This window comes from Chlamydotis macqueenii, chromosome 1 (genome assembly GCF_036417535.1).
Source record: "Chlamydotis macqueenii isolate bChlMac1 chromosome 1, bChlMac1.mat, whole genome shotgun sequence".
Classification (NCBI taxonomy): Eukaryota; Metazoa; Chordata; class Aves; order Otidiformes; family Otididae; genus Chlamydotis; species Chlamydotis macqueenii.
Window position 1 is genome coordinate 77233700 of NC_141556.1, and position 144179 is coordinate 77377878.

At 39.7% G+C, this 144179-nt stretch overlaps 1 protein-coding gene across 3 annotated transcripts; it reads right to left on the reverse strand.

Moving 5' to 3' along the window:
- Positions 1–5347: 5347 nt before the first annotated feature.
- Positions 5348–89836, reverse strand: SHISAL1 (shisa like 1). 3 transcript variants are annotated; one of them, XM_086757634.1, is made up of 5 exons: positions 89732–89836; positions 52033–52131; positions 42337–42550; positions 34219–34542; positions 5348–6764 (listed from the first exon to the last, which is right to left on the reverse strand). In XM_086757634.1, coding segments are annotated over exons 2-5 (606 nt in total). In that variant the 5' UTR covers positions 52100–52131; positions 89732–89836; the 3' UTR covers positions 5348–6763. The 3 variants fall into 3 exon arrangements, with proteins under 3 accessions (XP_086613760.1, XP_086613767.1, XP_086613754.1); XM_086757641.1 differs by lacking the exon at positions 5348–6764 and adding an exon at positions 14256–14275; XM_086757628.1 differs by lacking the exon at positions 5348–6764 and adding an exon at positions 30733–30785.
- Positions 89837–144179: the final 54343 nt, after the last annotated feature.

Here is a 144179-nt window from a genome sequence, read left to right on the forward strand (position 1 = left end):
AAGCAGCTGTTCGTGTTCAAGTGCTGTCATCCCTCGTGGCCCGGAATGCAGCCTGAAACTCCCAGCAGCTCTCATCAAAAACATTCCTGACGCACGCAGGCTCTTCATTTTAAGTCTGCCTTGCCTTATGTGCGCTTTTTTTTTTCAATTGTGAAAGACTCGCCAGCGAGACGAATAGCTAATTCCAGTGGAACAGCATTGCAAATGATAAGCAGGCAGGGAGATGCTTGAGAAATGCTGTGTTAATATTCTCTAGCTTAAAAAAAAAAAGAAAAAGAAAAATAAAGCAGGCTTGCACAGTAGCAGGGATAAGTACGCAGGCACACACCTCATATGAAAGAGAGTGTGTAACTTTAGTTTCTGTGATGAGCACAATCCACTTGGGAAATGTGGACCACACTCCCACTGGAAAAGTGGGAGAGAGCGTGCTTCAGGAAGGATTTATCTTCCAGAGTGCTGTCCTGTACAGTGGCGGGGGCAACGGGGCAGCAGAAGCCTCTCAACAGGATGCTTTCTTTCTACTTTTCATTTTTTTTTGGAAAAGTATAAAAAAGAAAGGTACAAAGGCTACCTGATGGAAATGTAGCAAAGAGAGGCAGAAGAGTTTCCCTCTCTTGAGACGACTTTTCAGTTCCTTATAAAATTGTACCGATTCCTCATTAGCCTTACAAATGAACACCAGTGGTGGAATTGCACTTAAGGATGAAATGATGAGTCCAAATTTGAGAAGAGCTTGAGGGTCTGTATAGTTCCGCTGTTTGAAGAATAGAGTTAAAATTCTGATTGGGAAATTCAAGCCATTATACACTTACACATGAATGCCCACACGTACCTAATATATGTATATGTTTTTCCCCAGTAGTCTCTGTTTTCCATACAAATTAAATTAACTGTTGAGAATAACTTGGATGAGAGGGACAGAGGTTTGTTTTCTTGGAAGTAAATATCAAAACTGAGATACCTTTTCTCTCCTTGTCTTCTGTAGGTGTGAATGACAAGCAGATCAGCAGCTGTCTGCTTTCCAGTAGCACGAACACTTCATTTAAAGGAACTGGCTGTGATGCTCGTGTTTGTTTATGATTTGGTGATAATGGCTTGATAATCACAATCTGTAAGTCTCTATCAGCATTTTAAGATCTTCTATGGAAACTCCAGAGATATTTAATTTGTTCACTTGGTATATAAAAGCTGTTCCTGCTGAGCATAATGTGTTGAATAGAATTCTTACTCAATTACTAGAAATGCACTGTAAGAATTGTTGAAACTTGGTAAGGGAGCCGTAACAAACCCCATACATCAATTTGCCATTTATCTTCTCATTTGTCTTGTAAATCCAGCTGTTTTCGTAATTGCAAGTGCAGTTTGAGAAGGGGAGTGGGTTGTGATTATTTGTATTTCTACATATTTATGTGTTGTTAAAACTGTCTTTTGTCCTCTCTTTCTTTCCGCAATATGTCACCGTAAGTCTTAGCACAGCGGGATGTAATTGTAGTCTCTTGTAGTTGCAAAAAAACCTAAGAATTATTGAAGCGTTGCTTTAATGAAAATCATCCTTTCCATTTTTGAGCTGATGTGCATAGTTATAGAAATTGTGGGAATGAACTATGTTACATGAAATAACCAACAATTACAAAGGATTTTTTTTTTTTAATTTGCTTTAAAATGTCTGTATTTTTGACTGCTTAGGCGTATTCCTGCAGCACAGTCTCTAGTCTGGGGTTAGTCATCTGATATTGAAAGCATAATTTCTAATATGAAAAGTACATCCTCCATTCGTAAATGCCAGTGTTTCGCTCAGACATCACAGATTCAGGATGAGCCGAGGACACCAAGTGCTGGACAGGACAACAGCTTAGGAAACCTTATGCTTGGGAGCTGCAGGACAGAGGAGAGAAAGAACTGCTTCTGTCTAGGGAACCAACTTCTACCAAAAGGCAAGAAGCCCCCTGGGACTCCCCCTCCTGCCCGTGCACTGTGTTAGGACTTAGACTCCCCATGTATGTTACTGAAATTTTCTTGAGGAGTAGGTGGGTGGAAGAAAAGCTTTAAGTATAAGCAAAGCTTATATAGAACAGAAAACAGCAATTGTTTGGTTTTTTTTTTCGGTTGGGTTTTTGTGTGTGTTTGTGTGTGTGTTTAAGCCAGTTGACAATAATGTTCCCTTTTACTTGTCTGAAAGTTGAAATTTCAGCTCAGTTTGTTTAATTTTTTTGGCAGGAAAAAAAAAAAAATCACAACCTCTTGCCTTTGTGAATTGTCGGTCCTGCCTTTTTGTACAGAGCAAGTTAAACTGTATTTGCCCTTATCTCAGCTAGATAGGTGGATGTACCATAAGATCTGTGTGGGACAGAGTACTTTGTGTGTGGAAGTCAAAATCTTGCTTTTTTTCTGCTCAGTTGCACGTTTGGCCTTCTCAACTAGCCTGGAGTAGTGGAAAGATTATGTTTATTTCTTAGCAGTCTCTGTTCAGTATCCCCCACTTCCCTCTTAAGTGTCTGCTATTAGCAACTGCTGGAAATGTGATGCAGACTACATGGACCGTATATTTATTTATGCAATGGCCTTAGCCTTTTTTCTTGTGGTGTGGTTTCATTTTTGGGGGGCCTCCCCCCCACCCCCCAAATCCAAGCATCATTCTTTGCACTAAGTACACTCTCTTCATTTCCCCTGTATAAATCACTTGTATAAACTATGGAGTATTGCTACCTGGGGATTTCCCTGCAGATGGAAAGGAAGACATCGATTTTGAAGCTACTGGAAAAAGTGGCAACTCAAATCTTGACAGCTATTCAAGACAGTCTTTGAAACATGAAAGTAAGTTTTATTACAGAGATTAGTTTACGTTACACTCATTTATTAAAACCTAAGGACATCTTTATAAAAACTACTGTATATAAAGACAAGAGCAGTGCAATAGCAGAGTAAAACACATTTTTGGTTTACTTGGCAATCACTTTAGAAAGACAACATGATTCTTAATATGAACTTAGAGAATGCTGCAAAAAATAGGACAGGATTAGATCAAAAACTAGATTAGCAAATCACTGGACACTGGCACGTATTGATTTCAAACATCAAGTGTTATGTAAACAGTATTATTGTCAATGTATTAATAAAGAGTTAGAAATCACTGTAACCCTAGTTAGCTTACTTAGCCTAAAATTTGACTGCAACCTATTGAAATAGACTATTGTCCTGTATATATTATCTTCTTAGTGATTTACTATTTATGTAAAAGGAGGACTAGAAGAAATGCCTGTCTTATACAAGAGAATTTTTGAGGTTGAGAAAAGATGATTCTTCCTGGCGAGTGGGTGAGGTTTTGTATTTGTTGCTTTACCTTTCATACACCGTTACTGGTGGCTAAATAGAACTGACTTTAAAAATCACTTTGAGATGTTACTTCATCGCTTCTTCAAGTGGAGAGTCCTTGTATAGAAATTACAGCCATAATAAAACTATTAAAAACAGTTATCTAAAATAGCTGCTACACTATGCTGAAGTATACATTAAGAGGCCGGATTGTTTTCACTCTGTGTTTTTATAAGATTAATAACCAGCCACAAAAGATGGTTAATTACAACACCAAGTCCTGCACAAGCTTGATAACTTATCTTTTTATGTCCTAAGTTATACACAGCAATTATTAAGAAGTTGGACACTCAGTTCTCAGTAAAACTGAAAGAGAAAATGAATTGGGCAAGGAAGGAGGCTGCTGGAGCAAGAAGGTTGTTAAGAGCCACTGAGACAGACAGCTGCCATTTTAAAAGAGGATGTAATAATGGAATTATACACTTCTGTAAATGTTAATTTTAGATCCCTTATTTTTCCAACCCTATTAGGATGGACATAGAGGAAAAGACCTCTATTTTAGTCCAGGTTTTTTCTTTTAGAGAAAGATTGTGTTTGAACCAGTCTCTTTCTGCAAAAATAATTGAATAATTCATTGCAGTTTATCTGGTTCAGTAGAATTTTGATCAGGTAAATGAAGAGGGATATCAGAGCACAGCTACAGAGACAGCTGAGATGTTCAGGTGACTGTGTAGCCAGTGCTCTTCTACAGTGTCCCAAATGCTAAGAGAGAATTGTCAATAGCGATGGTGGTAGGGAAACATGTGGTGCACTATTTCCCTTTAGTTTAAGGCCCAACAAGCATTAGTCTCATTCAGGATCTTACATTCTGCTAAACTAGAGAGGCTATCATGATTTTAACAACACAGCTACGACATGGATTTACCCATAAATTAACTGTTAGGCAAAATTAGAATTTCAGCCAGAGAGAATCTACCTTATATTAACTGGCTCTGTATAGAGAATAAAAGAAAGCAAACAAACAAACAAAAAGCACATCAATTACAAGGTATACATGTACTAGAAGTAAAGCATAAAACTGCTCATTAATAACGCACAATTCCCAAAGGGAAAAAAACCCTTACAAAATACAGTAAGTCACACAAACCAGTATCTAATACAAATTCCTTCATGAACATAAGCTTTTTACAAAGCTCTCTGTGGCGGTCATCACCTCACAATGAAAGTAGGTGCTGGTAGAAGGTAAAAGGAGCAAACAGTTACTGTAAAGAGCCAAGGTACGACTGATTACTGTAGATACGTACTTTGTTGGGTGTCTGCAGGGGTTATGGATCTTGGAGCCAATGTGGAAGTATGGAGAAGACCTGATGTTGGCAGAGGCATGGATGCCATTGTTTCCAGCTACTTCGCTTTTCTTGCGAGTTGGCACTGATAGCACCACCTTACATCTCATAAGATCAGCTTTCCCACCACCAGGAGCACTGACCCTTTCCCTGCTGAAGCTCTCATCATCAAGGAGAGAGCAGTTTGGGCTGTCTGCCAGTATCTGCAAGCTACTTACAGCATGTCTTAGCTGGAGATCCTTTTTGTTCCCAGCTGAAGTGCTTTGAATGATTCTGCAATGCTCTGATGAAATACTCTTTTTAGAAAACTAGACTCTCTTAGGTTTAGTGTGAATCAAGGTTTAAAAAATACTGTTTTATTTGAAGTGCTACATTTCTCACAATGTAAAACATCCCAGTTGCACTGTGGCAGCTCTGTTACGGCTCTAAAAGCTGAGTTGCATGCAGAGACGCATACACAGGAGCTTCTGTGAAGACTGAGAACAGGCCAGTCCTTAAGCTTACCTAGGACAGGATGGAGTCTAATGCCTGCAGAGTGGCACTCGCACCTATGGCATTTGAATTCCTTCTTATTACCTGTTGCCTGCCCTTACTCAGTGATGCTCCACGTTTTACTAGTTGGTTTGCAAAGAAAAGGGACATGTGCATGTTGGTATCCTACTCAGAGTGGGCCTTCTTTGAAGGCTGGGCACTCCTGTGGTCTCTAGCCTTGTTGGGTCCCCTAGAACTATTTATTCCCGTGTGGCTTTAGTCACATACCATCGTGCACTCTGCTAGCCATGAATTAGCTTAAATCACTCAGTAGTCTATCCCTTTTGAGTTCAACAGAAGACTAAAATTCACTTAAATCAAAGAGGTGCTAAAGGAAAATGTGATTGTTCATTGACAAGGTGTTCCTCATGTTGGTTATACAATAAAATACAAGGTTTTTTTAAAAAGCTATTCAGCTTTGCAGGGCAAAGTATTGGGCATGAAGGGCTAACTTGGCATTATCATGGCTTTGTGTTATGATTTGTAGATGAACTCCTCTGTTTGGTTGTCATTGCCAGGTTCTCCATGTATGTATCTTACATAATTTATTTTCATAGGATTTGCTCATGTGATTGATACTGTATGATTTTAAAATAAACCTGTTCTGTGGAAAGTTAAGTCAAGCGATTGCAACCTAGTGACCAAGTACTCCACATACTTCTGTGGCAGCATCATTGCCCTTCTGGCTTACAAATGAATTCTTAGATTTGTGAGGGATAAACTCTGAAGCCAGTCAGTGGCTGAGGGAATCAGATTATTGCCTTGTAAAGCAGAGGGACAATGGCATTATTGCTTTTGAAAAATAGGGTTTGCTGATTTTCTTCTGATTCTCTTTGAGCTTCAAGGCATATTGGGGTGGAATAGAGTGTCTGTGTTGTGTTTTAATAAAGCTCCCCTTTTCAGGAGGGGGCATGATGCTGAAGTCAAGATGTGCTCAGATGTTTGATGTCTTAGCAAAATCATTGCCAATAATCTTAAAATATGTATTAAGGTTGAAACCACTGCTGCCCTGCAGTTTGACTTGATGAAAGTGCTTCACCTACCTTGTAATGCATATGAAAATATGGTTAACAGTGATGTGGATTGCCAGCGTCTACCCTATTGTGATAAAATATTAATCAGAGAACTTTGGAAAAGCTCACATTCAGTATTCTGACACTTAGATTAGGCTCAAATGGCAATAGATGGATGGGGAGGCAAAGAAAAGTTATCTACCAAAGGTTTGTCATGTGATCTTTTTCCACTTTTGTGTGGATTTGCCAGAGCAACTTAATTTTCTTCCATTGAGCATTTCCTCAAATATGATGCTTCTTTCAGAGATAATATTGTCGATCTAGAATTAAAATATTGCTTACAGACTACTTTCTTCTGGAGACTCTTTCTATATTTTTTGCCTACAGAAGTTGTCTGAATGGTGTTTCTCTTCAGGTGACTTGCTCAATCTCCCTCTTGTAGTCTTTCTCTCTCCTGCTTATCCATCATTTTTTTCAGCTCTTGTCATTTAGTTGATTTTCTTGAAAGCTGCTCCTTGAAGTCTGATCTGACCTCTCCCATCTTGAGGCACATCAATATAATTTTCTGGAAGACATAAACCACAAATGTTCTCATAATGTTTCATCAGCACACAACATCAAAGTATTTCCTGTAAAGAAAAACTTATAGTGTTCTCAGTTGTGGATGTAATTTGGGGAGGCAAGAGAGAGGAAGGAAAGGCATGAGAAAGAAAGAAGAGGTGTTACGAGGTCTCTGCCTTCCCTCCTTACCTCTATTTGACCCAGTGTGAGCTTGTGTGATACAGATGGTTGCATTCTCATTCTCTTTTTTTTCTATGTCATCAGAGTGGGAAGCTAACCTTGTTTCTGCCTGTTCATATTAAACTGAGCCTGGTTCTGCAAAATATTAATCACACAGTAGGTTTGCAAGTTGCTTATTCTTACCTGTAACCTGGGGGAACATGGTGTGCTGCCTCGCTCCAGGGTCTGGGTACACACCTGAGGTGCTGATGACAACCCCTGGGTGAGCATCATCAAGAGGGAACTCTGGAAACTTAGCAGGGAGGGAGATGGGATGCTTTCCTGCAGGTCATGGAGCCTTGGCTCTGGAGACAGCAAGGCTGTATGCTACATGATAAAAATCAGATTTCACCCCAAATCCCTCTTTCTGCAGGTGTGCCAGTGTACCCATTCCACATTGTTGTGTTGTCTGCTACACATGAGATGAAAAGATCAAATAATTGCCTGAAAAGGTGAAAGAGAATATGCAAAGAACTGCTAAACTCTTCATTCCTACTGCTTGTAGTCTACTCTGAAGGTACCATGTGCATAGGGCTTCCTTCTGCAACCATAAATTTCCTTTGACTAAATCTTACTTCCGTGGACAATCTCACTGGAGCTGTTTACATGTGTAAAGGGTGCCTGTGACCATACAGTAAATGCCTTTATCAAATGGCATGGCATCTTCCTGTGGCACTCATTACCAACATATGCATCCTTTCATAGGATGAGAAAATGCACTTCTATTTTCATATATGTAAATGAGTAAATATTATATTTGAAGTGTTGTGAGTATTCGTCATTTTTTGCTTGCAGTGCCTCCTGGACATAACAAATGCTTTAAATCTGCCCATCTTCACCTCGTGCAGAGTGTGCGCGTGTACCTGACGATATGATCTGTCCATATATGAACTACGGCAGCGTGTAGGTAAGTTGGCTGAAAGCCCACATAGGTAACGTTTCGAGGTAGACCAAGATTTCTAATCATAATAATAAATTAAAGCAATGCATTTGTTTGCTCAAGCAGTAAGCATAACGGTAGAAATACAACCTGTTTGAGGCACAATTTGGTATCCTGGTAGCAAACATAGTTAATTACCTTCTCCCAGCAGAGTTCTTTCCATATTGGGTATTCCCAAGTCTACATGCAACGTTATACATATTGCATTCCATTAATGTATAAAATATAAAGAAACATCTGGTTCAGACAGCAGAATATCTGTGGGAATCAGCATGTTTGAGGTTATCTAGCGTTTTACCCATCAGATCTATTCAGTATGTGAGGCTTGAGTCTCAACTTTCGCGTCAGCACAACTCCATTGAAATTGCAGCGGTGAATCTACTCAGAAGTGCAAGGTTGGGTAGGCAGCCACCTGAGCTGTAGCTCAGCTGCATTATCTTAATTCACATGTAGACGTTTCTCGCAGTACTGTTAGCCACGGAGGACCTCTGAGCAAAAATAAGTAATTTTCTCTTAAGTAACTCTGAGGATTTAAGTCTTCATCCAAAACTCAATCAAATGAAACCTATGTCAACGCTTGACAGTTAATTGCTTCCTAATAATCAAATAGCCTATACAGCCTTATTCATGTTAGAAGTGCAAAACAATTACTTTGCATTGTTTTGTTCTGTCACTGCCCTTTTTTGATAGTGGTAGAAATGGATACTAACAAAACATGCAAACCTGCCTCTTGTGAGGTCTGCAGGCAGACAAAGTTTAAAGCAAGTTTGTTTGCATCTAGAAGAGAGTCTCCTGAGACCTAGTTATAAGTAATTTTAAAAATACCTGAGGAGAGAGAAACTGGAGAGTATGAGCACATACCATGGCTTGGAGCCACTTACGTCCTTCACAGCACCTTCACTTGTTTCTTTTCACTCTTCTGTTGAGGACTGTGTGCTTTAGCTCAGATTAAACACTTTACTAATCTACAATCTGCGTAATTTAAATCACCAGATTGTTTGACAGGATGCAGTTTCTTTTAGCTATTTATTTATTTTTAAAGAAATGTTTAGAGATGGAGCAGGTAGAGCAGGCATTTGGGTGCTCCGGGACTGAGCAGACTGACTGTGTCAGACCTGTCAGCCAGTTACTCTTTTCCTCCACCTGAGAGTTCCAAAGTTGCTCCTGGCGAGATCCTTCTTCCTAGGTTAATGTAAAATCAAGAGTGTCACCGAAGTGGTGCACAATGAGAGTTCCCAGATCCAAAGACCATAGGAAAGTTTATGAATATTTGTATGCAGCACAGAAGATAAAATACCACTCGTGCGAGTAGCTTCCATTCTCTGCCAGTTCCCCTAATGTGTGTGTGTATAAGGGTATGGGAGAATGAGTGGGAGGATGTGAACAGCAGAGCCAGCCACACATAGACCACACTTAGCTCTGAAAGCCTCTTGCATCAAGTATGAAGTTTTCGCCCTGGGTTTTCTGAGCTCTTGGCTGAGCCTGGTGCCAAATCAATAGCTTCTGCCTGAAACCAAACCCTGACAGGGCAGATGCCAGGCTAAAAGTTCCTCTTCCTCTAGTGAGAAGTGAAGGGTGTGTGATTGACTGATTGATGGCTGGACCAGTAAAGCTGAGAGGTACTGCTTCAGATCATTTTGCAATAGTGGGATCACTGAAAATACTTGCATTTTCCTAAGAAAGACGAATGCTAATTTCCATGTGCAGTTAGCCAGAGTATTATATCCCAGCGTCCCAACACGGTGCGCTCAGCAAGAGAAACTCCGTATTTGTCACTTTGGTCACTTCTACAGGATTTTAATGTATTTAGAGGTGAAGTGTGTGCTCTGGAGGTGGCTCAGGTTGCTCCTACTCACTAGCAAAGGTTACCGTCATTGCGTAGCACCCCAGGTTGCCATCGCTGCTCTACCTGACTGCTCAGTGAACAGTTTCCAGTTAAGCTGCATCGATTTTCATTGTCTGGCAAGGAAGTAGCTAACTAAAAGATTGCCTCCTCTTCCACAGCAATGATTTTGCATGGTGGCGTAGTTCCACTGGAAAAAAAATGACATCCATTAATAATGAAAGAACGATTCAGAGGCTCTGGAGACAAGATTTTTCAGGGACTTTTGTCATTTTCTGACAAATGAAGTAAACAGTTGCCGCATTCACCATTCCAGGGCCTCTTTCTAAGTTAGTGTTCACATAAAAACACCATCAATCACCACAGCCTCTTCAGACCTGAGATAGCAAAGCAAATGGTTTCCACAACTGTCCAGATCCCACTGTGGCATAAAATTGTATTACGCTGATCTAAGCAGACCTGCACTCATCTGTGCCTCTTGAGGTTCTGCTGCAATGCCTTCAAATCTGGTCATGCTGAGAGTGGAAGAAAAGCTTTCACTCTCTCGGTTCACAGGAAGAGGCTGGATACCAGGCTAACAAACAGCCTTCTGTAACAAGAAGCCCTTGGCGGATACACTGATTATTACAGGGAACAAGAATGTCGTCCTTCCCCATAAATGGAAGGACAAGGGAGGACAAAGCACAATGCACTAGATTTTGAAAAAAGCCTCACAAGATTGAAAGGAAAGGATATGAGAAATGAACTGCAGGACGAGCACCAAATGAAAAGCCATTCAGTTGTCTAAATATATTACAAACCAGAAAGAAATAGAACATAATCTAATCCCTCTGCCTGTGGAGTCTGCCAAAGACCAGGGAAATAATTTTCATAGTTTAGCATCTGTACACTCCTATGGCTGTATTATACATAGCGTATAACATTATATCCAAAATGTAGGCTGAAAGGCTGCTTGGGTTACCAAGTCTAATTCCTAAAATTTATGAAATGCCAGAATGAACACTGCTGGTGCAATCTCAATTTGGCCCTCTTGTTTGTGTGAAAAAAAGCAGAAAGTCTCAGGCTTTTTAGGTGGGGCTCGTCATCTTCTTTACTTTGGGAGAACATCAAAATAACTGAATGATTCAGGTTTTTCCAGTGTAGGGGAAACTTCAACAGCAGTGAAAATTTACTTCACGTTGGCTCAATCCTGAGGAGGTCGAATGTTTTGGTTTTTTGAACTGACTAGCAACGCTTCAGCATTAAGCAGTGGCATTGGATGTTCCCATCTTGCCATAAAGGAATGGTGGTTTGGCCCCTATTTTAATCCCCAGGCTGACTGATCGTTTACTGGGTTACATCGCCTTTGATGCAGCGCAGATTCTCCTCTGGTTTAGCTGTGAAAGGCATCACGGCACCTGCGTGAGGTTAAATGAGAGGACTGCTTTAAATGGTGGTAAATCAATTTTGTCACAGCCATTATGTAAAATGACCACCATCACTGGTAGCCATTGCTAATGTTTCTAAAGTAATAGCTGTCTCAGGGAAGATAGACACCCAGTGCTTAGGAGTTTAAACAAAACCCAAGCACTGGAAATTTTCAACTTGAAAAAAACGGACTCTGAATTTTCAACTCAAGTGTTACTTCTACTGTAGCTGACAGTTCTGCAAAGACAGAGAGAAATGTCAAAATATGTTTGAAAGCGAATACCTCAGGAAGGTGTTAGGGCTTAATCAGAATAAATGTACAACACATGCCTGATTCATCAGAGTTAAGCAATCCTTTACCTGCAGAGCTAAGAAAAGATGACGGAAATACCTGGGATGTGTTAAAAGTGAAACCAGAAGCTTCTGCTCTGGTAGGTGTGCTCTTGGTGGTTGGGGGATGCATAAATGGGGCCAACTGAGAGAATCCCATCGCTAAGTAGTCAGAAATGTCTGGAATGCTTCTATCCATCAGTTGTTGAGAAACGCTGTGGGACTTCATAATGGGCACTGAGCACAGACAGGCTTGTTAAAACCTGATCATATTTCATGGGGACATTTTGGAGGCATTCCTGTTTGAGGGTAGGTACCAACTGTATTAAGTTGGTGGCCCGCAAGTTACCTAGTGCAGGTGTGGATGGCAACTAGGAAGGTTATTACATGCTCTGGATTAAGCATAGATGGAGAACTGTGAACCACAATTTGTGTGAGTCATGGATCTGGGGTATAGCACCAGTGTGCTCAGAAGATTAAGCAGGTCCCTGTTGGTTCAAGAGAAGACTTTCTCAGCAAGATTTTTCTGCCCTGTTGATCTTCTGGAGGACATAACCTTTTGCTATCATAGCTTGTGAACCACTATCCTTATTTAAGAGCATCAGGCAAAACAGAGGTTGGTTGCAACAATGAGTGGAAGAACATGCATTTAGCTGGCATCTTCTGGAAAGATGAAGCCTACTTAAAAGTCTTCTATGGTGTGCCCTGAGCCGTGCTGGGATATGCTGCGTGCTTCAACATACATAAGGCTATCAGGAGACAAAGCTTGTGCTAGGGTGGGTTAAAGATTATACTAAGTTCATAGTAGTCCTACTGAAGCACCAGAAAGCCTGCTTTCCACAATTGATGCTGGGAAAGCCACAATCACGAGAGGTACTGTCTGCTCATATTGTTGCTTTGCAGGGGGGGAAGAAACCACTTGGATTATATGAGTTTACTTTGGGTTGTGCTTACAGCAATGTATTTGCTGATGTTGCAATGTGTTAGAGTCAGGACAATGGCCGCACTGAATGAGGAACAAGTCAGACATAACTTGTGAATGGGACCAACTCAAAAGTGCAGGTGGAATACATCCTACCTACCAGTCACTGGAAATGCGGCTGCATGTCACCTGTCAGACTGTTCTCCTCCCTTCCACCTGGGAAATAAATACAGGTGGGAAATGGGCATTTGCTTACTTTCATTGTGCTTTCAGAGCAGAATCACCTGTCTGGGTTACGAAGGCTAATTATCACATAAAGGCTTAATATGTTAGAAAAATGAATGCTGTCAGTTGTTTCAGACATAGAAGCATTGTAGCAATATATTCAAGAGTAGCAATGACTGTTTACTATGCCTGAGAAGGGGTTACTAGAAAAAGTCAAGTGCACAGATTGTGAAGCAGTGCATTTTTTAAAAAAATTCCATTTTAATAATTTGTTATGAGTGTTGGTAAATCTCACTTTTAAATTCCTTGCTCCATTTCTTAAGACTCTCACCTCTTTTAGCCTGGATTAAGCTTGTGTAACTCCCACAAGGACTGGGGGATATAAAACAAACTGCACTTCACATCACTGCTGAGAGCTGCTCACTGGCTTTAAAGGAGCTTTAGAAACTTTGGGAAGATCTCATGTTCCCAGAGGGTAGGCTGGCTCACGCACTTGTACAGGAGAAGGAGCTGCTGGTGGATGGCAGGTAACTGCTGCCTAGATCCTTGGTTGTGCTGCTGTCCTGCACAGGAAAGGCTGGTGGGTCAGGGGAGGTGCTGGGCAACTCTCCACGTCAGAGGGACATAGAGCAACTTCAAGGATTTACACTCTATTGCTGCTCATTTCCTAGTTAAATCTGAACCCAGTTCTAAGACCTGCTAATTAACAACAGCCAAGTCCCCCACTGGTGTCTAGTTGCCACATATGAGATAAGGTTACTCACACCAGAGGAGGGTCTTGGTTTGCCTCTTAAAATTATTTTTAAATTTGACTCCATGACTTCTTGTTGCCAATATAGAGTTCAAATACGTTTTTCAGACGAACATTTCATCTACAGCATGTATTTGGGCTTCATACTGGTGAGTCCACTGGTTCAGACTTGTGTCTAGGGCAGTGCTGTGAGCTGGTAGCCAGAGAGCTGGGAAACAAATTAAAACCAGTTAGGAATCCCCTCCCACCTGCAATGAAGGGGAGGGCCCTGCACCAGTGCCGTTTTTGGCATGGCGTATGGTCTCATTACTGATGATGTGGCTGCTTTTTTGGTAAGTGAAGCTTGAGATCTGCTCAGATCCTAGGTCCGTCTCACAGACGGATGCGGGAGGAGACTTGGCAGTTGGAGTTGGAGCCTGGAGAGCTGCTGCAGGCAAGGACTTGCCTTCCCCACCTCCTCCACCAGAACTGCGGGTGTTAAAACAGCAGCTGGCTTAACTTTTGTTATTAATATGGCTGTCTGGCTAACAGACCAAAGCTAAGAGAGAAAACGGGCTTCCTGTAGAGTTTCTGGAATATCTATAATTGTACAAATTAAATAAGTCTTTTGTCTCATCAACTGGGTTGGGTGGGAGAGGAATGAAACCACACAGGATACAATTTTCTCTATTTTTTACTAAAGGCCATATTTTACAATTCTCACTTAAAAAGAACAGTGATGTGAAACCAATAGGGTTGCTAACATAAATAAATATTACTTACTGTGAATAATGATTTCTGAAGTAATCTTATGCTTCTGAAAGTCAAGTATTTTTCAATTAGTGGCAATGTTTTTCATCTGGCAGGTTTTGAAATGGTTGATACTCCTGAACACAGTTCTGGAAAGTAAAAACATCCAGTTCTCTTGGAGAATTTCTGAGGGTTTTGTTTGTAAAGGAAATATGAAACGTCCAGTGTTCTGACTTGTGAGTGTTGAAGAGGAAGAGATGAAGGTTTGAGGACATAAACTGAAAGATGATCACTGAAAAGCAGCATATGTCTTCCCTCACTGAAGCGTTGCAGTCTGATTTTTAATGACCTGAAATGTTTTCTTCCTCCTCTTAAGGTTATTTCATAAAAATAGTCAAAACACCTGTGCCTTCCAAAGCATCTTTAAAGTGTGGATGGCCAATTACAAGTAAAACTGAAAGTGAGCTGGACTTAATAATCTGCCAGACACCTATGAAACCTTCGAGTCACTACCAGGGTGCCCAAATCAGATGTGTCCCTTGAAGCTGAAATTCATCTGGCTGATTGTTGCCAAGTTTTCCTGTAGGCTAATGTGTGGCAACCATTAAGTAACTGATACACCTGCAGGCAAATTAATTGGCATGGTTCACAAAAACCAAACCAAACCAAAACAACACAACCCTGGTTTCATTATGTATACAGTTTGAACTGCCTTCAGTTGTTTTCAAGAGCTCAATGAACCACGATGTCAAAATGAATAGGGATATCATGTAACTAATTCAGACGTCTTGTTCCACTTGAGACTGAGCTCATTTTCACATATTTTCAGCTAACTGGAGTGACCAAATAGCTTTAATTGCATTCCTGTCATAGAAGAAGATGACTTGAGATATTAAGACATGAAGAGGCCAAGAAGAACTATTGCTAGAGACAAGATTGTATTTTTTTGCCTTCTTCTTTAAGGTCTGGGGCAGGCATGTTGCTTTGGAAAGGAGATTATTGCTATGTGTAATTTAATGGCACAGATACTGTAAGTGGGTTTCATCTCACCTAACTTTAGACATCAAAATGGTTAGATGTCTTCATTTCCAGAGAGTCACCTCAGGCTTCTTTACTGCCAACCGAAAGCAACAGGCACCTCTGCAGAGCTCTCCTCCTCCTGGGACAGATGTCAAGTTGGGTGAGTGATGCTGCGAGGACTCCCCTTCATCCTTAGTGGTTCCAAAAGAAACCGATGGGTAGTCAGTTCAGGTGTAGGTGCCTAAAATTTCCATGCCTAACTTAGGGAATGAGTTGTCCCACTGCCCCTGAAAATTGAGTTATGAGAATGTGTAATGCTAGTTTGGATTTCTGTTACCTTCATGTTTGGTCTCATACTGCCACATGCAAATATATAATCTTCTATGTAAATATATCCAACTCTGTACCACTAAGTGGAAGTTGTTCTGTAGTCTCCATGTTCTGGTTAGAAATCTTCTTCCCTCATTTTATTAATGAGCAGATTTGATTCATATGTTTAAGACTTATAGCATACTAGAAGATTCTGATGGCAAAAAACAAGGCCTATAGGTATTTCCTCACATACAGCTACCTCTGGAAATAAAAGCAGCTTCTTATCCTACCTATGCATGTGCAGTCCCAAAGGTATTTTTTTCCCCTCTCTCACAAACGTCCATTGGCTGAGTGGCAGCAAAAGGTGCAGGTGAGCCCTGAGGCTCACAACTGCAGCACCCCAAGAGATGTAACAGGAAGAGCTTTTATAGGTACATAGGGGACAAAAGAAAGTCCAGGGTAAATGTAGGCCCCCTCCAGAAGGGAACTGGTGTCCTGGTTACCCAGGACATGGAGAAGGCTGAGGTTCTCAATGACTTTTTTGCCTCAGTCTTCACCGACAAGAGTTCCTGTCCCACCACCCAAGCTGTAGAAGGTGCAAGCAGGGACTGCGAGGATGAAGAACTGCCCACTGTGCTTGAAGAGCAGGTTCGGGATCATCTAAGGAACCTGAAGGTGCACAAGTCCATGGGACCTGATGAGATCCATCCGCGGGTCCTGAGGGAACTGGCGGATGAAGTTGCCAAGCCACTGGCCATCATATTTGAGAAGTCGTGGCGGTCTGGTGAGGTCCCCGATGACTGGAAGAGGGGGAACATAACCCCAATTTTTAAAAAGGGGAATAAGGAAGACCCAGGTAACTACAGGCCGGTCAGCCTCACCTCTGTGCCTGGCAAGGTCATGGAGCAGATTCTCCTGGAAACCATGCTAAGGCACATGGAGAGCAAGGAGGTGGTTGGTGACAGCAGATCGTGCCTGACCAATGTGGTGGCCTTCTATGACGGGGTGACGGCATCGGTGGACAAGGGACGAGCAACTGACATCATCTACCTGGACTTGTGCAAAGCTTTTGACACTGTCCCGCACGACATCCTTCTCTCTAAACTAGAGAGGCATGGGTTTGATGGACGGACCACTCGGTGGATAAGGAGTTGGCTGGATGGCTGCACTCAGAGAGTGGTGGTCAACAGCTCGATGTCCATGTGGAGACCGGTCACGAGTAGCGTCCCTCAGGGGTCCGTGCTGGGCCCGGCCCTGTTCAACATCTTTGTCGGTGACATGGACAGTGGGATAGAGTGCACCCTCAGCAAGTTCGCCGACGACACCAAGTTGTGTGGTGTCGTGGACAAGCTGGAAGGGAGGGATGCCATCCAGAGGGACCTTGACAGGCTGGAGAGGTGGGCCCGTGCCAACCTCATGAAGTTCAACCAGGCCAAGTGCAAGGTCCTGCACCTGGGTCCTGGCAATCCCAGGCACAAATACAGGCTGGGCGGGGAATGGATTGAGAGCAGCCCTGAGGAGAAGGACTTGGGAGTGCTGGTGGATGAGAAGCTCAACATGAGCAGGCAATGTGCCCTTGCGGCCCAGAAGGCCAACCGCATCCTGGGCTGCATCAAGAGGAGCGTGGCCAGCAGGTCGAGGGAGGTGATTCTGCCCCTCTACTCTGCCCTGGTGAGACCCCACCTGGAGTACTGTGTCCAGTTCTGGAGCCCCCAGCACAAGAAGGACATGGAGCAGTTGGAGAAGGTCCAGAGGAGGGCCATGAAGATGATAAAAGGGCTGGAGCACCTCTCTTATGAGGACAGGCTGAGAGAGTTGGGGCTATTCAGCCTGGAGAAGAGGAGGCTCCGGGGAGACCTGATAGCGGTCTTCCAGTACCTCAAGGGGGCCTACAAGAAAGATGGGGATAGGCTGTTTAGTAGGGCCTGTTGCGATAGAACAAGAGGTAATGGTTTTAAAATAGAGGGGGGTAGATTTAGATTAGAAATTAGGAAAAAATTTTTTATGATGTGGGTTATAGAACACTGGAACAGGTTGCCCAGAAAGGTGGTGGAGGCCCCATCTCTGGAAGCGTTCAAGGCCAGGCTGGATGAGGCTCTGAGCAACCTGACCTAGTCAGGGATGTCCCTGCTCCTTGCAGGGGGGTTGGACTAGATGACCTTTGAAGGTCCCTTCCAACCCTAACCATTCTATGATTCTATGATTCTATGCTGCATGCTCCTGTGGATTGGGTAAGAGATGCGCACTCTTTGGAGCAGGGCTTGATACTTCATTTTTTTTGCACAGTGAAATCTCTTGGTACTGCTGTAAAAGCTTTTAAAAAAATCTGTGAACCTTTGAATCTCTCTGCATCAGTAGTAAGGACTGAATTATCCAAATGTCTCTGATTTCAGCTCATCCCAGTTTCCCAAAAGCTGACGTTACTGGCTTTCAAAATCTGTAAGGAGCTTTGACATACCTAAGATACTCAAGTATCCTTCAGATTTGCTGAGCTGTTATATAGCAGTGTCAACCAATACATCTAAGATCCAAGAGAGCACAATGAAAAGTACAAGAGGCTTCACAAGAGCGTGCCTTTCTATGTAAAATTCAGGTATATGACAGGAGAAAAAGGCCTCCTTTTATGGTGGCTGACAATTTGAATTTAACAGATTGGCTACAAATTGAAAGTCATGTTTAAAAAGCAAGCAGTGATTGATGATGTAGCTCGCTAGGACACTGTCATTCCCTGCAATCTCCTAATGCACCCAAAAACTTTACTGGGGTACCTTGAAAACAAAACCACCAAAATTTTTGTATAACAGTAGTGCCTGATTCAGAAAAAAAGAGAGCAATTACAGAGTATATTCTTTTATCAAGTCTAGTAACTTTTAATTTTTTTTTAATTAGTTTGCCATACACTGACCAATTATTTATAAATGAAGGAGGTAATTTAAAAGGACATTTATGCAAGCTATACTCAGTGTAGAGTACCTCTACTCATGTGGATGGTCAACTCTCAGTGTTGTAAACAGGTCTGTGCTGCTTACAGCTGAGGTTAAATGCAGCTTTATTATACAGGATGATGTATGTGGTTTGTACCTTGACATTAATTGAGCTGTACAGACAAATTAGTAAGGGAAGGAGAAATGTGGCCATGTGCAAGGAACTATGTGGGTATATGTACAGTGATAGGAGCGCACATGCACGTGTTTATGTATATGTGTATATATGTTATTTATTTATCTGGCCCACAGTTTCTGTACGTAATCATCTCCCACATTTTACATATAACTTTATCTTAATTTCTTTGTAAAATTCAAGAACAAACTACCCAGTGAAACAAACGTAGGTCAACCTACATCAGGTGAATATCCTGCTCCTTTTATTTTCTTTTTTTCCCTATCCCTCTTTGCCACCTTGGCATCAGTAAAATTAACTGCTGCCTAGCATGTCCTGAAGTCCAACAGAGGATAAAAACAAACACATTCATGGAAATTGAACTGTTGAAACATTCTGAAAGGGGGAAAGGGGTTAGCCAAACATTAGATTTGAGTGTTTTGGTACCATTTGCAGGTGCTGACTTATTTCAAGACCCATGGAAGTCAATAACACCAAAAGCCACTGAGATTCCAGGCAATTTCTGTTAGAAGCAGGAGAAGAATTTTTTTCTAGATTCCGTTTGAAAGAAGGCAGCAGAGTTGGTTTCCAAAGCTGATCAGATTAATATATTGCTTGAACCGGATCCCAGCTGGATCATCCACAGTTCCTAATAACACTATGAAATACTCCAGGCTCTTCATTCCCTTGCTGGCACCGTGGGCGCTGCAGGGGAAGAGAGGGCAGAACAGTGGCCCTAAAGAGGAAGGTGGCCAGGTCCCATGCCCGTATCCAACAACTGCCCAGCAGCAAGGCAGGCGGTGAGTCCCTCTGGACGCTGGAACTGCTCCTCAGTCCCCGCCTAGCCTCTGCACTTCATTTGACTTACTAAGTTACTCCCCTTTCTTTCTCCCATTTCCATTTTTCTCTCCTGTGCATTAGAAATCTTCTATAATAACTGCTGCTTCCTCCAGGAGAGCTGAAACAAGATGCGTGTGCTGCTTCCCTTAGCCTCGCCAGAGGCTGAACTTGCTCCAGCTTCAGAACGGTCTATTTAGGAGGGAGGAATCTATTTCAGCACTTGAATTTTGATTCTCAAACCTGTGGTTTAGCCCAGAGTTGTGTATTTACTCCAAGTTAAATCAGCTTTTTTATTTACCTCTGCACAATACAGGAAATTCTTTAATTTCTGGAAATAAAATGCACATTAATGGCACATACAAAAAATTTGTATTTCTTGAAATAGTTACTTCTTTTACCAAAGAGCTTTATTTTCTACTTTCATTTTTCAGTATTAAGAGGGCTAGTCTTCTGAGTCAGAGCTCAAGAAAAAATATGTAGTAATTACTGTGTTGAGAGCTAGACTTCAATGTAGGATGAAACAGTCATTGTGTTTCCTGTAACTGTTCTTTCTATGTATGATTTTTTTTTCCTCAACTGAATTGGTGTGGCTTTTCTAGGAGTATGAAATCTAAAACTATTTCTTTTAAAATAAATTTCTGAAGATACTTCAAAAAAGAGCACAGAATAGCTTTTTAACATTAACAAAGTTTTCAACAATTAAAAAAAATAGGAGTAAAGCTGTTGCAAACTAATCTGGTTACTGTTAGCTTCCTGTGGTAGATCCAGTGTACATTTCTTTGCACATAACCATCCAAGCAATAAATAATTTTTAACTCTGTTTATCTGTACTTAGGAGCAGAAGGGTAACACTCGCAACACCGTCACTGGAAACAGTACTACATGCTGGAAGAGATGCTAGAAAGACAATTTTATGCAGAAATGTCTCCTTCCTCTTTCCTCACTGCCTTTCCCATGTAAAAAGCCAGAGGAGAAGTTGAGGTGTGTTGAGATGTGGAAAGATAAGAGGTCAAGGAGCCTGGACAATTTCAGCACAGTGCAAGAGGTAAGAAAACAATTTATCTTTCAGGATCTGAGCTGTATTGCTGGCTTTACAAAGAAACATGCTTTGATGCCAGTGGTGGAACTGTGACTGATTTATTATTTCTAAATTGTATCACAGCTGCATCTAGATATTGGTCTGCTGGGGTGTAAAACGTCCTTTGGCTGCAATAGGAGCTCTGTGCGTGGATCAGTGACAGTGTATGACCCCTGCTGAGAAGCATTTCTAGAGTCACAGAGAAAGAAAAAGTGCTTGCTTGGCGTCATCAGGCTGAGGTATTCCACTTGGTAGGACTTGGTTTGAATGATAATTTATGAAGCATGGAAATTTTTGTTTGAACAATTATGACTGCCAGCTGGTGGGTTATTCTCTGTTTGTTCTACGTTCTTCTTCATTATTTACTCGTTTGTTTGCATGTGTGTGCATGTGTGGATCTATTGTATGCTCATTTTTTCATGACAGACATTCAGGCTTCTTGCAGCTGGCCAGTGATGATTGTGGTTTTCAGGTGTGCACCTTAATATTACATGAGCGGCAGAAAGACCGTAATAATTCAGAATGAATAATTCATCAACAACTATCACATGCATGCGCTGTAACAGAGAATCATGCTGTGCTGTGTCAATGTTCTTGCGTCCACTATAATCTTACAGCACTTCCAAATAAAAAATTGGAAGCCAGTTACTTACACGCAAAAATAATCTTCATCTCTTCAGCTCTGCTATCACCACTGGCTTTCTGTGCCTGCAGAACATGAGAGATGAGGATTTGGCAGGTGGTGCAGAGATAGACTTTGCCCAGAGCTTTCCATTCTTTGGTGTGATTATGCAATCACCACACAGTCCCACTGGCATCAGCAGTTATTATGCAGCAGCTGCATAATCAGGCATTTATTGGAAGAGGTGGGGAGGAAGAAGGCCACATGTTTGTCCTCTGTGTTCCCTAATGATAGAGGATGAAACAATTGGAAAAGCATTGTGTGATTTCTGATGTGCAGCTGTTGGCCCATGTTTTCTGACTGCTCTGTATGTCTGACGAGAATGCGATGCTAGGAAAATGTGACGCTTGGGTCATAACAACCCCATGCAGCACTACAGGCTTGGGGAAGAGTGGCTGGAAAGCTGCCCAGCAGAAAAGGATCTGGGGATGTTGGTCAACAGCCGACTGAGTATGAGCCAGCAGTGTGCCCAGGCGGCCAAGAAGGCCAACAGCATCCTGGGTTGGATCAGAAATAGGGTGGCCAGGAGGAGTAAGGAAGTGATTGTCCCCCTGTACTCAGCACTGGTGAGGCCACAACTTGCATACTGTGTTCAGTTTTGGGCCCCTCACTACAAGAAAGACACTGAGTTGCTGGAGCGCGTTCAAAGAAGGGCAACGAAGCGGGTGAAGGGTCTGGAGCACAGGTCCTACGAGGAGCCGTTGAGGGAACCGGGGTTGGTTAGTCTGGAGAAAGGGAGGCTGAGGGGAGACCTTATTGCCCCCTGGAACTACCTGAAAGGAGGTTGTAGCGAGGTGAGTGTTAGTCTCTTCTCCCAAGCAGCAAATGATAGGTCAAAAGAAAATGGCCTCAAGGTGCACCAGGAGAGGTTTAGATGGGATATTAGGCAACATTTCTTCACTGAAAGGGTTATCAAGCATTGGAACAGGCTGCCCAGGGAAGTGGTTGAGTCACCATGCCTGGAGGTGTTTAAAAGATGTGTAGACATGGTGCTTAGGGACATGGTTTAGTGGTGGACTTGGCAGTGTTAGGTTTGCAGTTCGACTCAATGATCTTAAGGGCCTTTTCTAACCTAAATGATTTTATGATTCTGTGAAAACTGATGTTGGTGTTAGTCTTCTGGGATTGCAGCCTCACACTTTCCCCAGGTAAATCATATCTTAAAGAGCCATTCTCATTGAAGTCCTCAGTTTGGCCTTCTGTGCAGACCTAGCTTCCCATTCAGTGACTCTTGCTTATATTCCACGAGCCCCTTTGCCAGTTTTAAAATCACAAGTAATGGGTATTCCGCTCCATCTCAAGACACTTCCTTAGTGAACTGCCAACTTTGAACAGAAATGTACACTTAGGCAAGATGAATCCCCTGTCAAACTTCAGCTGGTTAAATGTTAGCGACTTGTATAAGCTCATCTTCCAGCATAATGTCAAAATACCAATGAAGAGAAGCTTTTAAGTGATTCAGTCCTTCCTAAGAGAAGTGAGATGAATAGCCCTCTGGAAATGCCTCTTTCAATGCGTTAGTGAGGATGCCTAAATAACTAGTAGATGGCCGACTTTTAGATGGCTAAATTGACTGAGGTTAATCCTGCTCTTTATCGCCAGTCAAGATTTGTATAAACTGATCTTCCAGGTACTGGATCTTTTTCTGTCTTTGTTTGCTACAGTCCTCTATTATCTGAAATCTCCTTGCCCTGAAGAATTTACAGACTAGGATCAAATTGCCTTTTAATGTTCTTCTAGCCTTGACCTTCTTAAACTTCTAACAGTTTGACAGACTTTCCAAAAGTCAGATGAGATCTGCAGCTCTTTCTGAATGCTTTCACATCTGCCATTACAATTTTTTTTCTGCTACAGACCCTAGTGAAGGAGACATTTCTCTCTAGCAGTCTCACCACTGCTAGTGAGATAACAGGTCCCTACTTCTAACTTTCATTTCCTCTTTATATACTCAAGAATTTTGTTAGCTAGCTTAGCCATCATATTGTATAGGAAAATGATAGTGGGTAGTTACCTATTGTGTTACCGGATATTTCAAATGGTACTCTGTATCAGCGATGCCTACAACAGAACAGTAAAGAGTGAGTTGTGCTGTTACACACACCTTATGTCCATGTTTCTACTACATGATGTAAAATGTGCTATCTTAGTGCTGTGAGGCAGGAACTTTGTTGCCCAGGTATGTGTGCTAAGTTTCAGATACCAAAACAAAGTGCAGTATAATTAGTCTTTAAGTGCTAGATTACAGCCTGCTGTATATTTTATCTTCGTAATACATTTGCAAATTTTTATAGAACTACAGGAGAGACATATGTAGAAACTGGATGCAGCACCAAAAGTTTGTGAGTCCTTTAATGATCCCTTCTTTTTCTCTTAGACAGTCTACTAGAACTTTGCCAAAGCACTAGATTATGTGCTGCACTGTGCAAGTGAATCTACTCATGTGCTTCCATGTGGTCTCCTCATAGTACATCAGGTAAGGTGCAAAACCCAACTACAAGGATCAGTGTTCATACATGTTTGTGTGTAGAGCTGGTGTGTAGTTTGAACCTCGGACTGTCGGAGAACTAACCTACAGACTCTTATATGCTTCCACATTCCCCGGATTACCGCCTCTTAGATAGGAAGGAGGTAAAATCCTCTGGAAACTGCAATATGAGACTGGGGGTGGGGAGCAATTTCTTGCTTTTACAGTATTACAAAATTTACAAAATTTTACAGAAATTACAATAACAGAAGTATTGTCAAATACTTTCAGTGTAGCCCTCAGCAATCAGATAAGCTTTTCTGTCTCATTTGTCAAATGGAAGAAACAAAACTTGACTAGCTCACATAAGCACTGTGTGGATAAACACGCCACAGCCCATTAAGTACTCATTTACTTCTACAGTATATAGGAGCGGTGCTAACTCCAGCTATGGCCAATGGTCATGAGAACTGCCTTTAAGACAGACAGGGAAACGCCAGCCAATCCCCTAGCTAAGTTTTACTAGTTTTGACTTTTAAACATTCTAGACCATGTTTGCACTAACCTAAATAGAATAAAGGAGAAAAGAAAATGAGGCAGAGATTGCCCTCACAGGTGAACTTCATTAGTGTAACAAACACTGGAACATTAGGACTTAAAATGGGAATATGTGGATTACTCTTGTCACTATCCTAAATGCCTAACAAGCTCTTTTTTCTGTTATCTCACTTACTCTAACTCCTCCAAAATCTGCCCCTTACAGCCAGCATCATCTTGTGGACTTTCTTTTAACAGAAGTGAGAATGAAGAAGAAAAAAAAAAAAAAACAAAACCAGTGTGTCTGAAGTAAAATCCCATTGTTTTCAGTGTCTTGGAAAATCAACTCCTAACATATTTTGGATGTCAAGAAACAAATCACTTCCTAACTCAGGGAGGAACAAGCAGGTAGTAGAGTTGGACTGTTTCAGGTATTTTTACTTTTGCTTTATGTATTCCCAGGGCAACGACAGGAAGAGTTAACCTGAGCAAGAGGTGGCAAATGCCAAAACAAGTTTGTTTATTTTTTCAATAGCTTCATAATTAGGTTGTATTTTTAACACATCCACAAAAATGCATCCACACTTTCATCTTCTTTTAGTTGTTCATGCAAACAGTGGGGCTCTTTTTAATTGGGATGCCATTTTTTTTTGTTGTGACCTTTGAGAGGCTTCAGTGAATTGTAAAAAAATAAAAAATCAACTCCCAGTCTCTCATGTAATTTTCCTTAAAATGTCTTAAATGCAAATTAAGTAGGCATTTTTCTAGTTGATTTCAGTTGTTAACTTCAGCAGCATAAGAGAAGTTTGGGAGGTTTTTGGTGATCAGAAAGGGTGAACTCTGGTTGCTTTCCAATTGCATTTTCTTTAGAACTTTTTAGGCAAAATCGTGCTGGAGATGAGCTGTTAGAATAAGAATGATAAAAGGTGCTGGGTTCAGCAGCTGCCTATGACTCATCACTTTTCAGAGCTGAGAAGCTGGGAATGCAATAGAAAATAACTTGCCTCCCTTGTCTGCGTGTCTGATTAAAATCTGTATCACTAATCAATGCAGAATATAGTTAATGACTGTTTAATTAATTTACTGTAATTTCTGATGAAGCTCACTGCAATTACTTTTCCACATGCTGCTACATGATCGTAATGATTTTCAACAGAAAGAAGGCAGCCTGCGTAACAGGTGTCAGCTCTCAGAGCAGCATCACTTTAATGACCGCAAGGAATTGCTCTAATACAGAATTCAGCTCAGAGATATGATTAGGTAGTTAATACACACAATTCCTGTAACTACGAAGGCTCCTTCGTGCATAAACTACTCAACTATCTACTAGACCACCAGTTCTTCAGAAAGAAAAATTGTAGCCGGACCTTGTTCCCTTACGATTAGAGCCCAACACTCATCGTTCTGCCAGGTGATCACACGAACCACTATGCAAACACCTTTGCATTGCTGCTTTTAACACTTACTGTAAATGGTTATGTCTCCACAATGTTCCACCTTTGAGATTCTTTGAAGCCTAAGTAAAGGTTACCAATACATACCAACACTAGAAAACAGATTAACAGAAACAGGAAGAAAAGTGAAGTAGTTTATTTCTCACGTGACCACTTTTCACGGTTGTTTTTATCCTCCTATATTTTATGATGGTGCCTAGTTTCCACCATTTATTCCTTTGATGCTGCTCTGTGGAAGCTACGTACTGTTATGCTGATTAAACTCACTTCATTTCTAAAGTAATGTGTCTCACTTCTGTTTTGGGATCACGTTACTGCCTGACATGGGACTAACATTAGCAGCATTTCTAATTGTGTTCCAGTGATGTTTGCCCTGTTCCTGCCATTTAATGTCTTAAACTGGTTTAATCTCTTTAGTATTTCCAATTTCCAAGAAACTTTTTTATAGTGGATTTCAAAGTCTTTTCAGAGGCATGGTTTTTTTTTTTTCTGCAGTGAATAGACTTTCTTCACAATTATGGTTGTAGATATCTGTTTATATGTTTATGACACTGTCGATGATGTAACTTCTCTCAAACCTTCTAAGTTCTTAAAAATTGTTTGCTAATTGACATCAACATTCTGTCATGATTTAATGAACAGTAAAATGACTCTACTGTTTCTCAGATTTCAATGCTTTTTGATCTGTTTTGCTTTTAAGACTGAAACGGCCATATATCTGATATCTTCCTAATGACGAACAAACTGACTGTGTTGAATTGCTGGCCTTTTCTTGAACTGTGCAGTGAAACATCATTGTAAAACCAAGGTCACACAAACACGTTTTATCACTTTTCCGATGAAATGCCTAATTGCTTGCTGTGGTTGTCTTTGTGTGATCTAATCAGGGAACAGTGACAATAAAAGTAATGCTGTGCTAGATCCCTGACCTCAGCTCTCACTGCAAATAATTATCTGACATTGTTACCATTTATGGTCAGGCATTCAGCATTATCACATAAGCCTGTTGTGATTTCATTACTGCCTGGTATTCCATCGTATGCCTTTATTTCATGTAGAAATTTTAGCATTCTCTAAAAGATCTTATGCAATGCCATAAAAGGATTATTTATTACATATGGCTTTTTGTTTAATAATAGCTCTGAGAATAATAAATTGGTCCGTGCAAGATCTTCAGCTCTACTACCTGCTTGTTCCTCCTTGAGTTAGGAAGTGATCTGTTTCTTGACATCCAAAATATGTTAGGAGTTGATTTTCCAAGACACTGAAAACAATGGGATTTTACTTCAGACACACTGGTTTTGTTTGGTTTTTTTTTTTTCTTCTTCATTCTCACTTCTGTTAAAAGCACTGAGTGTACATAAATAGCTGTTTTGCAGGTGTTTTTAGTAGCTCTCTGGGGCGTAGCCTACTTACGATAGACAGTATTCTGTCCATCACTCTTTTTTTTTTTTCCTTGTTTTGAAAAATGCTTTCTTTCAGTTCAAAACTCTGAGTTACACTAAATCTCCTACTTAGAAATCCTGTTGCAATTTTGCATAAACACAGGAAGGCTTGCCTCTTTAGATCATTAACTGCAGCTCCTTAACACCTCCCCTTTTATTTCTTCTACCACTTGCAATACCTTTGGCTGATGCTGGTTATTCTCCCTGTCATTTGCTTGTCCATTTGCCTTATTTAGTCTCTAGAAAACGAAAAGCAATTAGTTGAATTTTATCTATGTAATAAAAGTTTTGATCCCTGCCACTTAAAGCTTAATACAGCTGAGACTTCGTAATTCAATACAAAGTCTGGGAGCTACTCACCGCTTCATGTCCTTCCCTTTGCTACTCTATCTGCTACTCTTAAAAGCATGTCAGAGACAACTAGGCTGATTTTCAGTTGCATTTGTATTTACAGATCTAAATCTGGAGTGATTGTGAGTGCCTTACTTAGCTTTTAAATGCAAACCTGAAAGTGAAATCAGCCAGCCTGGACACCTTTGATGTGCTATTGAGAGAAACGGCCAGACTGCATGAATGTATGTGGGTATGAAGCTCTGCTGTTGTGCTCAGCTGTACTTTGCAAAGTGGCTGGGGCTGTTTTAAAGTTTCTCTGTGATACTTCAGAGTCTAAGGGAGGAGCTTTAGAATAATCTTGCTATTTTACTTTTCAGTGCATATGTAAAATGTGCATATGCTATCACAATTACTATTGAGCATCTGGCACCTAAGAGGATGTAAGGGCTAGGAGCTTTGTAACCATTAAAATAACTACAGAGTCTTTTAAAATTAAGTGGGTTTATTGTGACAGAGAAGATGGAATTGGTTGATAAAACTTGGGATGTCACACTCATTCTTGTGTGTGGTGCCACAGTTTCGTGACATTATGCAGTGCAATTGGAGTCTTCTGATTTCACAGGAATTTTACACTGCTACCTGTTACTTCAGTAGTATTATTCTGGATTTGTTATAATGTAGATAAGGTAATGATCTTCCTGTAAAAAATTTTACTCAAAATTTATGAGAAAATTTAAATATGGAAGATGTTCAGAACTGGTTTCCAGTATTTTTACTAGCTTTCATTTCTCAGTGTGCAGAATTAATTTAGCAATAGTCTTCAGATAACCTTTTAACTTCTCACTTTTGTTCTAATTGCTATTTTCTGACACTTCATTACCACATGTAAGTTAAATCACTTCAACTGTACAGTCCATTTAAAAGAAAGATCTTCCTGCAGCTGATGAATGTGACAGTCCAAATTTGATGGAAAGGCTGAGAAACAGCTAAAATAGGGAACCATCAATCAGCTCATATCTAATGAATCTGCAGTTAACAAGAATGTAAAGAAATAAATGTTGCAATATAGGGCCTATAATTTACAGAGCAAAAGGAAAAGGAGAATAAGGCATGAAATAAACAGTATGTCTTACATATGTATCAACAAAAGATGTCTGTCAATATACATAAAGATGGCCGACATTCAGATTGAGGTGGACAGAAACCTTGCATATTGGCTTATCTTCATATGCTAATAGTGAATTTCTAAATATAAGGAAGAAAGCAAGCACTGAGTAACTTACATATCTTGAATTATTTAAATGCAAATGATAAAAATAAAAACTAAATCTTCCCATTTATTTGCATTATTATACTACTGAACCAAGTAAACAAGACTTGGAGCACCACAGATTTTGAGGTGTCTGTTTCCAAGCCCACTGTTTGTGCTGCTGGTCTCCTGCCCTGACATCAAATACAAAAACAAATGCTGGTCTCCTGCCTTGACAGGCAATACAAGGGATATACAATGCAGAACCACAAAGTGGTTTCCTTAGCTGTGCTTTTGTTTTTAAGCAACTACTATTTTTACAGTTATGCAGTTCCTAGCAAACAGACAAGAATATTTAGAAGAAAATACATTCAACAACATCTGTTATTCTAACCCAATATATTTTGAAGGGAATGGAGACACACATATAATGGTAGATGTTGCCTGACACACCTAACATCGTTACCGGACAGATTCTCCAGATTATGATCATTCCCAAATAGTTCTTTCATAAACCCACTAATGAGTATTCAAAATTTATTTATTTCAATCTTTTAAAAAAAAACCACATTGGTTCTCTGGTTTGCCATATTAGTCTGAGTATAATATAAGAATCTAGGTATGGGCTGTAAACAAAAACTACACTTTGCCCTATGATGCAGAATTTTGCATCCTTAAAATAATATAATCGTACTCCTGTTTAATGTAGTGATTTTGAAAACGTAAATTTGACATCTTTCTTATTTCCAAAACACTTTACTTAAAATGGAAGGAGGTAGATTTTGTTCACTTTGTTACTGCAATTATCTTGTATCAAGAGCCACATCTGCACAAAACCCTCCTGGCTGCCCCAGCGCCTGCTGGTTTTGGTGGACTATGGCCGTGTTCGCACTGCACAGCTGACCCACTTCAGTGCCAATGTCTCAAGCTAGGCGACACAGGCAAGACTGCATACACAGCTCTTGGAAATTATGGAAGCAGGGGACCTACTGAATTCGGATATTTCACTCCAGTGATAGTCTGTATCCTGTTTCAAAATTTGGTATCAAAAGGAATTCTTTCATGTACCCTTTTTAGCCATCAGCAAAGTATTTATTTGCTGTGTTTTTTGCACAGTTGCTGTGGATGTGCTCAGTTACCTGCTGGCTTCTAAACTCTGCCAGTATTTTTCAGGCTTTTTTCTCTCTTTGCTTATACATGCTCTGGTAGGCATTTGAAGAGGTGTCAACTAGCAGGTGAACAGCAGCAGGCTAAAAACTTCTCTATTTGTTGTCTGGAAGACAATGTGACTCAGAGGAATTCATAGCAAAAGCAGATTGCAACATCCGATAAGGGGAAGTAAAATAGACTTGCATTTGTGTAACCTATTCCAACTGCATAAAGGAAATAAGTACAGGCTTACCCTGCTGGGCTGATACTTTTCCTGATTCTGGACAACCAGCAGGTTTCCGAAACAGCGAGTCATGTAGCATAACATATATGATCACACACAGAGCAGACACTGCCTCTGTGTGCTGTTGTGCAGAAAGGCAGGGAACAGAGAGGCAAAAGTTGTTAGACTTCAAGACAGTATTCCCTGTGATTTGCATCCTTGATGGAGGTGGGGAGGAGTGTAACATCACCAGAGCAAAGCAGAGAGATCACGTTCATCTGTTCCCCTCTCACATCGAACACAGCACAGACACGGAGAAACTCTGCCACACTTCCTATTATGTGATCTTCCTTACTAGTCTGACCTTTTTTAGTCATTATTAATTAACAATATTCCCATGGTTGCGAGAACAAGTTTGTTTCAGTAGTCAAGATTTTGATTCCTCAACTTACAGTATTTCATTTTCTTGTCTCCCTGGCTTGCACTTTATTGAGCAGTAGTAATGATTTGCCTGCTGCTTGTTGCTGTTTGATCTCCAGCTCTTAAAAGCTTGCTCAGGCTAACCAGACTCCAGATTCTCACATGGACCAGTGAGCGTGGAAGGGCCCAGCTCATGCACCTCAGCCATGCCCTGGAGGAACCACTGTGCGGCAAGCCACAACCGTTTAAGCTCATTCACTTGCAGTCTGTGACGGTGTTTGGGTTGCGGAAAGTACATCCACCAGGACCTTCAGACCACACAGGCCTTTGGACAGCCCTCAGATGGTTTCCATACTAAAGAAGAAATCAACATTAGTTGGGCCACAAAAATCAATACACTACACGATGAAGCAACGTTATTCTAAATTGGGCTCGATGTTTCTTAGATTAATATCTGCAAGCCCTCTGCAGAGCAGCCAGCAGCATGTATAATGGATTCCAGACTTCTTCAGTTACAATAATATTATGTCTATACATGGTCTTCTTTGTCTCAAGTAAATAATAAAGTGATCTGCTATGATAAAATGTTTAAATATCTTGGGGATGGTTCTACCCACTATATACTACGAATTGCTTGATTTTTTCTCTCTTACATATCTATTTCAGTCATTGGTTTCATTGACAATTCGTAGCATTTAAATTAGAACCAAAAAAAGAAATTATAAAATAAAAAGCACTTACATTTTTTTTTAACCCAGAAAGATCCAAAACCACTTTACAAACTATAGGTTAATCCTGCCATCTTTCTTGGGACAGCTTCTTACACTGTCAGTTCTCTGCAATAAGGACACCCAAAGTCTTTGGTGTTGCTGAGATTCTTGATTTGCAAGAATCACTTTGATATTATCATGATGCAGTGTCTTCTACAATGGGCATGTTTTTTAACTGTATTAGGATAAATATAGTCCAGGAGGCTAACAACTTCAACAACATCTCTCATCATAAGAACTTGCAAACTGTTTTGAAAAATGTTTTTAACAGTATTTAAGTTTTTATGCCCTAAGCTATATGTGTATCTCACAGGATTAAAAAAAAAATTATTCTGTATTTTCAAAAAGCTCATCTGTAAACAGGAACTATTCTTATGGTATGATACCACCAGCATATATATACGTATATATAAAAGTGCATTTGTGAGGTGCTAAAGAAAAATGCTTATTTTATCTATGGAGGGAAAACCTGGGATAAGTTTAGGATACATTAAAAATGCCAACACAAACTGAAAAGTTGATTTTATAGAGCAGAAATCTGTTGTTACCAAAGCACCTAAGAGGTTGGCATCATCATCTAGAATAACGGACGTTCAGGTATAAAATACAAAAAGATATTAATAGATCAGGCACTTTCAAAACCAGTGATGGAAGTCATAAATCTAGTAACTCCATTGCACTTCTTCACTGATAGCAAGATTATATTTTGAGAAGACAGCACTGAGGTCATTCATCAAATATAGACTGCAGCAGAACTGGACTCTGAAACTAAGCTTAATTTCTGTATAACAAAATTACCATATTTTCATGTATGTAACCTGCAGATTATCTAATGGAGAAATCAGCAGCCAAGCGACCACCTCTTCTCTCCACTGTCTTAGCAATTGCTCTAGTACACAAGTCTAATTTTCTGAGGGAGCTGTTTACTCAAAAACCTCTTTCACAGGCTAAACACCTTGCCTGTTACCACCAGTGCCTACTGCCTTTTTCTTGGTATTTTTTTATGTATCTACCTTGGACTGAGTCATCTACACACTTAGTTAAGGGGTTGTGAGTTTCAAAAGTTGCAGGTTATACGTTTGAAAATATGGCATCTCTTGTAGTGTTTTACATGTTGAAATACGAGGGATAAATATGGTTTTGCTAAGGAAATGTCTACTTATTTCTTCCACTGAGCAAAGAAAGGATTAGGAAAAAAAAGAAACAATTTTATGGGAACTGAGGGGAGCACAGACAGACGGTTCACTAGGGAAGGGGTGAGGGTTGCTGGAGTGACTTATCAATGCTCATCTCCTGCAAACACAGGAAAAGGAGCATATGGGATTATGCTCACCTGATCCTAACATACATTCTCCGCTTAATGCTTAAAAAAAAGTAAAGAAACAGAACAGCAAAAGTCAGTAACGGGAAGTGACCAAGAATCCTTCAAGAATTAGTGAATAGTTTCCTTTCATTTGTAATGGTACGGCAGAATTACCACGTAGTATAACCAGGCTAGTATTTTTAATATGTATATTTGTGCAGTCATTACATTTTATATATACACACACGCGCACATAGACACTTATTAAGCTAGACTACAACTACTGTACTACAAATGTTGGTCTTAACCTGTATAGCAATTCTGACTGAAGACTGGGAAATCAACGTGCAAAAAGAGCTGAATGAATTAGAAGAAGAAAAAAGGAGAGAAGTGGAAGAAGAAGTGAAAAGAAGAGTGCTTACTACTAAGCACAAGCAAGTCTCTATCTTAAGTAGCAGCACTGTTAGACTCTTCTGCCTGGACAAGGACTGCTAGATTGGTACTTAAGTCTGACCTGCACTGGATACATCCAGTACTGGCGACTCTGCTAAATTACCTCCTTGGTAATTATCTCCTTCTTGTCCTTGGGTCAAACTATCACTACCTTTTCTATTACAAAAAATCTTCAACCCTATTTGCACTAGATTTACACTTTTATTTAATAACTTTCCCTTTAATTATAAGGACTATCATCATTCCATCTGCAACACAGTGCTACCTAAAGGTTTCAGACCAAGATCCACGTTGTGGCTTTACATGCTCCATGGCTTCAGGAACTGCTGTCATCTTTTTCACTCTATTAATTCTTAGATCACTTTATTTTGTCAAAACTCAGCACTCAGCCTTCTGGAATACTTCTAAAATGCGCTGGTGACTCTGTACCCTCTCTGCTCCCTTCCAAATCTTTATGTTCTCTTGCCAAGAAAAAAAGTCCTCGTCTTTTCTTGACATCTCATTCAAAGCATCGTTTTACTCAGCTCTCTTCCTTTGCTTCTCTTTGGTAAAAACACTCCAAAATAATTCAATGTCATTTTGTCCCACGGCTATCAGTATTTGGTTCCTTCTATTTATACTGCATGTTCTGCCTGCTCCTGAAGTATCTGTCTCCTATTTGGTCTGTGTTTTTTGGGGGGGATTTTGTTTTGGTTTTGTAGCATTTAGCTTTACAGTAGCCTACTTGTGTCACTCTGTCAAATGAGATCAAGCTACGCTTTTTTGGCTATGCATATAAAAAAACTAACCTGGTTTTTATGTTGTTTCTGTGTCTCATGCCACAAATAGTGTGGATTTGTGACATATTGCACTGAAGCTATTTCAGTGTTGCTATTTATACAATCTTTTAAAACCAGAGCAACAGATACATACATACACATAGCAATTAGTCTCTGACATCAAATTAAAATTAATTTTATAAGGGTCGATATAGAACAAAGATTTGTAGTTTATTTATACCCAGAGTAGCAAAACTATTTAACACTGAAAAATGGCAGCATATATTTCTCTGAGAACAGTATTAAAAGATGACTTAATAAATTCCAGAGTAAGAAATTACTCCTAAGCAGTAATTCTGTTAGACAGTTCATGATATAAAGCATTTTGTGCTAGAAACGGTACCGTTCAGCCTGAATTTACAGGCACTTCCAAAAAAGGTGATTGTTCACACTAGAAAACAACAGTAAAAAAAATATATCACAATATGGCTTAATTTACTTACCAGGCAGATGTACTCTGAAAAGACATCAGGGGTGGGCTTAAAGCATCTCCTTTTAAAGTATGTACTGTCTGTGATGTTTGAGGCTGTGGCTGAGTTTGAGGCTGTGTCTCTGGCTGAGGCTGTGTCTGTACTTGGCTTGGATCCTGAGCAGGGTTAATCCATCGGCTCTGTCCCTGTGTCATCCACTTTCCCTGGATTCCCCACCGTGCCAGGTAAAATTTGCAAATATCATAGTTCATTGAAGAGTAATATAAAAGGTCCAGTACCAGCAAGATCACCACAAAAAAGCCATAGATCCACACTCCTAACAATGCACTGTAGTTGCTGTGGAAGAAAAAAAGGGAAAACAAAAAAAGTTACCTCATATATCAGTAATGGTCATCATGTTACATTTGTTAAGGTTGTTTGTTTCATTAATTTTATAAATATAATCTATAGATGGATGAAGCAAAAATTTTGTTCTAAAGCATGTGTCCTTAAAAATTATTTATTATTTCAATCTAAATACTGCCATATGCATGACATGGGAGGTTTCTGAAACCCAAGACCCCCTGTCTTACAAACATTTTTATTTCTTGTTCTCATCTGTGTACTTATATCAGCACAGAAATTTGGTGTACAATTAGCTTCAGTGCTTTAAGTGAGACCACTGATATCTACATGGTCGACGGGTCGTATGTATTCTGCAAATCTTCGCTCCCAGAGTGTCACCCTACAGAAAGTGACAGGGCATTTACGAGAGTGAGGGTTAACCTTATGAAAATATGCTGTAGGAACTGAGGCAGAAGCATGTCTATACTACTGAAAACATTCACTGCTGACAAGCATTTTAAGTCTCTTGTCTTAAATGGTGTTTAATGTGCTTGGATTTGCTCTGAGTTTATAATTAATTATTGCTGGATACAGAAGATACTAGTAGAAGTCCAGGCTTTCACGAGCAACTGCTAAAGAACCTTTAGTTAGCTGGTAATAAATGTAGGAAAGAAGAACATGGACAAGATCATATTATACAATGCATTCCACAGGAAGGAAAATATGTACTACATTTATATATATATATGTTGCTGTAGTTTTAATGTGTATATATAGGTAAGGCCATGAAAATTATCAGCTGCTGACATGGTACACAGACCTGTAAAGCTATGACAGGTGAATAAAGATATTAAAAGACAAGGGGAGAAAAAAAGGAGGAAAAGGTATAAGGGGTCAAGAATTTAGAGATCAGGAAGGGGAAGAAGTGCTAAAGCTTTGCTGGAGATGCAATATTATTAAAAGAAAAATGACTGTCAGGTGTAAATGCAGTTTGGACTGGAAACTGTGTGAGTGGGGAGGATGAGAGAAAGAAAGAAATGCCTAAGAATGAGATTGTTCAGTATACAGCAAAGAAGGCTAATCTAGACTTACGAGCTAGTATGGAAGTATGTGTACCAGAGACTGTAAAAACAAGAGGAAGTTGAAGGAATACTACTAAAAAATGTCATTAGGAAGATAGTCTTGGCAAAAAATTATATTGAAGTAATAGGTGAGCCACCCACATCTATGCAAACCTGAACTTACATGAATAAAACTGAACAGACATTCAACCATGCTCTCCTTCACAGACAGAGAAACTTTGAGGGAACTGTATTTTATCAGAACATTGACCAAAATGGACATGCTGTGAGAAGAAAAAAGGCTGAGAAGACATTTTATAGAAGCAAGGCAGAAAGATATTTTTACATTTTAAAAACATGTCCCAAGCATTTTTGGATCTAAAACATTTCAAGTCTCTGCTTTGAACTTTCATTTCCATTTAAACTTATGTATGACTCTGTCATTCTACACTTTAAAAAAAAATCAGTACTTGAAACAAGAAATCAGGTAAGGAATCAAAATTTTAGTTTCTGTGTTGCTGCCTGTCAGCACTTAAGGAAACTGATTCTCCTCTCCAGGGAGTGACTTTTCCACTACCTTTAATCTAAGCGTGTTAGATCTGTGAAGTTCCAGAGAAAATAACTGTAACAACAGGAAGGTCAGAGCTGTTAATGGGTCCCTCCCTATGTAACTTTAGGATTATGCAAGCCTAGGATTTAAAAAAAAATTCAGTAAGTTTCCAGGAGGATTGGAAGTAGACAAAAATATAGTGCTTCCGAAAACTCTGAACTCAAGAGTCTTTGCCTCTACTAAAGACTTACACATGCATCCCTAACATCACACAACAGTGGGTAGACCTTTGTAATGCATTAAAATCTTTGCAGTCCAGGCAGTGAAAGCATAACAGGACCTGGTTAATCCAGGCTTCTCAGCAGTGCTCCTCTTGACTTTCACTGTATTTATTCCTATTGAGGTAAACTCTTCTATTTTCTGCTAACATGAATAAAAGGGCAGTGAAGGCTGGAGAAGTTAGGAAGAAATCCACTGTAACAAATGCTGCTGTTCTTCATTACTGATGCCAACAGGATCCATTTTACAAACAGGTGAGCTGCATTTGAACCATGGTAAGAATGGAAATATTACAAAACGTGTTATTTTTGTTTTGACAACAATGTGAGAGGCAAGAACTTTTTTTTATAGTTATTTTGTATTTTAGGTATTTAGTTTCACCCATCAAAATTTTGGTTAGCAAAAATTAGAGCTATTTTGAGTGTTCCAGTTTAAAGCAACAATTTATTAATCACGCCATATGTGAGTTATCCATCTTCTCCTTCAAGTAGCATCTGTTTCTCACAAGTATAAAAATGAAAGACAGCTTTATTTTAATTAATAGGCAGTGGGACAACAGCACTATCAAAAGGGCCTTGTGAAAAATCACAAGCAAAATTAATAAGTAGTATGTTTTGTACATAGAGGGAAATGCCATACTTTGATGTTCTCTGTTTCTCAAACTATTAAGATGGTAGAAAATATTAATTTTGTTGATGGATACTAATTACAGTAAAAGATAAAACTTCCCTACAAATTAAGAAGATGTCTTAATTAGAAAATAAATAATCTTACAGAGACACAGAAAAGAACTGGGAATCAAAAAACACCTAGGACTTGCTCTCATTTCTGAGTTGAACCGAATTGATTTAATTGTAAAAGTTTCATCTTGCAATCTGATATTCCTGTACTGTTCTGCAGAAGTTTAATTTCAACTAAAAATAAAGTGTGAACAGATTCCAAATTTACTGAGGTTCAAATTATAGGGGTTTGTTCCTTCACAGAGGCAATCAAGTCTAATAAGTTGTTTTGGTGTGGTTGTATCTCTTCTCCCCTTCCCCAGCTGGAAAGCTTGCCCTGCCCTGCTAGTGCTCCTGTCCCTCCCAATCAGTCCTTTTGGAGATTTCTGTTTAAGTTCAACACAAGGGTTTAGCAATGTAACACTAAAAATGACTTCTAAAGCTATCTTGCCCAGTTCTCTGCTGCTGTTGGCACACAAATACAAAAGCTAAACCTGGAGTAAAAGTTACAAGACAATTTCTTTTTCGCTTCTCTGTGAAACAGGGTAATTCATGGACCTATCAGAAAAGCTTAGTAGCTCATGATTTGAAGATACTCGGTCTTTTACAGAAATATGGTACAGCCTTGATACAGAGCCCACTTGTGTAAATGGAAGGATTTGCGCTGACTTCAGGGCGCCTTGAATTGGACTCTCTGAGAACAATAAATACCGTTACCATCCATCTCCTCCAATTCCATCTACGGAATCCTGCTTAGATTTCTCTGACATCCCTACACTCTTGTTTTATTATTATTCTTACTCTATACCCTTCTTATTCCATCTAATTCATTAACTTTTTGAGATAGATGACAAGCAGGTTAGGACCAGGTTATATTTCTTTTAGAAGAATCTATTATTTTTTATGTGCAGCACATGAAGAGAAAATAATTCATTTGGGAATTCATGCTTTAAAAAACTCAACAAATTAAAACAGTTGTGAGCAGAATTCTACAGCTGCACAGTTTAGATGTGGGCAGATGGCCATAGAAACAGTTTCTTTCTGTATTCTCCTGTTATGGGCTGTTACTTGTAGAGGTAACACTTTTTAAGCATTGCCCCAAGGAAATGCAAGCTTATATTCTAACAAATGCCTTGATACTTCTAACACTGAGGAAATCTGTGCAGTTTTTGCCATGTACGCTTTAAATATGATTTTTTTTTCTTCTTATTTTGTTTTTAGTATTATCTCAAGGCCTTTGCCCAATCCTGTGCTTTCCTGCAGAATCTGTTACTGCAGTCCCCAAGAGGTCCTCCCATTTTGCAACAGTTGGTAGTGGAATCTTTTTTCTTTCTTCCCCGCCCCCCCCCCCCCCCCTTTCTTGTAAAGATGACTTTCGAGGAGATATTTAAGCAAATGCCAGCTCTGCAGGGAACATGCTGTACATGGAGAAAGACAGTACTATTCTATCCTCACATTGCTTTCAGTGTAATTTTGTAGCACGGTGTGCAAAAGCCATTTTAACCCGAAAAACCAGTAGAAGAGATAAGGAAAAACATGGATGCATTACAGACTGCCACACACATTGTTCCACTATCAGATTAAGGACACCTAGCATAGTAATACTGCTGATAATCCACCAAAACTTGCATAATGGAACATATGAGAGAGTATGAATACTAGATTCAAGTGAATACTATTTTTAAGAATAGTTAAACAACAAAGTTTTATGGAAAAATACTTCAGAGAGCAGAACTTTTCTTGTGCTGTCAGTTAGACATCACTGGTATGTCTGTATTTATTATTAAATGAATTGTGCACATTCAAAAATATTAATCTGCATGATTGGAAAGATATAATAGCCTAGTTTTCTACGCTTACAAAAACATAGAAATCTTTTGTTGTAGTAATGGAAAAAATGTAAATAAATCTGGCTATAGATACATTGTGTGACTGCAGAAGATAAACGTGTTTTTTCAGCTGTGCCATGACAAAGAATTCACAAGTCACATCATAAATTTTTTTTCCCTCAACTGTACTATAAAACAAGAAATTTGTTTTGATAATCACAAGAATGGCTAAGGGGAAAAATAAACCAAATAATACTGAAACAGACCAAATCATAACATTGAAATAAACCAAATAATAATATTGACTCACTCATCCCTGAAAACTATAATCCTTTTTTTTTCAGTTCATTTCTATTCCCATATCCTAAATCATTCTCCCCACCCACGGTACAATAGGTTTAATCAGAATTTTTTCAGTGGTGTGTGAAATTAGATCTAAACAAAGAGCAAATTTTGTTACTGTAAAATGAACCCTGGATGTATTAGAATCCAAATAAAGTTAAATTATCTTATACGTTAAATAAAGTCAGAGTGTATTAAGTAAGATGCTTTTTACAATGTTTTTAATGCAGGCATCTAGGCTTCACTCCTTCTGCCCCTCCACAGCATAATAAAATTATCAGGAAGTTTTCTACCAACCTCAGTGAGCTCAGGGCGAGATCATCTCTCTCCCCCATCTGACTACATTGGTGGAGTTTTATGTAGAAAGTTAGCCTCTCTCATTTTCCTGGCCCCGACTGACTTATCAGAAGTGATGTTTCAGGAAATTACAAACAGGCACTACCAGTTTCACTCTTACACTTCTCTAAGCTACATCTCCAGAAGCTTTTTATGGTATTTTGCATGATTTCACATACCTTTGCAAAAGATCAGCATATAGCTAATGTCCACAGGAAGTTCTGGACTGAAGTCATATATGGTAAATAATCTGCAGGTGGTTCTCAGCCATTAATCTTACCAACAAAGACTACAGAAATAGCTCTTTCTCAATCATAACTGAATGAGGTGACTTTGAAAAAAAAGAAATGATTGCTAAATGAAAACTAATACTTACATTACACTTTAAATATTTTAATTAAAATAAATACTGTAGTTCATAGAATACCAAATAACCTTTTTCCCACTGAGGAACTGCTCACACAAACAGCCCTGTAACATGAACAGCTCTACATTTATTTCTGTGGATGTGTGTGCACGTGTATGTACGCGTACAGACGTGAGTGGGCATGCAAATAGAGAATGCAGGAGGCAGAGAAATGTTCTACATCCCAGGGCATATTTTGCAATCAGATTGTACCTGTTCCTCTGTCCATGTCTGCTTTGGCAAGTGGTTGATTGCCCTGTCCATTTCAGGTTGTTGGTGAAAGGAAGAACAGAAGGGCCTTACCTTAGTAAAGCTCTGGCCATGGCTACACGGAGTACCTGCTGAGATATTGAAAAAAGCCTGAAGCACTGGCTTTCTACTTGGCTGAACTACAATTATAATTAGCCAGTAACATCCCAAACTGTCATGAAGCTGCCTGTTAGGCAGACTTGGTTGTTCAGCTGTGTTGGTGCAGGGTTTACAGAATAGTAAGGGAAGAAATAAAGCAGGTTTGCTGTGTTCAAGACAAAGAACTGGGAAACTGTGGGGCAACAGCCACAGTAGTCCACTCTTGAGACTCTCTTTTTATCACTTAAGAATGTGAAGCAGTTTCTGGCTCTGTCTGCGACTATATGCACAGTCCTTCTGTACTGAGAGTCCTGTGAGGACCTCTCTTCAGGCAGGCATCCAGTTGCTGCTGTGGTAGCATGGTTATTCCAGTAAACAAAACTGGAGCTCCTCCTATTTTTACCACAGAGTGTATACATTACATAGGGGCACTGGGGTATACTGTGGTATTCCAGGTTGCCTGGAAGCCTGTATGCTGGCAGAGTTGTGTAGCCCCAGGTGAGGGTGCTACCAGTTTCTAGATTGTCCCAACTGCACAAAGGGTGGAGAAAATAGATAGCCTTTAACGGGCCTGTTAGACTTGAAGTGTCTCCCCAGTGTTCTGCCTGACATGCTCTCTTGATGTTCCCAGATGCACTACAAGGCCAAGGAAAGCAAATTTCACCTTAAGGACATAGCTGCACATACAGTAACAAGACAGTATAGATCAACATTGATTTAAAGGTATCTTATATACGTGGAGTCTATTTCTGTCTTTCTTCTACACTACATAGTGCACAGACTTCTTTATAGTAGGTGACTGTTACTTTAACACCTGTAAAGTTTTAAGAGTATGCAACTTCTGCATCACACAAGATCCAAACTTCTCTAGGCAGAGCTGTACGAGGAGTGGTTGTAAGGAAGATGACAGTTTGCTGATTCTATGAGCTGGCTGCTGCTGGATGCAGCTGCACACAGTGAGTTAAAAGAGCCGACATGAGTATTCCAGCACCACAGTCTCCTAGCAGCCCTGCACCTGCTTCCATAGGAATTAATGACTGACTTTTGCACGCAGAAGAAAACACTAAAATCCCTGTTGTAAACAAAAATCAATAGATTGGAATTCCAGTTGTCTTTAATCTGCCCCTTCCTTGCCCTGGAAGGGCTGGATACCAGAATAAAATAGCGGGGAAAGCAGATAGATCAGAATTTGACCTTGGGGGTTTACATCAGCTGAAAGTTGTCCTCTGCACCAAAAGAAACTGCAGCAGATTAGCATGGCCAGAATGTCAAATACTAAATAGGAGACAGACCACAAGTGAAGATTTTGTCATGGTAAGCAGGTAATCAGTAACAAAGATCCACTTGCTACTTCTCAGTTCTTTAGAAAAAAAAAGTTATGACATTTATCTTAGAGGATAGGCCCCAGGAGTACATGGAAGTATCCCAGGTAACAGGCAAGGAGACCACACAATGTTGGTATATAAGCAAATATGTTCTGTTGCCCAACATCAGTGATTACAAGAGATTTATATTCAAAACATCAGAGATTCAAAATAGTGCATTTGGGTTGATAGGGAAAATGTCAGCTCACTCCCTCTCTCCCCTGCAGACAGCTTTGGGGTTTATTTTTACACATTTTAACATAGTTTGGATCAGACTGCGGTCAGGGGAGAGACACTTGTAACTTTTATATGTAACTTTATATTTATTACATTTATAGGCAACTTTTACATATATGCTTTCCTAGCAATGTTTACAGCCCCTGCCAAAGCAAAAAAAAAAGCAAAGCTAAAATATCCTTTATTTTAGGAGCTCCATGACAGCAAAAAACTTCTAGTAATGTTTTTCTCCATGTGCAATTATTCTAATAGCTTCCATCATTATGTGCACCTCAGGCTATGTTATTAGACTAGGAACAATTTGGTAAAGAGTACTTTAAAACTCATTTACTTACTTATGCATATATCCATCTGCGTTCCCTGTTAAGTTCATCTGCATAACAGTCTGAAATTCTGTCTCATTGCAGCAGTATTTAAATACTGTGTTGTTATGGTGACAGCAAAAGATGTAAGATTTATTGTCAGAAAGACGGGGGCAGTGAAAACCAAAGTGGTAGCGACCTTTGTAGTCCGTATATGGCTCGCAGACCCGAAAATGTGCGGACAACACTGTAAAACAAAGAACAATATTGACTTTGTGAGTCACTTCTGTTATCTGTATGTTACGAACCATAGTTTTTCATTGGTTAAGCTTAAACAATTGCTGTTGATTTCTGAAAAATATTAATATTTCAGAACTTTCAACATCATAACATTTAGCACTAAACAATTACAATATTTAGTCTCTTGCCGTATTTTGACTTATATTGTTACTATGTTTCTGATTACTATTATTTCTTCTAAGGGAAGGGAAGAAATGCCCTCCATGCCAAGAAGCACAAAAATATTTAGGGAAACATTTTCATACTGGTGTTCTAAATATATGGATATCCATAAACATCCAACAATGTTGATGTTTGATTCTCCTCGAATGACTTCATAAAAACAAAAAATCTGTGTAAAAACTGCAGTAAAAGTTTGATGGCACTTGATTTACAGTCACTGTTCTTGATAGAAAGTATCTTCTGTACTGTAAAGGTCATTCTTTGATAAGAATTATTCTGCCAGAAGTAGTACTTAGAAAAACATATAACAGGTCTGAACAACTTTGAATTTGCAAATAGATAGAACTAATAGAAATATAGCTATTCCTGGGAGTTCTTACATTTCTCCTTTATTAAATTCTCATGTAAAATGTTTATTACATCTCTGAGAACATTTTTTACAGGAATACGTCACACTGATTTCACCATCACTTTTCCTGGGGGGAAAAAAAAGAAACAAAAAAAACATGCTCTCCATATACATCCTTTGAATGCAGACTTGAGGTCACTTGTCGTGTGAAAACAGGCACACTCTGGTTACATCTACATGGTACATCTGTGGGCAGACGCAAGCTCTCTGAGCCTACTGGCATGCTCTAAGCTTACTGGTTGCAAACAGCTCTGAACTGGAAGCTGTGCAATCATAGTTTCCCTGAGCTGATCCACTGTGCAGAGGGGCAGAATGTAGATCCCTTCCAGAATGCTCATAAGCAACCACATGCGACTTCCTGGTTGATCTGAAAAGTCTTGTAAGAGACAATATTTGGTTCCACATACTGACAACATTTTAACTGATTTATAGTTTGTATTACTGTAGGCCTTATAGCATCATTTAAGATTATATGTACCATACAGACCTCCCCCAAATACCTTACACTCTAAGGAAAGTGAAATGTAGAAGTCAAGAGTCTGAATACTCTTAGCAGTGAAATGTTTTTACTCTGATTAGAGAACAGAGGCACAGTGATGCTGTGGGTAGCTGAATTTCTTAAGGTTACCCCAATTAATAAAGGATATTAACTTTAGACTGACAGAATTAACCCTTTTAACTTGGTGTATGATTTTTGTATCAGTTTATACATACAAGAGATAGTGACTTGCCTGGATTTAGTTTAACTGTATTGTATTTTTCTGCACGTAATCCCTGTAGATCTGTAATTGCATCCGTGCGCCTTATCTACCTGATCCTCATTTCTTTCTGTGTTGCTTAAAAAAGCCTATTCCTAACACTTTTGTTTCTCAGTTTTATATTAATTTCAAGAATCTCTCACTCTTTCTGTAGGTCTAGTCACATTTTAAGGATTGGACAATGGAGATTACTTTATTTGTATGCATAGAGGAAGCCTAGAACAAAAAACAGAGTACTAAACAGAAGAGAAAACAAGGTAACTTGTATTGCCCTCTGAGTGAACATTTTGCATTTTTTTTAATATATATACACACACACACTGGCACACACACACAGACACACCTGTCATCATTACTTTAACAAAACAGAAAGTCCTTTTGTAGATTAATTCAGTCAGGAACTGAAAGTGCTAGAAGAATGCTATTTCTAAAGGAATATAGATATTGAGAAAATTAACTACATATCTGCTCTTGCACTAGCTGGGAAAAGCGAGTGTTCCAAATCTGAAGATGCTATAATCAGCAAAGAAATTGTCTTTCTTTAGACTTAAGTTTTCAAACCCCTCTAACTCTTGCAACAAATTCGCATGTTCAAATTCTGTTGCAAAAAAGACATTACATGCAAAGCATATAATTGCATGAACATATATTTGTTTGAACAAGTACTTACTTCCCTGCACTCCCCTTAATTAACAGCAATAAAGAAAGTGTTCCAGGATTGATTAAGTTTCGAAAAAACTCAGTGGCTATGGTTGGAAGGGACCTCTAGAGGTCATCTTGTCCAAGCAGGGCCTCCCTACAGCCTGTTGCTCAGAACCATGTCCCGACAGCTTTTGAGTATCTCCAAGGATGGAGACTACAACCTCTCTGGGCAACCTGTGGCAGTGCTCACCCACCCTCTTGACATTCAGAGGGAACCTTCTATGTTTCAGTTGTGCCCATTGCCTCTGGTCCTGTCACTGGGCACCACCCAAAAAAGCTTGGCTCAGTCTTCTTTATATTGCCCCTGATAAGATTCATCTGAGCTTTTGCTTCCTAGGACTGAACAGTCTCAGCCCTCTCAGCCTTTTCTTATATGAGAGATGCTCCAGTCACATCCATCATTCCATGGCCATTTGCTGAACTCTCTCCAGTAGCCTTGTACTGGGAAGCCTGGAAATGGACACTGTACTCCAGGTGTGACCTCATCAATGCTGAGCAGAAGCTAAGGATCACCTCCCTGGACCTGCTGGCAGCACTACTACAAATGGAGCCACAAAGACAAAGAGCTTTCCAGCCAGCTAGCCCCTAGCATATACTGGTGCCTGAGGTTATTCCTCCTCAGCAAGGTGCAGGACTTAGCACATCCCCTTGTTGAACTTCATGAGGTTCCTGTCAGCCCATTTCTCCAGCCTGACCAGGTCTCTCTGGATAGCAGCACAACCCTATCGTGGATCAGCCACTTCTCCAGCTTGTGTATCCACAGGAAGCTTGCTGATGTTGCACTCTGTTCCATCATCATTTTAGTTTTAACTATGTATCATTTGTTTTTGGAAAAGTTAAATCTAGAAAATAAGGGAAGAGACATGTGGCATGGGAGAAATTCACAAACCAAGCAGAACTTTTAACTGAATATTTGGTTTCTAACAAGAACAGGAGCTTGATTCAGTTACTTAAATACAGGTCTCCAGTGCCAGCTAAGATTTCCCTAGGCTGTTCTGTCTGGTCTCCAGCTTCCAGTAGAGGAGATGCAAGTGTCTTGTAGGTCCAGTGCAAACATGGATGATCTGAAGCAAGTCAAATGGCATTAGATGCACACGGTTAGGCACCTATGAAGGTCCCTAAGGGTTTTGCAAATGTTTGATATCAGCTTGAAAGGGTCCATTACATGCAATTACATCCAATTACTACAATGTGTGTAGTCCCACTAGGCATCACTACTAGGAAAAAAAGTGAGTCCATGCCTGTTGTCAACAAACAGAAAGTGAGTCTTATTATTTGACCTAATAAATGCAAGTAAAGGGGTAGCCTTCATAGTGTAGCACTGCACTTCCAATCGTGATGTTTATCCATGATATTTTATTTACAGTATCCAGCAGAAGAGCACCGATCTAGTCCTTCTCTGATAACTGGCCAGTTTCAGATGCTTCAAAGGAAGATACATATGTTCTGTATTCAAAAAGCTGTGAAATAAACTCTCTAGTAAGAAAAATGTCTTTCCATTCTTCTCCTTTAGGAGTTGCTTATATTCTGAACATTTGTGTTTGGGTTTTTTCTCCCCACTTTATCCAGTGTTCTCCCTATCCAGCTGAAGGATAGCTCTCACTGAACCTACAGATTTCTTACCAAAATTAGATGGGCTAATGTATGTACTACTTCAGTTGCAGCAATATAGAAAATGTAACTGATCTGAACTGATCGGTTTGACAGCTCTCACTTTTTAGCCACCTTGACTTATTCCTTCTTAGTTAGGATATCTGCACTTTGATTACGTCAGCTGCTCCTAGGAAAAAAAAAATTCTTCTTTGATACCTGCAAAGCCTCAGAGTGCAACACAGATTTTGTTTATCATGCATTATCAACAGAATAATCATTTTTTCCAAAATGCAGGTATAATGCTTTTTATGGCTAAAGATAGATTAACTTATTTTTCCATTAAAAAGTTACATTATTACAACTACTTACATGTTAACAATTTTTGAAGCCTCCAGTATAGATGGCGGTTTCAAGTTTGGAATATTTTAATGGAAGATATTTATTGCTAGAACTAGCTTTACAAATAACAGGATGGCAAAAATGTCATTTTTAAAATATTATTACTACAACTTAGCTTAGGTGAATTACATCCATGTTAAGCTCCCACAAGTGAACAGCAGCCCTGCAAGGTTATACCTGACTTGTATATACATCTGGTGCATGTTATAAGATCATGTTTCATAAGCAATCTAATACTTCCACGCTTCTGAAATTATTCAGTGCTCTGAGACACTGCATTGTGAGAATGCACTAGAGGGCTATAAGACCCGAGGAAGTTTAGCTTGCTTGTCACTGCAAAGTGGTTTACTTAATAGCACATGTGAAAGTGTCCCCTCATCCCTAGATGGGTCCTTTGCCCATTTTAAAAGGAAAACAAACCCCAAGGTTCTTTGAGGATGAAAACTGGAGGAAGGATGACTACAGAACGAAGGCAGAACAAAGATAACATCAGGTCAGAGGAGGACAGATGTCTGTAATAAAATGTAGTCCTAAGCAAATCCTTAGTAAACTGCGTGTCTGTGACTAAAATATATGCTTAAGAGCCTAACATGATGATTGAATTACAGTCTGAATTTGGTAGTCAGTATGTGGTGGGTTAACCCTGGTAGGTGGCTAAGCACCACACAGCTGCTTGCTCACTCCCCTTTTTCCAGTGGGATGGGCAAGGGAATCAGAAGTGTAAAACAAGAAAATTCATGGGTTGAGATAAAGACTGTTTTATAAATGAATAAGACAAAAACCTCCCATCCCAGTTTTATTGCTGAGCATGTCATTATATAGTACAGAATATTACTTCAGTCAGTCTGGGTCAGCTGTGCCAGCTAAGTCTCCTGCCAGGCTCTTGCCCACCGTAGCCACCTTGCTGGGGTGCACAATGAGAAACAAAGGTGGCCTTGACCCTGTGTAAGGGCTGTTCAGCAATAGCTAAAATACTGGTGTGTTAACCAACATTCTTTTGGCCACTAGTCAAAAAGATAGCACCATATGGGATGCTGTGAAGAAAATTAACACCATCCCAGCCAGACCTAGTACACAGTGAAAAAAACTTTATCCATTTATTGTAATTTGTGTAATTTTACTTGCTGTCTTTGCTTCTTTGAGAATCAGAGATTAAAAAAAAAAAATACACTTTGTTTATTGTATTTTTCCTGAATATAACTTTGCTTAAATTAAAGAGCCTTATTTCTACAGAAATACTTCAGATAAAAGTATTATACCTGAAGGGCTCCTAAGTTGTCTGTTGCAAAGACGGCAGTTGTTTTTAAGTGGAGTTGCATGTGCAAATTCTCATACTATTTTTTAAAAGTATTACTGAAGAGGTGATATAGATGCTCCTATGTCTGTTTTTACTAATTTTGAGAGGAGAATGGTCTGTCATGCTTCAAATAACCGATTTAAACTCAACTTAAGATTTATCTTCTCTACCTTTCGAAGTAAACAGTACATCAAACTGTTACTTCCCTATCTGTTCACAGTTAGAGATCTGTGTAATGCTGATTAAATTTTTAATTTAGCTACTAAATTTTTAAAGTCCCAAGGCTTTCAGAATGGCTGGTCTTTATAAGCTTACCATATGGATCCACAGAAATATTCATATGTATACATTTTACTTAGCACAATGCAAGTCATTTGAGATCCTCTGATAATTCTGCTATTAGGACATTAATTTCTTACTTCAAAGAAAAAATACTGGAACTTGCAAATGATCTGACAGGTTTTGCTTCTTAATAAAAGCCTTACCACCATCTCTGATTTTATAAATGTGTTTCACTCCTAATACAAGTATCAACAGTACTGAAAAGCAAATCTAAGAGTTAGTGGTCAGAAAGGGTATTCTGGCATGACTGCATACTGCTCCTCACTTTATTGTGTATTCTTTGTGTGGCTAGTACAACCAGTAAGCGTTCACAAATTCTAAAATTGCATGCCATTGTGATCTTGATAGCACTGAAATAAAATAAGTCTGAAGTTTCAGTATTCTCAATCCAATGTTACCCTTTCTTTAAACGGAGCCATAGCCTTTCTTTTCAGCATTATTTGTCCCTCCCCTGAGAACATTTTGCCCACGTTAGCCAACTGCATCTCCTTCTGAACCACACAGCTAAAGCTGCCAAACTTCATCCGCATTCTGAGCCATGACCTTTGTATCTGACCACACCTTTGCTCTACTGCCACTGTCGCTGCTTCTCTCCTTTTCTGACACAATGAAGACCGGGCTCTGAGAACAGCGGCTCTGGGAACTATTCTTTTACTCACACCCTTGCCTTCAGTCTGCCTAGGGAGCCAGTGAAAGTTTCATTTCCAATTGTTAAGTGCAGTTTTCAACCATGCATACAGATTTTAGAAATTTAGTACTAAGACTGTGAATCTTAGTGTATCAAAGACTCGTAAGTAAAGCATGATCTTACAGACAGAAGTCTGTAAATCTAGGGAACTCAAAAAGAGTCTTGCCATTAGATTTTGATTTCAGCTTAGCTTAAAAATGATGTTCATATCATTCCAGTGAGAGTACCATCCTATTTTATCACCGTCATTTTTACTGCATAAAGCCAGCAGTTTTCATTTATGAAAGCTGACCTGTCTTAGACAAAAGAAAAAAAATTACATTCATGCTGGCTGCAAAATAATAAATAATAAATTTCATCCTGTAAAATGTGTGTGAGTTAGCAATGACCTAAACCTGCTCCTACAGACGTCAGTAGTAAAATTCCCCAAGGAGCAGAGTTCGGCTGGCATGAAAGGCTTCTGATGATTTCAAATTAAGCCTCTACTCTACTTGCTAATAGTAGATGTCAGATAATAAAATACTAAGAGCCAAGGAGCAACAAGAGGATAAGGTGCACGTTTACGGAGACAATACTTTGTGATTTTAATAGATAGATTATGTAAGAAGTAAAAGCTATATGCAATTAATTTCAAATAAAAATATTGTACTTCAGAGGCAGTACTTCTAAAAGAAAAAAAATATCAGAACACTGGATTGATGTTTGGGTTTGAGGGAATAAGTGTGTATATGTACCAGTGGCTGACTACTTCTATTGGCACACACAGTGTAATCACAGTGTCCTATTCAACTGGAACAAATATATTTTTATTATCTTGAGAAAAATGGTTGGAGAAGTGGGATCTCAGGAGGTCTTTAGCAGAAGTCTCCTATAAAGAGTGGTAAAGGTATGAAAACTTAACAAAAATCAACAGAAGAGACTAGAGCAGCTGCAAAAGTTTTGTGATGTTTGATCACTGGAATACATTCACTGAAGTCCTGAAGAATTGCCTTTTATTCATGCACCAGGGAAACAGCTTTCTGAAGTGACTTTAACCTGGAAAACAACAAAGAAGCTGCTACAACCCCTGTGTCTGATTCTAGTACACGGGAGGAGGGTAGTTACCTAACTAGGGACGCAGCGCCATACATAGCGATATCTGTGGAAGGACTCTAAAGGAAAATAGCATTTTAAGATTAGGCAGAGAAGTAGCCTTGTTGATAATATTATAATATTGATAACAAAAGGACTGTGGTGGTTATAGCTAAATAATGAACTATCATTAGCAAGAATCAACTTAAACACTTGTAAACAAGCAATGAGACTGTGGGCAACAAAACACACATTTGAACTAATTGATAAGGATCTAACACTGAATTTTATAAGCATTATGCAGGCAGAGTAGAATCATAGAATGGTTTGGGTTGGAAGGGACCTTCAAAGGTCTTCTAGTCCAACCCCCCTGCAAGAGGCAGGGACATCCCCGACTAGATCAGATTGCTCATGGTTGCTGGCCATCCAGCCTGGCCTTGAACGTGTCCAAGGACGGGGCATCCACCACCTCTCTGGGCAACCTGTTCCAGTGTTTTACAACCCTCATTGTAAAAATTTTTTTCCTAATATCTAATCTCCCTCTATTTTAAAACCATTACCCCTCATCCTATCACAACAGGCCCTACTGAACAGCCTCTCCCCATCTTTCTGGTAGGCCCCCTTGAGGTACTGGAAGACCACTATCAGGTCTCCCCAGAGCCTCCTCTTCTGCAGGCTGAACAGCCCCAACTCTCTCAGCCTGTCCTCATAGGAAAGGTGCTCCAGCCCTCTTATCATCTTTGTGGCCCTCCTCTGGACCTTCTCCAACTGGTCCATGTCCTTCTTATGTTAGGGGCACCAGAGCTGGACACAGTACTCCAGGTGGTGTCTCACCAGGGCAGAGTAGAGGGGGAGAATCACCTCCCTCGACCGCTGGCCACGCTCCTCTTGATGCAGCCCAGGATGCGGTTGGCCTTCTGGGCCACAGGAGCGCACTGCCAGCTCATGTTGAGCTTCTCATCCACCAGCACTCCCAAGTACTTCTCCTCAGGGCTGGTCTCGATTGAGTAGTAACAACTCTTACTGGAGCACAAGGATACTTCAAGATAGATAATGCTTGGTAAAGTTTTAAGTATGGTGGTTAGGGATGTGATGTAGTACAAGGGAATAAAGACGAGTAATGGGAAAAAAAATCTTTTTGGATTAAAAAATGCTTCAAAGAGGTTGTACTGAAAGTTAAAAACTCATAGAATCAAATCTACTTGGACTAAGAACCCTTTTATTTTTTTTTTTAATATTCATTCATCATTATAGAAAACCTTAATCTCACAAATAACTCCTGAAGAACAAATGCAACTAATAATCATAGCATTTGACTAATTCTCCGTCTAACAACTGACAGATTTCTGCACAAATTCTTTCCGTGCACTAAGAGCAAACATCTAGGGCAGAACTACCAAGCACCAGCAGAAAAATCTCTGAAAACACTCCCTGGTCCAGTGAATTCTTTAGATTCAGGAAAATAACATAATATTTGTGTACCATGATGTCATGCATTTTTCTTTTAAATATATGTAAGACAAGCTACATTCTAGCTAATGTACTCATCTCAAGAATAGCTGAAGTTCCAAGTTCAGTCCTTCACATGCTTACATACTCTTTTCTGTGCACATATAAAGATACACAATTGGAACCTGACTTGCTCTGCTTCCTGTAGATGGCCATTTAGCAAAATGGTTAGATTGTACGGTGGTGTAAAGCTTGCTTTTTTTATTTTAGATGAGCTGAAAACCTAGCGTATCAAAACAGCAGCTTTGTTTCTTTTTAATTTTCAGGCAGATTTACCACATCAAGTGTGCCACCACTTTTTCCCTTTTTAAACAGAATTTTCAATTGCATTTCAAATTCCAGCTTCCAGTTCTTAGATACAAAGAGGCTTTATTTATTTATTACTCAATTAACAATCCATTTGATCTTGTTTGTTTTGTAGGAACCCAATATTAAATTGCAATTAGTTTTTCCCTGTGGCACCCATCAGTGAAAGATAAATTCAAAGTATAAAAGTTACCTGCTGACAAGAGTAATGAAAGCAGAACCATCAGCACATTCAAGGACTGTTGACCACAACTTGTCATCGTTGGCTTTCATTGGTCCATTAGAGAATTATCTGTTTGACAAGATGCAACATGACGGTTAAGTATCTATTTCATCTCATTTTCATTGTTCAAACTTTTACTTCCCCACAAAACTTTGGTACAATAAGATGGCTTCACACAATAAGGAGAAAAAAAAAAAAAACACCACAAAAGACCCTCAACAAAAAACTTTTTTCTAGACTTAGAAGTGAAATAAATTCTCCTTTCTATGATCTTAAAATTCCTTTCTCATTTCACCATTAAGGCATACAGCTATTTACATACTTCTCATTAAGCCAGAGCAGAGATGAATCATATAAAGTCTTTATTAGATATTCACACCTCCCCTATAATCTACATTCAGCAAAACTGTGCTTGTTTTACTGTCACAAGAATGGGCTGTTGTATTATGCCTACAAGGACCAGAAGAATACAAACAATATAAAAATAAATTGTCTGCTTTGAAAGTCAAGCTGGTTTACCCCATTAGAGGGTGCAGTCGTTCAGAAAGTGGGTCGAGTAACTGAGATGGTGGGAAACATTTAAAAAATGTCTTTTCATTAGAATCAGAGCATTTAATGGGATTATTAATTCTTGTTTTCCTAGAAATGAGGGTGAGATGTGATGCAGTTTGGCTGGCAGTCATCATAAAAAGGCTATCCTAATTTTTTTCAGAACAGCCCCACATCTGCGTGAGTCCAAATGCACCTTACATCCACATTGATTCAACGTCACCAGCTGCACATTCCACAGCTTTAGCAGAGGCTCTGTCCCTACGCAAATGTCATCATCAACATCAGTAGGAATGTCTGGTACCTTATCTCGCCACCGCTAATGCAGACTAACACTGGATGTATAAGGTCTTCAGTGTCCCAAACTCAGGTTGACACTACGGAATAACAAAGAGGTAATTCATTGGTTTGTACACCACCACTGAGAGCCTAGGCTACAAATCAGAAAGCCTAGGTGGTGCCACTGAAAGCTGATGGGGTGAGTCTAATTTTCTTGGGCTGTTAAAAAAATTGTTCCAAGGTGTAAAGAGCAACTTGGAAAAGAGAAAGGAAAATGGCACTTTATGTCAAAAAATTACGCTGTTTGTTTCTGACAGCTCAAAAGCAACATGATGCCAAGTGCTTATAAAATCAGTGCTGTATCATATAAATACTAGGTAGTTTACTAATAGGTGTCTACTACAATCTACTGAATCAAATTAAAATCCCAAGACAACTGCGCTTGCATGTAACAAAAGGGGAGAGGGTGAAAAATCAACATTATCATGAATAACTAAATTCTGAATAACATATGTGGGCATAGGAGGTGAGACACAGTGTTATCTATTAAGTGTTTAGAGACAAAAGATTTCTCACTAGCAATACATGCTGTGTCTAGCACAAGCAGATTCTCTAAGAAGTCATGTTAGTTAATGAAAAAAAAAATCACAAACCTAAAAATCAGTAGTAACTTTTGTACAAGAAATCATGATAGTTTATCCTGTTATCTGCAAGCTTGATTAACATCCAAATTGCTGTATTTGTAGCTTTAAAATAAGTTAGTTCTTCCAAGGGTAAAACAATTAGAAATCATAACATTATAAAGGAAAAAAAAGTGCAGGAAACGATGATTGCTAATTAAGAATATTTCTCTAAGCATCAATCTTGTTTGAAAAAGCCGCCACCTTTTTTCAGAATTAATTAAAACACCAAGCAGACTTAGAGTTAGAATTGCATAAAAAAGTAAAATACTGAGTATAAACCAGAGGTTAAGAATGCAGGAGTTTAATAAAGAAAAACAGATACAAAGAAGAAACTATCACAAATATTGTTAGGAATAAAAGGAATAAGGTTTTCTCCTGAGTAAAACAAAGCTGCAGGAATCCTGATAGTGATTCATTACTAGAGCAAAATCTTGGCTTTAGTAACAGTTAATTAAAAAGAGATCAATAAGCACTTCTGTTGTGAATCTGGGAAAAGGCAGATGTTTGGTATAGCTGAGACTATTAAATATTTCTATATCAAGAATAATTTAGGATTACACAAATGAGTTGATACTAAGGTTCACAATTTGATATTTGCAACTCTGTGTAATTTGTATCTAGTTATTTTAGAAGATTTGACTGGGGGACATATATATTCTTTCTTCAGTTTGTTGGGAAACTATGGCAGCCTTCACAGGACCTGAAGAAAACTAAAGAGATTTTTAGAAGTAAATGAGATAATATTGGTAATTACAAGCTCGTGAGCATGATGTGGATCTAAAGGAAGTTAATGAAATGGTTAATATAGAATCCAATTCATAAATAATACAGGAGAGTAATATAATTAATGCATATCACTGTGGGCTTACGGTAAAGTAAATTTTATTTCTCTCAGTGTTGTTTAGTTGTTAGTTTAAAGATAGTAATAATACAGAAGATTTCTGTAAAATATCTCACTTACTAGCATGCAATTTGACCAGGCAGTGATAATGATGGGGGAGAGGGGGGACAGGCAGGAAAAAAAAAAAAAAAAAAAAAATATCAGTTATGGAAGACTAACTCTGACTGGAAATAAGATGCATGTTTTTTGAAAAATACAGTCTTGCTAGCAATTGAGTATATACAGCCTTACTGGTAATTTTTTAATCACCGCTGTAGGCAGAAATCTAGATGCTTTTCAGGGAGGGGAACATTCATTTAATTATGCCCAATAGAACTGGCAACAATGAAACTGGCATTTTCATCAGTCTTGTGATGTTTGTATTTTATTAAGTGCCAGCTGGGAAGATCAGAGTGAAAGACTAGAACACCAGAGCCAGACATCAAAGGCCAGGAGAGTGACAGAATCCATGTATATGTATACATATGTACATATTTGTGATGTTAGGGAAATGCTTCAATTTTAAAACTATTATTAAACTGAATATGACCATTTTTAGAAGAACAGAGTTACAACTAACTGTTCACTACTTGACCATTTTGAATTTTGTTTTTTTGGTTTTTTTTTTTTTTTTTTTTTTTTTTTTTTTTACAGGCTGTTGTCCGACTAAAGCAGCCATATTTAGTGCAGTAACATGAGGTTGTCTCCGAGCTATTACAGCTCAACCAGCCAGGTGGAAGAGACAGACGGGAAAAGAGGTGGCATGCTAAAAGAAAGTGCCTAGATCATTGTTCTGGTTTTGTTAGTGAGGGGGGGCCTAAGGTGGTAGCTTCTGTAGGAAACTGCTAGAAGTTGCTCCCCTTTGTTCAGTGGAATCAGCCGGGCCTAGGGCAGACCCACTGCTGGCCAAGGCCGAGCCAATTGGTAGCAGAATGTCCCGTGATAACGCCTCTGCGATAACGTATTTAAGAAGGGGAAAACAGAGAGAAAAAAAAAGAGAGAAGAGAAGATGTGAAGAAGCTGAGCGAGGGCAGAGGTGCAGACGGGGAGGCGCAGGCCTCATGGGCCTTGCAGGCCTCACCCTCTGGCCTCTCGCCAGGCAGCCGACTGGGCCCGACTCGTTCCGGCCCGGCTGCAAGAAGTGGAAAGGAGATGAGAAGTGAATAAGATGTAAAAAAGATCCTGAGAGACATCTGCCAGCCTGTTGTGAGGAACGGCTGCAGATGCCAAGGTCAGTTCAGAGTGAGGGGGAGGAGTAATGCGGCTCCTGGCCAAGCCTGGCCAAGATTCCCCTACAGCCTGTGGTGACGACCACGGTGGAACAGGTTGTCCCCCTGCAGCCCATGGAGGTCCACGGAGGAGCAGAGATCCACTTGGAGCCCGTGAAGGACCCCACACTGGGGGAGGTGGATGCCTGAAGGCAGCTGTGGCCCGTGGAGGGCCCGCTGGGACAGCTGTTCTAGAGGGACTGCACCTGTGGAAGAGATGACCCACGCCGGAGCAGTTCCACGAAGGACTGTGGCATAGGGGTGGGACCCCACAACGGAGCAGGGGAGGAATGTGAGGAGTTCTTCCCCCGACCATGAAGCAGCGGCGTGAAACAACGTATGATGAACTGACTGCAACCCCCATTCCCTCTTCCCCCCTGTGCCGCTCGGGAGGGGAAGGTAGTAGAGATAATGTTAAGCTCAGGAAGAGGGAGAGGTGGGGGGAGGTTATCTTGTTCTCTGTCTCATTATCCTGCTGTTTGTAGTAATAAATGAATAGTTTTCCCCAAGTCGAGTCTGTTTTGCCCGTGACGGTAACTTTAAGGATTTCTCCCTGTCCTTATCTCAAATCTCGAGCCGTTTTTCCTTATATTTTCTCTCCCTGTTCTCTTGGAAGGTGGGGGGAGTGAGAGAGAGACTGCGTAGTCTGGTCCGATCGGGGCTGAACAAAGTATTTCCTAAGGCTAGGCCACAGAACAGAGATTATAGAAACATTTTAATTAGTGGTGATCTAGCTGAATATGATTCAAGACTGATAGGGCACTTTAATTTAAAGAATTACATTTGAAGGAAGGAGGAAATGTAGATTTGGTTGTAGGGTTGGTTTTTTTTTTTTTTTTTTTTCATAAAATTTGAAGGCTTGGAGACTAAGAGATTAGGTTTTCTTTCTAGTTCTGTAAATCAGCAATAAGAAGGGTGGTCTAATGCATCAACTGGATATTAGGAAAAAATTTTTTACAATGCGAGTTGTAGAACACTGGAACAGGTTGCCCAGAGAGGTGGTGGAAGCCCCATCCCTGGAAACGTTCAAGGCCAGGCTGGATGAGCCTCTGAGCAACCTGATCTAGTCGGGGATGTCCCTGCTTCTTGCAGGGGGGTTGGACTAGATGACCTTTGAAGGTCCCTTCCAACCCTAACCATTCTATGACTCTATAACTGTAACTTTTAATCCACCATTTTAAGCTTATTTGTGGTCACTGTGCAGGGAAGAATGCCCATCCTTCTCCATATTCTTTGAGATTCCTAGCCTCACACCACCTCCTCCCTTCTGCTAGCAATCACAAGTATCTCTGCAGCTAAATCATAAAGTAGACTAAAGAAATTGTTGAGGAATCATAGTTTTAGAGTGGTTTTTTTTTTTAATTCCATGTTTCAACATGTCTACTCTGAAATAGAAGACATGGTCCTAACATGTTTTTTAAGTACTTTGCTATTTTTTCATGGAATAAGGACTATGTTAGGAATATTGCTTTCCCTTGCAGAAGAAGCAACAATGAATGATTCAAAGAGAGCAACATTCAAAGGAGATGTGCTGTAATGTTATTATCAAGGAGAAAAGACATTAATATGAGACACAGCAGGAGGGTGGCTTTTTGTTTCTGCTGAGGAAGAGCCTGCAGTTACACTGTAACTTCAACTCTCACCATCACTACAGAAACTGAACTCCTTTGCCTTTAACATCCTTCCTCACCACGGGCTTCAGGTGCAGAGACCAGACATACGTATCAGATCATTATGCCAGATTTTACTTTTTACTTACACACCATGACATTTTAGCCCTTACTCTGCTGCTACATACATTGCTTTTGTTACCTTTAGAGTTTTATCTAGCTGTCTTTTCTTGAAGGGAATCAGTGAATGAATCATTGGAAAGAAAAGCCGCCAAGAGAAATAACTATTTCATGTGGCAAGATTTTTACGTAGAAATAATTTCCCCCTCACTCTGAAGGAATAGAAAAGCTATGTTTAGAAGAGATGTTTGAAAAACATGGCACATTTTGCCTTTTTTTTTTTTGTTATTAAAAAAACAAAAGGAGCTAGCACGAGAATTTATTAAATACATCAGCAATGCCTCACAAGTTCGCTCTCTGCATAGAATAACACAAAATAAGGAGATTCAAGAGACCATTTAATCCACCTTTCTGTCACAGGATTAAGTAAACTAAACCGTTTTTAGCATAAAAATTCTCTACACAGAATCTCTGCCACCAGAGGGGTTTTCCAGCCTTCCCAGGCAATTCCCTTCCAGTGTTTCTCTGACCTCAAGGCTAGAAAGGTTTTCCAAAGTTTAACATGCAGCTCTTTTGCTTTGATTCAAGCCAATCCTATCCCCAGTGGAGCTGGAGAACAATGTACTGACAGATACATTGGTTACACGTCTCTTTGCATCAGTCTTTAATTAATATATACAAAAAGTCCTATCATATCTTCACTCAGCCTTTTCTTAGGCTAACAACTTCCACTTACTTTTTTTTAAGGAAATATTGTATTTGCTATACCTCCTCTTAAATCTGGCTCTACACTTTATGGCAATATTGTACATGTAACTTCAGTTGTTGTTTCAGTTTCAGTTGTTTATATTTTCTTAGTGCCCAGAAGGTCCTAATAAATACCCCAATAGCTGCCAACTCTTCCAAGGTAAATAAAATTACAGCATTACAGTGCAGAGAGCCATAGAGCTTCTGCTAATTCTCATAGTTAATCAAAATATACAGAGGTAGATCACTGTCATGCCAAGATAGGTACACTGACATACAGACGTAACTATATAGGTAAAAATATACCACCACATGTGACATAAATGAGGATGACTCCTCCTTTTCACACTGATGTCCAGCAGTGCTTCCAGTCTCAGTGAGTACCAGGGACCTGGCCCTGGGCAATCATGCAACAGCAGCATTTGCAGCGGAGGGGCTTCCCTCTACGAAGTCCCATTCTCTTGGGACTGCGTCATCTTTCACAGTTACGATTAAATGATATCTAGAAAAGTTCTGATTTCCGTCATCTCTTATTCCCCAGACTCCTCCTGGAAAACACCCTCACTAACTTCAAACACATAGTAACTTTGCTGCACTTCCTACACTGTCAGGACAAGGAAGATCATCAGCAGGGAAATGGCCTCCTCTCAACCTGTTTGCTCACCTGAAGACAACACACAACACTGCTTGCATTGTGCCAGCAGTAAGAGGATGAATAATTTGTCAGAGACAATCACAGTGCTTGGGAAAGCTGTTTAAAGTTAGACCGAAAAGAGAAGGCTGTGGTCCAAACCTAACTTCTAGTCCAGCTCTGTTCACTTCTCACATTAAAACAGGCTTAAAAATGCACCTAATATGAGTTAATGAATGCTATTACAATGAAATTACAATCTTACTACAAAGGCAGCAATGTAATAGGCATGAAAAAACTTGATTATTAAGAAAACATGTGGTTTCACACTGCAATAACCTCAATAAAATGTTTATGAAAAGCAGATGCTAGTTTTCAGCTGACAGTTGTCTTACCTGAAATGACTGAAATAATCTATGAAAAAGAATTGCTGGTAGAAAGCCTTATGGATTATAATACAGCATTAACACTACTCAGTGTCACTTCCCTAAAACCATCTTACTACACATACGCTTGAAGTTAAGTATGTGTGAGTCTCTACACAACTGCAGATAAAACATTGCAGTTAGGGTTTTGGTGTTGCTAAAGATGAGCAAATTTATATTATACTAAATTGGTCAATAAATTATTCCCTCTTATTTAAAAAAAAAATATTAAAATTGAAAATATAAACTACTTTTTTTTATTTCACCTCCCCATGTTTATTACTTCCCCCAGCTATTTTTCAAACAGCTATGAAGAGACAACATGCATGAGTCCTAAAAAATAAAGCTATAAGTACAGCTTGAAGACAATCTCGTGAACTTCAAGCAGTCTATAGCTGTTATTAATAGGACAATGCCAAGAAACCTGTACATGCTACAGCTGTCAAAACCACTCATTCATCTGCTGCCTCTTTTACCCCTTTCTCTTTTCACCAACACATTTAGTCAGCCATTGTGACCTGTCCTACACCTACACCCTGCATCATACACATGCAAGTTGGAAACGGATTTTAGTCAGTCAAATTCCTCACTGTCTCCATAGCAAAACTAAAGATATTAAAGATATTACTGCAATGTAGCTGTAGAGCAAACAAACTTCAGCTAATCAATTTCTTGGTGCAACTCATTATGATTTGCATTTGGTAGGAAAAATATTTGGTTTCCTGGATTTACTGCTGATGAAGGTCATAAAATTTTAGATTGTTGTCTGTCCTACAAGTGGCCCTTCAATGTATATGTTAGATCTCACTTTGGGGAAAAATACCTCAATTACTTTGCAGAGACAGTAATCTATGTAAAAAATAACAGCTGCAGTTGTGATATGTACTGACACTGATAGTTAACTTCAGCTACAAGTTAGTGACAACTTTCTCACTTCTCATAAGCAAAATTCCTTCTGCAGCCAAGAGCTGCAACCTTTCCTAGTGCTCTGAACACTACTTAGTTTTGTTAAGAGACTGAAATATTCATATATTCTCATTTGCATGTACTGTATCAGCATGAGTGTAGGCAGCTGATAAAGATTTGTTGCAGTCATCCAGAATTGTCATTTTTAATGAACTAAACTCAGTTCAGATGAGTTTACCTGGATTATTGAGTTAAAGAAAGCAGCTGAATGACTTTGTGCAACCAGCTTCTAAGATTAGCCAGCTCTGTGAGCTGAAATGAGTGCTTCACAGAATCATAGAATGGTTTGAGTTGGAAGGGACCTTTAAAGGTCATCTAGTCCAGCCCCCCTGCAAGAAGCAGGGACATCCCCAACCAGATCAGATTGCTCAGAGCCTCATCCAGTCAGGCCTTGAATGTTTCCAGGGATGGGGCATCCACCACCTCTCTGGGCAACCTGTTCCAGTGTTCTATCACCCTCATTGTCGTTAATGAATCAATAAACACATCTAGTAAGATGAAACTATCAAGTCTGGTCTATTTGTGGAACAAAGTAATCTGAAACAACTGAATTTTGACTCTGAAATTATGAATGCTCTTGGTCCTCCATAAGGCAAAAATTATAAAGGAGAAATACATAGTTTTGTAATAATTTTCTAAGAGAGCTTGAGAGCAGGACAGGATTAATTTTAAAATTATTACAAAACTTTACTGTTAACAAATTATCATTTCAGCTTTTAACAAATGCAAAGCTCTTCTCTAGGGAAACTTAAAGCTTGCGTTTTTGAGCTACTTTCAGTACAAAACCAGAGCAAATGTACTTTAATTTAATACTTGGAAACCGTAATATTTTAAATTAATAATGTAAATTCTACTAGTTTATTGGAAACAGTTTGTCCATATAATTTTAAAGATGCTACTGAGAAATAAAAGAAGTTATTAGAGGTTTTACAGCAAGCAGGTTTTGAAAATCTCCCAAATCTAATAGACAGGCAAGTATTGCTCATCTCTGTATTACAGCGTAGCTCTAAAATGTGAGAATATGTGTACCTACAAACATGGCAGTAAACCTGGCTAGTGTATTTTTATTATCCATTTAAGAAAAAAACTTAATATATCAACAATTTGTCTAGTGAAAAATAAACATTAATAAATTTTTGGTTTCCCCAATATGTGTCAGTTGTATATATATGGAAATTAAGAACTACCTATAGTTTCTATAGGAACACTTCTGATACATTTTCCTTTCAAAATGGCCTTTCCTGAAAAATAACCTTCCTGTGAAAAGTCTGTAGACATCTTAATTTTATTTCATTCTCGCATTCCTGAACATCGTTAACCATTATCTGTATCTAAATACATTGGTTTCTAACCTTCCATCACTCTGGGTTTGTAAAACAGTTTCAAAAATAATTTTGCTCAGAAGTGGAAAAAATATGATGAGTAAGTTAAGCAAAAGTTAAAAGCAGTCTCAGAAAAAAAAAAAGATTAAATTAAACATGTCAAATTCAAAGGATTTCAGAAATCTCATGAATGCTTTTTTCCTCTTTCCATCAACTTCAGGAAGGATGTTTCCTTTTACAAATAAAAATTACTACTCAATTCTGAGTTGTACTTTAACTCTGGCTAACCACTAAGCATTGATCCTTGCAAAGTTAGTACCTTAAGCATGCCCTGTCTTACAGCACTAGAGCTAGTGCTCTCTAAAAGGCTCCAAAATGGTCTTCTGGCCATCAAGTGTTCAAATGATAACTTGTGTTCCTGCTCAAAAATGTCACTATGCTATTTAACACATTAAAACCAGGACACACTGCAATGGGAAAACCAGTTAATTTTGCTGGCACGGTTAGCTAAGTCAGGAAAGGGTGCAACTGATAAACGTAGTAGTGCTGGAAGAAGCTGCCAGTTGAGATTAAACTAGCAAAAATACTTCCTTCCCCTCCCACCACGAGGATCATTTTACTATGCCAACACAACGCGTAGCTTATCTGACATAGATGGATTTGCACTGCAAGTATTTTGGCAGTATTATTCCAAGTTTCCTAAGGAAAACATCTCAACACGCACTGCAAGCCAGTTCTAAATGTGAAGGGAAAGCATACTAGCTGTCCTAGTGCAGATCTACATGTAGGCTCGTCTGCTCTGTGAAGAAATATATGTTGCTTCCAGTGTTTTAGTTAGTACATCTACAACCAGCGCAGCTGTCTTCATACTACAGAGTAGTGTTGATATCCCTTTCACGCTGGCAGCAATAAGGCTTATGAGAAATAAAACGGCCCAGGTAGCCACCTAGGGTGAAGCGGGAAAATTCTGCACTGATGCTACTGTGCCTCTTTGTGTGGTGGAGGCAGTGTTGTTTCTGGGATGGGTTGTCTCTTCTATGAATTTGTCTAAAGGGCAAGACTTTTTCACTTTTGAAATCTGAAACTAGCCATCAGTGTTCCCTTAAGAGGTAGATAACTCCTCGGATTCTAGGAAATATTTTGGTCAAATTTTGCTCACTCTCTCATTAAAGATAATTATGAAAAACCCCCATCAAAGTAAACTGAAAAAGAACCAGATTTCCTCTTTAAAACATCTGCAATGGTATATTCAAATGTGTCATATACTGAAATATTTCTCAGTAATATCACAAATTAAGGCTGTTCTTAAAGTAGGCTAGAACAGGATAAGGAGCTGTCACTGTACCGGCTAAGGAAAAAGGAAACTGTGTGGGAGCTGTGAACCAAAAAAAATGTTGGAGAAAAAAAATTTATGGTAGAAGATAGGAGTAAGTTCCTTTCACCTACTCTTTTTCCTCATTCCTGTTAAACACACCGGCCTCACACTGCAGCAGAAAATGCCATTTTTCACTGCTATACCCTTAAAGAATACATCAAAAAGCTGGGTTTAAGAGCAGTATGTGCCTGTGCTACTGCAACCATCCTAGCTCATAGCAATTCTAATTAAAAGAATCTAAATTTCAGAGCCCCTAAGAACACTGAAGTGTTAACAAGAACCTCATTTTGAAAGTTACAAGGGAGCAGAACCAAGAAAAATGCTAGTGAATCCTTTGTCCTCTCCTCTTAGGCAGAAATACATGCAGGACAAAAGAAAGGACAATTTTTAGTAGTCAGAACAGCAGGTGTGGAGGTTGCCAAGCAGAAGGAAAAAAGGCATACAGAGTAACAGAAGAGTGGCTTGTGGCTTTCAACAATTTATCTTCTTTTTATTTTATTTTTTTTTTTGAGCATGCATTTTTGGAACTGAAAAACCAAGTAAAACAAAGCTGTGCTGCTGGTGGTGACAGGCCCCAAACTTTGTTTCACAGGATGTAAAAAGTGCTTAGTTAACGTCTAGCTTGGCGTTTCTGTGCTTTTTTTTTTCCTGCTATGCACAGAGGAAGGTGGAAGAGAAGCTACTTGGAAAAAAATGTTTAGAATTCCACAGAAAACCTGTTTCCTGACCTCACATGGATCAAGCACTGAACACTCCCTCCCCATTGAAACCTGTAAAGTTGAGCAAAAATACAGTAATGTACCAGAAGCATTAACTGCAGATTGAAACAATTAATTTAGAATTGGCTTCCTTTGTTTAATATTTATTTGTGTATGCTCAGTGGGGAGGCATACATCATACACACAGAGCATACTCCTTAGAGTTCCAAGTACTACAATAGTACCTGTGAAACCTGAAACACTTGCCATTTACATGTGTACAGTGGTACACAGAGAACAATCTGTATGGAAGAGATGCTGGAAAGAGGCTCTGAAAGCCTCATGTATAGGGCAGGGAGGGAGCAAAGCTCAGCTTGCACGTGAAACAGGTTCTGCCATGGTACCTCTGGGTCATTCCAGCACAAAGCTGGCACTGACTGCATGTGACCTGTGCGCAAGCTTCTCTCTGCCATAGTTACTAGAATAGTTTACTTTGTTGAAAAATTCCAATGTAGATAGGGATTAGTTTTACATTTTTAAACAGTGAAGCTTAAAGGCAAAAATTAAAGGTCTCAGGAATGTAACTGCACTAAGTGCCATTGTAAAGACTGATGAATATACTTGGTTTCAGCAATGGGCTAAGTCCCATGGGATTCAGCTGGGTGCAAAATTATGTCACTACTGAAATAAGGTTTTGCTGTCAACTACACTTGAAACACCATTTCACCTTTGCTTGGTACATATGCAAGTCTGGTAGGAAGTCAACAGGCTCACACTATACACTGGAGACTGCAGAACAATCACTCCCCGTCCCCATAAACAGTAAATGACCCCAAACACAGGCTCATGACCACAAAGCAACTGACTGAGGAATCACCACCCCTGTGGATGTGCCAGGCCCTGAGCTGACAATTGTGTTCTACAGTGGGAAAAAGTATTCCTAAAAAAAACCATTTACCCGTATTTCTTTAAGCCACTATTAAGTTTCTAGTTTCAGCATCCTTCTAAATCCAACTTTCCTCAGCATGCACTAACACTAAGCCCCTTATAACCTGCAGGTGGAAAGTACACTGACTCATGCATAAAATAAGCACAACCCAGCCATGTATTTTTATTCAGCTCAACTGGTTTATGCTATGCAAGTTTCCTCTACATAGAGAAGGGCATTTGTTTCTGCACCTTGTGCAAAGTAACTTTACCATAGTGTTTTGATTAGGTCCTTAGCTAACTTGTAATTAAGTTTCAGGGTAAAAATACCAGCTTTACTGAGGTCAGTGGGAGTTTTGCCTTGAAGTCAACAAGATCAGCTTTTTACATCAGATGCTCACATCTGTAGTAACAAACCACTACTTGTCTCCGGTTGCAGCACCCACTAGTTCCCTTTGACAGAACTTTCCAAAATGGTTCCTTTGACAGTGACATTAATTTCCTATTTACCTTATAGATCAGTATATAGAATATGACCAACAGAACACAGCAAGTCCAAATAATTCATATGTAAGGAAGAAAGTATGGCATTCATCATATATGTCACACAGCAAAGATATTATTAGCAAGCAATATTGCAGTCATGCAGTCCATTTCTTTTCCTAGACATTTTAGAGCCTAAGGAAATGAAAAAAGACAAATGGAGAGGTGGTACTATTTCTATTTTACAGAAAAGAAGCTGATGCACAGAGCAGTTACACTCATAAAGGAAGAATACATCATATTTGAGAACTCTGTGACAAGTTTCTAGGTCTAATGCCTTAAACAGGAAACACTGATTAAAAATACCAAGCTCCTGTGGAAACTGACCAGTTAGGAAAAAAACCCAACCCAAACCAGACCCATTACCTATGTGAATATAAATGCACTCGATGTTTAAATGATTTTCATAAAGTTCACATACAAAGAGAGCACGGCTAGGTAGTTCTGCTGTACTCTATTTAGCAATGGCCAACTCTGAAGTCATTATAAGCCATAGCGATGCCTTCTGTACTAGTAAAGTTGGAAAGCGGCAGCCAGAAGTCTAAGTTACAACTTTTGGACAGGAACTAGATGTCAGCCACTGTATCTTTGAGATACTCCTACAGCCTCTGACCCAAAGAATTTAAAAGATAATTATTTAACCTGTGGCTAATTAAATACACATCTCAATTTACTGAAAGATTGTGATGAAAGGATACAGGGATACCAACATAACTTCAAACCATTACAGAAAACAAGCTTAGATATGTTTGAAGGGTTATATTTAACCTCCACATTCAGAGATAGTGAGGAACAGGACAGAACTTACATGTGTTAAAGAACTGAAGTAACAATGCAGAGTTTTAGATCGCAAAAATGATTTTTAAAACGAGACGCTTTGTTTCTTCAAATTCTGGCTGAATAACTGCACTTCCTCTCTGCAATAATACCACATCATATGCATTACCTCATCAAAGTCTATGTAAAAAATCCCTTATTGGCACAGGGAACAGTTTCTCACAGTCTGGTCTCAATGAGCCATTCTTTTGGGTATTTTAGCCATATGAAACTAGTTACATCTGTTAAGTGACAATTTCACTATCCTGTAATACAGATCATTTTAGCTATTTTGCTTGAATGAGGAACACAGAAAACTTATCATAAAACCTGATCATAAAACATGACAAAAAAAAAAAAAGCTGGTGCTACGGCATCTAAAGCGGAGGGGCACAATGTGCATGCAAATTTTATGAGCGGAGTATTATTTTAATCCTAGTATCTCAGTGCATTTTCAAGGTCTGTTCCCAAAGTATCAATTGTAAGAAATTTTTTTTTACTCTCTTGTCTAATAAAAATATAATCCTTTTGGCAGCCGTCACAGATGCTCATTCTGCAGCGATTTTCTTTTCACTAATCATAAGGCCTTCGATGCTCACTATATAATATATTTATCAGTATGGATGAAGTCATATACCCCAGACAATAAATTCTGTCTTGGAAGAGTAAATTATATCCAAAATATACTGAATTATGAAATCCTTAGAACTCAAATGTAGCTGAACTGAATTTAATGGAGTCTGTGAAGAGCAAAAGGGTTTCTTACATTTAGGATTAACCCACTTCAGCTACAGGTTCCAAACCTGAATTCCAGCCTTCGCCCGGATAAAGAGGTCTGATGTGGAGAAAGAAGGATTGAAATCTGCCTTCCTTGTATCACCTGGAAGGACAGCTCACAGAGACACCTCTGAAAACTCTGGAGGAAAGATGGATAATATTTCAAGAGGCAAAGGAGGGGACGAGACAGAAACTAAGTGACAGTGTAATGGAAAATGGGGTCATCCAGGTAAGGAAACAGGAGCCAGATGCAGAAGTCATTTCTCCCCACCTGTATAACTATTCTAATCCTTCCCAACTCCTACCTCCTTCAGCTGCTTAAATCATTATTTAGTCCCTCCAACCAAAATGGTGGGAATAGATATGACCAGATGGCTTCTGAAGAACTCTTACTGTTCTTGAATTTTATTCTGCTTTCTAGTTATCTCTAAAATCCTCCCATACCTCCCCATCATCTCCAAGTTCATTGACACATGATCTTTTCTAGCAAAAAAAAAAAAAAAAAAAAAAAAAAAATCGGTCAGCAGTCCATTCTTCAGCCTCCTTGGTAATCAATTGTCTTCTACACTATTAAACGTATTGCTTTGGTTTGTGGTATTTAAGCAAAGGTCATATATTACTCTGTATTCTCCTTGTTGTCCTATTTTCTCTCTCCCCCAAAAAAATCCTTATCTTGGTTAACCCCCTTGCCCCTGAATCCTCATGCTTTAATACCTAGACTTCAACATCAGTTAAAAGGGTAAGCACAGACTACAGCATGTTTCAGTGTCATTTGTGCCATGTAATTACCATCTAGGATTACTGTCCTATTCAGGCGCCACAACAATGCTAAAAGAGGCTTTTCAGCCTCTTCCAAGGGCTTTTGAAAAGTCAGTGCATCATCTGTATTAGCTACTGTAGGTCTAAAATGTAACCATCAGTCAAATAAACTTTAAAATATATTGTCAAGAAGTTTTTCTTTAAGAAAATAATCTAGATCTATAGTTACAGCAAAACACAGCAAATAAACACAGCCCTCCTAAGAATGCTTAGCCAATCCAAGGTCTTTCGTGCAAAGACATAACTTATTCTTATTTAGTATCTTATCCATCCTACAATAATACAATGGAAAAAATTTTAACTGTCCTGGCCACAATACTGAAAAATTTCTAAGCACTGAAATATTAGTGATAACAGGAAATCATCCGCCCAAGGAATGGTTTACATGGTTTTCAAAAGCCAGAATACTACCTTATTTGATGTGCATGAATTTTGAGGGTTTCTTCTGCTTCTTCTTTGCATTGAGACTGTTAACCTTGCTGCCTCATCCTAAAGTGTGTATTCGTGACAGATTTAAACATAGCATAAGTAAAACATTAGCATAATAACTGGAACTGCAACATTTGACTGTCATAGGTCAAATCCAGTTTTCCTTCTGCAGAACAAACTTTGAAAAATAGATATTCAAAAGTGGACATGAGCAGAAGTTTGTCCGAGAGGTAAATTTCTTCTATAACCCTTTCATTAGAGGCTTACAATGTTCTGAAGAAAAAAAAAAATCACTCCGAAAACTATTTAATTATCATAACAATGAATTATTAAACAGTTATTTCATTGTTCCTAGAAGTGTCTGCTTTTCTCTGGAGTTCTTATCAGCATGGATATCTTTCAGCTCAATGACTTCTATCGATCAGTTGTAAATAAATAGTAAAAGCTATTGGACCAGTTTAACATTCCCTTATTCCTGAATTACAATATGGCTTATCTTCCATTTCTGTATGACTTCTAATTTTGTATGTCTTTTGCATCATACTTTCCAACAAACAGTTTTAATCTTTTCAGTATTCTCTCTGGAGCAAGTCTTGTATCAGTTGTTATGTAAGAAATATGGAAGAAACCCAACCGTCCTTGATTAGGAAGTTAGAGTTATCTTTTATTAAGGCTTGTATCATAATGCTTATTTCAAAGATGCACTACGAAAATAAAGAGCATTGAAACACCAATTCATTTGAAGAAGTAAGGAAATGTTTTCAAAATGTTTTACATTAGATTGATGTTCACATAGCTTAAAAATTATGCTTTCTTTGAGAAGGGTATATCACTGTAGTTCAGAAACCCTATTGATTAGAAACACCATTCAGTGAATAATAAGTCAGTTTAAAGAAGGCATTGTTCTTGACCTGATACACTTTTAGCTAAGAGCTATTTACCCTTATTTACCCTTGCAGGATGCTTTTGGGTCATATCTTCCCCCCGCCTTCCAATACTTACAGAAACCTCTCTTTCTGTCTAAAAAGAAAACTCACCTTGAAGTGCAACACTGATTAAGAAAGAATTTCAAAAAAATCACAGTTAGAAAAACTCTTCTCAGTTAATCAGGCTTGCAGCTTGAAACTGCAGCACTGTGAGCATGAAGTTCCACTTAATCCTTCACAGAAAGGTTCATAATCAGGCTAGGCATCTGCACTGTAACTGCCTTCAATGTCATAAACCTTGTCACAAAGGGGCTCTTCAAATGAAGACTCTTGCAAAATATGCTCAGAGATAAGATCAAAGTTCATCCGAAGGAGTGATAATCTTCTTCAGGGAAGTCAAGAGGTAGCAACTAGAACTTAAACATCACAGTTTGCTTCCTGGCAGGGCACAGTCATTTGATAATTGATAAAGGTAAAGATTGCAAAAAGCCCATATCTAAGAATCACCAATGCATATGAAAGAGTAAGCCTATTTGTTTATCAAGTAGAAAAATATCTGGGATCTTCAATGAAATAAAGCAAGCCATAAAGAAATCCAGAAGGCATTGTTTGTTAAAGTAAGCAGAGAGGAAAAACTAGCTAGGAATGAAGAAAAATACAACAATTAATGTTGACAACCCAACAAGCAATGAGAAAAGCCAAAGCAGCCATGTATGCGATAGCAATACCTAGGCTTCTGAACTAAAGATCTCTGACTGACTGCTAAATGTGTGCAACATGAGACAAATGGATGCACTAAAGAAGAGACCTGGCGGAACATCAGCTCAATGAACTTGAAACAAGCTATTAATAAAACACAATTGCAACTGTATAATACAGCCAGTTCAGAAGAATATCCACATAAAGGGCTAACAAACTATTTGCAATTAATATAATTTATTTAAAAATCCAAGCAGTTGTATTGCTGTGACTACCCACAGTAATTTTCAAACCTTCTGTGGGAACAGTGATCGGAATGTTTTTTGAAAGCCAATATTATTGTTAAAAAGGCAGATCTCCCACAGAAGTACATACACAAGGTTTCAGAGCAAATCAGTGCTTGAAAATGTTGCCAGTTAACCTATGGCAAGTGTTTGGGTTCTGCTGTTTGTCTTGTAGGTGGAGGAGAACAGGAGGCAACTGAATTCAGCCTTACTCAGCATATAAGGGTATCAGTGGGTCTCTGAAACTACTTACATTGAGCAAATATCAGTACCACCAGGAACATCAGTGAAAACTTCCATCTTGGTCTCATAACAAAGGAAAAGCATCCCAATCACCCATCTTTGCTCCACTCAGGTTTCCCATTGTACTAATAAGCGACTAGCTAGCAGGAAAGCAGTATTTTCAAGATAAAGACAGAAAAACAGAATAGGGAGCCAGCTGAGACATGCATAGTACATGAAAAATATCAAACCCTTGAACATCAGGGCCTCCTACAGCACGTCTCCTGGCTACAAAGGTAGGTCTTCCAGCATGTGAGGAAGTTTCTGGCAAAGCATGAGCAGAGGTAGACAAAGGAAATGTGTGTATGTGTCTGTGTATTTAAAAGAGAGCATGTAATGCGAGAAGTCTAAAAGCAATTGAGTTTTATTACAAGCAGTTACGTAGTGGGCACTACAGCAAAAATATTTCCACTAGAATGGATCTATCAACCTGTCAACACTACACTGCAGCACCTAATTAGCCTCCTACATTTTTATCCACCTTGCATCATATTTCAATTTCCCTTTGTACTTGGAGCATGAAAAACATTCTGGAAAGGTTTGTTGTACTCTAAGAAAAAAATATCATGCACCTTAAGTATACTACATATATTTATGTCACCTATTTTCACTACTAAAATCCAGACTATAACTTCTTTAATTTAATAAAATTTATTATTTAAAATAAAAACTCTTTGTATATTCTGTATAATTCATACTGTTCTGTCACGCAAACACATCTTTCAGATTGTTCACTTGTATGAATATAAACATGTTTATTCTCCCATTCATTCAGTGCTATGAGAAAATCAATGCACTCCAAAGCTACCCATAATATAACTCAAAAAATGAAGACTTCAAACCTTCAGGACTTTTTTACTGGAAAAAGGTAATCAGATAATTAAAGAAAGCTGGTTTTCATCAGGAAAATCAGCAATTTAACAACACAAAATAACTACTGGTGCAAACATTAGTATTTTCTCCACTGTTACACACCTGATTCAATTTGAAAGCATGCATGCAGATAATTTCCATATATTTAAGCAGAGTCTGCAGAGAGCACCTAACAGCCTCAAGTGCTACTCTCTGTTTTTCAGCTATGCACAGGCTAAAAATCTATCCAGTTGCTTCAGCACACCACGACCAACTGACAACTTAGGTCTCAAGTGTGACAATCAAGTATAACAGAAATATATAATAACCAGTACAGTGTTGATACATCACTGTAAGCACACCCTCCCTCCTCCCTCCCTTATGCAAGTATAGTTCTGTCCTTACATTGATACTCATGTGTTGCAATGCTATCTGCTTTATTCAGGGTTTGCAGAATGAGAGTCAGATTGAAAAATTCAAAGATCCTATTTCTCTTAATGGACTTGGACATTTTTGATGTCTCAACTCTTTTAATAATAAGCTTTTTAAAGATAAAAAATGGTTCTGTCATTAATTACAAGCAGCATGACTCCTATTCAAACACTAGGAAGTTTTACTTCTGGAGAACAAGCGATGTGAAAGCATTTCTGTAGCATTTTCAGACAACACATTTTCAGCCATTCATCTTAAGTGACAAGAAATATTCTTGGACATAAATATTCTTTTTCTTCTGAAGTATTTCTGAAGGTTTTAAAATCTGACAGGTATGTTTATACTGCCTTAAAAAAAGGCTCTTCACTTATGCGTAGCAGCTTGACTTTCACCCTTTGGATTTTGTGAAGTCATCACTATGCTAGTCCTTTTGGCCAACAAGAAGAATTCTATGTTGGAGAAAGTCAGAATAGTTCATGTAAGCAACATGTGGGAGCAGAAATGGATGCCAAAAATTTCAAAACATCCTTGGTTTTAATGTAATTGCAGAAAACTTGCCTCTAAAAGTTTATTGTTACCTTTACTTCACAATGCAATGGAAATGACATTTCAGGCTTTCCTGTTTTAACATTAGTCCTCAGTTGTTTGTGCTAAAATGACTGAAAATGGTGCGAGACAGATACACAAAACACATGATCTGTATGATACGATATATGTGATCCGTACAACATGTGACTTGCACTATATGGTATATATGATGTGTGGTACGTATGACATGACATGCGATCTGTACTATATGATATGTGATGTGCGATATGTACATACAATAAATGTGGTACATACAATATATGTACAGTTCGATACATGTGATACACATACAATATATAGGGGATATGCACGATAACATTTAGGTGATATGTATGATAAGATACATGTGATATATGGCATATGATAGGGAATATATGATAGATATGAAATATGCAGGATGTACAGCATATATGATATGATACATATGATATGATACCTATGAAATATATAATCCAATATGAGGCACATGTGATCTATATGATATAGATGATATGAGATATATACAAGAGATTATGTAACAGGACTTGTTTTTGATAGATCCTCATGAGATTAGTTACGTTCCACCAGAATAACCTCTCCTGTTATCTGGACTTTTTGTGTATTCAAAGAAGGGCACAGAACAGGTTTAGAAAAAACAGAAGTTAGAACTTTGTGCAGTCCTGAACCTTGAATGATGAGCAAAGCAATGATTTTCATTACCACAATGCACACTGCATGTTCAGTGTAATAAAAACTTCAAATATTGGTGAGTTCATCAAGATGTTTCCACTTAGTAGCTTGATCTTTTGGAACTTGTCTGAATTAAGCTAGAAATCATAGTCTCAAGTCATATTGTCTCAAGCTGCTAAATGTGACAAAGTAGGATTTCAAACTCCCTAAAATATGCTTTAAAACCTATTCCAAAAGTCTTTTTACCATATTTCAGTAAAAATCACTTATTAACTATGCTGAAACATAGTGCACTACATAAAGGGGAACAAGAAACTAATATGAGATAGGATATTAATAAAAATGGAGAGTGAGAAGATGGACCAACAGCTGAGAAAGCCTCTTAGCAACAAGGTACAAGAATGAAAAGGATGCTGCACATATGAAGCAAATTTATGCAAAACACAGGCTAGAGTATAACTGAACAAATATCTGTCTTTGAGTAATAAAAGCACATTTCTTTCAGATATTTAGGAAAATGTACTTAGTTAAAAACTAAGTTAAAAAAATAACTTTACTACCAGGTACACCGAAGGTATTTTTGAACACTGTAATCGTTAAAAGAGTTTTCTGCTCTAAATACTCTTTCAAACTAAAACCAGTTGTGCAGAATGAAAATTCAAACCCTGTTCCAATTCTTTTAAGAATCAATGTAGCTAAGGAAGGACTTAAGTGAAAGCAACAGAAGAGTAGTACTTTTTATTTCCATACTAATCATCATATAATACTTCATCATTAAGCAATGTTTTCAGTTAAGTTACTTTACGAACTACCTGAAAAGAATAATTCCTTCAACACTTGAAACACTGTCAGTTTTGTTACCCAGCATCTCTGATCCAGATGACTTTGCTAATGTCTGCTTCATTTTGTCCCACATCTATTTAACTTGTACTAGCATTTTTGTGTGGTTTTCACCAACTCATACACCCTCTCCCCGGTCTCCCATTCCCAAAGAATTTAAATGTTAACAACCATGATCAACCAATGAGAACAAGCTACAGAATTTAAGACGCTTAAAATCAATAAGCAAAATATCAATCAACTTATGAGATTAACTACCTAAAAAACCCTGCACATATCTGTGAAGGGCCTTATTTGAAATGTCAGCCTTGCTATTTTCAAGCAATGGTGAATATACAAGACTTGAGTTTGCTATGCACTACAGCTCTGATGTCTCAGCTTGCTTTGCTTGTCCAAGATCCACTTCATCAAAAGGATGGAGTGAGTATTTATCCAATAATAGATATTAAGAGGAGAGGGATATTGGGAACAAGTCTTCTGGGTAAGCTTACATTATCCGAAGTAGGGACTGTCTACTGGCCCGTGACGACGGATTGACGAGCTGTGATCATTGCTCTTGCTTCCCATCTCTAGACACAACCTTGTAAAGGGTCCAGCTCCTGGGGAAGAGACTGCTATGCCCCATGCCTCATTTCTAAAATCAAGATCAGAATGGAATTCCAAGAAAAAAAAAAAACAAAACACAAAAACAAACAAACAAAAAAAACCCCAAAATGAAACAAATCACACCAAAATTACACTAGAACAAGGAATCTGTTGTCTATTCAATGCCTTTAGTAGAAGAGGGTTAAGTAAGTTCCTAAGCAGAAATTCCCCTGGCAGACATTTAGACACAACTGGAATACATCTCATCTACCTTCAAAAACTTTCTGCATGATACAGATCTGTATTTGTACTCAGTTCAACAGAGAAGGAAGCACTTTCTGCAAGCAAATCAATACGAACATCACCACTTGGAAGACAAGGAATGTGCTGTTGACTCCACAGAATGACAACAGGTGGAGAGAACTCCATTGTGCATAAATACATCCAGTTTGATGAACTACATTGTACCTACTAGCACTGAGCACCAGCTAGCATAGGAGTTTTAAGAAATCTTATTTCTGATAGCAGTTGTTTGTCTTCTAGTCAAATCCAGCAGAGAGGGCCAACTACGGAACATTCTTAGAGATAAACAAGGAATACTGCACTGACAAGAGACCAGGCTGTAACTACAACATTCAACAGAAACAGAGGAAGACCACTAGAAGATGCAGACTTGAACTTTCTTGAGGAAATGAGGATGTGTCAAGTGAAGCAAATCCAAGTACAGAGCGGACAACCACTATGCAAAGAACCCAAACTACTACAGGCAAAAGAAATCTGATACAGAAAGTTGCCCATGGACCTATGGTGAACTGATAGCAAGAGAATTTCTTGTCATATGAAGAACAGATGCATGTTACTTAAGCAAGAGCATATAAGAACCAGAGCATGTATAACATGAATGAGAACCATGTCAATAACATAATTCATTCAAAAGCATTCTCTTTAAGAGTTAATGTGCAGGGTTTTAGAAGAAGATAAGCATGACCATCAGCCTGATATCAAAACAGGCTGTTTATTACTTTTGTATTTGGTGTACAAAAGTTTACATGGTTAGTCAAATAATGATATCAAAGCTTATTTTTAAAAAACAATTCACAGAAAGAAGTTAAATGGAGGTTCAAAAGCATTTTGTTTACACAATTAGAAAATATAGAATAAAATGCTTCAGTAAATTAACTGAGAGAGGTACAATGCACAGCAATATGGTGGAAAAGGAATTACCCATCACTGAGTATAGCTACATTGCTCACTAGACAGGCCATTCCTGTGTATATAAAATTGCTAACGCAGGGTCCAAGGACAATGTTAACAAGATACAGGAAGGGACAGAACAGAGGTCAAAAAGTTCAAGCACTCTGCAGCCTGTGCCTTAAGACACAGATAACAAGAGGAGTCTTGTCATATGGCTACTGGAATAACATGTAAAGCAAAGAATGAATGCACCTGCAGTAAAAAAGAAGGTAGAACTTAAATGTTGGCTGAGAAGAACCAATCAAATGCATACAAAGAGAATGAGGGGAAATATTTGGAGAAACAAATTATTCCAAATATTTCCTATACCTTAGGCAGCCCATTGTTATGCCTAAAGCTATTAGAAAAACAGAATACCCTTATGGTACCCCTTAGGGGAACGTATTCTGTAGATTACTTTCCCAGCAAATAAGGTAATTAAAGGAAAATTGTAGCTATTTTAATGATATAAAAGGTTAATGCAGACAATATTGATGCCTTAATCTAAAAGAAACAGCAAAAGAGCATGACTAGATGGTCTAAACAGCTCTGGAAAAAAATAGAATTCACAGAGTAAATCAAAGCAAGAAGGTAAATCTCCTAAAAATAAAAATAACATTAATATGATATTTGGAAATAGAGGCACTTCAAATTGCACAAGGATACCATGACAAAGTGCTACTGCAAAAATAACTAAATTTTCTTCAATATCTAATCTGAGTTGCTATTGTTTGCTGTTGATGTTCAATGATTATTCTGTCTCCTTGAGATAAACTCATGTGAAGACTAGCTAAACAGTTAGTAGTCCCCTCAAGTATTTTGTCTAGGCACACTCTGTGTGACTCTACAACGAACCAAGTACTTTTGCAATACCAATAACTGGAATTTGCTTTCCCAAAGAGGTAATGATTACCCATACCCTAGCCAAGGTAAAGACATATGGAGGGAAAACCCCTAAACATCTGGTGACTCACTGAAGATACTGCTAGTTTCCCACCTGAGCAAGGAAGATCTAACAGCCTTAAAGATTTTTTTCTTCCTGTTCTGTATTTTGTGAGGAGATTACCTTAAAAGAAGCCTGAGTACTGCATCCTTGAGGACACTGTTTTAAACCAGTCTGGATAAGCACGGGGAAATCAGATCAGTTTGAAGGTCCCTTCTCTCAGCACCAAAGAGTCTAATTCCTCCTGCTGACCAAAACATCGCCTAGTGAGCAAAAAACAAACACCACTTCTGTCTCAGAAACTTTAAATCATAGCACAGAAACATATTTAAATCATATCAAGAAACTTAGCATAAAGTTACAGTGGAGAACTCCATCACTGTTGCCAGTTGAGAAAAAACAAAAATCTACAGAACCACTATGACTACAGTGCACATATTCTGTGAATGTTTCTACTGTCAACCAATCAAGTACCTGACCATAGCATCATCCTGCTATCAAGATTATGCATTTTTAAGTTATCCAATTTCTAGTGGAGATCAACTTTTATATCTTTTTTTTTTTCTTTTTTTTTTTTTCTTTCTTTGTGATTCTAGGTCTCTTTTCCTCTCCTTCTTGTCAACTTATCTTCTGGAACGATGTATTCTGTTCCTCCTACTGCTGCCCTTGATCCTGAAAACTAGTAAGGCAGACTTTTCACATTCCTGCTGTCACTACTCTTCCATAACCTCATTTAGCTATCAGGTTTTGCCCATTAAGTCCTCCAAAGACACTGTGGTAGAAGGCAAAGAAATACACAGGCTTGATCAAGTTTATTTTAGAGAACTTAGAAGTTCCAATTCTGCAAAATTATTACAAGCATTGAGACATACCTTCCCTTATACTGAGCTAACTCCCTCTTCAAAGCATCCATAGCTTGGCAGAACCCTTCCTTGACTTCACCCAGAAATCATTCAAGTAGAATCCATCATTCATGAACTAGGGGATAAAATGGAAAACTAAATTCGCATTGGTAAATGCAAAGTAACACAGGGAGGAACCCCCTTCCCCTCACTAGCTTTGCACAGTGACGGGCTCCAACACTGGATGGGCTACTGCATCTCAGAAACAGATATGAAAGCTATAATAAAAAAAAACGTATGCAAGTCAATCCTCTGTAGATGGTGATTTAGTATTCCACAGCAGTCAGAAAGCAGAGTTTCAGAAGCTGCTGAGAAAAAAAAAAAAAATAAAAAGAACAAAAGAAAAGCAAAAAAAAAAAAAAAAGGAACAAAAGAAAAGCCGATTATATTATAGTAGTAGTAGATGGTTTATCTACATCTCTAGAACTGGAAAGGGAACAGAAGGGAATAAGAAGGATAGTAAGAGGTGTAGACTGTTTTCTGTATGCTAGCATTTAAAATAGACTAGGAAGATTCAGCTGGGAAGGAATATCATAGAAGTCTATGAAAATCTACAAGTGGCATGGACAAACTGAATAGGCAGCAATCACCCATCACTTCTCATAACACAAGAATTACAGTATTATCTGATAATGGTTTTAAAATAAACAAGAGGAGGTGCTTTTTTTCCCACAGAGCAAGTAGTTTAACTGGACTTTTTTTGGATGACAAAAGCTTAGTTATATTTTAAGAACAATTAAACAAATTTCATGGGTAATAGCTGTTGATCAATGTTTTTAAACAAAAACTATGACCTCTAAAGCAGAAAGTACCTGCAACACAGATAGCCAGAAGCTGAGAGAGTATATCTGGGGAAATATGTTTGCCCTATACTTATACGAAACGATGTCTACCCCAGCCAGTGTCAGAGAAGTCACAGCAAGCTTGACAGGTGCTTAACCTGACCCAAAACATCCACTTTTGCATCCTGTTTCAGTCTCATCTGCCCAATTCAAAAGAGCCACACCAAAGCCCAGTCTCCTTGTCCTGTCCCGCATCCCTGCAGAACGCCTATACAAAAACAAACAAAGCATTACTGTACAAGAAGACTTCAAAGTCACCTTTTGATGGCTGTAAAGATCACAGTTTCCTGAAACCTCTTGGTACTAGAAGACATTCTCCAGGATGTCTCAAAGTCTGCTTCTGGGCAAACACAAACTACTATAACCTCAAGTTCTAGTGTTCAGCTACAGAACAAAAACTTCACAATTTGATACTTATAACCCACCCTTCACTGTGTCTTACTGAAGAGCTGACCCAGCTTTGGATGCTCTAAAACCACAGAATATAAGGAAGTCACAACTCAGGGTCAGAGCACACAAGAGAACTCTTCAAACAGACTTTTACATCTTTAAAGCAGACTCCTCTTAAAGGACAAAGCCACTGTACTGATATGCAGTTATTATTGTGTATAGACAATCACTGTCTAGGTATTCAACTTAAAATTGATCCAGACCCTGCACAGGGTACTTCAACATTCAGGCTCTGTATTTGTTATATCATTACGAGTTTTTTTAAATATCATTAGGTTTGCTAGCAGTAGCAAGCCTTATGGCTTGCTTTATCAGGTCTGCTTTGCTACTAATAGCTAGACAATTTAATTTAGGTTACATCCTTCCTGTCCCCTGCCCCTCAAATGAGCAAAAATCATCCTACTGAAGGATTGAATTCAGCATGAAATAGAAACAATATGTGAGACAATTCCACCATATGACCCAACAGGTCAAAAAATACTTTTACATTTCATATTAACAATACTTTTTTAAACTGGATAAAGTAAGTTTGTGATTCTATGACAAGCATAGCCAGTATGGGCTTAAGAATTGAAGACATCAAGTTCCTTGAGGACCAAGTCTTAGCTTTGTTTTCAAGAAAAGGACATAGTTAATTTTACTCCCTTAAAACAACTTTTGCAAGTTTTTTTAGTGTTTTCCTAAACTCTGTGGCTCTCTGGCTTTTCAACCACGGTAAATGCTCTTGTACAAGAAGACAGGACTTCTCTTCCAGGAAAAAGGTCTTGCAATGATGACAATGCTGGAAACAAACACATCTTATCATGTGGTCAGCGTCTCAATTCACAGGAAAACCCATGGTCTTTTAGGGGGCTGCTCCGTGCCAGATATAAATTCTCCCATAAGGCTATGCAACTGACTGGTATTTTTTTGTTGTTTTGGCAAATGAATTGGAAAAAATTAGAAAAGAGGTTCATGTTTAAGTGGTATAAACATGCATTTGGTTTTGATGCTTGAAACTAAAACACCAGAACATTTACTTCATACCAGACAAAAAGGAAAAGGAAAGGAAAGAGTAAAGGAAATAAGGTGTAGGCTAATGAAACAGGAAAATTATTTTCCTCATACTGATCATTATTTCATGCAACAAAACCAATGTCACTGTTCCTAGTACCATTTATTATGCACGATATGAAGAAGAAGGCGGCAAAACAAATTATTTTTGAGATATAAGTCTGTCAAAATTTGGAAGTTTGTAGGCAGCTGCTGGACACACAAGCTTATTAGCCCAGCCCACACCACCAGTATACTGCAAAACAGAGCCAGTCCTGACTTTGGTAATTAAAATAAATGACAAGAGTTCCATTACTCTTCACTAAGTGCCCACCTTAAGCCCATCCAAAGAGGGATATGTAACTGACAAGTCAGACAGAAAAGAAAAAGAAGACCAAGTTCAGAAACTAAAGGAAGAGAAATCTCAGCTTTGATCGGGACGAGAGAGAGCACCACAGTTTTATTTACATTATTTATTTTATACAGAGCTTTTAATTGTTTGTTGTAATATAATTATTATGCAGAAGATTGCAAAAGCAATGCTTGCTTTTAAAGTCTAATTATCAAAACAGGCAATAATATAAACACATCCTGCTTAAGAAAGGTGTTGACTTCCCTGAGAATATTGCTCCTCTTATCCTTCCTTAAAAGCACCTAGCACCGAGAGTCCTGACTAAGGCATACTGCGAAACAGACACAGTACAGGGCGCTTCTGAAAAGCATGCCCGAGTTATTGGAGCTCTCGCTGAATGTTTTAAAGTTGTACTATAATTAACATTGATTTGAGACCATTAGATTAAATTTCATACTTCAGAGAAGAACAAAAGGGAAAAATAATCTCTTAAATGTTTAAATATGTGAAGCCTTGTGAACGTGTTTATTCCACATCTCATTTGTATCACTGCAATAAGTTTAAAGCAATGTTACTTGTGTTCAACAGCTAAAGGAATATGTTTTGTTCTTATTCGTTCTCAGTCATTTGGACTCAAGTTCATGCTACTGTAATCTTCCACTGCAGTCCAGACTCAGAAGTTAGGGAGAAGCTAGGTGGAGTTAGAAAACAGGTATGAGGGTTACAAACTCTGGACCAAAATTTGCCATAAACATCAACCTTGTTGCAACCGTCATGTTATCACTGAGAGATTAGGCCAATTACGAAAGCATAAAATGAAGACACGTAACGTATATTAATTTTAATGAGAGCTACACATGTATGCCTGTATGTGTGCATGTGCATACATATTCATTCTGCTTATGTAAAACATATTCTAGAAAAAAAAAAAAATGGAAGCAAGATTTGGGCTATGGCCCTCGGGCTTAACTGACTAATGCTGGATAGATCTTTCCCTGCTACGAATAAGTTACTATGAGAAAGAAGATAGAGAGTGTCTAACAAAGACAATTAACGGACTGAACAGCTCTCTGCTGAGAATGACCCAAAAGTGTGGGAAGCCAATGATAAAGAGTAGAAAGGCAAAAGAAGTATTATTACTGCCAATTCCCTTCCTCATAAATTTCACATTGTTACATTTAGATTACTGGCCAGGAGTGCATCCTGACTCCTGCAGAGGGGACACAGCAAGGGTTTGCTTTCACAATAGCATCCCTCAGACACATGGGGCTTGACCCTGCTTCGATTCAAATAAATAGGAATCTGCCCATGGACTTAAAAAAAGGAGCATACATGTCTTGAAAACAGTTATTTCATATTAAGAAATATTTGAGCCCTGTTCAGTAACTCTTCACCTGAAGTAAAGGTGACTTGTTTCTCTGTTGCAAGATGGACTTGTAACTTATAAATATAATTCCACGTGTGAGACTCCTAAAAAATATTTATCAGCAACGTATGACATGAGCTCATTTCTTATGTAAAGTTTGTTTCCTATGTCAAATCTCTAGAGTTTAAAGGGAGCTGCTTTTTTTTGACTGACACTAGTCAAGAGATGAACAGTGAAGCTCACTCTGAAAAGCAAGTGAATAGAAATGGGAAGAAGTTAAGAGGGACTGAGCTTAATCTTTGCAGCAAAGATGCTAACCACATAGCGATATGTACACCTTGCTGCTCTTCTAGCTATAGAAGAAGTTGAAGAATGTCACAAATCACAGGTTAGAAGCAGAAGAGCACCAAGCCCACAGGACTCTCTCCATTTGCCACCAGTCCTTGAAGCGCTATGGGATGGGATGCAGCTCAGTAACCACTGCGCTGGCTAATGCCCCTGCACTAGAGCGATCCCTCTGCAGCCAGTTACACAGCTACTGAGTTACTTCACAGTGGAATTCACAGATTTGCCGAAACACAGACAAGAGAGGCTGCAACACAAAGTAATAATTAACAGCCTCCAACTCGTGTGTATAGAATCTCCTTGCATAGTTGGCTTCAGTGATTGTTTATTTTTGGGCTAGAGTCCAGGTTTCTAAATCCTTGCCAATAGTATTTCTAAAAATGAAAATTCAGCAATATCTTAATCAAGGAAATGCTGCCATGTCACAACACTTTACAACAGGATCACAATGAATTACTCTTAAAACTCCACAAAATCAAAAAAGATAACATGCATGATTATACTGAACTTGCATCATAAAAAATCGTTTCAATATTGAGAACAGCCACTCACTGATTTCTCTCATGACTTTTCAGTCCTAAACCAATCTGTCACTGAGCAACTCTCCCAAGAAGCCAGGTATGTGACTAGTGTTTTATTCAGGTCAGAGGTCCTGCACCACATATCTGTAATGGAAATTTAACTGCTGGTGTAACAGACAACATGGTATTTATAAGAATGAAAGTCAGCCTCCCCTCCACTCACCCAACAGCAATGGGAGACCACAAAATAGCAATGAAGACCATCCTGTGAAGATGCTGTTCAATTTCCATTCACACATGCTCAACTTTTCCCTCATCTTGGATAGTGTTAAGTTCTTCGGGACTATAAAAGGCTGACTCTGTTTCTGCCTATAGTCTTATGTTGTCTTTGACAGCTTGCAAACAAGTCAAACTGCTATGTATTCAAGTTCTGCATTTGGGGTTATTTTGTACCTTTAGACATATTTTGTATCTTTAGAATACAAAATTTGGTCTATTATCTTGGCAGCTTTCTGTCCAAATGGCATGAAAAAAAAACAAGACAGGAACAAAGAACCCAATCTTAACTGCGTAAGACAATACCAGTACTCTGGACTGGAATGCATATTGAACATATTTGCCATTCAAGATAAAGTGTCTGAAGTAGACACAATTTCCTTGGAAAAGTTTACCTCTGTAGAATTTTGCCTATATTTTTGAACATTAAAATACTAATTACCTAGGAAGTGACATAACGGGAAAGCATGTCAGCCACATGCTTTACAAAATAAAGCTTTTGTTTGTTTGTTGGGCAGGGGAGTAGTTGAAGAAGAATTTAATAAATGTTGATGCTGTTAGGACACTACAGGGAAAAAATGCAATCTCCCAAACGTTCACCACAAAAACAAACCAGCCCAAGACGAGAGGTAAACATGCTTCACCTGGCAATCAGAAAAAACGGTATTCTAACTAGCGCAAGCTGAAAATTGTGTGAAAAAGCAGCCCTGGAGCTCTTGTGTTTGGGAATGCAAGACAAATGGCAAGTGCACAATCTATATGACTAAAGTGACTACCTTCCCACCACTTCCTTGCAGCTTGACAGTTTTATTTGGACAGAAAAGTGGCATTCTAGCAGCAAAATTAATGGAATACAGGAATTTTGGAAAGCAAGCAAGGAACTGCAGAGATCTATGAGCTATGTTTTGGAACCCCCTACCTCCAACAGGCTGTAGGTGCTTCATTTCAACTCCTCTTCAAGAAAAAGCCTGTAACTGAAAAGGTTCCTCTGTGATGTGAAACACAGGAATGTCAGTAAGGGTAAGATGAGGGGTGGAAGTAGAGGAGAAAAAATTAATACTCAAAGGAAGGAAAAACAAAAACCACAAAAATGTTTTAGTTAAGAATCGGTCTGACTAAAGTATAACCATTCAAAGCAGCAGGACTGCAATCCAAAGTTTTCCTTGGTAACTTCCAACAGTCTCCACATCAGTGTGGGAAAGGGCTTTTTGCTTCCTCAGGTAAATTGAAATCCTACTGCCTTTTCTGCTTGACATAATAAATCCTTTGTCTAACAGCTATTATATAGCTGATATAATCCAAGAGACCTGAATAGTGTCCATTAAAATAAGCAGGATTTTATCAGTAACATGATCAAGCCTCAATTGTTTCTCAGGGCAGAATGAGAGCTGGTAATCCTCCACAGTCCTGCCAGGAATGCCCTGAGATTTGTTGTTTGCAGCTCTTGGTCTGCAAGCATGTTACTGTTGTTAAGAGCTTTGAAGCCTAGAACAATGCTTGATGTTTTGTGTAATATTATAGTCTGGTTCTTTATTAGGAAGTTTCTTTCTAGCTACTAAAGTATGTTTAGGAACACATCTTGTTCCTATGGAAATCAGTGAGAATTCTGCCCTTGACTCCAAATAGAGCAGGACCAGACTCCCTGTCTGCAACATCAGACATCCTGGCATAAAGTGACAAAATTGGGTGGGCCTGCTCAGCTTCACTAGTGTGAAAAGGTCAGCCTACAAATCAAGAAACTCAAAAGAAGCATGCCGGCTGTTGCTGGAGCTGCTGCACATGCAGAGGTGAGGTCTCTCCCTGCCTTATCCCCAGAGAATGTCACAAATCTGCACCTTGGCTTCCACCCTGCACAGCCAGCCAGGCAGACCCGTCACTGACTGTGCTCAGAGCATATCTTCTGCAAGTAAAATAGCCTGGGCAAACCAGTTCTACCACAAAAGCAATGCTATATTATGCCAGCTGAAGACAAAAGGCTGTTCAGAAGCAGCATCTGATGGTTGAGATGCCACCTGAACTCATGTAAGTACTCAGTGGCTCCTCTTCGTAAGCATTATAAATTGACAGAGGGTACTGAGCTGTAAGCGGGGAACATGCTATCTGTTTTTCCTGCTCTGTATTGATTACCTGGGGGTGGGATGTTCTATACATTTCAGCGAGCAGTATATGCACATCTGGGGTACCAATCAAAGCAGAAAGATATCTTCTGTCCTACAAACTGTTAGCAGATAAATTTGCCTCAGTCTTCCAGTTATAAGAAAGAAAATGAAAGAAAAATAATATTTTTTCCCCCAGTGTGTTAAATCTAAACTGTTCCAAAGGCTGCACTATGCCGTTCTTAGATTTTTCAAGGATTCTCCTGAGAGCAGAGGCTTCTGAAGTCTACCGGATATTATCCAGATGCCAGAGCAAAGATGCCATATGGCAAAGACAAACTATTTGCCACATGTTTTTTGCCTCTGTCTCTAGACACTAGTCAGCTTCTTTGAATCAGAATTACACTACTGATATTTCCTATCACCAGTGGATGAACTCTACAATCAAGGCAAAGGCACAGAGATAATGAAGACTTCACACTGCAGAATCTACAGAGGCCAGCAAACAGCTCTGTCTTTGTTTTTATGGCCTTTGAAACTAATCCTTTTGTTTGCTGTTTCTGAAGCGGTGAGGCTGTCCAGTCTGCTCACTTTCAGATTTGATCTACTCTAACATCTGTGATTTGGCTTCTGCTCTTACTGGGCTTCTGGTGACTATTAACACCACTATTACTATCCAATTCACCAGAATCTGGATAACTCTTTTGTAATGCCTGTCTTCATTGAGTCCCATATTTCTTCCTGAATTTTTAAATCCTTATAAAAACTTCCATGCATTCTATTCCTTCATGAAGGAGGCCACCCCATGTTCGGTGGAACTCTGAGGAGGAGGATTTACTTTGCTCTTCAGACTTCCTATAGACTATACAGCAGTAATGTACAAACTGATCACTGACAGAGCTCTGTAACTACTGAACTCCACTATTGGTGCAGGCAATAAAAAGATGAGGAAGTAACTTGAATTTGGAAGTAATTTGAGCTGATGTCTCTTTTCATCTATTTTGTAAGCAGAAAAGACACCCAGGTCCAAAACTTCCAAAGTTACTAGAGAGTTTGTGCACGTGAATGTGCAGTTGTGCAACATTAGGCATTTTAGAGACTTGGGAGAGGTTTCCCTCCAGAATACATTTTCTAAAAAACAGATTTCTTTAGGTTGTTCAAATTGGGCCTTACAAGTCTAAGTCATTTTGAAATGATTGTACATGGTTCATTAAAAATATGGCAAGTAAACAAAAGGTCAGAAATGAACTTTTTAAGAAGTCTCCTCTTTGAAAATAATAAAATTATCAAAACAGAAGAGTTTTACTTTACCTTCCACCGGTATGTGAAAATGCATTCCTTGTTTCATCTTAATTTTTCCAGCTAAACTCTGATGAAAGACAAAAGTAAATCTAACATATATAACAGAAAAGAGATAACTTTAAAAGTCAGGTTTTCATCTGTAAACATTTAATAGGAAATAACTCTGCCTCAATCTAAAAGCCTAGTTTATCAGAAAGCATCAGTATTGACTAGCACAGTGATTTTGAAAAGACAAAAAAAAAAAAAAAAAAACCCAAACTGAACCAAGTACATCATATTTTCAAGTGTAGACATTTTATAGAAGTTTATGAAGAACATAATTAAGCTCCCAACTGGAATAATACAGAAACAGCTCTCATACCTTCCTAACATCATTACTCACTCCTGTCAAATGAAGCTGTGTGTTTCTTGAGCTCAAGAAGTATACTTGGAAACTCATCCGCCTTTCCCTTCCTCCCTCCCTAAAAACACTAGAAAAGGAAAAAAAACAACAAACAAACAAACAGCGAATCAAGATTCCAACTTTGGATCTTTAGTGCTAGTTTCCAAGTTTGGATCTTTAGTAGTGGATTCTGCCCTTGATGAACCCCTTGCCACTAATATACATATTTTAAATTAATGATTGCCTTATTTTTACATCCAGAAAACTAGTACAATCAACCTGACAGCAAACATAGGTGTTCACGAAAAGCAGGAATTCTTTACTCTCTAGTCCTTGGAGAATAGATCTGTGAACTTTTTCTCTGAAAGCTGTTTTCTTCAAATATATTTAGCAAAAGGAATTTTAAATAACTAGCATTAGAGGCAATTCCTCCATTACATCTTCACACTGATCTGTAACAATCTTACTGCCTCTCAGACACTAACTAGTCATCATGCAAAGACCACAGTGACCCATACAGGAAAAATGTTGGCTACTATTTCTTGTTATTATACTGCAGTAACATTTTGATGCTCCAACAGAGATCTGTCTAGGTACAATATATGCACATAACAAAACTCTACACTGAAGAACCCACACTCCAAATAAGCAAGACTGAATGATAAAGAAGGGGAGGAGGATGACGACTAGGGAAAAGATGAAATAGAGGGCTAAGGTGACTTGTCCAGAGTAGACCAATTACAGAGAAAGGAGCTCAACCAGCTCCACCAAATACTGGTCCAGTATCTTATTCACCAAACCAGTTGAGGGACTTCCAACACCACAGAAACAAGCAATACTAAGTCTATTTCCACACGCTAGCAAAGTTTAAGCAATATGCTGCTTGAGCAAGATGTAGCTTGAATATGAACACCGTTATAAGCATTTTTGCATATGAAAACCAGTGTACATTATAGCCAAGTTACTTCAGTATAATACTGAGTAAAATACAATATAAACTAACATAATCATCATCCATAGCTATAGATTTAGCCTTCACATCTATCTACCTTTTTTCCACTCCCTCAAACAGGACACCTTTATCAGTGACAGCTCATATACTCAGATGTCTTCGTACAATCTTAAGAGATTATTGTCCTGAAAAATATCTATAAAAGCAATACATGCTTCTTATGAATTATCTTTCTTGCTGTCCTGATACCAGTCTTAAAAAACAAAATGAAGATTTTTTTTTTTTCCCCTCTAGGGTCTGAGAGTTGAACTGGAGTATTTGTTGTTCTTACTATCACCAGTAATAAAAGACTGAGCTTTACAGAGGATGTAAAGCACAGAGTAAAACCTAGACCACTTTTTCTCTACCTGTATTGACCATGCAGCACTAAGTAGTAAAAATGTAATAGTTCAGCATGGAAATTTAAGTCAATGACATCCAAAGGAGACGAGATGCTGACTAAGATGTCATTTCTTTTTTTACCTTTCTCTTCATGAGATTGTCATAAAATTGGTAAGTTCACTGGTAAGTTCACTGGTAACTAAGGGCTGGTAATGGTCAGACTGTCCTCAATTACCAACAGATATTTTCAGACAGATGTCTCTCTATTAAGCTGCTAAAAATAAATAAAAAATACAAAAGTCAAGGTCACAGGCCTTGATATTTTAGAATATTTAAGTAAAAGCTTGAAGCTCAATTTGCCTACTGATATTAGAGAACACTAATGCATTTGGAAGGAGGCATATGTTCTAGCACTTTGCTGAACTGAGCTGAGGACAGACTCTTCCTCAAAGTATGAAAAAGATACTTATTTTATAATAGTTTATTCATTTAAAAGGAGCATTTAAAGAAAGAAAAACGTACACTTCTTACTGAAGTTCCCTACTATTGTAACTTATTACTCCTGTCATCTAAAATAGTCACAACTGAACATCTCTCAGGCAGTATTTTGGTTTAGAACTGTACATTCTAAAACATTTCTTACAAACTCTCAATGCTTCTCAACAGAACACTAGATATTAAAATATTTCTTCGAAAACTATGAAAATTGGTAGAATGGTTTCAGATGTTTAACTTGACATATAGTTAAGTTAAAAGTGTGTGCTTGCTCGCTCTCTTTCGCAAAAAGAGAGCATTTAAGTCCCTCTCAGGTTGCAATACAAGTGATTGAGACTGTCATTCGATTTTACAGTCTTTTTTTTCTCTACTATTGTATCTTCTCCTTAAATATATACTCTTTGCCATAGCAGATATTCCTACCAATCTAAGAACACTAAAGATTCACCTTTTTACCGAACTCTTTTAAGTTAACCCTGAAAAGCAGGGACTGGTAGTCAGCATAAATGGGATAAGAATCACTCATTTCAGCTGGATGATACCAGTACACGTCATTTGAAGAGCTAACACAGGACTGTGCTACGTTAAATAAAGACTGAAGCTAAAATTAGGGATTTTCACCTATTTCATTAGGGAAAAGGGATGTATAGGATATGTTTACTCCTCATAATGGAAAATATATTCAGTTTCAATAATACTCCATCTTAGAAGAAGTGTTTTGCTTGATTAGCTCAGAGCACTTCACACATACAAGCGGGCAACATTTCCTTTTGTTGAGACACTGTGGGATATAAAGAAGTTAAGAGACCTGTCAAGGTCACACCACAAGAAGGTGACAAAGTTACACAATAAGTCACTACTGATTCCCAGCTCTCCTGTAGCAATAAAACTACAGAGACTGCAATACAATGCCTCTCAAAGGGTTCTGGGCTACTAAATGATACACAAACAAAAAGATAACAAACACTTTTCAGTACTAACATGTCTAAGGATTACTTTGAACAAGAGAGAAGTCAAACTGTATCTTAGGCTCAGCTTTATAGCTAACAGAGATAAGGCAGTGAAACAAGTGCTGAGAAACCTTGTATAACTCACACACTTGCTTACTCCCATCCATCTATCATCAATTAAGGCTGGGGAAATAACTGAGCGTTAGAGGAACGCTGAATAGGGGCCAGAGGATCACGGAGGTTTTATTTGCTTGTTTTTCTTCTCGGTGACGAAACACGACACTAGCACGAGTACGCCTCATGAAAAGGGAAAAAAAAAAAAAAAAGAAACACAAGAAAAAAAAATTAAATCGGGCAAATAGATAACCCCGAAGACTCAGAGGGGTCCTGTCGTCATGGAAACAAGTCACCACTAATGAGCTGTCCAAGACAGGAGTGATTAATACCCGAGTCCTGTAAATAAATATTGATCCAAACCCCAAACGCACACGTAACAAACCTACCGCCGGCAGCCCGGATAACGGGCGCACAAACACGACAGCCCGCCACCCTGCCCTTCACCCTCTCCGTCGGGTCCCTGAGCCCCGCCGCTCGCATCCCGCCTCGGCTTCCTTCCCCAGCGGGAGGTACACAAAAGTTTCCGAAAGGCGGGCTGCAGGGGAAAGGCGGCGGCCGCCCAGCCCAAGGCGGGCCGGGCCGCGCCGGGCCAGCACCGCTGCTCTGCGCCCAGCCAGGGAGGCTGCCGGGGAACCGGGGCTGGGTCCCTGCGGGTCTCCCCTTGAGCAGCGCCATCCATCACCCCAAGCCCCACACGAATCAACCCCTAACCTTGCGCTAAAGTCGCTTTCAGGGCACGGCCACTTTCCCCAACAGTTGCACGGCGAAGCCCCGAAGGAAAAGTCGCCGCCGATGCGGGGCCGGGGGCAGCAGCCGTGAGCGCCGTCCTTCAGTCCACGAGGCGCCGATGCTCAGGAGAAGCCGGAGCCACCGCCACCTCCTTCCCCATCTCCCCGCTCCGCAGCTCCCCCGTCCCCTCCTGTCCCTGTCCCCGCCCGCTTCTCCACCTTCTCCCTTCCTCCCCCCGCCCCCGCTCCAACCAGCTGCTCTCCCTCCACCTGGGGCCGGCTCTCCAGGTGCCTCCCCACTCCCACGCGCGTCACCCGCTACAACAGATGAAGCGCAGGAGGGGGCGCGCCGCTTCTCCCCGCTTGTCCCGCACGCAAACTTCCCCGCCCCGGTATCCCCTTTCCTGCCGTTGGGTACGGAGGGGGCTGCACGGAGCCCTGCCCGGGCTCAGGGCAAGGGCAGGGCCGCCCCGGAGGTGGCCACTCACCTCAGGAAAACCCGGCGGCGTCCTCCGGGGGTGGGGTAGAGGCAGCGCCACCGGCAGCCGCCGCATCACCGGCGGGAGGTGAAGTCTAACGGGTGCGCGGGGCTCGCCCCATGCCCTTCTCCTGCGGGGGGCTCGCTGAGGAGAGAGAGGCGCCGCTCCGCCGCCGCCCCCACCGCGCTGAGGGGGAAGGGAGAGGGGGGAGTGGAATGAGCCGGTCAGGTGCGGGCGGCGTGCGATGCCGCTGCCCGGTGAGGTCGGTCACCGCTAGCGGCGAGCGGGCGGCGCGGCCCCTCTGAGGGGGGCCATGAGGGCAGAGCGCGGGCACTCCCCCGCCCGGCCGGCGCCCCCGGGTGGGCAGCAGCGAGGCGCGGGCCCCTGCAGGGCTCCTAACGGCCGGCGCGTGGGGGCAACGGCCCGGGCCCGAGCCCGCTCCGCTCCCCCCGCTCGGTAAGAGTGCGCTGGGGATTAAGCGTGCTCTCGATTTTAAGAGCATTACATTAATAAACAGCGGTGCGGCGATTTAAAATTACTCTGGGAGCATTCGGCAGGCTGTTGAGAAGCAATCCTCTCCGGGGACCTTTTAATCGGAGGGATCAAAGCCCCCGGGAGCCGCGTCCTCCGATGCGCCTTGCCCCCTCGGCGGCTCGGAGAACCCCAGGAAAAAGTCTGCCTGCTTCGGATTCCGACAGAAAATGCCTGATAAGAGAGCTGCCAGGCTTCCGAGGCGGCGGCTCTGCACCTGTCCGGCGAGCCCCGGCCTCTGCTGGGTAACGGCGCAAGAGCTGGGCGTCGTGTGCCTCGCTACCAGTTAAAACAGCTGGGGGTAGAGTGAGCCTGGCCGTTCAGCTCGGGGGTCAGGCACTGGGGTCAGCACGAGTTCTAGCCTGATGTGTTCACAGTGGTGACTCCGGCAGACACACAGACACACATGCTGAGGAGTGCATCTGCACACCCCGTGTGCCCTTGCTGCTGCAGAGCCTGCTCCTGTGAGACAAAGGCAAAAGCAACTCCCAGAGAGGAGGAGGAAGATGTACACTGATTTATGGTCTTGCTTTTCTAAAAATGGCTAAAGCTTCCTTTTCTCTCCCTCCCTCCTCTCGTGCCACGGCTCCAACAGGTGGTCGTGCCCTCAGAGAAGGCGGCTGCTCTAAACCGATGTCTATACATGATCTCTCTCAGATGAATTCAAATTATAATAAAAACTATTCTTCATTTACATTTTAATGCGTAAATCATGCAAAGCAGGGAGCTCCACAGGCACTGTTGCAAGAGTGATGACTCATACCCACCACATGTACCTTATTTACTGTTTGGGGATGGAGCTATGTTTAAATCAGGCCACTTGATAACATAATCTGGATGTTCTAAACTGCTTCCCTATAATTATGATCTGGAGGAAGTAAAGCAACATTTCTTAACCCTAGTCTCTCTCCCTGACATGTTTTAATTCGCAATCTTGTGTGAAACTACATGTTTTGAATATTCAAGCAGGTGGAGTGCACTTTCTACACAGGTGTTGCACGTGGAAAGAAGCAATCACAAATGTACTTCTCCGATCAGGCAAGAATATAAACTATGACTTTCTTCACACTAGCAAGTTTAGTCAGTTGTTTAAAAACTGTAAGTTGAACAATTTCAAACAGAAATCAAGGTCCCCTGTCAGCTTGTGCCAGTTTCTTGTAGTAGGATGTCTCATTACACAGCCACGTAAAACTAGGCTACACTGTCCCATTGGGACTAATTTTGTTAGACACCAAATAAAATTCCTTATGACTAGGTGGGCTGATGTTATTTTTTCATAAAATAATTACCAAGCACAGGAATGGTGGACCACCAGTTCATCTGTTTGTTTTTTTCTTACAGTTCTGTAGTATTGCTGTTTCCTTCATTTTACTAAACCCTGACAGGGCAAGGGCAATAAGCTGTTCTATTCCTTATTTTTTTTTCTTTTTAAGCAGAGAGTATCAAGGAAGCTCTTCCCACCCGAACACGGATTCAAAGCCACTCTTTTGAGGTACTTGGTCTTCAGCCACTCCTTTTTTTTTTCTAGGCTTCTCTTTCTATTACAGTGACACACTCTCACCCTCATCCATTTCATTGTTGTGAGTGACCAAAGGAAAAGCTATGGTCAGAGTCTCCTTTAAATAAGACACAAATGATTCTGTATTACTCATGCCTATTTCCTGAGAAGCAGACATTTTTGAGTGGGTATATGTGTGAGGGGAAAGAGCAGGAGGGAGGGTGTTTATTATCGTTCAACTCTTTTTGGAGGAGAGAAAGAAACGCTGGACTTTTACTAGTTTGAGCTTTCAATTGGCTTTTGGTCAGATCCCAAACCCACAGGGCTGAAACGCAACAAACAGTAATAGAAAATGCAAATCAGGGCAAGAAAGGAAAATTAAATCCTTATCAGTGATTCTGCCATCCCATGCTAATGCCAGATGCATCAACCAAATGCTCGTGTCCCAACAGCCTCATCATCATCTGCTTGATGTTGTATGGCTCTTTTGCAGTAGATATAAAATAAAACCAATCTTATAGGCTAGGTAATTAGTAGACACTTCCTATTTTTTTTAATTAGCTACAAGTCTTCCTACTTTAGCAATCCCATCTCATATAATAAAAGCTGTTTCAAATCATGACTTCTATCACTGTGTAAACTTCCATTATGTATCTTGATATGGAGAGTGACAGAAGTGAACAGAAGACAAGGGAGTGATTTATCTATCACTCCTGCCTAAATCAATGCTGGAACTGGTATTAGGACTGGATTTCCCGAGTATGGCAGTGTTCCTGATTAAGCCTATACTACTTTAAGGTTTCAAATTTAAAGCTCCATATAAAAATACAAATGATGGTTAGAATCCAAACAGTGACTGCTTGCATAATTGTGGTGTAAATAAGCCTTGAATGGGAACCTCATTTGGGCCTTGGGACGATACCACAGTAAATAATATAGTAATGAAAAATAGCATAGAGCCACTATTCAAAGATTCCTTTTTTTTTCCCTCTGAAGTTAGAGGAAAGCTCTGTTTTAAAGTTCACAACATCTGAGTAGTTAATTTACTATTTTAGCCACTTACAGGCCAGCTTTGCTGGCTCACATAAATAACTTTGTTCACACAGAAAGTCCCAGTGACTTCACTAAGGACAAGATCACACCCTAGGCTTTACAGTACAGAACTTTGTGCTGAAGCACCCCTGTCAGACGCAAAATGCTGTAACGATTTGCACGCCTGAGTTATGCATAAAGATAAGCATATGTGTAAGCCTTTGTGGGACTGACCCCAAGTTGCTCAGGTTTTCATCACTAAAGATTGTACTTTGCCAAAGCCAACAAGGCTGTATTGTTCCATCCTTGGAACTCCACGCACTTTCACCCTCTGTGTAGCTGTTAACATACACACAGCTTTTTTCCTAGGCCACGTCAGAAAATCTTAAGAATGCATTATGAGTGCAGAAGTACAGCACATGTCAGTATCAGATTTATTTTTAAAATGGCTAATTCACCTTTATTAGTATTTTAAATAGTTTTCCTTGGACTATTATGATATGAAATGCACACTGTTTCCACACAGTATTTGGAAAAGAGAATGTTTTCAAGTATTGTTTCAGTCATCTTTCATAACTCATCTCTACGTATTATCTAGCGGGAACTTGCATGGGTCTTTTTCTTTTTGTGAGACTTGCATGCTAACAAGGTACACCCAAGGCATTAGATCCTTCCAGATGAGAAGTGTTGACATCTGTAGTGAATTAACAATCGAAGTGCTGACTGCAAACAGGGAAGTCCAAACTCAGGTGGTTTGGACATGGCTCTGGCTACCATATGGTCTGGAAAGATTGCCAAAGGTGGTTTTCAGAACTAAATGTCAAGGAAATGACTCAGGGACAGGCCTTACTGTTGCTGTCCAGGCTGTGTGTGTATGTGTGTGTGTATATACATATGTATGTTTCATTTGCAAAAAGAAACTGATATTTAAAACGTGGATGAGAACCAAGAACACCGGCAGATACTTCTGTAGACATTGCTGGAGCCGTGACTTTGGAAAGGACTAGCTACAGTATAAGCATTTTGTTATTGTTTTAATTAGCTGGGGTTTCCAAAAAGAAAAAAAAAATAAAATAACAGAGGTAAAACAATAGTTAATGATAGTAGTGCAAGGACATCTCGCTGTGTGATTTACACATACACACAGGCACATGTACACAAATAATACATGTTCACTTTCAAACCCACATCTAGGGAAGCAGAATGGGTCACAACATTACGAAGTGCAGATGCCTCTGCCACGCTAGCTCATGGTAAGGGCTTGTACCAATAAATCCACCTCAGAACACACACAAATGTGTGAGATTGGCATTAATCCTGTTATCAAGGAGGGAAGGACATTCAATCCTCCTCCCACAGAGTAGCCTACTGTGAATTCAGGATGGTCTCTCCTCCATTTGATTGCCAGGCAAGTCAGACTGCAGCACCACGCTCCCACTCACATGCACTCCAGCCAGCTGCTGTTCAGAAGGGAAAGACAAGAGGGTAACTATTTTTGTGTAAGCAAATAAAAAATATTGGTTACTTCTTTGTGTAGACACAACACCTGACATTTAAAACCCATTAACACTTGTCATAGAAATATTACACAATGGGTGGATTATCCCTTGATAGCTCAGTGAGGCTATCCCCAGCCTCTCTTCCTCTCTTCTGTCTTTTAGATACATTTTGCTCTTTCACTTTCTACTGATTGCCTAGCAGAAAATGTAGGCTTTCCATTGTTCCCAAAAGGTTAATAGATCTGTGCTTTTAGATGGTGTTACAATGGACTTGTAAAGCAGAGGGTGGAGAGCTGGAGCAGCGTTCCTGTTTGACATTAAAAGCAAAGGTATCTTTCTACTTTTCTGTAAGGGCGCCATTTTTTCAAAGACAGCCCACCCTTCTGAATCATTCTGCGCTCGGCAGAGAAGTTACCAGTGCCAAAAGAGTCAGAGCTGGATGGGCCTGTATAACTTTGTGTTGATGGAGACAGGAGGGAGGAAGTGGAAAGAAAGAAAGAGGATTTGGCTCTACAAAACCCAAGTAGATCTTTGTGGCCACAGTGTCCAGCCAAACCCTCTGGTTATGTAAAAAGAGATGCAGCTAGATGCAGTATTTGGACTTGGATGTGGAATCCTTAATAAGAGAAAAAAGTGATGGAAGAACAATTGCAATGTAAGTAGAGTTATGCAAAACAAATGGGATGTGTGAAGAGAAAAGAGAGCAAATGCTGGGACAAGATTTATATTCTACACAATTTACGGTTTAAATTATTGTACAATGCATATCAGCTAATAGTTTTTCCACAAGTTTCAGTTTGTCACTTTCTGTCAGAGATTACTACACAGAGTTGGATTGTTGAACAGTGGCTACATTTCATTCCAAATATGGCTACACTTAAGGGATGAGATTCTTATTGCTGAATTGTATCTTTCACAATTTTTAAAGGAGTTTGAGATCCTTGACACGGGAAAAGCTGCACAGATGTGCAATGACTATATTTTACTGGGAAATACTAAACCAAAGCAGGGAGAATAGAAAATAGGGCGAGCTTTCTTGTAGTTACAGCACAAGATTTGCAGGAATCGGGGTTTTTTTCCAGGCCTTTGTTTTTCTGAGTACCCTTGACAAGTGAAACACGTTCTAGTTTAGCTAACCAAAACATAACATAACACACAAATATCTGGTCTCCCAGATGTAGTGAGGGACATATTGTTTGTAAAGTATTTTAAGGTTCTCCAAATGAGAAGGAATTTGTATTGTTGTATTTTACTTACTATAAAGCAGCAGGAGCTCTTCTACAGCTAGCTCCATCACTGCATGCTCACTTTATGGGGTTTGGAGGGTGGTACACGTGAGAGACACATGAGACTGACTCACATTCATATTTCTTAGCTGGCATAAGTGACCTTTGCAGGACAGATTGTTTAGAATTTTGCTGGGAATATAGGTTAGCTTCAGGTTCACCAGTCTCTTTCAGTCCTCTTATAGCTGTAGGACATTTAAGGGTCTGGTCCTCTGAGGGAGAAAAGGAAGGTTACTTTTCTTTCAGTCAAAAAAGGTTTTATTTTGATGGGTGAACAAAACGAGATTTTCCCCTAATCTCCTGTGTAATTCATTCACATAATCTCTTTGTAGGCACATCATATTAATCCTTGTTATTACAGAGAGAACCTAAAACATTGAAAGTATCAAAACATACTGCTCAACAGAAGAGCTCAGGACATTGGATCTCCCTACTCTTTATGCTATAATAAAGATTTACATCATTTATGTCTTAGCACTTCACTGTAAATATTTTCTGAAGTTAGTATTCACAGAAAAAAAAAAAAGAAAAAAAAAAAAGAAAGTATTTGAATGAAAAACATGCATTGCAACATTGAGCCATGCCAGCAAAGGGATTTTTCTACTGTCTGGTAATGAACTGCAAAAGCTGGGTGAAAGGGTTTTTAATGTGAGCTGAACCCAGAGACTGAAGCATACTTTGCAGAGTTGCTTATGTTTTTCTTTCTATTCAATCTCCACAGAATCTGTTGGTGCAGAGCAGACACAAAAATAAAATAAACTATAAAACTATCACATAAGTAGGTTTCTCTTGCACAATACTCCATGCTCACAGGCTTTAGATTGCCATCCTTGGGCTAGGATTTGCATACGGTAAATGTGCGTTTACTATTAATGGGCATGGCTCATAATCAGAATCCCCTGCGTACTAATAAGTGATTACATCCAGAACAGTATTCCATCCTCCTGTTTAGGATTTCTTGCTCATGGATTGGAAAAGGAAATTTTTAACTCCACTGTAAAATCCTTCTACTGCCTGAAATGGAAACTGGGATGGTCAGCTTCCCTGTAATGGCCTGTTTCTCCCTCACTGTACTGCTGTATCCTCCTTTCTACACTTAACTTACTTCAACCATTCACAGAAATATGCGTGAAAAGCCAGTGTACCAAACTGCACCACTGTTTTCACCAGGGTCCAAGTATTTTCTAGAAATTCTTACGAGATCATACAGGATTTTAATTTCTCTGCTATGCACTGTATTATATTCTCTTCAATATTTTCTCGTTTGCAAACCTTTGCAAAAATGGGCTCACAAACCACAGGCAGTTTGGAGGATACATCTTTAGATGTTCTTCTGAATCATCAGTGCCCATATCCTAAAAATTATTTAAGCATCAGAGTAAAACAGCTACATATCCTTGAGGATCTGGGTCACAGATGTATTAGAAAATGTTATCTTCACTTTGAAGGGCAACTTCAATACAATTTTCCTTGCTTCGTGCTGTTCCTTCTCTTCTTGCTTATTTATACCAGACACCTTTTTGTTAGTGAAAGAAGTAGAAATAGGTTACTTTGTATTTCAGTCCCTTAACCGTGCATTCTTGGGCCACTGTTTATTTTGACAGGGAAAAAAAAAAATGGGTGGCACATCTACATTAAGACACCATATAACACTAACAGAATAGGGAAGAAACCATTTTGACTGATGGGCTGGTAGCCGAACCCAGGGAGACAGCAAGTAGAGATGACCTGAGTACATTAGAAATTCCTGCTCTTTCTGGAAGCATAGGTTGAAACTCATCCACTTCTGTCTGAGCGAGATAAATACTGCTCTGTGTGTCTTCCTACAGGAAGGGATTATAAGTGAGACTTCCAGAATAAAGATCCTTTTCTGTTCAACACAAACCTAGTAAGATGTTGTGGTTTTGCTGTCCTTCGCTAAATGATATCTGCGTATCTATGGTGTTCCATGAGCAATGGCTGGTGAAATTTTTTTTTCAGAATGAAATACATTAAACAACATAACCGTCTGTAAGTAGTAATTACAAGCCATTTGATGTCATAATATTAAGCTTGTATTTCCATAATTTTCCTAAAAACAGAAGACTGTTTTGCATTCTGCTTTTTTTGGGAGATTTTGATTTATCTTGGCTGAAGTTTTTCTTTTTCCTTCTCACAACTATATTTTGCCAGAAAGCATATCAGTCAGCATTGAGTCACACTCAAGTTGCCTAACTCACCAAGAATGTCCATTGTGCTGAGTTGCTCACTGTGCATAAACAGGGAGAGAAATCTGGACTTTGGGGCAGTCTGTGGTAGAGGAGAGGCTCAGGGAAAGAGAAAAATGTCAGTTTTGGGGATTAGTGGAGAACACAGGTTGGAAAGGTAGGTGTTTCAGAGTGTCAAAAGAGAAGCAGGTGAGAAGGGGTAGCAGAAGAAAAAGGAAGAGATGTAGAAATACAGGGAGAATGAAAGGAGGAGGAAGAAGCAGCTTAACAAAGAACACACAGGATGAAACAGATGGGATGAAGCAGAAACCAGTTCACTGTAAGGATCTCAGGGCCCTGTATAAAGTATGTGCAGAATTAGAGGGCTGGAGGTCTTTAATGCCAGCCATAGTGACAGTGATTGTGGTTGCTTCTTGCCCAAACACATGGTGGCATTTACATATCAGGGTTTCTGAATCCTGTTGTGTTGACTTTCATACTAAAGCCCTTTCAAGGCAGCCAGGGAATGCTACCAGCGTGACTGGTCATGCCCATTGGAATTCTGGACACTCTCATGGGGCAAAAACACTTGCAAAGAAAAATGTACAAATGAGTAAACAAAAAGAAGTCATAAATATTTTCAGAGCTATTTGTCAGTTTTGAAGGTGAATGTTCACAAATACATCCTCCTCACCCCTCCCGCATGTCAAGAGCTTGTCCCAACCTCCTGAGGACTAGAAATGAATGTGAGAGGAATTGCGGAGAATCCAGGTGGAATATAATAATAATATTTGTTTTAAGTTTTTTTTCCTTATTCTACACAGTTCCAATATTTTTTCTGACTCTTCTTATATTATTATAGTACTCTGGCATTTTAAAGGATATTGTTTAATCAGTAGCTGTCACTGCTTTAATTATAATAGCAATATTCACTCTACAAAGCTATGTAAATCAAGCACACTCACATTCTAATCTAGTATTTCCACATTCCATTTATTTGCAATATTCTTAAGAATCTTGTAAGAATTATTTAAACTGTCCCTGGTCTCCTCTGCTGAAGAATCACATTTCGCTGAATCTCTCCTGCAACTAAAGCTAGCCTGGCCACCTTCTCTTGAGCTGTTCACAGCCCAGTTACAGATAGGAACACAAAGATAAGATTTTTCTGGGAAACTGTATCTACTTGCTCATTTTTGCTGCACAATGGTAGGAAAAAAAAAATCACACATTATTTTGTGCTTTTTCCTTCATGGCCAGGACTTGCCCAGAGTTTAAATGGACTAGGCAGAGCCACTAACAGAAACACAGATTCACTTGACAATGCCTGCTGTGATTGAAACAGCCAGTAAAGACTGAGGAAGGGCCTTTTTGAATTTGTTCAAGTGGCAAACAAGAAGATAAGTATTAATAGCAGATTCTAATAAACCTTCACGTGACCAGAAACTATATCCAACTGTTGCATCCTTTTAAGCACATGCAGTTGTGGCAAATCTTGCAGTCTTGACACAGAGAAAATTCCCACTAGAATTAATAGGAGTTTGCCTGAACAAGGATTGAATGACTGCAGACTTGCAGCCCAGCCCTACGAGCCTTTTCTCCTGACAGCATCCAATTAAAATTAATGAAGTAACTTGTTCAGGATCACCCAGGGAAATGATGGGAGAGGCAGGGGGGGAATTCAGATTACATGAGTCACTGCCAAGTTCCTTGATGTTACAAAGTCAAAAATACTTAGAAAACAGAAATGCTGAAGAATAGTGAGAAATGCTAGCCATTAGTTAAAGTGGCTCCCAGGCAATCTGTCTGGGGTGATCAATTTGCATATATATCACTACTGTGGTGTAAAGTCCTGCTTTCTGGCAATATTTCTAATATATCTCACATGTAATTGGGTATTATGTTTAAAATGTGAGAGTATCTTATATTTTGTAAAGGAAAATAATTATATCTTAATGTGCCAGGCAGCCTCAATCTCTGTCCTCTTCACCTACACCATATTTCAGCTCCCCCTCAACCTTTCAGAGCAGCCCAGAGATGATGCTCTTTCACATGCAGCTGGCTGTGCCTGATTTTGCCCCTTGCACAGCTCAAACCAGTAAATTATATTCCGTCTGTGACCAACCCTCCTCCTTCCTCTAGCTCACCCTCTACACTGGATGTAGCTGAAGGGAGATGACATCCCTTTGAAGGCTGGCTGAGAAAGCAGCTGTTAAATCAATTTATCATCACCTATGGTGCTCGAGTAGCATGAGGGGAATGGGGAGGATGTAAGGATTTGGCCTGCTATTTATAAAATAAACAAGTTTGCTTGCTTGTGTTGCAAATGCCACATGGGAGTCACTAAAAACAGGAAGATTTTCAGGAATCTAATTTGCTTTTCATTGTGTATGCTGTTTGATTACCTTGTACATTTCTTTCGGTTTGCAATAAAAATGGTTACTTTCCAGTCATTTTCATTTTAGGTCTCTCTCTAGCACTCACACACCAATATAAAATTTGAATTGCAAATACTGTAAGAAAGATTTATTAAAGATAGACACTTCCTCTGGATTTTATGTATATTGCATCTATATCTTCCTAATGTTTTCAGTTACTATGGGGGTTTATTCTGTCTGTCTTCTAGAAAGTGGCTTTTAACTAGCTCTGTGTCTCTTAAGTGAGGAAGAATGTACTTTCTCAGAAAACTGTTCAATCACAGTTTTTGAAAAAAACATCTGAGTATTATGCGAGACCTCCAATGTGCAGAGAAAGCTCCCGTTGACTAGACACTCAGTACCACCTCATCTGACACCCATTCAATTTAAATGATTAAATTAATTCAAGAAGAAGATCCTATAATGAAATTGCATCCTTTCCTATTTTTCCAGCTGCTTCCCCCTCTCCCAGCTTACCTAACTCAAAATGAGGAGCTTGCTTGCTGTGGTCCATTATACTCCAAAACGAACATGAGTGTCTGAATGAAAAATATAAAACATGTCCACACATGTCTATAAACACCACAATGGTGCCATCCAAATCCCTGAACCCTAGAATGCAATATATTTTCTCCAGTATGCTAGCTGCTCATGGAAACAGTACAAGAGGAATTAAAACAAAAAAAAAAACCCTCCCTAACATGCAGCAGAACAAATTCACACAGGACATTGATAAAGGCAAAATGGGTTTCAGTCCCCCATGGGACAAACACTTCTCCCAAGCTTCTTCCAGGGAGAATGTGAAGCATTTTCTCATTAGTGCAGACACTGTTAACCTTTTCTGAAAGGAAAAAAAGGGCACATTGAATTTTCACTCCCTTCAGCTGAAATTGCAGAAGTCTGTGTGGCTGTGCAGGTGCAAAAAAAAAAAAAAAAGAAAAAAAAAATTCACCTGATCATAATGAAACATCATGTTACAGAAATAAGACCTAACAGTCTTCACTTTCTCCTCAGCTTTATGACTAGCATTTCAAAATAACTTATATTTGCTGCTCAATAGATATTATTTCTTCTGGAAGCCTGTATATACTTAGACTTCCACAGCAGAAAGAGTTGATAAGGCAATACAGCAGTAGGCCAGTGATTTCTGTCTGTCCATAGGGTCTGGCTTATCTTTCATGGAAGTCAGTTGTAGATGCATAAAGCAGGCATAGACTTAGGACCTTTCTTGCCTTTGTAAGATCAGTGACTGTAGTGGCATTGCCTGTGACGTGGCCGGGCAGTGAAACCATGTAAGTCACAAGCAATTTCATACAGAAGTATACCATTAAAGTGAGAGTGTGTGAAGGCTAGCTAGCCTTCTCTGCTCTGTGACACTCCCTCACCCTTTGTTACTATCAGCTTGTCTCTCTGGTTTCAGCGAAGTCACTCATGACATACATCAACACAAACAAGGGTAGAAGGCCTTTGACAGACAAAGAGGTTCCACCTCCCCCCTTCCCCCCAAATAAGTTGGTAGAATGTTGTCAATTTAGGTACTTTAAGCTTGATGAGCAGTAAGCAATCACCTAAGAGGGAAAGGGTCAAGAATACAGATTTTTTCTTTTTTTGTCTTAATACGTCTAGATCCATGTGTCCAAGTGATAAAACACAATATAGATCCACTGCTCTCAGCCAGGGCCTTGAGAAAGGCCTTTCTAATTTTAAATTCAAAGGACTGTGCTCCTTCCACTGAAATCCATGAGGATACTGACTGAAACAAGTGCAGGATATAGGGCTTGAAGACTCTGATTTTCAGAAATTCTGGGCTCCAGCTTTTCTCATGGGCCTCAGTTGAAATTGAGGAAGATAAGAAATGCTGGTCCTAAGATATCAGGTCACCAGTGCTTTGCATGGATCATTTGCAGTGATGGAGAGGGAGTTTCCACCCATTCACAACTATCATACACTGGCTACAGAGAACATGAGCAGTAGGCTTATACTCTACAGGCAATACTCATGTTGCTGTCAACTCAGCTCGTGTACTGGCTTTCAAAGTGCATAACATTTATAATTGCATGATAGACAGCATGGTACCACAGTGTAAAATAGCAGGAAACTAAATAAGAAGTTATGTTAAATGTTCTTTGAAAATGTTCACAAAATAAGAGCTACAGATTAAAGTGAACAGAATATGCTACTCTCATAAAGTCAATGCATGTAGCACACGCCACATTGCAATTTATAATTAACTCTGTCTGTATTTAGGGAATATGGCATGATAGTGCATGGATCATGAAGCCAAACAAAATTCCAAGTGTCTTCAATTTCCTGACAAGTGTTATTTTAGCAGTAGGATACTCTGTTCTCCTACTGTCTTACTGCATTCATAAACTGAAATCAATATTTGCAGTGTTATTTGCAGTCTAAATTATGATAGATGTTTTAATTTTGAGGTTGCTGTATTAAATTGTTTCATTAATGGGATTTTCCCCCTCTCTATCTCCCCTAAATGATGTCCTTATTTGCCCTTCAATATAAGTCTCCTGACTACATTTTTAACAATACCAGACAGGAGGAAGCTTCTAACATTTATTACAAAATGTATTTTTAAGGTTAATTTCTTTCTTTTTATAGTAGCTACACACATAAAGCTGTTTCAGAGCAGCATCAATTGAAATACTATTTGAGTCTGGAAAGATACTATTACTAATGTAGAATCAGCGGGGAGACCTACAGGCTACACAACATCATTACTTTCGATAAGTCACACTCATAGTTCAGTGAGTCTGGTGGTTTATCTCTAAGACGAACTTACACCATGTACAGGCAAGTTTCATTGCTGATCTCTTTTTGCTCTTGCGGTAGCTTAAATTGGCATCACAATGAAAACTGAAATGTGAATTCAAGAAACAGCCCTGGCTGATGTTGGGCCTTTCTCCCTCTGAAGAATGTAGACACTGTTCGTGAAGAATTCAAGTTTGTAGCTCACCTTGATTATATATTACAAAAAGCTGCTAAGGCGTCCAATTCTTTCCTCCATACAAAAAAAAAAAATTGCTTTGCCAAAATGTCAGCTTACTACAGCTTTGAAGAAGAAATGCTCAGTGCATTTGCAGGCAAACATAAACCTCAGTAGCAGACAATGAAGACAGAAGGGAGAGATGCAGTTTTTGTTGAGACCACAAGGTGAGCATGCAGTATTTAAAACAACTTTCCATTTTCATTCTTCCATGTAAAACCAGTTAGAGAAAAAAAAATAAGTTAGGCTAGGTTGGTGATGCTTCAGTCTGAATGAACTAAACTTTTCTTTCACTTACTGAGACAAAATAATATGACTGACTTAATTAACTCTCATTTATGTAAGATGTGCATGCACAGTACCTCAGCCTCTGACGGAAACTGGATGATTTATGCTGAGAGAGTATCTTTGGTGTATCATTGTCAGAGCACAGAGGAGGACATTACTTGAAGACATAGCTAATGAAGCCTTTGTGCTTGCCAAGCAAATAAGACACCAAAAAGATGTACTGGGAGAATCTGGTCATGGTGTCTTGTTCTACGCAACATTTCAGTAATTTCTGCTGACTAGCATTCAGTAATGTCTTCTTCCCTTATGATCAATATGAGCATATTAAAATGTACGGGGCTATCTTTGGCAGTAGAGCAAGCTTGTTATTTGGTCAAAGTGAACCAATCATTTAAATTCTGACTGTATGGCAGTATTTCCTGATACTCTAGGCATTGTTAGACATAATTAGTGACTCAGAAAGGGAAATACTAGGTAATACAGGAATATGAAAATAAACTGCAGTATCATGTTATTAGCATGTTATCTTTTATAAGGAACATGACATTATATTAAATGAGAAATCAATTCATCCTCGATATTAAAAAAAATGTTGAAAAAAACTCCATTGAATTGTAAATGTGGACAATAGCACAGATCCTTATACATTTTGTTGTTTATTTGAGAAAGTTGACTCTATTCTTGACATTTACTCTTATATTCATGGCAATAAAGCTCTGGAAATCTGTAGAGGCAGCTTCTTAATAGTTTGGCTTATAAAAAAACTCAAACCATCTAGACAGCTAAACAGTCCAACCAACAACATATGCCAACTTCGCTGCTAATTGCCTATTTTAAGCCAGACGAGCTGAGTGTCTACTACCTTACATTTTTACTGGGCTAAACTCAACATTTTTTTTTTTTCATGTAACACAGTAACACAGATTGTAAAAGAAACAATTCAGAACTACTGAATATTTTGGCTGACCAGAACAGAAGTGTTATCTTTCATTCTTTAATCCTTTTTTAAAAAAATAAATGTTGGCAACTTTAACATAATTCTGAAAGCAAAAATTGAAAAATCTTGTTTGAAAACAATGAATTGCAGCATATTTATATTTCCAATATTTTTTCCATTTTTAAACTATCAGCCAAATCTGTGAAGAATTGTGACTGTTGAACAAATGCATGTTTGGTAAATAAATCATTAGTAAAATTTATGAGTCTGAGTCACTCCACTCTAGATACTGTATCTCATAATTTTCTAAGATCATTCTTTGGTTAGAAATATGTCTCACTTTCATCTATTTGTAAAGCACTGAGTGCATATCTAACCCTGAATTATGTAACTGATTGACGAATAATCACTCGAGTTTCCATAACTTCTTCTACAGTACAGCCTAACAACCCCACTGATACTGGACTCCCATTGGGTTAGTCTCTGGGCAAATAAAGCTAATCTCCCCAGTTAGAACCACTCATAATATGAGTGCTTCAAAAAGATCAGAGTAGAAGAAGAAAATGCTAAAATCTGCTTTTTAGAAGTTTACTGCTGAGACTAAGGCAGAGAGAATGATTTCTGTCAAGTTTTGCAAGAAACCTGTAGAAGAGATCAGAAATGGAACCAGTATCTCCCAAGGCCGTCTGTGGGCCTTACCACAAGACAATCCTTCCTGGAAAGAAAAGACAAACCACGGTTATTATTTTATCATTTGCCGAGCTCCAAATGTGGTGAAGCTGCTAGGCCAAGAATCACCTCTGTCTCCATGAGCACGATGCTAACTGATCAGATGCTGGTCCAGAATAGGGCGAGAGTCTTCAGCCTCAAGTGAACTGAGTGGTTTTCTCACTGTAGTTTGCTATGTGTATTTGTATATTGTCTTTGAATCTAAGCCACAGATCCAGATCAGGCTGTGGTAGGCACTGTACAATCACAGACCAAATAAAATTGCACTTTTCTCAAAGAACTCATAGTTTAAGGATTGCTGGCCCCTCCAGGATGCAAAGCACTTATGATTGCAAATGAAATACGGAGCATATAGGTAGGATATATGTACGGCTTCATTATTTTTATAAATAATGACAGGCTCAGAGGCATATGAGGATCTGAGTTTTAATATGCTGATGAAAGGTTCTGTGTTTATATTCTCACAAAAAGAAATCTATCTGGAAGACATTTATAATAACAAATTATTTTTTTTTCTATTCAGAATGTCTGTTCTTTGGGAGATTTCAAGTATTGACTTACCATAAAATTTCCAGGAAGAAGGACACAAAGGAAGATAAAAATATTTTTAAAAAGAGAAATGACATGGAAATACAAGAAGAAGGAAAGCTATTTTTCTTCTAACTGGCATGCAAATGAAATGGATATAATTGTCTTTAAGAATATTGATTTGCTAAAAGTAATCCAGCTATTTATGAGAAAAGGAAATATAAGAGAAGGTCATGAGGAAAAAAATTAAGGAAAGAAGATTTAGCTAAATTCTTACCTTTCATTTTCAGTAACAAGAAAATAATCTGGTAGAATAATGGTCTTTGGATTCTGAATCCAAGGACACCCTCAAAAAAATTTCTGAAATTGTTGCTGGCAGCACAGATTGTGCATAAATGAATTTAAATTAGAACATATTTAGGTTTTTCTTAAGCAAAATAACTTTTATTCTCTGTATTTATTATCATTAATGATAATGAGCTAAGCCACATCACATATAGAGTCACACAGAGAGAGTGTGTTGAAAAACTGTTTCAAGAAAGGAGATACTGTCCTGTTAGGTAGCATCTCAGACTTTATGCAACCTGATCTAGTCGGGGATGTCCCTGCTCCTTGCAGGGGGGTTGGACTAGATGACCTTTGAAGGTCCCTTCCAACTCTAACCATTCTATGAGTCTATGATTCTAACTTACTTATACAACAACTGTTCCTCACTAGCAAAACAAGATCTGCAGCAAGAGACACATTTCAGTACAGCAAGAGTCTTTTTCCAGGAAGAAGCAGAAGACTGGTCTGTTTAATTAATATTTGACACCACAGATCAACTTTTTTTCCAGCATTTTCCAAAATGCTTTGTGGAAAGTTTCTTATTCATTGAGTATTAAAAGGGCAGTAGCACCTTATGCAAATTGAGAGGGAAACACCTTTACTTTCCATTATTCTAGCAAAGACTGGTTACTTTCCCGTGGGAAGTTTCTCTATGTAACACAGCACTTAGGTTTCTAAAGAAGGGAAGAAAGTGGTTGAGATAGGAGCTTCAGAATAGCCAGGTCTGAAAGAGTTTTCAAAATCCCATCCAGCTTCCATTAAAACACCTGATTTTGATAACTCTAAAACATAAAAGTTAGTTAACAGTAAAATTGCCATTTTCATCTCACTGATCTGAACGCACATTTGTCTGCCATTGTAGAAAAAGTGTTTTAAGGAAAATGCTTTAAGAGCCAACAGCTCATTGGTGCTCAATTCACCACACTGTAATAATCACTGGGTTTCAATCTGTATGGCAATGGTAAGAGATTTCAAAGAAATGTTCCGGAATATAGGAAGGCAGGCTATATGCTTGAAACTATCACTGGAAGTGTTTCCCAACAGGTTGTACCACCATTTGTTTTGAATGAGGTAGACGCCGTTGATTCTTCCTTGGGCAAAGTGATAAACTAAATGAAATCCTGAGGTCTTTTGCAGCTCTGTTTTTGCGATTTATGCTTAGTCTTTGCTGGGGAGTCTTCCTTCCGGGAGCTGTACAAGAACATGTGTTTCTCTTGGTGTTCACACACCATTCCAAGGCATGCTAAGAGGACCTGGCATTACTCCCGGGCCATGGCTGAGCTGCTGTCAGGCTTTCCAAGTAAAGCTGGTTGAAGCCGAGTCGGCACTGGAATAGAAGACCTTTGGAGAATACCAAGTTGCTGAGAAACTGTGCAAAAGCTGGAAAATGACAGAACTGCTGTCTTCAGCATGAGACAGAACACCATGGTTCCAGTCACTTCCGATGATTGTTCATCATCCTGGCCATACTCACAGTTTGCCAAATATTTCTTGCTCCCTGTGTGATTTAATGGACAAAAAGACTATTCACTCTTTCTGTCCCAGCTTTGTGCTCAGTATGTGACTGAGAACTGACTTCTGGGAAGGAAGGTCCACAAACAACTCTGGGGCAATCAGAACGGCTCCTGTTCTTCATGGCTTTCTAGGAGAGAATTTTTTCTGTTGACAGGTTGGAGCTGTAACACACAACATGGTGTAGATATGCCTCAGCTGTCTCCAAATGAACCAATAAAGTGCCCAAGTGAAGTACCAGGCTAAGGAAACTACATTGGTTGTAGCACAGAGACAGGTATCTAGTTCAGGTATCTTTTTATACTACTGCACTGATACATAGATCAACTTCTACAATGAACAGTCAAGGTTGAGATCTAGTGACCTTGTTTTGGGGTCCACTGTTAAACTGAGGCTGTGCCCCGTTTCATGACAGGTTACTTCTGGGATGAAAAGTCACTACTATACGTTTAAAAAGTTGATTTTGGAGTGACTGGAGTTGGCCCTAACGTGGTCTTCCCAGATAATTGTTATAGCATGACCACTAATGTTTATATGAAGACCTGTGCCAGTTGGTGCTTTGTGACAATCTCAAGAGAAATGGCCAGTGTCAATGAAGAAACAGAGATGAGCCTCAGTGTACAAATCTGAGGACACTTGAACAGGAGTCTTCTCATCTGCAAAATGAGAATACTTAAACATTCCAGATAAAAAAAAACATGAAAGCGTCACTGAGAAAAATCCCTTTTGGATAAATCACCTATGAAAACACTGCACAAAGTATACATGATTCATCCCTTCATAGAATGAAAATTGAATTGTTAAAATCTTCAGAAACAGCACTTAACTCTCATACTTTTTGTGTGGACATTGCCAAAATTGAGAACTCAAAACCTCTCTTGCTCATCTAATGAAATTCCTGAGAAGAAGAGTAAAATTCATAATCGCAGTTTCTAAAGTTCTGCTGCTTTTGGTAGAAGTAATATTGTAAATTCTTGCATGCTTCCAAGAGGAAAGCTAGGGTAACTGTATTGTTACTCTGTGTGTATTACAAATAAGAATTGTTAAGTGCTCATTTTTAAGAATCACATTCCATTAGATTGCTTACAGGAAACCTCATTTATGCATCTGCTTTTTCTTTCCTAGCAAAATGCAAAATTAAGTTATCATGACAACATTTTATTGTGTACAAAATTAGCTTGATTACTAAATCAGAAAAGAATTCCAACAGAAACAAGTACAACAATAGTATGGCAAATAAAATCCTTATGGCTCCTTCTTCCTGTACTTAGAAAATGAAGAATGATTAGCCACATATTATAGCAGGACCTGTGTTGCTGGCTGTATAGTCCAAAAACATTGAATTTAAGTGGTATTATGTATGCTTTATTCTGTCTATTAAACTTGTTCTTTTTTACCCTGCTAATGTTATTTGTATAGGAAAACTATCCGGAAATTGAGGATCCCAAGCATCTGAGGGTTTTTTTTGTTGTTTATTATAGATTTTGATTTTATATTCATGTCACAACAGCTGTGACATGGTTTCTGTGGATTAGAAGTTTGAAAGAGCTGATGACTTTTCACGACACATGGATATAATTAATCTCTAAATGGATATAAGGTACAAGGATGGTAAATTCTGTTCCTACCTAGCTTGAGGCCTTGACAAGTTAGACACTTAGTTGATGTGCTTAAATTAGAAACAAGGTTATGTTAGGCTTCCTAGATAGTTAATTCATGTTTCCTGAGGGAGATGCAGACAATATGGGTGATATGAATCACCCATATTGGAGGTGCCTGGCATTCTTTCTTGACTGCAAAGGGTTCCTACAGTGACCTGGATCCAAATATAATTCTTTAGCTAGGCACTTGAAGTTGGTTTAAAGGAATCCAGGACTCTCCCGGTAGGTAGGTAAGTTTAGATTAGAGAGGGAAAAAAGGCAAGATGAAACGGGAAGACATGCTGTGTTTAAAGAACCCAAGCACATTTGGTATTTGAAGTTTTGATAGGAGGAAAAACCCAAGACCTTACAGAAGAACTTCTGTCCCTTGTTCTTTATGTCCCATTTTGGCTTCTGATCTTCCATTCCACAAAAGAACCCAAGACAAAAATAAACACCCCACCCTCCCGCTCTGGTTAAGATGGTTACTTGCTCAGGAACATAAGACCACCTGTCTGGGGTCAGACCAAAAGTCCATCTCTGCCAATACCCAACTGCCAACAATAGCCAGAAATACCTGTCTGTGGGGTATTGGAACAAGTATTGGAACAAACATAGCATAACATTTTTTTCTGCAATATTCTTCCAATTTCTAACAGTTTGTGGCTCAGGGGCATCCTTTGTAGTTAACAACCTTCAATTGTATTTCTCCTATATTAACATGTCAAATATCCTCTTTAAGCTGTGTAAATTCTTGTCACTCACAATTTCCTGGGGCAAGGAATTCCACTGCTGAACTACATGTTGTTTTAAGACTTCCCTTTGTTTCTTCTGATTTTGTGGTGTTTTCTGTACCATATCCTTTTGCACTCAGCACCAGGAATCCTTGACCGTCCTTCCCTCCTTTGAAAACTCTGAAGGGTGAGTAAGTAACTATCTGGTGCAAGCTCACAAGTGACTGAAAGACTTGGGGAACAGTGCCTTATTCTTCTCTCTTTCCAGCCTCAAGAGGACACAATTGTCCAGCTAGAAGCAGCAGCTAAAACACAAAAGGCCTCATAAACACCAATACTATGGAGGAATGACACAAAGGGAGAACACCGATGATGGATCAAGTGCAAGAGCTTTGTAGCCAGCTGAAGATAAACATTCAGAGATATGTTAAATCCAACAGATGGAGACCTTCAAAAGAGGTAAGAGTTCCTGAGAGGACAGAGAAAATCAGCCTCTGAAACTATGCCCCTCCCCACTCCTTGAAGAAGTTTTTACCCTGTTGGATAAAAAGAAAATGAATTTTGATAGGTTACTGTCTTCTAATCCAATATTGAATGCTAAACCTCAGGAATTGATTGCAACATTTTAAAAATTCCCCTTAAATAAAAGGAATGCAGTTAGCCTGTAATAAAAAAAAAGAAACTATATTAGGGAACGTAGTGTATTAAGACACTATTAAGACAATTATTTTTAAAGATTTAGGCAAATGACAAGCAAGAAAAGAGATCAGACTTTTCAAGAAAATAAGCTAAGCAGAACTTTTCAGCCTAGCTTTAATTCCAAGTTGGTTACAAAGTGCATCCTTTGCAGAAACAAGAAAAAAAAATTAACATTTGCCCTATATTTTTGTTTGTTTGTTTTACACCTAGTTCCTTCCAGTTGTTACAGTTGTCTACCCTACTTGTATATAAAAATTTAACCAGTGGCTGTGACTAACACATCTAGTAACCTTTTCCACTCCAAGTGCGTGGTTTATTATCTTCTGGGATAGGTATAGCAAGTTTACTACACGGTTGAATGTGAAATGGTCCAGGAAGAGAGTAAAAGGAGTATCAAATTCCACGGGGTTCTTAGGGGAATGAAATAGTGGTATGAAGGAGGCAGGGAGCTAATGACATGTTGGCTGGCACACCTAAAAGGACAGATCAATACAGATAATTTGTTTGCAGATAGTACAATGTTATCTCAGCACTGAAGTACACAAAGAGATGGCTTCCCTGCAGGAAAGCACTGGCTTTACTTTTGAAGGGAAGTGCTTGCAGAAACCCTCTCTGTGCCATCCTGTCTGGAGACTCCACGTGTTGGAAGCATAGAAGGCTGCTCTTGCAAAATGGCACCGTCTGATGTGTGGATAACATGAATGATGCACTGAAGGGGGAGCTGAAAGGCAATAAACTCAGGTTGCTGAGTTATGGAGTACTGTGATTTCTACACATCTAGAGATTTTCTTTGTCTTTCTTTCATTACCTTTGATATTTTTTTTTAGGCTTAAAAGCTCCCCCTTTGCTCCTAGCCATCCCCTCTCTTCCACAGGCCCAGTCCCTTCCCCTGTTTTCCCACCCCCTCTTGCCTGGGATCTGAGATTCCCTGTCCCTATTTTCTAATCAGAGCTCCTTAAAAATGCTCAGACCATGAGTATAACAATGTGGCACATGAAATGTACTAACAGAAACCTTAATACATGAGTTTACGATTTGTGGCAATAGGCTTATTTTTCTTCAGTTCTTTCTATCTGTCTTTTATATGGGAAAGGAAATAATCTTTGCGTGTAAAGTCTCTTTGTGAGGATATACAGCTCCCACAGTGTCAAATGTGTCTGTTCAAGCCTAAGTTTCTGTTACAAGTATTTATGTGCTGCGTTTGGCAAACATATTAAGAGGAAGCAATAACCGGCAGGAATATTTTGACATCAGTTAAAAAACACCAAATTTTTTAAGTTTTCATTTTCCACCTCCCTATAAAGTACTTGCTATCCTGCCATGAGAGAAATACCAAATGACTGGAGAAGGTGTTAAGTGTTGGAAGAACTCCTGACCAGGATGTCACATCTTCTCACCATATCCCACCCCTGCCTCCATCTCAAATACATGTTGGTTAGCTTGTTTGAGATGCTAAGTGCTGCTTTTTTCATTGTAATTTGATATTTAGCAGATGAATTAAGAGATATTACCAAATGTCAAGGAACACCAAGGTCAGGCTTCAGGGAACTGAGGGCAACCGCAAGACAGACTGGGGCAGAGCCCTCAGCAACAAGGGGTCAGAGTCCCGGTACCAGTGCAAGGGGAGCTGAGAAAGTCTGTTGATGTTAACTGGGGTCAGCCACGAGTCCCGTGATTTCCAGACACATACACAATGATGGGGCAGCTCTGTGGAACCAAGCCAGCAAGCCGAGTCATGAAGACAAAGTCAGGATCAGCAAGGTGTGTGGCCAGACAGGACATTCCTGCAGTATAGCTCAAACAAGGACCAAGGCTGAGGCTTGAGTTAAATTTGGCTCCCAAGCAAGAGGGGGAAGACCCCAGCAAAGATTCTCACAGCCCTTTCTCCCAAGCTAGCTGCTTTCTCAGCAGCCTGACCCAGCGTCACCTGCCTGTGTCACATCAGCCAAAACCTTGGGCTGGGAGAAGAGGTTGCAGAGCTTGGTGGTGTCCTCAGGGCCCTGACATCAAGGTGCAAATGGATCTAATTGATAACTGCTGATCTATATGCATATTATATTTAAGAATTTCCAGCTTTTTTCTTTTTCTTTTTCTTTTTTTTTTTAATGGTATATGTGTGTATCTATATCTATATATATAAAATTACACATATGGCTGTTGTGGTTGCTTTGGTACTTTGATTCCCTTTATGGGCACATCTGGCCCCAAACTCGTAAACCAGCCAGAACTACAATGGTGCTGAAATTACATTTCAAAGATGTATAGGTAAGAAATACCTGGAAGTTCATATATCCAATAGATGGAGATTATTTGTACTTTTGCCATTATCTGGGTTCTGTGCTTGTGCAGATTTCTTTCTGCTTTGCAAGGGCCTGTTAATTTTCTAGCTGCCTCCGGTATTGCTACAACTGTTTTCTCTGATTGAGCATCTGTAGCACTCTGAATGGAAACACATCCACCGAACAGACACTCTGGGGATTATACACTTCCGAGAGATACATATTTCAAAAATTTTACAGGCAAAAATAAACTTGCTAGTGAAAACTAAAGAAGCAACTCCCCTTCAACCTCTTACACATAAATTACCATGTATGTCCTACTGAAAAGTTAAATTATCATTAATTTTATGAGACCTTGAGAAAAAAAAAAAAAAAATTACGGTGTTCTAACTGACATTGCAGGCTCTGTTTCCAGATACTTAGCAAGGTCTGGCTAACAGCAATATGATTTCCAAAAAGTACATTCATGCCAGGCTGAATTCCTCCTTTATGGACAGGCATTATTTCTGGGAATTAGTTGAAAAGGCAGGCATTTCTCAGCTGATTAAGGTTGTTAGGCGTGATTAAACAGCCCTTTTGGGTAGAAGAGTAGCCCTCTATAATAAGAAATGGTAAATCATTAACATAATCCAAAGATTTCTGATGAAATTAAAGAATCTTTTCAATTCTCAGAGCACAAAGACCTGCTGGGTATGAGCACACCAGTAGGATGGGGCTACTTACTCAAAAATTGCCAGGAGCTATGGTAACACAGCACAGAAGCTTTCATCATGGTATGAGAGGACAGTATGTTAAGAATTTGAAAGTAGGGAAATCCTGGAGGACATTATCACAGGGATCCACACACCATTCCTTAATTTTTTTTTTTCTAAAAAGATGCTTGTACAGTTTAAGAGTTATTTTTGGAGAGTGACATTGAGGAAAGCCCTAATACTGTGCTCCCTGACTAAAGCAGGGATGCCATGCTATGTTGTAACTTCAAATTGGTATCTCTTTTCAACAGTGCTAGCAGACAACTGGTTAGAAATTGATACAGATAGAATGAGTCCTTAGCAATAAGCCTGAGAATGCTTTGGGGCTCCACTTTGCATCCAAATCAAGTTGAATTTGTTAAAAACTTTGACAGTCATTGACATCTTATTTGTACCACTGCATGCAATCCAGTAATCATAATGTGACATTTTAGGCTTGCATGGAGAAAAGGAGGTTTATCTTCCACCATCTACAAACTTTTGGGTTTCAGCCTGTGTTTAATTCCAGCATTCAGATCTTGTATTCTCATCCCCCCCCCCCCCGCCCCCGGCTTCTCACATCATGAGCTAAAGAGTCTCTGACACTTTCATTATCTTCAGAGGCATTAAACCATCATCACATAATTCATTTCGATTTGCTTCTGAAGCAAAAACTTTGAGAGTTAATCTAGACAGCAGACATTACGGACTCATCCAATGGGGCATAAATTAATAGGACATATTGATTAATACCCCATGGTACATATATCCAACTCTCCAAACCAGAAATTCAGTCCTATTATCACTTTGTTCCCAAAATGAGTCAATATTTGAGTCTGAAGTTAATTGGGAAAAATGTGAATTGTTGGAAATCTCCCAGCAGTCACGTAATGGAGAATCTCTCAAAGGAATCTTGACAGGGAAATGAATGCAATTAGGGACCAAGGTAATAAACTGCCAAGAAATTTTAACTAGCTTGAGAAGATTTATTTAAACTCTGAGTTCCCCCAGTGAGGTGAACAAGGAGTGTCATCTGTCCCTGAGCTGCTGCAGAAAGATTAAGTACAAAAATGAATATTCTACATAAATATCTCTATATTTTCTGTTGCCTCTCTGCATATAGCCTCCTAACTTATTACAAAGAAATCAATAGCTTTTGTAGAAGTCTCCTGTGCAATTTTGGTTAGTGCCCTGTCATTTGTTTGAAGAAATCTAAATTATTATAGGCAAAGTGGCAAATGTGTTTTCCCTTTCCCAATGCTAAACAGTGCTCTGAATTGCTGCTTTTACTACTGTAGTGAAAATTAAAATTAAGAAACTAGATCAGACAGTCCTGTACTGTCATAGGTCCCAGAATGCCGTACAACACTTTGCTAACAAACAACTGCACCAGCCTGAAGCTCTTTATGAAAGCAGGTCACCCCCTTGAAAGGGTCCCGATGGCAGACCGTATGTTGTAAAAAGAGACTTTTTTTTTTTTATGGCTTGCAGACAGCTTCATACAAAAATATAAACATCAACTTTATCAGACCCCCTATGGAGTTGGAGCTGGCAAAGGCCTTTTTCTCTAATGCCGAGGGTGCCATAATAAAGAAAGTAGGGCACTGGGAAGTATTGCCCGGGACTGTCCAGCAGTCAGGCAGCTGAAGGGACAGAGAGAGACCCAAGAATTAAAATGGTCTTTAGTAGACAAACTTCTACCGAAAAATCACATTCACTGTGTTTATTTGCTGAACTGTATTCCACCAGGCCACAATGACTTTGGCTTTTAACGGCTGCAGAGATCACGACTGCATTGAGCGTATGCATTTACAGAAAACAAAGAAATAAGCCTGAGCTCAGGATAGAAAAAAGCACAGAAAGAGCAGCTTTCCACCCTGGAGAGCAATGAGACAAATTCAAAAACACTTGGAGCATGCAGCTAGATACAATTGTTTAAGAACCACTGAGAGTGCTGAAGGAATTTCAGCCCTCCATTACCCCCCTGCCCTTGATTCACTCCTTTCCCTATTATGCACATCTCCTCTTATTTTATAACTGTAATACTCTAATGTGTTATGTCTATGCCGCATTGTCTGGCATTGTATTGTCTGCAGCTTTGACAAGCTTTAAAATTGTCTAATTGCATAGTTCTAGCTGAGATCCTGGGAAGCATGCAGCATTTGGGAACGTGCCAAAAAAAAAACCCCAAAAAACTACTTTTCATTGGATTTTCTGCTTTTGTAGAAAAAGTAATTTTAAAGGCTTCCCCAAACAGGCTAGAAGACAAGTTCTCCAAAGAGAATGTGATAAACCTTGTTTGTCATTTAAAAAAAATAGTGTATGCTTTTACACTGCTGTCGCCAGGAGATACTTTGCTTCTGCTGAATGTGATGGTGAACAGTGAGTCGCAGCATAAACAAGCAACATGGCAAAGGCTGGTGCTGGAACACAGAGGCAAGCACAGCTCTGATTCTGCAGGAGAAAAGGAGGGGGCTGTATTCGACAGTAACAAGAGAAAGAATACTTTAAAAAGCAAAACAAAAAGGCGAGGAGAAGCTCTATGTGCCTGGAAGCACTGGTGTAAGTGCCAGGTAGCCCTGGAGTCAGTAAGAACTGAGAAGCTGTTAGTTTGCAAACAGGGTCACAGAAGTTTTTCGGAAGATAGTGCTCTGGAAACTGCATGACTGAACGAGGGGAAGATTGAGAGTGCAATGGCTAGCACAGCACAGAATGTAACACTCGAAGTCCCTGTGTAAAAATAGATGAGTTAGGGGAACAGAAATAGAATTGATGGTTTGGATGAAAGATGAAGTCAGGCCAAAGTGCACAGTTAAGGAATTCGTAGAAGAGTTTGCCAACCCAATGGATTATAAATCTGACATTGAAAAAAAATCTTTCTACATATTTAGAAGTCACATATGTGTCAAGAAAATGTTTATTGTCAAATTAACTATGGAAATATATTCTAGAGCAAGAGTTCCTAAGCCTTCTGCTCAGTAAAGCCTCTCAGCCATCTGAATTCCTTATGGGTCACCATCTGAATTGAAAACATACTTTATCTGAAAATGAAATTGTTTCCTAGACTACTTACCATTGCCTCATGGACCAGTAGTTTGAGAATTAAACCATTTTTAGAGACTCCAGAGGGCACAAGACTGAAAGAAGAGGTGTCAGCAGGAGCTGGGCAGTAAGTCTGGGATACGGAGAGGCAACTGTGTCCTGTCAGGGACTAGAAACATGGGGAAGAGGAGATGAAGGTAGAGTAGTGGGCTATTTTGATTCGAGAGACTGAGCTGGTAGGCCTAATATGCATACAAGGGACAAAGAACAAGGGATGGGGAAGATGAGTGTAGATCAGAGACAGGTAGGAGCAGCTCAAAATAAGGAGGGTTTCTCTCCAGAGACTGTAGTGGTCTGAATCTGGATATTGATGCCAATAAACAAGAAATTGGATTGAAAATTTCCATATTTGGTAATGAAACATGCTGAGTCAGTAACTCTATCTTATATTATTCTCTTGGTCACATTCCTTCAGTATTTTCATTTGGATATTTTACTGAAATTAACTGTACTAAAGCAGGTTTCAAGAAAGTAGTCGCAGCAAATCCAAGATGATTTTCCAAATTTTCCCCCTTAAAAATCTCAAAGCATTTGGATGCTTGTGTTAGTGTTATACTGAGAATGGTATGCTCACACTATGCTGGGAATGACAGCCCTGAGAGGGCACTGGCTGGCAGACAGATTTGCACTTGGTATATCTCTAGCATGAGCTGAGAGTCTGGCTTGTGCTCTGCATCTGTTTCCTCCCTTACAGATCTGTGTTTTTACTGAAGTTCCCTTCAGAGTGCTTACAGAAAACTACAAGTTGAGACAACAAAGAAGAGACCATCACAGACGAATAATACATCATATACTACAGGAAAGATTCATGAGGATCTGGCACTATGAAATAAGAAATCTAGTATTGCCCTGCAGTACAGTTATGAAATAATGAGTACGTACAAAATTAACTGCTCCAGATCAAATAAGTGTGAAAAGCCACACCACTACTTATTTTTCTTTCGCTTAGCATTCCCATGTCCTACTGAATCTCTACCTAGTGTGCAGGACACGTGACACCAATGAGCATAACACTAGTAGCAGCATTACTGTAGCTGTAATTATCTATGGCTACCAGCCAGGTAAAGTCTGCAGGGAGTGGTAATAGCTTTTATTAGAATAACTGGCATACTTGGGAAAAAAAAGTCTAGACAAAATCATACATACTCATTGTTTTTTTTATATATGTCTCTCGTGGATGTAAATGTGTGATTTTCCAATAAAACATTAGGAATTGGGGATATGCAAATCTGAACTTTTCCTTTCTTGCTTTCTTTTGAATCATGGAATCATAGAATGGTTTGGGTTGGAAGGGACCTTCAAAGGTCATCTAGTCCAACCCCCAAGAAGGTATTCACCAAAATGAATCACTTATATAAGAAATACTTATGAATTCTGAATAGGAAAACAAAACTCAGTTCATGAGTGCATGAGGATGAATTAATCTTTACACAATTTCCAGAGGTACAAATGGTTGGAGCTACAATCCTAGAACTAATGTTATTTAATCAGGATCAATCTGAAGACCTCTGTCATCTGAAGCCATAAATTCATGGAAGCATCAATTTCCTAGATACGGTGGAAACCCTACCAGAACATCCTGGCTAGACAATACACGACCATTTATTCTGATTGAATTTAAAATTTTCCTTGTTTGTGTGTTCATAAATTAAACAAAAAAGCTAGACTATTATGTTAAGAATATAACTGCTGATATGAGGAGCCTATGATACTTCCAGCAGGAAAAAACCATAGGGTGAAATCCTGTTTGGATTAAATTAATGAGATTACTCTAAAAAAAAAAAAAATCCCAACCCATTTGGGAAGACAAATGCATGGGTTAAATCTCACTGAAAGAGAAACATGGCTTCATGCAAGAAAATTTATTAGCCAAATCCATAACAAGACCAAGAATTCAGGTTGATGTTCAACAGTGCAGCTGCAAAGTTATGCTGGCTATTCAATATGTATGCCAGAAGAGTTCTAGTTCCAAATAAATCAACATAATATAGGCTTTGACTGCAAAAGAAAGTGGCAGTGGTTTCACTAGGATTCTTTCTTTAAATCAATTTCATTAAAGATGAAGCAAATCCACATGTGGACACAGTTAAATTGATTTACAGCTGGCTTATGTTGATTTAGCTTAATTCAAAGGGTGGAATTTTATATGGCAGCTATGCATTGATTTAAATGCATCTACACAAGACTGCAATGGTTCTATTTAAATAGACTTAAAACAAGACTTCAGTTAAGCAACTTTTGCAACAATTTAAATAGTAGATCAGGTCTTACTAAGTAAACACACACAGAGGTAGATGGTAACCGCTTTTCAAAGAACAGGAGCTTCAAACCAATCTGAGTTAAACTTTATGGAACAGACCTGAGGTTTTTCATTCGTACAAAACTACTGAGAATCAACTAAGATGCTGACTTGAAAATATTATTTTTTGGCCTATGATAATTGTATTATAAAACTGACCCTAATTTTAAAGGAATTTAATGTCTTCCATAAATCCTTTTTTTGTCTTTATTTACTTATTTTTTTACATATGTTTAACATCCTCCCATTGCCACAATGGCTTTTTGTTCACACTTATGGAAAACTCATATTCAGTATTCCAGCAGCACTGATCATCTTAGCCTGTGAAGGGCACTTAAAACTCACCAGTTTTGGTCATCAGAATGCTTTCCTACAGTGCACAGCAGAAAAAAAAAAAAAAAGAGAAAGTTTAATACAATACTGAATACCTTTTCTTATCAGTATGTTCAAGTCATGCTCTAGAGTCAGTTTTTTGGTTGGATTCCCAGTGGAGGATCTAGGCCATGCAGCAGGGAACAGATTGCTGATTCTCATCTGCTTGTAATTCTGCAGTCAAGTTGTGAATTCTCATTTTATTTCATTCCTGAATAAAAGGAAGAAAATACCAAAGAGAAAAAGTGAGTTCTACAATATCCTTTTTGATAAGGTGCAGTTTTGTTACTTTTTTAACTCAAAGTTTTTTTTGCAATGTCTTTGACAGATGCAAAAAGAAAAAAGTGAACAATGCTTATGTGGGATAAATATTCACTGGTCTGCGTACGTTAGAATGAGCTACAGTGACTGTTTATTGGAATGGTCCCATCGGCACCAGCCGGTAAGTACCCAATGCTTTTGAAAATTAGGCCATTTATTTCAGGGCTAGATGAGCACTTGGGAACCTAACTTCAAGTCTGCGTTTCTCAGTGCCACGCCTGCTTGCCTCTAAGAGGCACAATCCCTGAGCAGAGACCCAAACTAAATCTGAATGTTTTACTCTTCCGAAGTCGGTGGAATTTTTAACACTTGCAGTGGTTCCACTGGGACCAGGATTTCACTCTGTATCTTCTTTGTGCTTAGTTTCATGTCCAGCATGCCATCAGTGGTTAATCAGTACAAATAGGATTCATTTATTTGGTGAAAGCAGGACTGTGGTGATAGTAATTACCCTGTTTATTAGCTTTAATAATAGAAATATTTTGTCACCTTCCTGCCACAACCAATGAAGACACTGCCACCAATCTGCAATCATTTTATGAGTGAAAATACTCTTTGTTTTGATGGTGTTCTTCACGGACCAATTTGTGACATTAGACATAAGGGATGGGGGACTTTACCTGGGGAATCAGGAGTGTTAATGTTCTTGGAAAATACTCAATTGGATTCCTTTCACTGGGAATTTTTATGTGTCCTATCACCTCCTTTTTCTTTCTTTCTCTTAAAACAATATAATGTATGTCAGAAGGCAAAATATTTTTATTAGCCTCAAGGATAAGTGATCTTTCATAGTCATGACTAAATGATACGTGGAAAGGGACTGATCTCTGAGGCAAAGAAATTTCCAGTTATAAAAGTGGAATTTTAACAAGATGTTCTTGTGAGCCTCCTTCCAGCACATTTCTGGAAAAGGCTCCTTATTGTCATTACCAGTCCCCCAAGCTAACCCCTTCTGCACTAAAGAGGCTGCTGCAGAACAGTTTTTAGCTGCCAGCCAAGGCAAAATGCTATTGCTGCTCCTCCATGGATCTTGGATGACCCCAGGGCTACTTCAGACTCTACATCCAAACATAAAAAGAACAATATATTTACTGTCTGCTCAGAAGAAAAGAAGTCTGTAATTACTATGTGAACGGTAACAGGATGCATGGAGTCTGTCTATAAAGATAAGAAATTAAATAAAGGCTAGCTGAGGAGTGTTATACTGAACTTTAAAAAAATCCCTCAGAGAAAAAGAGAGGAAGAACAGCAAAAGCAGAGTATGCCGGATTTCTGTCAGTCTTCTATGGTGTCTAGCAGTGTAAATATGAACAAACAATAATAATAAAAAAAACCTGAACATAAATCCTGATTCTGCTGAAGTAAATGGTAAAACTCCCATCAACCTGAATAAGACCAGAATTACTTCCACAGCAGTCTTGTGTATTTGTCACTGTACAAGATGCTAGTTAGTATTATACTCTGCTGTAATCACCATTTAAATGTGACTGATCCTGGAAAAGTTTTGCTGTTACCGTTCCTACTGTCACTCTGATTTCCAGAGACGTGGTTCCACTTCCCACAGCAGCACACATACTTAACCTGAGTCAGACCAAGAGAGTACAGATTTGCTTGAAAATCAAAAGATGCAAAAAAAAACCCCTTCCTAAATATTATAGAATGTTGTTCAGACTTTAACTGAGAATAGTTTCAAGATGTCGCTGAATACAAACACAACATAATCAAATGAAAAAAAAGGGGCGAGTTTGGAGTAGCCATTTCTACCTGTGGCCTGGAAACTTCCACAGTGCCATAAACTATTCCTAAAAATCTAGAAAAGGCAACAAGGAAAAGCATTTATAATGCTAGTAAACATAAATTCACTCTGCAGTTGCCTGCACTGCCCATGGAAGTTTTTAAGAATCCAAAAACTCAAAGAAGTTCAAAAATCAAATGTGTTAAAACAATAATATTGCTAAACTTGCTAACAAGGTGTCATATTAGAAAATGAAAAGTGACTTTTCTAAGTGACTTAGAAAATGGGGATTATCAATATTTATGCAAAACACTTATCACAAAAATCTGAGTAGCAAACCACTTTAACGAGCTGTTTGAATTTGGATGCAAACCTACTCATTCAAGGTACCTTCCTCAGGCTGAAATCCATGTACATTTGATTGACAGGGAACATATACAAGAATGAAATTTTTTTGTGGTTACTAAGATTTTAGGCTGGTTCCCTAAGGAAAATAAACTTCTTCACTCATAGATCTTGTGTGCTTGTTTATCTTATCTTTCCACCAGTAGCTTCTGAGCAGCCCAAGTTCAGCCAAACTTGACGAATAATTAAGTTTCTACAAGTTTTTTAAGCACAGTAGAAGCACCTTGGCAAGGGAGAGAAGCTGCAGTGTGAGTTTTACTTTGCTTGCCACCAAAGAATCCACACAGAAAGCAAACCCGCTAAGTGCCATCATCTTCAGTCAGACCTCAAATCACTACAGGACACTAACCCATAAAAATGCAGTTTTCATTACCTCTGGTAGTCTCAGAATGATTTGTTCTGAGAATAGATATAACAACGGATGTATTACTGATTAGGAGTTTCGCTACTGTCTCAAGTGTATTCAGGACTTTAACCTTCCACAGAGAGGGCAAAATCCACAGTGCACATGGACTAGTGTTATGGCTCCATTAAGAGCAGATGATGCAGTCTAGAATTCTTGATCTGTAATCAGGCTGGGGTGACAGAGTACACAGTCCTGCATTTGCAATTATTTCAGGATTATTGATTTACCCAAAGGCTGCAAGTTCCCCAATAGCCTTGGTTTTGATTAGGATGCCAGGCTGAAAAATATGTAGTAATTTATTGGAAAATCTCAGGCTCAATTCTGTGAAGCGTACTTTACTGCTGCGACTGGATAGATGTTTATCCCTTTTCAGACTTACATCTTGTCAATACTTATGTTCGGTTACTACAATAATAGTTTGAAATTATAAAAGACAACCAGCTCATCTCAAGTAGGAATGACAGATTTAAACATCTAAAATGAGTGGATATTGACCAAATAAATTGGTTTTAGAATACAGACAAACTTTATACTTGGAATAATTTTTAAGCAACTGGAGCTAAATTACAAAATAGTTATTTTTTGTTATGTGAGCTTCATTAGACTACAGAATCTGAGGAAGTGAGCTAAGTTTTAGGGCACTTCCCTGCTGCACTGTGCAGGGAGGGTGCTGGACCACAGGCATCCGAAATGGCCGGTGGCTGAGGGGATGCCAGAGCCCAGCAATGTTGCTTAGCAACTGCCCAGGGCCGACTCTGGCAATTAACTCTTTTGCGTGTCGGGTGTGCATCACCACTCCGTTCAGAACAGGAAAAATCATAGCAAAGAGCCCTTCCAGAAGAGAGACCAGTAAAGCTGCATGTGCCCATCTGCTGCGGGACTGCAGCCAAAGAGCTGCTGTGAAAGAAGCTCTTGTGCAGTAGCTGTTTCTTAACTAGCTCCTCTTCTGGATGCCCTCATTCTTTCCATGCAAACCTAAGAAACTTTTGGAAAGGATTAGTCAATACCAAAATGTGCACACTTGTTAGAGAACAAGAGCACGTGCATAGGGCATTGCTTCAAACATGGCCTGGACTTGCAAGTGCAAAAAGCTCTTGTTTAATCTGAACTACAGAGCCATCTACAAAACCATTTTGTTTTGCAGACTACATATTATTTTCACTCTTCATTTGAAACCACACTGAAGTTGTGCCTGAGTCTGAGTCAAGATGTCCCAAGATACTGAGAACGAATGAAGAACATGATGAGTCAATGTTCTCGTCTTCAAGGTGCTACAGAGTTGCTCCAGAGCTGGGCCATAATTACAGTCCTCTCTCCAGCTTCCTCTCCCTCAGTGCTCAGGGAAAACGACCCATATTCCAGTATGTGCCCACATTTGCATCGTTCTTACCAAGTGCTGATTAAGAGCTTGCCCCACACATTTATTTTGCCCTGGAACACAGACATGGAAGCAATGCTGGAAGAGTTTGGGTGCCTCTGATTAATTTCTCTTAAGCTTTTGTGTAAACACATACAACTGAATTATTTATCAATTGCTACCTTTTCCCCTACCATGACAAAAAAGCTTGTTAAAAAAGGCCCCAAAACACTGGCAGATCTTTTATAAGGAAGAAAATAGCATTTCCTCTGCGCTTGCAATACAGTTCCTTAAGAGCAACAAAAGCAAAAATTTTGCGTGATATTGTAGTGGAGGAAAACTTGGAAACAAACTTACATTTTTTTGCAGTTTAAAATAAAATGTCTGAAGGACAACTTTCCTTCCTTCAGTAATTGAGGGAAGCTACAGTTCTCTTTCAATCAGGATGCAATGGTTTTAATACATTTTACATAAGAACTGTGGAAAGAATTTGATAATACACCTCAAAAAAAAAGCACCAGCTTGTTTTGTAATGGTCAAAAATAGCTACAATCTTTTCTGCAATTCAAAATTCAATAATTTAAAACATTACAGAGCTCTTGTCTTTAGACTTTCCAATCAGTTCTTGCAACATGAACGATGCGTTATTACTGCAACTGCTTCTTTTGTCTCTTGAGTCAAGTCATTAAAAAAAATGATTTCATGGTGGAAAAACTGCCCTAATGACAATGAATAGCATTTTGAAAATTATTGCATTTCATGAAGGATTTTACATAATTTACATTAACTGATTTTTAACATGCCAGTGATTTATTATCTACCAACCAGAAAAAATGCCCAGCAAATGAAAATGCCCTGTGAAGAGTGTGCATTTACATAGCCAGTTTACATTTAATCAGTAGGTGAATATCATAGAATCATAGAATCATAGAATGGTTAGGGTTGGAAGGGACCTTCAAAGGTCATCTAGTCCAACCCCCCTGCAAGGAGCAGGGACATCCCTGACTAGATCAGGTTGCTCAGAGCCTCATCCAGCCTGGCCTTGAACGTTTCCAGGGATGGGGCCTCCACCACCTCCCTGGGCAACCTGTTCCAGTGTTCTATAACTCGCATCGTAAAAAATTTTTTCCTAATTTCTAATCTAAATCTACCCCCCTCTATTTTAAAACCATTACCTCTCGTCCTATTGCAACAGGCCCTACTAAACAGCCTTTCCCCATCTTTCTTGTAGGCCCCCTTGAGGTACTGGAAGACTGCTATCAGGTCTCCCCAGAGCCTCCTCTTCTGCAGGCTGAACAGCCCCAACTCTCTCAGCCTGGCCTCATAAGAGAGGTGCTCCAGCCCTTTTATCATCTTCGTGGCCCTCCTCTGGACCTTCTCCAACTGGTCCATGTCCTTCTTGTGTTGGGGGCTCCAGAACTGGACACAGTACTCCAGGTGGGGCCTCACCAGGGCAGAGTAGAGGGGGAGAATCACCTCCCTCGACCTGCTGGCCACGCTTCTCTTGATGCAGCCCAGGAGGCGGTTGGCCTTCTGGGCCGCAAGGGCGCATTGCCTGCTCATGTTAAGCTTCTCATCCACCAGCACTCCCAAGTCCTTCTCCTCAGGGCTGCTCTCAATCCATTCCCCGCCCAGCCTGTGTTTGTGCCTGGGATTGCCATGAGCCAGGTGCAGGACCTTGCACTTGGCCTGGTTGAACTTCATGAGGTTGGCACGGGCCCACCTCTCCAGCCTGTCAAGGTCCCTCTGGATGGCATCCCTCCCTTCCAGCCTGTCGACGGCACCACACAACTTGGTGTCGTCGGCGAACTTGCTGAGGGTGCACTCTATCCCACTGTCCATGTCGCCGACAAAGATGTTGAACAGGGCCGGGCCCAGCACAGACCCCTGAGGGACGCCACTCGTGACCAATCTCCACATGGACATTGAGCCGTTGACCACCACTCTCTGAGTGCAGCCATCCAGCCAACTCCTTATCCACCGAGTGGTCCGTCCATCAAACCCATGTCTCTCTAGTTTAGAGAGAAGGATGTCGTGCGGGACAGTGTCAAAAGCTTTGCACAAGTCCAGGTAGATGATGTCAGTTGCTCGTCCCTTGTCCACCGATGCCGTCACCCCGTCATAGAAGGCCACCAAATTGGTCAGGCATGATCTGCCCTTGGTGAAGCCATGTTGGCTGTCACCAACCACCTCCTTGCTTTCCATGTGCCTTAGCATGGTTTCCAGGAGAATCTGCTCCATGATCTTGCCAGGCACAGAGGTGAGGCTGACCGGCCTGTAGTTACCTGGGTCTTCCTTATTTCCCTTTTTAAAAATGGGGGTTATGTTCCCTCTCTTCCAGTCATCGGGGACCTCACCAGACCGCCACGACTTCTCAAATACGATAGCCAGTGGCTTGGCAACTTCATCCACCAGTTCCCTCAGGACCCGCGGATGGATCTCATCAGGACCCATGGACTTGTGCACCTTCAGGTTCCTTAGATGATCCCGAACCTGCTCTTCCAGTACAATGGGCAGTTCTTCATTTTCGCAGTCCCTGCTTGCACCTTCTACAGCTTGGGCGGTGGGACAGGAACTCTTGTCGGTGAAGACTGAGGCAAGAAAGTCATTGAGAACCTCAGCCTTCTCCATGTCCTGGGTAACCAGGACACCAGTTCCCTTCTGGAGGGGGCCTACATTTTCCCTGGACTTTCTTTTGTCCCCTATGTACCTATAAAAGCTCTTCCTGTTACATTTTATATCCCTGGCCAGATTCAGTTCTGCCAGGGCTTTGGCCTTCCTTACCTTATCCCTGGCCACTCGCACAGCCTCTTTGTAGTCCTCCCAGGCTACCTGTCCCCACTTCCACCCTCTATAGGCTTCCTTTTTCACTTTCAGTTGGTCCAGGAGCTCCTTGCTCATCCACGCCGGCCTCCTGGCCTTTTTGCCCGACTTGTTTTTCATCGGGATGCACCTCTGCTGAGCTTGGAGGAGGTGCTCCTTGAATATGGACCAACTTTCCTGGGCCCCTCTTCCCTCCAGGGCCGCCTCCCATGGCACTTGGCCCATCAGGTCCCTGAAGAGGCCGAAGTCCGCCTTCCTGAAGTCTAGGGCAGAGAGCTTGCCATGTATTTTCCTTGCTGCCCCGTGGATCTTGTACATAACCACAGCCTTTTTCACAGGCTGAGCCCTGCCCAGGTATGTCAACTATCAGTCCTAGTGACCACTACAGACATGCCAAACACATGCCAGCTGTTTAGGGGTTACACAGCTCTCAGTCCACTGCCCTGCCACCGCACAAAGCAAGAGTACTCAGCTGTTCAGGGCATGGACTCTCCTATTTGGACCCACTGGGGTCCTTTTACTTTGATGTTTGGCAAGTACAGCAGCACCACTGCTCTCCTTATCATCCTGAACAGGCAGAGAGGGAGAGAGGAGAAAAGGCACAGTCATAAACTAGGGTTGATGTGATTATTAGATATCAGGAAATAGCAATTTGACAGAGCAGCTGTGAGAGGTAAGGTACAAGCTGAAAACACCCTGCCTGCCTGGAACTTTCCACTACCAGTACCAGGCTGACAGGATTCCCACAGCCTTCACTTCCTTACTTCTCTACTTTTGTTTGCTTGGTAAACATCTTTGGGTTTTTTCACTGTCTTGGACAGTGAGATTTTATCACCTATCAGAAATAAATTGACCAAAAATCTGTAATCTCTCTTGTGGAAGTTTCAGTTGCTGAGGAAGAGCGGGTACCGGGGAATGCCAGGGAGTGGGTCCCTCTGCGGATGCACTCTGAACATTCACTTTTGGTTTCCAAGCAGTGGCATCAAAGACAGAAACTACCATAAGATTTCAGCTGCAGATATTTGACCCAAGCTATGTTGAACAAAATTGATTTTGAAGTTAGTTTTTCAGCTATTATTAATGTTCTTGTTTTCTAAAATATTAGTCCAAACAGCTATGAAAACCAATGTAATTGCCACATATCCATCTTCCCACCCACACACTGTCTACCTAGGTATTATGTTATCTGTCTGAAAATTGAGTTAGTGCTCAAGTTGATTGAAGTTTGCAAAACTTTCAGAAAAACTGGGCTGAATTTTATGAGTGTGCAGCCACATTACAGCTTGGAAAAGAGATCGGGGTAAGTTCCCTGGAATTGCATGGTTTCGTTGGAAACCATGCAAAATTTTGTAGGTTCAGCTGTGTCTTTCTTTGACTTTATTCATTTTCTCAATTTCTAAGTTCAAACTAGGGTAGGAACTTGCCTGAATTCAACAGGAGAGCAATGTACCCATGAGCTACTCCTCAGTCCTATCTCATAGCCTAATGAACGCTGCTTTACACTTGAGATCCGACTGTGTTTACAGGTAACAGAGAACACTGTATTGGTAACCACTGTAATTTTAAACAATCTTGTCCCATTTACAGAAAACTTCTAGTAGCAAAGAATCTGCCATCTTCCATCCTTCAAAGCACAAGCATTGCCTTTTACTGTTCTATTATCTGTGGAACTGCCTAGAGCACACCATTGCGTTTCATATGACCAAATCAGCTAAACCGTACTGACCACAAACTCTGTACTGTAAATCGGGTTGAAAAGTGTCTGTTAGGAAAATGCAGTGTGCAACTGCTTTGGGGACACAGGGAGAAAGATGAAGAGAGGCCTCATCCCCCGAGACTTATGACCGAGGGTGCACATGGCACCAAGTGGTCCTTGGGGAGGAAGGAAAGGTGCTGCAATGTTCTTTGGCCCCTCGATTTGTAACCTAGCTCCACACTAGCTGTCACCACTGGCATTGAGAGGCATTTTAATGACACTGTGGAACCGAAGGAAGATCCAGTGAAGAACAATCCAATCACCCTCACCTCGATCCCAAGGAAGGTAATGGAGCAAATCCTCCTGGAAGAAATTTCAAGAAAAGGACAGGACAAGAAGATGGTTAGGAGTAGTCAGCGCGGGTTTATGAAGGGGAAATCAAGACACAATCCTAAGAATTTTTTTTTTTTACTGTGAGGGTTGACTGAGCACTGACACAGGTTTCCCAGAAAGGCTGTAGAGTCTCTTTCTTTGGAAGTATTAAAAACCCAACAGGACGTGGTCTGAGAAACCTGCTCTAGCTGTCCCTAACTGAGCAGGAGGGCTTGACCAGATGATCTCCAGGGGTGCCTTCCAATCTCAGCCGTTCTGTGAATTGCTAAAAGGTGGCTTGTTTTGGGGTCAAATAACTTAAGCCTATTGCTGCCGTCACTAAGCTATGCCAGATGTAACTTCAACACATTTGTTACAAACATAGTACAAAACCAGTCAACTGCAAACCATAGTACAAAACCAGTCAACTGCAAACCATCAACACTGACTACCTCTTTCTTTAAAGGAAAGGTCAGTGTTTATGAGAAGCAGCTTTTCTAGAAGCATTCTGGAGGAGAATAAAATGCTTATCCGTTAGTGAGTTTATCTCCAGGTAACTGACTGATAGGCGGAACATAGGAACCCTTTTGTACACCAGCACCAACAGCGCTGGGAATGCGCCATAGCTGTCAACTGCACCTTGTACAGCTTTTTATTATAACACAGCTTGCAGTCTCAGACTGTTGATTTCAATAAAAATACTCAAAACATCTTTAAAAGTCCTCTTCACCTCTGCTAATCAGATTAGGAGGCGTGTAATTAAGTATCAGCTCTTACCAAGACGGAAAATAAAAGACCCTTTCTCAAGCATTGATCGGATAAGGAGCTGGAAAACTTTTTTAAAATGCATTTGGTGGAAGAGAGTGAAAGGATGAGGTTGAGGCATTATACAATATCACACTGCATTACAGGAAAAAAACTCAGGCACATGCCATTTAAATAAAACAAAGGATCATGTTAAGGTAAATAGCAAACTCTTTTTCTAGGCCTCTCAAATAGCAAAAATAGTCAGGACTGCATTTAGGATGCACAGAAAATACTTACTCTCCTTGCAAATTTTGCTCTGTGGGTGAGAACCACAGCATATTGGCAAGACGAGGAAAAGCTCGTACTGTCTATACTGGTGCATGATGTTACTCTCCCATGAATGAGAGGGTTTGGTCTGCACAGCTATCAATTTGGCAGACTTCTTAACACAGCACGCCTACTGTCTGCAGAAGAGGATCTTTTCTATTGCTTTCAATAGCTCCCAGGCCCAATTCTTGCAAAATAAACCCAGGAATCAATACAGTCTCTGAAGTAGCTTTCACCTCTGACTTCATCCTGCTCTGTGTCAGGGGCTCTCAAACCATGGTATACAAACCATCTCAAAGTGCTGTGCCTGTGCTGTGCTGCAGCTATGGCAGCTGGAATTGAATCCCAATTCATTCAACAGCACAGACAAAAATGAAAAGCATGAAGTGCTCAGGCAGCTTGGTAAGGCTGAGCATCCCTGCAAGAGATGCCCTAGAAAGAGTGAGATGTACTGTGAATCAGGGTTGGGATGTGTCCCAACTCTCTGCTATACCCAACGACAGAGCTTAGGACAAAGAAGTTCAGACAGAGCTTTGCTTTTCTCTGCTTGTCTATACAGCTGCCACCACTGCTGACAATGGTACCTGTCACCATTGGGAATGACAAAATCTGGTCAAAGAAAGTTTGGTCGGTATTACTGTGATCAGCGATACAAAATGGAGGCAGCGGGGAAAACTAGAAAATGAATGGTGAGTCTTAATGAATTTCCTCCAAGCAGTTCTTATCTCATACATCACACATTAATGCAGTGTTTAAAATTTTATTTCTTTAAGTCAGTAATAGAAAAATTAAATTATTTATTATTAATAAAGTAACTTACAGAGAGACTAAAACATTTCAAGAAGGTGAAGAGAGTTTTCAGAGACTCTATCGCAGAAGTTGAGATAGTGGTGCTACCCACAGAGGAAAGCATTTGGGACCCTTTCTGAAACCTCTCAAAAGTGTTTCTGGACACTATCATTTGCAAAGGATTTACTACCGGGATGGCCACTGTCAAAGCTGGTGAGAGAATAAAACTGAGGATAAAGCTGGTTTTGCTGTTCAGGAGTGGTTAGTGACCACTCCTCAGTCGCAGTGCATGTTGATGCATAGACATGGCTTATATGGCACCAGCTAGACGAAAGGGAGTTCTGTGGGATTCATCAGTCTAAAGACAATTAGACCTTATAAAAACTAATTGCCACACAAAGCACCTTGCTCCACAGCAAAGACATGGAAACCAGAAAATTAAGCCCCAGCTGTAAGGAAGACTGTTAGCAGACAAAAAAAAAAAGCTCCACAAGTTGCTATGTCACTGTTACAGGTAGGTGTAAACTTAACGGTGTACGTGCGGAATCCAATACATGTAAGGTTAAACATTGAACTGGATACTAACCAGTCTCCATTGTTAGAGAGCTAAAGCCCATAAAAACAGTAAAAAAAAAAAAAAACAAAACCCGAAACAAAACCAAAGCAGGTTTCACAAAGCCGTATAGTGAGAAATTATGTGAAGCATCAGAGTGGGGCTGAGGAGACCTGACCTGCTGCCCAGCCTTATCACTGGGCAGCAGATGCCCTCAGCACCCATCCCACTCATCCTCACCCCAACTTTCCCCTCCGGGGCATGGGCAGAGCCACGTTCCTCCACTGTGCAAAGACCTGCAGGGTCTTCCAACCACGGGGCAAGTGCTGCTGTAAGAGTCAAGCTTCTGCTTGAACAAGTGTTACTTCTGTTCCCACTTCTGTTCACGTGTTTGCACACACTGCACCCACTTTAACTACAAAGTAATACATGAAACAGATTCCTTCCTATAGCATGGCTACCTGGACATAGAGATGGTTTTTCAATTCTTACTGTTATCTATAGGGTAAAGGAAGAAGTAGTGACAAATACTGAAAGGATCTGTATGAAAGTATGTACCAGTATAACCACACACGAGAAGCTGTAATAATTATAACAGCACAAAAGCTGTGCTCAGACAAGTGTCAGCCTGTGGCCATACAATCCAAAGCAAATGAAGTACTGGAATTTATGTTACTGCACATCACCTGGGGAGCATGACAATTCATAGCCTTTTACATATGCTAACTAATACCAGTGCTTAGTTTCTTTAAGCTGATTTTCCTTCTCAGTTCAGATGGATTGAAAAGAGCATGAGCGCAGTGGCAAGCAGGAATTTGCAAAGCAGTGGTAATTTAATAATTGCAAGTCATAAAGCAATATCCCACTTTTCTTATCCTGTCAGAGCTGGGGTGAAGTGACAGTAGCGCAAAAGAAAGAAGATTGCTGTTGCAGACTTCCTGGGGTAGGAACAGGGCCTTTTGGTGGGGTATACCAAGTCGAACAAAATCCAGCCTCCTCCTTTACTGCAGTAATAAATAATTACTGAAACAAAAGAGATAGGGGCAATTACCGATGATGTGGTGAAAGATTATTTTAATATGGAACAGAGCACTGTTAAAGCAATTAAATTGCTAGTAAAAAAACCCCAAACTCAGCAGGATTTTAACACACACAGGTAGGCAAATCCATCAACACTACTGCTGTGTTTTCAGTCAGGCACAGCTGACACCATGGTCCTAATCTGTTTCACGCTGCTGCTTTTTCTGCCGTGCTTTGCTACTCCCTCTTCCACAGAACTATATGTGCTTCAGCAGTGGGAGGAAGTGATGCCTGCCTACCGTAGTGATAGTTTATTGCAGCCCTTTTGTTTGCTGTCACGAAAGTCCCTTCGCACTCTGCCACGCACACGCAGGGGAAGTCTGCCTCAAATTCCGAAATGTTTCCTTTCAAACGGGAATGGAGGCGAAGAAAGGAAGTGTGCGACAGAGGTCCAGGAGGGAGGGAAGCTTCTCTGCAAATCATGACATGAGAAATATAAAAATAACTTCAAAGTGGCAAACCCAGAATCCAATTCACACCACTTCCTCTGCTATCAACATTCTAAAAAAAGGCATTACATAATCGGAATGCAACAAAGTCATAAAAATATCGCTTAGTTTTGTGCTAGCAAGGTCTTAGATCACTTATTCAGATTAGAAGCATCTGATATTGAACTGAATCTCCTTTACTATGTGAGATATGTTTCCTCTCATATGAGCTACGCCATGGAAAACATTTGTGAACATTTTTCAGTATATATTATGTGAAGCTTCCATTCTTTTTCTTTCAACATATTGCATCTTTGGATGGGATAAAAAGAGATAATACCCAGACCTGCACGTAAAACATTCATTCTATTTGAATCTTCACAACATTCAGGGCTTCCTGAACACAGGGACCAGAGAGGATGCTTTGTTTCTTCTCTTCTCGTCACACATATTTCTGGAAGCATTGTCTTGCCAAGGGTTAATTAATACTCAAGCATGGGTAAATTGATATGCAAAGGAGCACCCAAAGTGTACAGACATTTCCAAAGAGGTGGCAACAGGAGTGATTTCCTCTCACGTGGATTTGCTACCCAGCTCATACAGAGAGACACGGGTTCTCTAGGTGGTTTTACATTATCAGTATCTTTCTAATTAAATTTCAATAGCTTTAAAAGGCTATTACTGCTTATAAGATTCACTTCCAAACCCTGTAACTTTGCTCTTCTTAACTGTCTTCTCTCTCATACTTTTTTAGAGAATTACACTACTAATGATGGGATTAATATTAAGCCTTTTCATTATAAATGGGTTGGATGTACTGCTAATATCTTGAATTAATCTGCATTTGGCAAGCACATCTCTGCCCTTGTCCTTCTTCCGAAAAGAAACTTAGAATGACAGATTCATTAGATGTCATAAATAAAATATCTGCAAGGTTAACCTGTGAGAGAGGACTGGATACCTTTCATACAAAGGGAAACTAAGCATACCTTTCCAAGAATAACAGAAACTAGACAAAGCTAGAGGTTTTTTTTTTTTGTTTGCTTGGGTTTTCCCCACTTCCTAGGAACTGTAAAAGTTGCTTTAGTCCTGAGGGCTCAACTCTTTTTTTTTTTTTTTGTCAGGTGCTGTATGGATGGTAGAAGTGCAAATGCTTACACATTTCCCTTTGAACTTGTCAAATCCAATGAGTTTGCTTCTGAGAAGGCCTTCACCTGAGAAGGCATCCTTCCCAGAGCCAGTCACCTTCCAGACTTCCATTGCACAAGCAGCAGAGCTCAGCCTGAACCCAGTCATGTTTTCCTTTCTGTAAAGAGGTTAGGGAATTGGGCAGCGCTAAAAGGAGGAAAAAAAAAAAAAAAGACTGCCTGAATCATCTTCCCCTTTGCAGCACGGCCAGCTAAATGCAGCCTCCAGCCTTCCGCTTGGCATGGAGGCATCTGCAGTTGGATCCGGCTTTATGTGAGAGAGCAGATGGAGATGTCAAAGGGATAAGAAGTGCTCCTTCTAAGGAAGAAACTCACCTTCTGAGGGGAGGTCGGGGACAGGACGATTTCCATGACTCACCTTTTGATAATGGTATCAAAGCAGTGTTTGGGGAGTCATTATTATCGACCATGTTATTGGCCACATAAATCAACAAGACTTCCTAGAACGGTGAAGGGTCTGAACTATTGCAGCAGGTATTGCACCATCTGAACAGGGGCACAGGAAATAAGGGACATTACTTCAGGCTTCTTCTTAGTTTTGAAGTGAACTATTGGAGATAAGGGGAAAAAAAGAGACGAAAAGAAAGAAAAGATTGATTTTCCTTTTGGCAAATATTTGGCTACAAGGACCTGCTCATCTGTCATTTGTCTTGCCTTGAGAATTGGCCTTTGCAGAGTGAAACAAACAAATACTGCTACAGTGTATGGCATTTTGTATTGACATAAAAGCCTTGCTGAGGATAACAGACATTTATAGAGCAATTCATATGACTTTAAAATGATCAACCTTTGCCTTTGCTTAGCATTGTTTAATCTAATAGTTTGCCTTTGTTATTTGAAATGTACGCAGAGTAGATTGTGTCACTGATAGCTATGTGAAAAGCCTGCTATCTGTTAAGAAGACTTATCATTTGTGTGCATGTTAATGCCCTCTCTAAGAGCAGGATTTCATGTGGACAATTACAGGCAGACTCTGGTTCCCACCTGTTCCTTAGAGGGGGCAGAGCACCAGCACAGATTCCCCAGAAGACCCATATACCCGATAGCACGATCTTCCACTGTATGGGGTGGATTGGAAATAAAATTATAAACTGCTATACTTGCTCTGATTATGTTCAGCTTGCTCCTGTTCCCTTGAGGGTCACTGCCAGTTGCCAAAGTTTGGCATAGTGCTGCAGCTTCTGTAAAGCTGGACAGGCAAAATTCTGGGACATGAAGGCAGCTCACTCGTACTGAACCCCCTGACAGCTCCTCCTTCACATTTCCTACCACCCACTCACACACAATACTCCCTGCTTTGTGAGCACAGGCACAGCAAAACGGGGAATTGGGCTTTAATTGCCAGAAGCCTTATCCTGTGGGTACTTTCTGGGAGGTAACAGCTTCACAGGCAACTACTGTGATGCGCAGCTGGGACTTGGTCACCACAAAAAGAGAGAAAATTTCCTGTATCTGTTGGAATAATTTAACTCTTGGTGATAAAGTCCATTATCCTTCAGGAGGAGTGAATGTGGACCATTAATGTTCACATTCTGATCTTCACCATCCCCTGTCTTGCTTTGCTTTAGTACCACAAAACAAATACATGGATAATTTAATTGTCTAGCTGACAACGCACAGAAGAAAACTCCAGGGACAGACAGTTATTTATGCCTGAATGTAGGGCTCACATTCATATTTATGTAACTGGATAAGCATCCTGACTATCAGGGTTATTATCACATCAAGATTTTTAAAGGCAGCTGATTCAAATAGCTTCTGCAGAGCTGCCACTCAACCCCAGCTCTTTATCTTCTTCTGGGGTCCAGGAAGCCTTTGGTAAGTAGATGATATACCTTATATACCTTTGTGTAAGCTAAATCTTAGAAGTTTCGTTTGATACTGAGGCAATATGTTTTACTGACAACCAGTGAAAAGAGTAAGATTCACAAAGCATATTACTGTTTTCACACAAGGTCTAGGCTGCACATTAAAAATGAATGCAAAGCTGGGAATACCCTGATAATCAAAGCTCTCATGACCATATCCAATAATTCTATTAAAGCTACATCTGAGAGTTATCTGAAATAGTATCTTCAGTGATATTAGAGAAGACAAAGAGGGACTTTGCATATCAATGAAGGACTCTAAAATCTGCTTTTCAGTTGCCTTGCCATCACCCAATACCACGGGAACAGGCTAGTTCTTCAAGAATCCTTGCTAGAGCCATGACACAGCAGTGCTGCTGTTGCAATCAAACCTGTATTTTAACCTGAACCCCCTGCAGATGAGGGTCACTGTAACACATCAACCATGACTTGAGCTTAAAGTGCAAATACAGAACGTCCTCAGAGGAAGCAGCCAGCAGCAGAGACATCCCTGACCCTCAGGACCACAGCTCAACAACAGCTCCAATCCAAGTCCCACTCAGGACTTGCTGCTGCCCGTGTTTATGGGCTGCACGACACGTGTCCCTGTTCCACAATGTGGGCCATTTTGATCGGCCAGGGAGTCCAGGATCCCTTTAAAGGTGAAGCGGCTAGGTGACAGGCTCACCCTTGGCAGAGAGCTGCTGGCCACTAAAGATGGTGTATCAGGGGCTGGGTAGAGGGGGCACTGGCCACACTTGTCTAATGTACTTCAGATTGTCATCGAATCATAGAATGGTTAGGGTTGGAAGGGACCTTTAAAGGTTATCTGGTCCAACCTCCCTGCAAGAAGCAGGGACATCTCCAACCAGATCAGGATGCTCAGAGCCCTGTCCAACCTGGCCTTGAATGTCTCCCGGGATGAAGCATCTACCACCTCCCTGAGCAACCTGACAAGACTTTGTATGGCAGGGGGAGAACAAACTCAGGCTTACGGTTAGTGAACACTGTAAGGGTACTTGCATTTGGGCACAAAAGCTCTTCCTAAATTCAGAGGTGGAAAAAACAGCCTTTAAAGCTAAATACAGCCGAGTACAAATGCAAGTTAGCAGATTTATGTGTGCTAGACTAGGTATGTTAATTGTTTAGACAATCTGAAAGATAAGGTAGTTGGTACCTGTGAAATGACATTAAGAAGGACTGAAGCGTTAAGCTGAGTAAGGCTGCCAGGACAGGGAAGCACCGCAACCCCACCAGCAGTGAGACTGCTAATGGTAATTCATCGCTCACCTGAGCCAGGCTTCAAGCAGTGGTGCTTCCTTTTCTGTGTTGCGATGCTGTGGACGCCAGAGATTCAAGGATTAGGATATGTGACATTTTCACAGCATGAGCCTCAAGCCAGCAGGCTCTTAAATCACCAAGCGTCCAAACAGTTTTCTTTGTGCTTTCATCCATTCCCTGCTAAGTAAGATCAGCAGGGGAAAAAACTGCCTCCATATATGAAATGAGAATAGCACAGCACCTGCTGGGTCAGAAACTGTATTCATGAGGTACGTAAATGAGTTGACAACAGGAGGACGATGTAACGGGTCCTGCAGCATAAACTCTGCTGCAGCTAATGCAGCTTTCCTAAGATATATGGGGTTCATGAACTAAAACCTGGCTATTACAGAAGAAAGCAGTGTGTGCTGTTCAGAAAGCCTACAGCACACAGGAAAATCAGCCTTGTCTTGGGGAAAACAAATAAAAAAGATGAAAGCAACAATTACAGAGTATCAAGAAGGCCTAAGAGTCTTGCAGATGTCCATCCATAGAAGCTATAAAAAGCATCTACACCTATGAAGATCAACCAGTACCAGCCTTTCCCAGCCAAATGCACACTGCTTTATAGGTCCAGTAATGTATTTTTACCCGTAGTGTTAAGTCTGATATTTGTTACTGGGAGAAGACACTGCAGTCAGGTGTGCTGAGCAGTGTCTCCACCAGCACCTCTGGGGAATTCCTCTTCACGGATGCCAGCATTAGAAAACAAGATAGAGCATGGCTTCGCTGGGCTGAGGTGGTTAAGCTAGCTCTCAGTCACAAGCAATAGATTCACATTAACATAATACTCCTTTTCAGCCAGGCTAATGAACCTGGGCAAGGAACCGCATTAATTCAGCTTCCAGCCCACAGCTTAGATTTGCCTCTGCCTGACATTTTACACTGTGAAGACATGCCTCGAGATCTCAGAGCTGACCCTAAGCAAGAGGCTGGCCAGAGACCTTTCAAAGTCCTTTCCAACTTGAATTATCCTATGATACTGTGAAACAGCCCATTTCGAAATCTGGTAATGAAAATGCAAAATTCTATCCTACCAGTGAAAAACCATGTGCCCGATTTCTGTTATTTTTCTCCTCTTCTCACAGGTACAGGGCAAAGTAAAGACTTTTCATCTAAAAGACAGATTTTGTAATGTACTGTAAACAAGTTGCGTCCATGGGGAATTAATGTCATTTTGGTGGGATTACTGAAGTAAATAAATGCTTATCCAATGGAAGTGAGCATGTTTTTGACTGTTACTTTCAAAATGACTAGGAGAAAAATATCTAGTCATGGATCATGTCAGCCAGTGACTAGATACAAGCTGCATATCAAAAAAATGCTGAAGGATTTTAACTGTCAGAAGTAACTTCTGGTTCCAATTAACTTTTTTCCTCCCTTCTTCTTTTAAAAATTTTATCCATATGCGAACCGGTGTATTGATAATGAAACTTGTCCCTAGTCCTTTTCTAGGACATTCTTCAATTAAACTAAATATAGCCATAAAATCCTCTGTTAGATAAGATAATAGAGTATTGCAGCAATAGTCTGTCAGCTGTTAACAAGAGCTGTTAACTCCCTGAGAGAGTCAGAGGGACTGGGACTGCTGCTATTGATGAACTGTTAAACCCTTCAATGACAGCAATATATATGCAGACCCAATTAAGAGTGGAGCTAGAGCAATATGAAAGTATACGGTGTAAAACCAGCACAAACTTCTACAGACCAGCATTGCTCGGATGCGGTTTTAGAAAACACTCAGGGTTGAAGTGGAATAAAACCAGATCACAGCTCATATCCCATAAAGGAGATGAACAAATTTGCTTCACTGCTGTTCAAACAGTGCTGAAATTATTTTTGTTTATGCTGGTAAATTCCTGAATTAAGTTAAATGTCTGATTTTGATAATAGGAGATGCTAATTGTTTGCCCTTGGGAAAGGGTGAACTTGACTGGTAAGACAGAACTTTTTCTCTCAAAAAAAGGCCCAGACATGGTGGTGGAGGAGAGTGAGTGGATTAACTCACAGCACTCAGGCTGCTGTTAGGGCTTTGTCTACACAGCCAATGGTTTCTCTTGTAGCATTATAATTATACTGCTGTCATTATATGTAAAGATGTGGCATGTACACATAATAGTCAGAACACAGTCTATTCACACAATCACAAGCATGAACATAGTGTGAAGGTGAAAAAAAGAGAATAAAAAAGAAAAAAAAAGAAGAAGAGAAAGAAAAAAGAAATTAAAAAAGAAAAGGAAAAGGAAAAAATGGAAAGGGAAGAGGAAGGGGAAAGGAATGTTCCAGCAGAATAAGGATGCCCATGCAAGTGATTACAAAGGTATATGTCTTCTGAGTATGCATTTCTGAACAGGCAAGGATCTAGGCAGCTCTGGCTCAGGAGATGCAGGGGTCAGTTCTGTCAGTAGGATGGACAGGGAGAGGTACTCCCTCCCTTGTAGCACAGACTATTCCAGACATACTAAACCACTGTAATTACATCGGTATAGTGACAGCATTTTAATTTCCTATTCTAATTTGTCACAGTATAGCTTTATACAGACCAGTATTGAACTGATAAATTTGGTCATGTTGAATGTCTTTGGGTATGGAACATCTAACTACAGAGGCAGAGATTTAGCCTGGGCTTAGTAAATAGAAAAAAAAATCAACACGGAGAAAATAAAATTCTATAGGGTGCGTCTTCTGAAAAGATGTCAACTGACTATAAAGCACTCCTTTCTCCAATGTTGAGGAATTTGACTTGGTGGCTACCATTGCCTTATGTTGCATAGAGTTTTGAGGCAGAATGGTCTGAATCTTACACTGTAGCTATGCAGGATCATAGGAGAAGCTGGAGATGCTGCAGAGCTGAGAAGAGAAGTCCATGGAGAAGATTACACAACCTGAGCACATAGGACATTTGCCAGGCAGCTATAACGGATCTATGCGGATGGGTTTTAGAACAGAGAAGGGATTGTGCAGTGCTTAGCTTGAAAAAGAGCCGAAAAACCCATAATTGTGCCAACCTTTCTTTTTTAACTTGGATTGTTTCACTTCTCTGGGCTACCAAGCAGTTAAATCTACATATAAACAGGAAGAACTTTAGCAGGAATTGTCTACAGAAAAAGCAAGGAAAAGGTGGTGAGCAATGTACCTGTTTATAAATTGGATGAGTCACCAGTACAATAGTTCATGTAACCATGCTTTGTTATGCTGATAGACAAACAGAAGGCTTTAGCCTACTCACAGTTAATGCAGTTACTGTTAAGGAACGTGCCACTTGCTGCAAGGTGGTCTTTCATTTTGTGAAGGATTGAAATTCAGCTGTGACCCTTCCTTTAAGTTAGAAAGGGGGAAGAGTTGGGTATGCAATTAATGATTTATTTGCTAGCACTTCACTCTTTGTTGCAATAAACTTATTCTAAAATGGGACTGCAAGTTTAAGAAGCAGGAATACCTGTCTGAAGCACATGGATTTATCACTCTTGATTTATAATCCCATCGGGCCAGTACTTGAATTGACACTGTATCTCAGTATGACTGTGGGCATATCTGCACAGTGTACTTCGAGCACCTGGGCACAAATCACCTCATTCCTATAGATGTGTCACTGCATTAGTCTGGGACTGTGTACAGGTAAGAGGCATGACTGCTCACAAAAGATCACATTTCTAAACTGCTTTCAACCTGCAGAGAGCTTGGGCAATCTGCGGTGACCTTGTTTTTGATAAAGGCAATGTGTAAGGATGAAATATGGGCAAGTCAGAGAGAAGCAAGTAACAGACTTGAGGAAGAAGAGCTAAGGCAGAATGAGAATGAGGGGAAGGAAGAACAGGATGGCTGTGGGATGCCATAGCTTGCCAGTACAAAACTGGAAAGCCTGAAGCACTCTGGCAATTTCCTTCAGGTAACTTTTAACTTCCCTCTGTCTACATAATTGGGAAAGCTCTGGACATTGTCCCCTTGAAGGACCCTCCCAAGGAGGGCTGTAACGGCATGCATGGACACCTTTGCTGCAACCACTGTGAATGAAAAAGCAGACTTTCCAGAGGTAGCATCACCTGTATTTGGTTTAGAAGTACACTGCCTGAAGAATTGTGACTTCACGAGCTGCTGCCAAAATGCTCTGTGTGATGAGTCATACCTTCTAGGTGCACCCAGCTGCGTTAATGGTGCAGCAAAAGGCAGTAAAAGTGCTTTGCGCTGTGTTGCATCCAAGGTTTGGCAGCCATGGGAACAGACGGGAGTGAGGTATGAGCACAGCTGGGAGCACTTGCCGTTTGCAAGGCTGCTGCGTCAAGGATATCTCTGAACAGAGCGCCGGGTGCCCTGGGAGTTGGTGCCTGGAGCATCCCCTCTCCATAGAGAGCTGAGCACCTTGCTCTGCACCCCCAGGTGCCCAATTTCATACTGCAGCAAAGATGGTGTAACAAAGTAATTATGAAGTTGATGTAAGAAGAAAGTTTAATACCAGATGCTTTTCTGCTGAAAAGATTTCTTTGTATTTCTTGAAACAAAAAGAATAGGGCAAACAGAACGCAAGACCTCCAGGCAGCTAGAACCCTGTTAGGGATAATTTTCTCACACTAATTGCTCTTCCCAGGGTTTGGGCAGGACGTGACTCCTGCAGACATCTTACAGATGAGCTGGAGAGTATTTCACACAGTATACATGCCAGATTTAAATTGCCTTCTCAAAAGAATAAAACAGCTTTTGTACAGTAGAGTTCAATAATCTCAGCTGAATTTCTCTTCATTTACTTGAATTTTGAGAAGTCACACTTAGACACTTTCCATTCCTGACTTTAAAGAGTCTTCGGAATATTTTAGATAGAAATTGCAGTGAAACAATCCTCAAATTTTATGTCATTGTTCTTAAAAATAACAATGCCAACTTACAAATGCACTGAGTGGCTATCATGAGAGATGTCTACTATTTACAAAACATTTTTGTAGTTATCTAATAGTTCAAGATTCTGAAATCACTTGAGAATCTCTGGGAAGTAAAGTTTAATTCAACCTCTTGGCATGTGCAATTAGTTGGTTGTCTTAGCTACTCCTCAGACGAATCTGTTAAATCCAAATTAAACTTGAGCCAACACATCTGTGTTTGGTTGTTGGTTAAAAATTAAATTGAGAGGCCTGCACATATAGGGTTTAAGCAATATTTAAAAATTCTGATAATTGTACTTACTTAAGTTACCCTGCTCATATTAGTGGGAACTTTATAATTTTGTTTCATGTGTTCAATAGCATGAAGATTTTACTCTCTAGCTTTATTTGCATTCAGGGTTATCTGCTTTTTTTTTAATGATTTAGTAGAAGTTGACATTTAAATTCAAGACATACTGAGGTACATCTGCTTGGACAGATTCAGCAATGCCAATTCACTCTGTCCAAGGCAGTTTGAGGCTTAGCATGGAGAGCCTGTTTTAAAGATAACATTAAGAGAATGGAAGATTGGTCTGTTTCATTCAATCTAACTTTGAAATTGCCCGGATACAGAAGGTTCAATCCAATTGCACAAATGTAACTCTTCAGTCCTCAGGCATCCTGCCCTGCCACCATCTGCCACGTCAGAAGAGCGCAGGTCTCCTGCAGGTCCAGTGTCATATCTGCCATGCCAATGTCCCAGATACCCTATGGCATCACAAATGCACTGGGGCTTGGGATGACATATTTGATATTTTTCTCTGGTGCCACAAGAGGCAGCTAGTATATTACTAGGTAGATAAGTCAAATAGCTCACGCGCATTAACCAAGCCCAGCAGAAGGCATTGCTGACCTGCATAAGCAGGTCTTACGTGCAGAAGTAAAAGCGAATACTGGAAACATTTCAGAGTGGTCCTTGCTCACTAAGAGAGCTATACAGCCCCCAAAATACTTTGTTTTTCCTTTTTTTTTTTTTTTAAGTAAGTAAAAAGTATGTAATAACAAAGCACTTGATTGTGTTGAGCATCGGGGTTTGAGCACTTTATGAAGATCAAATACGTTGGAATGTCCGCAGTTAATTACTTTTAAACACCTTCCAAAGCGAGCGTGCTCAGAATGACTGGCCACCTGCCTTTCCCCTACCTACACACACACACACACACACAGGTACACCCCTTCACTCACCCATCATATGTATTTACTTTGCTGAAACTCAGATTCCAGTTCTAGCAGATACTTGTGGGTATGCCTAGCCACAGAAGTGTGAGTAACTCTACTCCATTCAGTGGAAGTACCATGTACTCAGTTTTGACATGTGTATGACCTAGCTCCTTCGCTTGAGGACAAGTGCAGACTGGATATTTCTCTGCTGACTCACACTGTATGACATCTGTAGGTTCTTGACCACACTGTTTGCTGTGCCTTCACTGTTGTCTCAGATGTCTTCAGCTACACAGACTTGTCTGTAACTGAGAAGAATGGGTATGAGACTCAGTATTCCTGCTGATACTATGATAATAGCTCTGCCTCTGTCTCATAGCCATATTATTTACATTAGATATGATGTAGGCTTTTGTATCCCTTCAGTTATTACAATTTATAAACTATGTATAATATATAATGTATGCAAAGGTAGATATAACAGCAGAAAAAGATTAGGGCTTAAGCTGACACTGCTTAGGTATACTCATCCATTTTTATCAGTGTAAATACATTCCTATTAAAACAGTGAGTATATTTCTTGAATTATATGTTAGGAAAAAAGATATCTTTAAAGTGACATAAAAATTACACATAGCTTTGGTCTAAATCAGGACAGGACTCTGAATGCGTCTTGAATAGCAGAACTCTTCCGTTAGATCATTACTTTTCCCAAAGTCACTTCTCTGAGCATAATTGTACTTTAAGTACCATTCAATACACTTCTGTTTCACAGTTATAAATTGTCTGTTTTTTGTTTCTTATTGCATAACATTTTGTGCTTGCATTTCTCCTTTACAG

Coding starts and splice junctions, on each gene's coding strand:
- SHISAL1 (XM_086757628.1), bottom strand. CDS start 52,099: ATGACAAGTTGTGGTCAACAGTCCTTGAATGTGCTGATGGTTCTGCTT. Junction 42,551..52,032: donor TTCATTACTCTTGTCAGCAG/GTAACTTTTATA, acceptor TTTGTTTTACAG/TGTTGTCCGCACATTTTCGG. Junction 34,543..42,336: donor GCAGATGGATATATGCATAA/GTAAGTAAATGA, acceptor TTTCTTCCACAG/CAACTACAGTGCATTGTTAG.